Source organism: Theropithecus gelada, chromosome 9 (genome assembly GCF_003255815.1).
Source record: "Theropithecus gelada isolate Dixy chromosome 9, Tgel_1.0, whole genome shotgun sequence".
NCBI lineage: Eukaryota > Metazoa > Chordata > Mammalia > Primates > Cercopithecidae > Theropithecus > Theropithecus gelada.
The window spans coordinates 26,505,411-26,629,484 of NC_037677.1; the positions used below are offsets into that span (position 1 = coordinate 26,505,411).

General features: G+C 39.5%; 2 protein-coding genes and 1 pseudogene across 2 annotated transcripts in view; all 3 read left to right on the plus strand.

Moving 5' to 3' along the window:
* Positions 1-34,786, plus strand: part of C9H10orf67 (chromosome 9 C10orf67 homolog) — a 50,449-nt gene extending 15,663 nt beyond the window's left edge. The window contains 5 exon segments of the mRNA XM_025395514.1: positions 8,077-8,220; positions 9,798-9,872; positions 26,872-27,027; positions 33,558-33,705; positions 34,605-34,786. Coding sequence (XP_025251299.1) covers positions 8,077-8,220; positions 9,798-9,872; positions 26,872-27,027; positions 33,558-33,705; positions 34,605-34,786 — 705 coding nt within the window.
* Positions 34,787-55,831: 21,045 nt separating this feature from the next.
* Positions 55,832-120,239, plus strand: LOC112630994 (uncharacterized protein C10orf67, mitochondrial-like). The gene is made up of 7 exons (XM_025395515.1): positions 55,832-55,903; positions 73,047-73,126; positions 73,218-73,283; positions 83,919-84,006; positions 98,360-98,434; positions 98,520-98,580; positions 119,800-120,239. The coding sequence occupies exons 1-7, from the start codon at positions 55,832-55,834 to the stop codon at positions 119,880-119,882; spliced, it is 525 nt and encodes a 174-aa protein (XP_025251300.1). The 3' UTR covers positions 119,883-120,239.
* On the plus strand, positions 100,540-100,729 carry LOC112632331 (annotated as a pseudogene).
* Positions 120,240-124,074: the final 3,835 nt, after the last annotated feature.

The following is a 124,074-nucleotide window of genomic DNA, read 5'->3' on the forward strand; positions in this document are numbered from 1 at the left end:
AATCTTAGATCATTTCACCCATTGATTGCTTAGGTAGATTTCTAGGGCGAGAAATTAACTTATTTCTCATTTATGCTTATGTTACTTAGATTTTATTTATTTATTTATTTATTTATTTATTTATTTATTTATTTATTTTTTAGACAGGGTCTCACTCTGTCACGTAGACTGGAGTACAGTGGCAGGATCATAGGTGACAACAGCCTTGACTTCCTGGGCTCAAGTGATCCTCCCACCTCAGCCTGCTGAGTAGCTGGGACTACAGGTGTGTGCCACCACAGCTGGCTAATATTTTTTCTACTTTTTTGTAGAGACAGGGTCTCAATATGTTGCCCAGACTGGTCCTAAATCCCTGGCCTCAAGTGATCGTCCTGCCTTGGCCTCCCAAAGTGTTGGGAATACAGGCATGAGCCACCAAACCTGGCTATTTGGATTTTTTGTTATAGCTGAACCAAAATTTGATACAAATGTTAGATTAAGGATGTCTTCTTCTATTTCTAATTAATCAAATACATTTTTAAAAATCATGTATGACTGGGTTTGAATACTTTTCATGGCTTTTCTCCTTTATCTGATGATGTGGTAAAATTTGGTTTTTGAATAGTAAACCATCCTTTACCTCCTGAAATAAACCCAACTGGATCATTGGATCATAATATTTCTTTTTTGCATTTCTACATTATTTGCTATTATTTTATTGAGGATTTATTTTCATCTGTTTGAAGTGAGATTGCCCTATAATTTTTTCTTTTCTTTTCTCTCTCTCTCTCTCTCTCTTTTTTTTTTTTTTTTTTTGAGACAGGGTCTTGTTCTGTTGCCCAAGCTGGAGTGCAGTGATAATCATAACTCACTGTGACCTTGAACTCCTGGGATCAAGCAATCCTCCCACCTCAGCCTGCTGAGTAGCTGGGATTTCAGGAGTGCACCACCTTGCCCAACTAATTTTTAAATTTTTGGTAGAGATAGGGTCTTCCCTTTTCTTCCCAGTGTGTCTGGAGTTGGTTCCTGCTGGTGGGTTCGTGGTCTTCCTGACTTTACCCTATAATACTCTTTTCTTATACTATTGTTGTTCAGTCTTGGTACCAAGGTCACAGTATCCTCATAAGATGAGAAGTGTTCCCTAGTCTAGTCTCTGGAATACTTCACATAAGATTGGGAATATCTATTTCTTCAATGTTTGTTAGAACTTGCATGTAAAACTGCTTATTTTTATAGCTATTGTTATTTTGTTATGTATGTATTCCCATTTTATTAAATATTCTGGGTCAGTTTTGATGTTATGTTTTTCTGTAAAAGTATTTATTTCTGTTAAATCTTCAAATTTTGGGTATAATGTTTATTGTCTTATTATTTTTCAGTATTATATTTGTAGTTGTATTCCTTTTTAAATGTTTAATATTGTCTGGTATTGTCTGCATATCTCCTCTCTTTTTTTGTTAGTGACTTTTGGCAGAATTGTCTATTTCATTAGGTTTTTTTTCAGACCCCCAATTTTAGTGTGTATTAATCCTCTTTATTGTATCTTTATTTTCTAGTTCATAAATTTATTTTCTTATATTTATTATTCTTTCTTTCTTTCTGTTTACTCTTTCTTTTCTTAATTTTTTTTTTTTTTCTGTTTGTTTTATAAGATAGGGTCCACCTTGTTGCCCAGGCTGGAGTGTAGTGGCAGAATCACGGCTCACTGCAGCCTTGACCTCCTGGGCTCAAGTGATCCTCCTGCCTCAGCCACTTGAGTAGCTGGAACTACAGGCACATGACACCACACCTGGCTAATTTTTAAAATTTTTTGTAGAGATGGGGTATCACTATGTTGCCCAGGCTGGCCTCAAATTTCTAAGCTTAAGCGATCCTCCTGCCTCAGCTTCTCAAAGAGCTAGGATTACAGGTGTGAGCCACCATGCCTGGCTTGTTTTTCTTTTTTTTTAATTTCTTGAGTTGGAGCTGGGTATCAATTAGGATAGCATATAGCTCCGTGTTTAGAAAAAACAACTACATTGGCTGCAAGAGGTGTAGAGTGAGAGAATCCAGAGTTAGTGCAGTAGCTCTCCAATCTGTGTGATGTAGATTCATTTTATCTTCTCACATCTCCACGATTAGTGCCTGGCTTTTGTTGCCCTAGTTCTGATTCAGTAGCAAGATGGCTGCTCCCCTTCCAGCCTCCATGGAAGGAGAATATGGGAGAATTAGGGAGGTGTGGTAGTAGCTATCTTAGGAAAGCAAGAACTTTCCATAGAAAGCCTTGCCATATGTTTCTTTGGCCGTAAGTGTATCGCATGACCCCTTGAATTACAAGGAGCTTTGGACAAGTATTTTAGCTTTGCAAATTGCTGCCCTTGACAATGTCGTGGTTCCATCAGTAAAGAAGAACCATGATACCAGATATTGGGCTGACAGCTACCAATGCCTATAGATCATAGATTTTGAGGCTTTCTTCTTCTCTTTTGTAGGCAGTTAAAACTGCAAATTTCCCACTAACTACATTTTTAGCTTCTACAAACTTTGAAATACAGTATTTTTATTAGTATTTAAACTTAAATACTCAAATTTTTCATTTATTCTTTTAATTTGTTCATGTAAACTGTATAATAAGAAAGTTATTAAATTTGCAAAGATGCTTTTTAGAATATTTTTATATAGCTGATACTTCAGTGCTTTGTTGGAGAACACAGTCCTTTTGAAACAAATTATTTGGTGTTTGTTGCAATTTGTGTTGAGGCTTTGTCTGAGGTCAGTCTTTGTCATTGTGCCACAAATACGGGAATTTTTTTGTTTTGTTTTGTTTTTTCCCTGAGTTGGAGTCTTGCCCTGTCACCCAGGCTGGAGCGCAGTGGTGCGATCTCGGCTCACTGCAACCTCCACCTCCCAGGTTCAAGCAATTCTCCTGTCTCAGCCTCCCGAGTAGCTGGGATTACAGGTGCACGCCACCTTGCCTGGCTAATTTTTGTATTTTTAGTAGAGATAGGGTTTCACCATGTTGGCCAGGCTGGTCTCAAACTCCTGACCTCATGATCTGCCCACCTTAGCCTCCCAGAGTGCTGGGATTACAGTTGTGAGCCAACATGCCTGGCCAGGAAATTTTTTTTAAAATCTGTATTAATTATTGGATTCATATATTTTTTCTATATGAAGACTTTTGCCATATTGTCCTTTTTGTTCAATGTTAATTTATCTGTATCAACATTCTCTAGGCTAGTATTTACCTGGCAAATCTTTCTCTTTTCTACACTGACATTATTTCTGTGTTGTATCTTAGATTCTCTCTTATAAATTGTATATGGTTTTGAAAAATCCAATCTAATAATCTCTTTTAATAGCTAATTTATTCTATTAGTATTAATTTTGACTACTGATAAATTATTTTTCTGCCAACTTGTTTTTAAATTTCTCTTTATCTTATTTTTTCAATACCTCTTTTTTCTCCTTCCCTACTCTCCAGTGATTGTATTAACTTTTCTTTAGTTTCTATTCTCTTCTCTACTAGTAATTAACTATTTTATCTTTATACTTTTAATGATTAATCTCAAATTTGAACATTCAACAGTTGACTAGAATTTGTAATTTCTACCATACAGTACAAGAAATGTAGAACCTTTATCTCTAATCGTGTCCTTCTGTCTTTTATATTATTATTATCAAGTATTTCAGTTGTTTTCTCCTAATATTTTTGCAGTTAACTCTTCATATTGTTTTATACAATTAATGCTTGTTTAGATTTACTCACATTTACCAATTTATTTGCTCATCATTCTTTCCCATATCTCAGTACTTCTTTCTGCATTTAATTTTCATTATTTCTAAAGATCTTTTGATCCTTTGTTCAGCAAGGATTATAGTGTACTTAGCATTAATATTGCACAACTTCATGTAAAACACAATAACCTTCTAACTGTTTACCACCCTCCCATCTTTTATGCTGAGTATCATATGTATTGCATCTATTATACATACATTATAAACTCATAACAGTGCTATAAATTTTAAGCTAATAAGAGGAAAGCTAGTATTTTATATATACCTAGATGTTTATCTTCCTTTGCTCTTGATTCTTTCCTGAAGATCTAGCTTTCCAGCCCGAATTATTTCTCTTTAGCCCAAAAAACTTTATTTAGCTATTCTCCTACTGTAGGTGTTTTGGCAATGAATTCTGTTTTCTTTATTTAAAATGTTTTTACATTGAATATAGAATTCCGGGTTGACAAGTTGTGTTTTGTTTTGTTTTCTCACTTTACAATTGCTCTGCAGGCTTTAATAATGTCTAAGAAAATAACCATTATTAGTCATTCCAAATGTTATTCCCCTGTATGTAGCTATTTCTTTTCTGTCTGCTTTCAGCATTTTCTTTTAATCTTTGGTTTTCAACAGCTTGATTATTATGTACCTAAGTGTGGTTTTGATGTATTTATCCTGCTTGGATAAATAAATTAAGCATCTATAATCTGCATATTTCACCAAATTTGGGAGATTTGGAGCCACTAAATATATCTTCAAATATTTGTTGTACCCCACTTTTTCTATCCTCTCCTTCTGCAATTCCAATTACTTGTATGTTAGACTTCTCGTTATTAACTCACGAGTCCCTAAACTCTGTCCATTTTGTAAAATTTTAAAAATCTTTCGGCTTTATGTTTTTTATTTGATACATCTTCAAGTTCACAGTTTTTTTCTGCCATCTTTGTTCTTCTATTAAGTACTTTCAGTGAAGTTTTAATTTTGGATGTTATATTTTTCAACTCAGGAATTTGTTTTCTTTTTCAAAATTTTCTGTTTGGTGGTATTTCCTTTTTTCATTTATTACAGCATATTTTTCTTTACTTCTTCATGTATAGTTATAATAACTGCTTTAACATCTTTGGCAATTCTGACATTTTGGTAATATTGGAATTGGTTTCAATCATCTTTTTTCTTGAGACTGAATCACATTTTCCTGTTTTTGTATACAATCCAAGTAATTTGGATTATATTGTAGACTGTGTGGATGTTATCTTCTGGGTTCTGATACATTCCCCTAAAGAATGCTGAGGGTTTTTTGTTGGTGGTGGTGGTTTTTTTTGTTTGTTTGTTTGTTTGTTTGTTTTTCCCCCACACAATTAACCTGTTTGGATTAAAACAGAAAATTATGTCTTTTTTTATTTTTTTTATTTTTTTCAGGCCAAATATTGGTTTTGTTCTATTATCTCTAGCTGGGCTATTTGCAGTCTGCCCCATGTATGTATCTCTCAGGGATGAGCCAGAGGTTTGTTCAGAGGTGGGTTTCATTTTTGTTTTTTGTTTTTTTGTTTATGAGACAGGGTCTCCCTCTCTTGCCCAGGGTGGAGTGCAGTAACACAATCATAGCTCACAGCAGCCCCAAACTCCTAGGCTCAAGTGATCCTCTCATCTCAGCCTCCCAAGTAGCTGAGACTACAGGCTACACACCACCATGCCTGACTAATTTTTAAATTTTTTGTAGAGATGAGGTCTTACTATATTGTTAGGTGGGTCTTAACTGCTGGCCTCAAGTGGCCCTTCCTCCTTGGCCTCCCAAAGTGCTGGGATTACAGACATAAGCCATCATGCCTGGCTTGTTCAAAGCTTTTACTGTGATTTTAGAGTTTGTCTTTCTGATTTTTTTTCATCTGGGACCCCACCCAAACGCTGTCACTTGACTTCTCAAAGTCTTGATATTCTCACCTGTAAAATAAAACCTCCTATACAGTATGAGGATACTAAAATGAAAGTCTTCCCAGGATACCAGTACACCAGGCATCAAGTTCCAAACTAACTGTGAGTTAGAAACCATTTGCAGATTTTGCAAGGGGCATGTTTCACATTAGATGAATGTCTCTCAGCTTTTGAATCAGATCAAGGACAATAAATAAGGTCAGGGACTGAAGAGAAAAAACTGCTGAAGCTGACTCTAGAAAGAACTATTGCCATGGTTCTTATGGGAGAAGGGCAGCAGAAGCAATCCTCCTCAACTCAAAGCTAGGAAGGCAGGCTTCAATGGAGCTTGGATGTATTTGCTGTCCTTAGAAGACACAAAGGACTGGTGCTTGACTCATGCTTGAGGAAGCAAAAGGGGGCTGTGATGAGAAGATAGAATGACTTGATTGGGATCAGTCTGCACTTCCAGAGTTATTGGGGTAAAGGATGTGTAATTGTTTCCCGTAAACCATATGTGGCCCTGAGAGAGAGAGAGGTGAAACCAGTGTGGGGTGATTTTGGGTCCTGTCCAGTAGAGTGATCTGGAAGAACAAAGGACCCCTAACAGCAGGGAGAAGAAAGAGGTGAACTCCAGATTCATAGAACCTAAGGAAGGAGTAGCAAGTGACCACTCAGAGTAGCGAAGCATCTGCTTAGGTCAAGATACATCTACAAAAGAGAGGGTCCCAGTAATCAGAATCTCTAGAGAAGCTACATCAGTGCCCAAGGGAAGAAGAGAAGTTAGTTCTTCTGCCCTGTAGCACCATGGTGAAGCCACCCCACCAGGTAGGAACATCCTTGCCCCTCTATCCCTGCTGCCTTGTTCCTTGTGGAGATACAACCACTTGGGTGCTGGTAAGGGGGTGAGCAGAGAGAGCTCAAAGGTGAATCACTCTTTTTCATTACTCTCAACAAAGGGAAAAACCTTATGAATGAAGTTGGAAGCATTTTAACTCATATATATGTAATGTATATATTATATATACATATATACACGTGTGTGTGTGTGTGTGTGTGTGTGTGTGTGTATTTAGACGGAGTCTTGCTCTGCTGCCCAGGCTGGAGTGCAGTGGTGCGATCTTGGCTCACTGCAACCTCCATCTCCCGGGTTCAAGTTCCCAAGTGGCTGGGATTACAGGGGCACGCTTCCACACTTGGCTAATTTTTTGTATTTTTAGTAGAGACAGGGTTTCACCATGTCAGCCAGGTTGGTCTCAAACTCCTGACTTCAGGTGATCTGCCCACCTCAGCCTCCCAAAGTGTTGGGATTACAGGCATGAGCCACCTCACCTGGTAGTTATATTCTAAATGCTACTCTGAGGCTGTATTTGTAGCGATAGTAGGACTATGTTCCCAAGAATGAATAGAAAAGTCATGGGATTTTGTCATTTCCATTCAGAGCAGGGGAAGATTACATAGAGAATACATTTTTTTTTAGATCTCTCTTTTTTTCTTCTTTTAAGTTTTTGAAGAGATGGAGTCTCGCTATATTGTCCAGGCTGGTTTCAAACTCTTGGGCTCACCTGATTCACCCACCTTACCCTCCCAAAGTGTTGGGATTACAGGTGGGAGCCCTAGTGAATACATTTTAAATAGATGGGGGTAGATAAAAATACACTGTGTTTTAATTATTACAAATGGTTCTTAGTCAACATGCTGGTTACATATTTAAATGCTTGTGCTAGTAGATTCTCAGCAAATGATGATTCTTGCCTCTCTTTTCTGATCTGAAATCCACATCTTGAGAACTATACCTTTTGAGGTATGACAGAAGGCCAATATAAACACAGATATTTTCTTCTGTGTGGGAAGAAACTGCTAGGAAACTCTCGTCTTTTAGTCCATCAGCGTATCTTAGTTTGGCAAATTAATTGTCATTTTGAAAGCCTGGTCACCTAGGATGGAATTACTGGAATTCCACAATGCATACAATCATCTTAAAAATCAGGACAGACCTCTGACCAGGAACCCAGCTTATATGTCCAGAACCAGAGAATGTGTTGGAATCTTTACACAGAGGACCTTTACTCTCTATAATAATGTACATTTTTTCCATTTTTTATTTAATGTGTGTGTGTATATATATATATATTTAACTTTTAGGTTTAGGGGTACATATGCAGGTTTGTTACATAGGTAAACTCATGTCACAGGGGTTTGTTGTACAGATTATTTCATCACCCAGATACTAACACTAGTTCCCATTAGTTATTTTCCCTGATCCTCTCCCTCCTCCCGCTCACTGCCCTAAGTAGGCCCCGGTGTGTGTTGCTTCCCTCTTTGTGTGCATGAGTTCTCATCATTTCGCTCCCACTTACCAAGTGACAACATGCAGTATTTGGTTTTCTGTTCCTACGTTAGTTTGCTAAGGATAATATTTTCCATTTTTAGATGATGAAATCCCTCCAGGTGGATTTTGGGTTCCTCAAACAATTGCTTCAGTTGAAGTTTGAGGACCGACTGAAAGAGGAATCTTTGAGTCTCTTCAACATTCTACATGACAGGATCCTGGAAATTGAAAAGCATTATCAACAGGTAAATGTTCTCTTACTTCTTTTGTTTTATGTGTGGGTCGATACTGTGCTAGATGTGTATGCAGTGCAGTTTAGAATTTAGTAACTTGTGAGGGCAGTGTAATTTGCATTAGTTGTATCTTACGTGGTAATTAATACATAGAGCTTCACTATGTGTCAGGGACTTGTGTAAGTACTTAGCATATGAACTGATTTAATTCTCACATTCACCTTACGAAGTAGGCACAATTATTTTCCCTCTTTTACAGATGAGAAAACTGAGGCACAGAAAGGCTAATAACTTGTTCAAGGTCACCAGTTAAAAAACAAGAGAGGCCAAGCACACATGCCTCTAATCCTGCCACTTTGGGAAGCCAGGATGGGAGCCTGGCTTGAAGCTGGGAGTTTAAGACCAGCTTGGGCAACATAGTGAGACCTTGTCTTTTCAAAGAATAAAAGCATGAGCCAGATGTGGTGTTGCAGACCTGTAGTCCCCAGCTACTTAGGAGTCTGAGACAGGGGAATCACTCGAGCCCAGGAGTTCAAGGCTTCAGTGAGCTATGATCACACCGCTGTACTCTAGCCTGGGTGATAAGTCGAGACCCCCATCTCAGAAAAACAAAAAACAAAACAAATGGACATTACTATTATTTCTGTGCCATAAAAACAAACAAACAAAAACCATCTTTTGCTGACCACACCATGTTAAGTACCATGCTAAGCCTTTAAAATATATTTACCCTTTAAATCTCTCAAAATGTGAAGATAGAAATCCTATTGTCTGTGATTTACAGATCAAGAAACAGCTTGCCAAAGTTAAGTAACTTGCTTAAGGTCAGACAGGTAGTAAAGGGCACAATGATATTTAAATTCAATACCATCTGACTCTAAAGCCTATTTGAGGCTGGGAGGCGATGGCTCAGGCCTGTAATCCCAGCACTTTGAAAGGTTGAAGCGGGAGGATAGTCTGAGCCCAGGAGTTCGAGATCAGCCTGGGCAACAAAGCAATACCCCATCTCTGCAAAATAAATTTAAAAATAAATTTTTTTTAGAAAAGGATAAAGCCTATTTGTTGTTTATACTCCATGCTGAGATCAGAATTGATATCAGAATCATGGGTATTTTTTTTTAAATGCACTCTCTTCTATTGTTAATCTAAACAGATCTAATCAAATTATTTGATTAATCAGAAAATAACTCTAGTTTGCAGATTAGCACTATAGATTTCTTTTCATGAGCATATTCCATTCAAAAAGTACAAGGACTAGAAGAAGATAGGCATCACAAATAGACTTTACAACTTTTAAAAGCAGTTTTAGGAAGGCACTAAAAGACTTTACTCAAGTGAAAAATGAAATGAAGTGTTCAAATTATCTGTATATATTTTATCCATATGATCTCTCTATGGCTTTTGGTTGAGTATAAGTAAAAATAAAATGTGTCATAATAGCTACAGGGTGGGAGAAATGATTATGAATTGAAGTTTTCAAGAGATTGTGATGATTCAGATGATGTTTTTTTACTGAGTCCCTCCCTAGTAGGTGTGGGTCATATTTGGAAATACATTATGGTGCTTATTGCGTTTATTTTTATTTGCAGAATGAGGATAAGATGAGAAAATCCTTCAATCAGCAGTTAGCCGATGCCATAGCTGTTATCAAAGGAATGTACCAGGTGAGTTTTTGTTTTTGGTACTATGGTTGTGGGCAAGACTAGCTTCAGCTGCTGTGTGCAAGGAGTGGGGATCACCTTGGCTTCCCAGTCTGTGTTTCCAGCTCTGAAGGCCTGTTTCCTCAATTTTCAGGTCACCTTAGAGGGATCAGGCCTAGGACTGTTTATGCTCACATTATAAAGCTTTCTAGAAACTGGAAAATTCTAATCTGGTATTCAGGACACCTGGGCATGTATTAAAGTAATCCAAAGTTTATTTGATGTGGTCATAGCTGAATAGACGAAGGTCAGATGGTCCTAAGAGAGAGTTCAGAGAATCTGTAGTAAATTCCAGTTGGTGGATTAACTTTTCTAATGACAGGGACATTTTTATCTGCCAGACACATGCTTCATTTTCCTTCACAATGGGAAAATTCCTACCTTTAGTGGTTTTTTAAGACTCAGCAAAGACCTTGTTCTTCATTTAGCATTTATAACTGTATCCTCACCTTGCATTTCAATATACTTCCATAAGTAAATTTTTTGCATACTTCTTTTTGGGCACTGTTTGCAAGCTTCTTATCATAGCACTCAACACATTCTGTATTTAATTATGTAATTGCTTGTGAAGTGTCTTTGTTCCATGCCAGACTGTCAACCTTAAGGATCTCCTGTGTGTTACTCTCTGCTGTGCCTCTGCCTTTAGCGCTGTGACTGGTACATAATTAACAACCAGCTACTGATTGCTAAATGCATGAATGGTCACCTGTACCTGTAGCAGACAGTGCTGCCGCCTGCTCAAATGTCATTCTCTCCACTGCACATTCTCCCCACTGCTTTTTACTGACAGGGGTGCTTCCAACTATAGAAACCAAAATGCTAGATTCTTCCTCTTCCAGCTCCCTTTTTAGCTATAGCACAGACATAGGCAAAGTCAGGTCCCTAACCAATGAGACCTGAAGGTGAGTTGGCTGTGAGATTTTGGGGGAGGTTGTTCTTTCTAGGTAAAAGGGACTCCTGAAGATATCACCTCCCACTGGTCAGAATAGTTATTATTAAAAAGTCAAAAAAATAACAGATGCTGGTGAGGTTGCAGAGACAATGGAACACTTGCTTATACACTGCTGATGGGAATGTAAATTAGTTCAGCCACTGTGGAAAGCAGCTTGGAGATTTCTGAAAGAAATTGAAACAGAACTACCATTTGACCAAGCAATCCCTTTGCTGGGTATATATCCAAAGAAAGATACATCATTCTACCATAAAGACACATGCATGTGTGTGTTCATTGCAGCACTGTTCACAATAGCAAGGACATGAAATCAACCTAGATGCCCATCAACGGTGGACTGGATAAAAAAAAATGTGGTACATATACACCATGAAATATTACATAGCCATAAAAAAGAATAAAATCACATCCTTTGCAGTAACATGGAGGGAGCTGGAGGCCACTATACTAAGCAAATTAATACAGGAACAGAAAACCAAATATTGCGTGTTCTTACTTGTAAGTGGGAGCAAAACATTGAGAACATATGGACACGAAGGGAACAGTAGACACGGGGGCCTACTAGAGAGTGGAGGGTGGAGGTTGGGAGGAGGGTGAGGATCAAAAAACTACCTATTGAGTACTATGCTTATTACCTGGGTGATGGAATAATCTTACACCAAACCCCTGTGACATGCAATTTACCCATGTAATAAACCTGTACATGTACCCTCTGAATCTAAAACAAAAATTGGAAAGGAAAAAAAGGGTCTCATGGAAGACCTTTTCTGTTTCTTTGCTTGATATTTTACGTCTCCTTCTGATGCTTGGAATTGCCGCGGCACTGTGAAACCAAACATTGAGATACTCTGGATGTGCTGAGGTAGCAAGGTAGAAAGATGAGAAGCAGAGGGGTCCTTGGTAATGTCATTGAGCCATGAAAGTAACCCTGGACTTGCCCTGCCTCTGACCTCTTAAATTCATGAGATAACAACCCCTCAGTGTCGAGCCACTGTTAGTTGGCTTTTCAGTTACTTGCAGCTGAAAACATCGCAGGACATATTGCTCTGCTAATGATCTCTGTGACTCTGTGCCAAACTGTGTTTCCAGAGGCACCTGTGACACTCTCTCCCACTTACCTGCTTTTGTGCAACATTATGTCGCTTCTCTGCCATCAAGAGGTGGAATCTGATTCCCCTCCTTTGAATCAGGGCTGCCCTTAGTGACTTGCTGATAAGCACAGAATGTGGAGGAAGTGAAGCTGCGTGACTTTTAAGTTAAGGTCGAAAGAAGTCTTGCAAGTTCATCCTTATTTTCTCTGAATGTTTGCCCTCTAGATTGTCCTTCCCTGAATTCAGCTACCATGCTGACAAAAGCTCATGCCATATGGAAGATCTACATGTAGGTACTACTAGGTCTCCAGGCTCATCTCAGCCCCACCTTTGAGTCACCCCAGCCTAGGAGTCAAAAATATGAGTGGAGAAGCCTCCAGATGACTCGAGCTACCAGCCATGTAGAGTCTTTTTATGGAGGAGAGATAAGCCATCCCTGCTGTGCTTCTACTAATTCCCGACTCATTGAATTTGGTTTTTTTTCTTTGTTTTGCTTTTTATTTTGGGGTCTTTTTTTTTTTTTTTTTTTTAGAGACAGGGGTCTCACTGTCTCCCAGGCTGGAATGTAGGGTGTGCTCATAGCTCACTGTAGCCTTAAACTGCTGGACTCAAGTGATCCTCTCGCCACAGCGTCCTGAGTAGCTGGGACTACAGGCATGTGCCAGCACACCCAGTTAATTTAAAAAAAATATATATATATATACACACACACACACACACACACACACACACACATATAGTAGACATGGGATCTTGCTATATTATCCAGGCTGGTCTTGAACTCCTGTCCTCAGGTAATCCTCCTGCCTTAGCATTCCAGAGTGCTAAGATTACAACCATGAGCCACAGTGCTGGCCTAATTAATATTTAATGGAAGAAGACAGAAGGAAGAAAGAGAAAGAGGGAAGGAGGGAAAATGAGTATTATCTGTAGCAGTTTTATATATATTGATTTTGTAACCAAACATCTTGCTAAATTCTTGTGTTTGTTTTAATAATTTTTCTATAGACTCTTTGAGGCTTTCTATGTAAACAGTTGTGCACTTGAGAATACATATTTTTGTCACTTCATTTTTCATCCATAAACCATGTAATCATTTCAGCAGTGCCCTTTCTGGAGCAGCTGCTGCAAAGATGCTGGATGCAGCAGGGGAGACATGACCAGGGTTGTACACTCTACTAAGCCGGCAGGAGCCAAGAACAAGCAGGAATGGTGCCCACCTTCTGAGTTGGTGATGGGGGAGCTCCATGCTCCTAGAGGCAGCTGCAGCTGCCCAGCCATGGCTGCAGACCCAGGGATCCCTGTGCTCTTGGGGGCCCAGGAAGCCCCCCTGCCTCCACAGGCTCAGAAGTGCCTGCTCCTGCTGCCTGGCCTTTCCTTATTCCTGGCACCCACTCTTATTTTGGAGCAAAGTTGTGGCCAAGCCTGGGCACTGTCATGACCTGGCCAGGTGTGTGTGTGCTTGGGATAGTGCTGACACACCAGGCCCCTGCTGCTTTGGTGCCCTCCAGATTTTGAGTGCCAACGAGCACAGGAGGGAGGCCATGGGGGCACTGAGGGTGGCACAGCACAGGCCTGCAGGTATCCCTTGGCATGAACAGCCTGGGCACCGTGAACAGCAGCAGGAAGTGACAGGCTCCTGAGTGGAAAGGGATGTGTCACTGCTGAAGCCCCACCTTCAAGCCAGGGACGGCCTGAAGCCTGGGGGCCAGGCTGCCAGTTCCACAGACTGGAGTGAGAACTTATGGTGCTTTTTTCAGGCCCACCTGTGGCTGCACATTGACCAGTCAGCATGCACTTCCTCCCCTCTGAAGCCCATAAAAACCCTAGACTCAGCCAGACTCTGGCAGAGGTCGGGATGACCTGCCTGCAGAGAGGAGTTATTCACTGTGGGGTCTTCTCTCAGCTGAGAGCTGAACAGATACCAGGATGACCTGCCTGCAGAAAGGAGCTACCCACTGTGGGTCTCCTCTCAGCTGGGAGCTGAGCAGATGCTGAGATGACCTGCTTGCAGAAAGGAGCTACCCACTGTGGGTCTCCTCTCAGCTGGGAGCTGAGCAGATGCCGAGATGACCTGCTTGCAGAAAGGAGCTACCCACTTCAGATCTCCTGAGAGCTGTACTGTTGCTGAATAAAGCACCTCTTTGCATTACTCACCCTCCAATAGTCTGCATATCTCATTCTTCCTGCATGTGGGACAAGAACTCAGGACCCACCAAATGGTGGGACTGAAAAAGCTATAAGGCAAACAGGGCTGAAACACACCCCTCACTCACCACACAGCAGGCAACAAGAAGGAGAGAAGAGCTGCAGCCCTTGGGGAAGCCCAGACCTAGAAGCTCCCTGAGCCAGTGTTGTGACACCCTCTTTGGGGCTCTGCAGTTCCTGGTGTCTCCAGACTTCCAGGCACCACTGTGTTCCCCAGTGCCAGCAGTGGAAGCCACTTATGGTATACCTGGTCCAGCTGCAGCCTTGCAGGGAGCTGGCGCCCTTGCTGGCACCTGGAACTGCCCATCCCCCTGCAGCTGGCATGCCTAGCTGTGTGTAGTGGCTGGACCCTGCACTCACTCATGCACCCCTTGTCACTGTGCACCTGGCTTGCCCTTGGCAGGCATGGGATCCAGGCTGGTAGCATGAGCTGAGCACAGCCTGCCAGGTCAAGCAGGTGGAATGAGCCTAGCAGGCCTGAGCAAAACTCAGGCAAAAGTGCCACTGACCACAGAGGTTTCTGGCTGGCAAAGCAACACCCCAAGGATCCTGTGGCAGCATGGTGGTACACGCTTGTAGTCCTAGCTACTGAGGAAGCTGAGGTGGGAGGACTGCTTGAACCCAGGAGTCTAATGTGAGTGAGCCATGATTGTGCCAGTACACTGCAGCCTGAGTGACATAGCATGACCTTGTCTCTAAAAGAAAAAAAAAAGATGCATTTAATCTATGTTATCCAGTATTATTCTTGTTTATAATGAGAGAATAAGTCAGAATTTTGTGGTTTTTAAAAACATGTTTTTGGCCAGGCGTGGTGGCTCATGCCTATAATCCTAGCGCTGTGAGGGGCCAAGGCAGGCAGATCGCTTGAGCTCAGGAGTTTGAGACTAGCCTGGGCAACATAGTGAGACCCTGCCTCTACAAAGCATACAAAAAGATTAGCTGGGCATGGGGGCATGCGCCTGTGGTCCCAGCTACTCGGAAGGCTGAGGTGGGAGGATCACTTGAGCTCAGGAAGTTAAGGCTGCAGTGAGCCGTGATCATGCCACTGCACTTCAGCCTGGGTGATAGAGCAAGACCCTGTGTCAAAACAAATAAACAAACAAAAACCACATGCTTTTATAGTTCTTTGTGTCGTCCACAATTTCTGGGACATTGGTCTTTTTCTAATATATATCACATGGTCAAAACTATAGCTAAATAATGAGTATTACTCTTTGTCCATACACTTTATACTTCTAGGAGTAGAAAGCCATGGAAGGATTAAATTCTTCATGTTCATCAGTTTTTCGTAAATATGTGTTAAATATGCTTAATTGTGGTTAGTTGACTTATGAAAAAATTGTTTATATTAAAGTCATTATTGGAATCTTTGCTTTGGCTTGTTGGCATCACTTTGATCCATGATCTCAGACAGCCTTCCAAATCCTGGCCACCCAGTTTGTTAAGGCTTAGTCATAAGGAAGAACAGAGGAAAGTTGAAAATAAAACGAAGTGTTGTATACACTTTTTGTAGATTGACAAGTATAAATAACTCTCTGCTGCCCTCTGGAGACCAGTTAAGGACACAAGTACCTGTACTTTTTCTTTCAGCTATGAACAAGTTTCTAAATTTATTTAACTTTTCTTTTGGTCAGTTGAATACAGCAAAGATAAAGAGTTGTATGTGATTATCTTTATAGCATCTGTCTTGCTAGAGTCTCTCTCTCTGTTGGCTAATGTGAGAGGCTACATGAGAGGAAACCCATGTGGCAAAGCTGAGTGTAGCCTCTGGCTGACAAAAAGAAACAAGCATCCAGTCTTATAGCTGAAAAAAAAGTGGATTTTTCTACAACCTGAGTGAGCTTGGAAGCAGATCCCTTCACAGTTGCTCTTCAGATGAGACCACAGCCCTGAACACCACCTTAATTGCAGCCTTGGGAGACCCTAAACAGAGGACTTACCTGAATTCCTGACCAATAGAAACTATGAGATAATGTGTATGTGTGTGTGTGTGTGTGTATGTGTGTGTGTGTATGTGTGTGTGTATTTTAATTTAATTTTTTTTTCTTTTTCGTTAGTGACAGGGTCCTACCATATTGCCCAGGCTGATCTCAAACTCCTGGCCTCAAGTGATCCTACCACTTCAGCCTCTCCAAGTGCTGGGATTATAGGTGTGAGGCACTGTGCCTGGCCAAACGTGTGTGTTTTAAGCCACTACATTTGGGGTAAAACTTTTATGCAGCACTAGATAACAAATTCATCCTTCATATTTAGTGAGCCATCAAATCCTACCAGTTTTTTGTTGTTGTTTGGTTTGGGTGTTTGTTGTTGTTGTGTTTGAAACAGGATCTTGCTCCGTTGCCCAGACTGGAGTGCAGTGGCACCATCTCTGCTCACTACAACCTCTGCGTCCTAGGCTCCAGCAACCGTCCCACCTCAGCCTCCCAAATCGCTGAGATTATAGGCGTGAGCCACCATGGCTGGCTGTCCTGCCAGTTTTTTATCTCCTAAATTCGTGTCTTGTTATTTTGCCTCTGAGCCAGTTTAGGTAGTCAGCATTGCTCACCTGGCCTGTGGCTGGTGCCTTCTTATCCCTTTTGGTCTTCATTAAGTCCATCGTTTGCCCAGGCATCTGGGTGGTCGTTCAAAACACAAGTCTGACCATATCCTGCCCTGTTTAAATCCTTCAGTGTTTCCTCCATGCCTTTAGGATGAAGTTTAAGTGCCTTAGTATGGCTTAGAAGATCCTTTCATGTCTTCACTTTTATCTGTTTCCACTTCTTAGCTAAAACTTTACCCTCCTGCAATACTGGGCCGTCACCTGCTTCTCTCAGCTCACCTCAAGTTATTAACCACCTCCCTGGAATTTTTGCATAATGTACCCCTTTGCTCTTTCTCTGCTGACTAATAGCTACAGTGAATTGTGTCACATTTACCCAGTACATGTTGATCTGTGCACTAGACTGTTCCTGCAGAGCAGGGACCGAGTCTTGCTCATCTTTGTATTCTCCTAGCAGACTGCGTGACATAATAGGTTTTTGACAAATTTTGTTGAATAAAGGGTTGAATATGATCAAGAAGAGTGTCAAGATAACGTGACCTACACCATGGTACTGGAAATAGATCATGAATTCCTAGTGGAAATTTCCTAGAATAAAGGCAATCCATAATGTCAAGGTCTTTAACTGTTCTTTCACTCACGTTTGGATTCATTTCATCCATCCATTGTCTGATTTTCCAGCAGAGGCCCAGAGTCAGTCCTTGTACCCATTGTGTGTAATCTAGTGGTCAAGAGAGATAACAAACTTAGCAATTACAGTCCACATTGGAGGTTTGTACCCAGTGGGTGCAAACTCTCTGGCAGTTTGGGTGAATAGTTAAGGAAGACTTTTAGGAAAAGGTGATTCCTATGCTGAGCCTTGAAGGACAATGAATATTTGGGGGAGATGGGGAGAAAACAGGGAAAGAGAAGAGAGGGTGAAGGAGAGGTGATAAAAGAGATTTTGAGGAATTGGTTCATGCAATTATGGGGGCTGGCAAGTTTGAAATTTGCAAGGCAGGCCAGAAGGCTGGAGACCCAGGAAAGGCTTGATGTTACAGCTTGAGTCCGAATGCAGTCCTCTAGGAGAATTTCCTCTTCCTCAGAGAATCTGTCTTTTTCTGAGAAGGCCTTCAACCTATTGGGTGAGCTCCATCTACATGATGGAAGTCTGAAGATTAATCTTCTTTACTCAGAGCCACCGATTTTAATATTTATCTCATCTAAAAATGCCAGCAACATCTAACATTTGAAAAAGAGTACCATGGCCTAGCCAAGTTGATGCATACAATTAATCATCACAGATACATATATGTGACTATATAGATATGTGTGAATGTGTATGTGTAAGTGTGTAGATACATTTATGTATATCCTAGTTCTGTCTATGGAGAGCGCCTAGAGGAAGTGACACTCTTATAGCAATGAGCACACCTAGAATTCAGCTTTTAGATTTAAATGATATTCTACACTCAAAGAAACCAGGGCTTTTTGGAGGAGTAGCCAACTCCAGGGCAGTGACAGGGAAAATGGAAGAAAGGCCTGTAATATTTTGTCATAACCAAAGCAAGGAAATGCTCAAAAAATTATGAAGGTGTGTCAGAACACGGGAGTCAGCTGGTGGGGGCTTCCTTCATTCCACTTGGCCAATCTGGGAAAATTCATGCATCAAAATAAACAATGATAATCATGAATTGTAACCATTTGAGTAAAATAGGAATCCATGAGCTCACCGTCGTAAATAAATAAGTGAATAATGCATTTATTTATTTTGGGAAAAGGTTTATCTTACAGAAGTACTAACATATCTCCCTACAAATGCATATTAATACTTTAACTGGGAATAAATACGTATTAAGGACTATAACATGTATTAATTAGTATAATACTTATTAATTAACTTTACAATGAAGAAAGTTGATATTAACACCTTCTTAACTAAATGATAAAAGTTAATATCTCTATTATAATAACCTTCATTATCTAAAAAGGTTAATGTATCACCTTTGAAGTAAGCAATTGACTTGCTTCCCACCCAATATTGTCATAGTCAATCTAAATGTTCACAGAGTAATTATTCCCTAGTTTAAATGTTGCAAACTAACAGCTGGACCTTAATGAGAATGATGACACCAAAATATAGAAATTTTATTTTAGAAAGTTAATGAGACAATTGAAATTCCAAAAACATTTTCCTTGAACAGCAGGCAGCAACTATTTTGACGTTGTTACTGAACCCAAGCTGGAATTTCAAACTCCTGTGTTTGATAAGTGAATGGTGCAGCCTGATTGAACTTTGTCATACTCAGGCCCTCAGGCCTGGATGCCTGTTGCTCCTGTGAACTTAATAGTTGTCAGAAAGAACCTCTCGATGAAGGACAAGCGGTCACATGATTAGGTCGGGATTTAAACTAAAGGGTAATACATTTTTCAGTAAGCCACCCTAAGATGGGATGTTAAAATGGGACTCTTGGGTTTCAGTTTCATCCAAAGCTCCAAAAGTAAAGAACTAAATACTGTTCAAAAGTGAGGTATGTCTGGGCGTGGTGGTTCATGCCTGTAATTCCAGTGCTTTGGGAAGCTGAGACAGGAGGATGGCTTCAGCCCAGGAGTTAGAAGCTGCAGTGAGCTACGATCATGCCACTGTACTCCAGCCTGGGTGACAGAGCAAGACGCTATCTAAAAAAAAGAAAAGGAAAAAATAGATGCCAGCAGGATATTCTTTGCAGGACATTCCAGGACTTGGTGGAACAGCTTAATTGGCCAGTACTAGCCCATCATCCATCTCCAGGAAATATAAGAGATATCTTGAATTTGGAAATGAACAAGACTGGTCAAGAGGACCATTTTGGGGAAAGCAGGCAGCATGGAGTGCTGACCCATAAATGGGAGAGAGAAAGAGAGTATTTCTCCTTCCAGCCAAGCAAGAGTGGAGTCTTGGACCACTTGGAGAGCTTGATGAGCATCCCTGGGTCTGAGGAATATGAGGACTGGTGTGGGACTTGCCAGGAAAATTCCACAGAAGGGCAGGAGGGCTGATAGAGCAGAAGCCTGCTGACAAGGACCATCTGGAGAGGTGACAGGATGCCAGCAGAAGGGCAGGTCCTAGGATAGAAGCCAGGCAGGCACTGCTCCTGTGAAGGGCATTGCAGGAGGCCAGGCCAGCATGGACCCCCCTGGGAACCAAAGGCAGCAGGTTACTGTCAACTGACACTTGTTTCTGTTCCCTTAACATTTCTCCCTCTCCTCTGCACCAGACCACTGGAAAATCTCAAATTGTAGAAATAAAAGGAAGAGAGGCTCAACCCTTCTCCTCCACTGCAGACTGCCAAGTCTAAGGGGGGCCAGAGTGGTGGGAGGACAGAAGCATTAATGGGTGAGAGTTGGCTAGACTAGAATTTTTTGTTTTGGTTTTGGATTTTGCTTTCTTCCCATTTTCTTTATTCCTTTTATTTTGTTGTCATTGTCTAAGATTAAAGTTGTTGTTACTAAGTTAAAAAAATAAAGCCATGATATCTTCCTGAAAGTTTTAAAAGGTGGGAACTATGAGACTAGAGACTAGATTTGCAGGGGCAGTGTGGAAAAATCACACTGCTTTCTGCTATCTCCCACAGAGTCCCACTCATTCCATAAACACTAGTGAAACATCGGAAACATTCCAGAAGATGAAGAAAAATGAATCCGTTGTATTTGGACCTTACAACTATTTTGTGAAAACTCAAAAATAAATCCCTCCAGGTGGATTTTGGGGTTCCTCAAACAATTGCTTCAGCTGAAGTTTGAGGACTGACTGAAAAAGGAATCTTTGAGTCTGCACTAATAAAATGAGGTGAGGAAGCATGTAAAAGTAAAACTTTTTTGTTCTTCCAAAGAATTGTGGCCCTCCCTGCCCTGAAGTCCAGAGTGGTTGAGCCCATCCAGAAGGCAGGCTGGCTCATCAAGCACCTCTCAGCGTGATACCTGGGTGAGATTTTAAATGAGTTTCCCAGGGCACTTCTGTGACATGCTCTGACAAAGATGACTTGGTGCCAGGCAGAGCATCATTCCCTAAACAGCCTGCATCACTTTCTCATTATTTTTTAGTGCATTGGTCTCTGGGCTGTCATGCCATCTTTGTTTTGTTGGCTTTTTAAAAACTTTTGTTTTAGATTCAGAGGGTATATGTGCATGTTTGTTACCTGGGTATATTGCATAATGGTGAGGATTGGGCTTCTAGTATACCCATCCCCCAAATATTGAACATTGTATTCAACAGGTAATATTTCAGCCCTGGTCTCCCTGCCACCTTTTTCCCTTTTGGAGTCCCCAGTGTCCATTATTTTCATCTTTATGTTCATGTGTACCCATTGTTTAGCTCCCACTTAGAAGTGAGAACATGTGGTATTTAGTTTTCTGTTCCTGCATTAATTTGCTTAGGATAATGGCCTCCAGCTCCATCCGTGTTACTGCAAAGGACATGATTTCATTCTTTTTAATGGCTGCATAGTATTCCATGGTGTATATATTAATATATTACATTTTCTTTATACAGTCAACCATTGATGGACACTTAGGTTGGTTCCATGACTTTGCCATTGTGAATAGTACTGTGATAAACATACAATTGCAGGTGTCTTTTTAAAGAGTAAAATAAACCCAACCTATTCAGAGCATAAAAATTAATTAGAAAGTAAGCAAATAATAAAGTGACCCCAAGAAGAATGTTCACAAGATAGAGAAAGGACATAGAGGTAGAAGGTGGATGGGTGGGAGGCCTGTGCTAAGGCTTCCAGAGTAGCTGGCATCTGGATTTGAATGACAAACAGCCACAACAGGACTAAGTGCTAGGTTATAATACTTGCTGGGGGCTGTCTGTGTGTTGTAGGCACTGTCCAAAATTGTTTACATGCATTATCTTATTTAATTCTCACAATTCAGGTACTATTATTAATAGTCCCATTTTACAGATGATAACACTGAGACACTCGGGGTTTAAGAAATTTGTTCAAGGTTTCTCTGTCACCAAGGTGACAGAGCTGGTCTGCAGACTCAGGCTATTCCACTCTAATACCATTCTGCTAGAATGACAAGCAAGAGCTTGTTGGGTTGGCTAACAGGGAACTCCCAAGTGCTAAGGCACAGAGACCTGTGGCAACGTGGTGTTTCTGAGAAGTTGGATGCTGAGTGTATCAGTATTGATAAAATGCCCAGTTTGGGTGAAGAAAGAGGAGAGAAGACTGGCATGAGTTGCTGGCCAGGTAAGCTGGCAGCAGATTAGGAAGGCTGCGTTTTGTATACCATGCTAAGGGAGCTGGATGTTGGCCCGTAGGAGGAGATGGGGAGAGCTGCATTTTAGAAAGGTTATTTGGCTACTGGATGAAGATTGGAGAGAAGTGACAAAACAAGAGGCAGGGAGGCTAGTTAAGAAGCTTTTACAATATCCAGGTGAACAAGGCAAGTACTGAGATTGTAGTGGAACAGGAAAGAAGGTGATGGGGTTTGGTAGAGATTTAGGGGTAGGTCGAACAAATTTGGTCAGTTGATGAAGGAGAGTAAGGGGCTTAAAAGGGGTTTCTGGCTTATGCTGCTGTTAATTAGGGGATGTAGAAAGGATGACAGTGAAGATGTTGAACTCTGTTTGGATCTGTTAGATACGTGATGCCTAGTAACACTTAAGGGCCCTGGTGGAATAAATGTGTGTTGAGTAGAGTGTTTGAGCTATAGACATATGTAAGAATAGATGTAACGACTAGATCTACATAATCAATACCCTTGTTTAAAATCACCAAATTTAAGGCCAGGCGCGGTGGCTCTGTAGTCCCAGGATTTTGGGAGGCTGAGGCAGGCGGATCCCTTGAGCTCAGGAGTTTGAGACCGGCCTGGGCAACATGGCAAAGCCCTGTCTCTGAAAAAAATACACAAATTAGCCAGGCATGGTGGTATGTGCCTGTGGTCCCAGCTACTTGGGAGGCAGAGGTGGAGGCAGAGGTGGGAAGATCACTTGAGCCCAGAAAGCGGAGGTTGCAGTGAGCCGATTACACCACTGCACTCCAGCCTGGGTGATAGAGTGAGACTCTGCCTCAAAAAAAAAACAAAAAAAAAACAAAAAAAAAACCAACTAAATTAAAAAACTAAATAAATCACAAAATTTTAAAAGCTGATACTGGATATTGTCATATGGAGTATTCCTTTTCACTCCTTTCAATTCTCCTGTACATTCATATATGATTTTTTTATACCGTGAAGATTATGCCGGTGCTGTTCATAGCTACCTTCATATATTATTATTCTTAGTTTGCTGATATTCATCATATTAGGACAATCTGAGTTTACAAATTTAACTCTTTTGAAGTATAACATTAAGTGTATTAGCAGATATTACTAGGTTTTGCTATATTTCCTGTATGTTGTATGTACCCAAATATATTAGTAACAAACACACAAAGAATCAAATGGTTTCTTTATAATTTCAAAAAGAGTCCAAACTAAACCACAAGTTTTGCATAGTAGTGTTGAAAATGAGATTTTTAAATGCTGGAAGTAAGTAACATTATTCACTTTTAAAGCCTTTCATCCTTTTTTTGGTTTTGTTATATAATTCTTCAGAGTAATGAATGCAGATAGGAAGCACCTAAATGCTTAAAACAAGCTGTCAAGGTATGTTACTTCTTTCAACGTCTCCATTCCAGTCTATTGAGGAAATTAGTTGCACCACTGATGTTACTTCCTTTTCTACATATTCAAATTTTTACTGTCTTCCCTTCTAGAGGAATATTAAAGCAGGATATTCACAAATCATGATGTCAATTTACTATTAGGATTTACCATTATTACCTTTTCCAACTTTACTGATGTATAATTGACAAATATAAATTGTATATATTCAAGGTATACAATGTGATGATTTGAAATACATTGTATAATGATTACCACAATCAAATTAATTAACACATACTTCTAGTTATTACTGTGTGTGGGGTGGGGGACGGTGGCAGTAAGGACACAAGATCTGCTCTCTTGGCAAATTTCAAGTAAACAATACAGTATTATTAACCATAGTCACCATGCTATACATTAGATTGCCAGAACTTATTCATCTTATGACTGAAAGTTTATACCCTTTGACCAACATCTCCCCGTTTTTCCCATGCTCCAGCCTCTGTCAACCACCATTCTTTTTTTTTTTTTTTTTTGAGACAGAGTCTCGCACTGTCACCCAGGCTGGACTGGAGTGCAGTGGTGCTATCTCAGCTCACTGCAACCTCCACCTCCCAGCTTCAAGTGATTCTCCTGCCTCAAACTCCCAAATAGCTGAAATTACAGGCGTCCGCCACCATGCTCAGCTGATTTTTTGTATTTTTAGTAGAGACGGGGGTTTCACATGTTGGCCAGGCTAGTCTCGAATGCCTGACCTTGTGATTTGGCCACCTAGGGCTCCCAAAATGCTGGGATTACAGGTGTGAGCCACCGCGCCCGGCCTGTCAACCACTGTTCTACTCTCTGCTTCTTTAAGTTCAACTTTTTTAGATTCTACATATTAGTGAGATAATACAGTATTTATCTTTTTATGTCTGGCTTATTTCACTTAGCATAATATCTTCCAGGTTCATCCATGTTGTCCCAAATGGCAAGATATCCTTCTTTTTTATGGCTGAAAAATATTGTATTAATATATACATTATACATACCACCATTGTAAATATTCCATTATGCGTGTGTATGAGAGAGAGAGAGTGTGTGTGTGTGTGTGTGTGTGTGTATGTAACATTTTCTTCATTCATTCATCTGTTGATAGATATTTAGGTTGTTTCTGTATCTTGGCTATTGTGAATAATGCTGTAATGAACATAGGAATGCAAATATCTTTAAGAGCATGATTTCATTTCCTTCGAATATATACCCAGAAGTAGGATAGCTGGATCATATGGCAGCTTTTAATTTTCTGAAGAACTTCCATACTATTTTCCATAATGGCTGTACCACTTTACATTCCCATCAACAGTGCACAAGAGTTGCCTTTTCTCCATACAATACTTGTTATCTCTTATCTTTTTGAAAATACTCATTCTAATAGCTCATTCTTATCATAATGAGGTAACTTCTCATTGTAGTTTTGATTTGCATTTTCCTGATGATTGGTGATGTTTCATGTACCTGTTAGCGATTTGTATACCATCTTTGGAAAAATGTTTATTTAGGTCCTTGGCCCATTCTTTAATCTTTTCTTTTAAAAAAATTGTAGAGAAGGATGTCTTGTTATGTTACTCAGGCTGGTCCCAAACTCCTGGCCTTGAGTGATCCACCTGCTTCAGCCTCCCAAGTAGCTGGGATTATAGACACAAGCCACCATGCCTGGCATTTACTATTGCTTTATGAAACTTCTAATTTTGTTAATGCATTGTTTTTCTTGTTTTGTTCAACTGTGTATCTGTGTTCTCTTGCATCTCATTGAGCTTCTTAAAGATAATATTTTGAATTATTTGTCAGACGATTTGCAGATCTCCATTTTTTTGGAGTCAGTTACTGGAACTGTATTTGTTTTCTTGAGAGTGTCATGTTTGCCTGATTCTTCACTACCTATATAGCCTTATGTTGATGTTTGTGCATTTGAATGAGCAAACACTTCCTTCAGTCATTACGGACTGGTTTTGCTAGGTAAATATTTTCTTCTTTTGGGTTCCTGAGCTGATAAGATTGCCTCCAGGATTGCAGTTGAGTAGGGCTGCAGCCGAGTTATGTGGCTGCTGCTGGGTCTACAATGGGGTCCATGTTAGTGGGCCTATTACTAGGGGCTTGAACAGGCTTGCATCCTGTCTGGCCCCTGGAAAGAATAAACTGCTTCCAGGACCTTGGTCTGTAGAGTTGGTGCTGGGTAAAGAATAAGCTTCAGGTTTCACAGTTGGGTTTGCAGATGGTGGGCCTGTTACCAGGCGCAGATAAGTGTTGTATTCCTTCAGGTCCCTTGGAGTGTTCCTGCTGGGTTACTGAGTTGGTCCCTGGGCAAGAAGAATTGGCCATGGACTATGGCTGACAGGGGCTTGAATGGAATTACAGGGCTGCTTCATGGCTTACACTGAGACTGGGGTCTGCAGACATACCTCCAGAGACACAGACAGGTGTGCCTCCTACTGGGCTCCTGGGCAAGCAGGACTGCTCTTGGATCATGGCTGAGTGGGCTGGAGTTGGGTCACGGGGCTACTTCAGGCTTCTCCATCAGACTGAGGTCAGCAGCCTGCCTCCAGAGGCATTGATGGGCATGTTTCCTGGTAGATCTCTGGGTGGACAGGACTGTTTCTGGACCAAGGCTAGGAAGGGACAGAACTAGGTGTAGGTCCACCCCAAGATCCGCAGTAGAATCAAGATCAGTGGGCCTGCCTTTGGGACACAGAAAGGCATAGCTTTCATCAAGCCCCTCGGTGGGCAAGACTGCTCTCAGACTGCAGCTGAGAGGGCTGGGGCCAAGTTAAAGGGCTATTTCAAGATCTGCTGTGAGACCGAGGTCAGCCGACCAGCTTCCGAGGGCACAAATAGGCATGACTCCCAGCAGGTGCCTGGGCAGGCAGAACCGGTCTCAAACTGCAGCTGAAAGTGGGTTTGGTTGAGTTACAGAGCTGATTCAGGGTCCACAGCTGAGACTGAGGCCTGTGGGCGTGCCACCAGAGGCACAGGTGAACGTGATTCCTCCTGGATTTCTTGGCAGATGGTTCTAGTGGCAGGACTAAGTCCGCAGGGGGATGAAGCCATTTCTGCGTTTGTAGCTGGGATCATGGTCAGTGAGCCTGCCACCTAGGTGCAGCCTGCCACTCAAAACAGCCCTCCTCAGTCTTGGGCTCCACCAGAGTTTTGCAGTCTTCTATCCAGGTCCCAAATCTCCCTCAAGGGCACTTTTGTCCATGAATGGCTGCCAAATTCTTGTTGAGTGGAAGTTCTCCTATTCTTCCATCTCACTCTTTGCTATTGTAGTTTACATGGCTGATACAGTTAGAGTAACTGATCATGCTTTGTGTTTTATAGGATAACACTGTGCTACATAGTGCATAATAATTTTTAAGCATATATTTCAATATAAATAAATTTTCTTATTAAAATTGTATGCAGGTTACAAAAATAACCTCACAAAACAGCAGCTTAAAAGATGAAATGTTTTCTGGTGGTGTCTAATTTTTAATGCTGAGTGTCTAATTAATTTTTAATGCTGCTTTTTTTTGTACCCAGCAATTTTTTGAGGTAGAAGAAGAGAACATTAATTTGCAAGATGCGAGTGGTGTCAAAATAAATATTTTGTTAAGAAAACTGAAAGAGAAAGAAGAAGTTATTAAAGAATTAAAAGAACAACTAGACCAATATGAAGATTTGGGATTTCACAAAATGGTAAGTTTCAAGGCAAGGAATAATTAATTTTAATATTTGTAAAGAAAGTCATAAATAGTTAAAAGCTTGATTTAATGATAAACTAAAATCCAATTGATGCATTTTGGGCATCTCCCCATAATATAAGCCAGTCTAACTCTTTTCTGCTCAATGACCTATTCTAGAAAACCCATAGCAATATGAATAGGAGCAATAGAATGGTTCTGTATATTTTATTTAAATGGAAATAACTTACATCCTACTGCCAAAAAAAGTCCTACTCTAGAAGAGTATGGGAGTGGATTTTTGTTGTAACTGAAGACTCCCACCCTTTTTTTGCAATCAAGGTAGTTTGAAAGACACAAAGTTAATCTTTCCAAGCCAGAGGTTCCAAGAAGCCAACTTGGAAAAGAACGACATTTTAATAAAAATATCAAGAAGAAAAATCTTAGAGGATTTTCCCCTCAGTTTTTGCCATTGCAATGGGAACCAGGAGCTGCTTTACTGGTTAGACAAACTACTGAAGGGAGCAAAAATGGAGTGAGTGAGAAGGCAGAAAGAAGAACCTAAACTCCTGTCAAGGAGGAAGTTTAAGGGCTTTGGAAAGTGTGGATCCTGAGAACGAATTCATTGTCATCTCATCTCTGCTCTGAGCCACCAGCTGTCTCAGGCCCAACCACAGTCCAGAGCTGGAGAGGATTTTATTATTAAGTTCTAAGAGCAAGAAGCTGATTGTTTGAGTTGGAAAGGCTAACAGATACTGGGACCCAGGAGGAATAAAGGTCTATTGAATATCAATAGCAGGTATCAGATACTTCATCGATGGCATCTCTTGTCATTCTCACAGTTCAGTTTGCAGATGAAGAAGCAGAGACGGGGTGGTTAAGTAACTTCCTCACGGGCACACAGGTAGTAGATGGTAAAGATGGTACATGTACCAAGGTTCACCTGAATCTAAAGTCCACTTACAGAGGGGGAGCTCTATCCTCTACAGTAAGAATTAAAGGTTGTAGTGAATATATAAGATGCATATGCATATAGAAAATGTATAGATTACAATGTATAGATTGTTATAATATATTACAATGTGATATAATACATTAATAATTATTAATAGATTAATACACTTAGAAATATTGACACATGCATACAGGAAAATCTGAAAAGTTATATGTCAAAATGTTAACACTAGAAAGAAACACTTATGGATTGCTCATGCCTTTGAGTACAATCTATGGTTTATCTAAGTCCCTCACTAGTACTGTTATTTAAAACTTCAAGGTTATAAGAGATAATGAATCAAACACAAACCATTCTAAATGTTCATATTTAAACTGGTTTAAATGTTTGCTCTGTTTAAGTGTTTGTTTTGTTAATCTATTAGAAATCTTTGTATCTAGAAAAATATCTAGAAAAAAGTTGAACACCTAAGCAATACAGTATTGTGTCAATAGCATAGATCAAATAAAATTGAATATTTTTTTTTATATGTCTTGGACTAGGAAGCACATTTAATTTTTGCATTTGCTTTTGAAAAACCTTTTCTTGGGTTTACATTTACGTAAACTCTGCTTTTTAGAGAAAACAGTTTAATAGAAAAGATTAAAAACTATAAGAGTTCTCTTTTAATCCTGCCTTGGCCAAAGACATCCAGTGTAGATGTGGCAAGGCAATTTTGATCCATTTATTTCCCATTTGTGAAATGCAACATGATACCCGCCTGGCTAAAGTAGAGAGTTATGATAAGAACACCTGGCCGGGCGCTGTGGCTCAAGCCTGTAATCCCAGCACTTTGGGAGGCCGAGACGGGCGGATCACGAGGTCAGGAGATCGAGACCATCCTGGCTAACACAGTGAAACCCCGTCTCTACTAAAAATACAAAAACTTAGCCGGGCGAAGTGGCAGGCGCCTGTAGTCCCAGCTACTCGGGAGGCTGAGGCAGGAGAATGGCGTGAACCCGGGAGGCGGAGCTTGCAGCGAGCTGAGATCTGGCCACTGCACTCCAGCCCGGGTGACAGAGCGAGACTCTGTCTCAAAAACAAAACAACAAAAAAAGAACACCTGCTGTGTTGAATGTAAATTGCTTCGAGTTCTTTGAAGAAATATTCGTATATAAATTCAGGTATTATAAGGAAATGTACAAATCCTTATAGCCATCAGTTTATGTTCCATAAAATGGACCAAACAGACTTCCGGACTGTTGAGAACACCCCAATTGGGTAAGACAGCTCCCCACACTCTTGAAATGTTTACACGTCTAACTTTTCTCTTCAGCTAGTCACCTGGCCTGACTGGACATTCTGGGGAAACCGTGAGGATGGGCTGTGGCTTTGTGAAGAGGAGAGCAGGTGGGAGCCACACAGGCTCATGTGTAAGCAGACTGTTCTCTGGCTTTCAGTGGCATCCAGAATACCCTGGTTATTCCACTGTAATTAACCCCCAAAGAGCACATTATAATTTCTGTAAACACTTTAAGATTTGAGGAAGGTGAGGTGATTCTGATTAACGGGGTATATGGATTTCTCCTGGAGACCCCAACAAAGCACAGGGCTCTGCTCTCCCCTCTTGACTGAGGGTGATGGAAAACATACATGTCACCATTTCAAGAACACAGATGCAAATTCCACAAAGGCAGATCATGGCTTATATCAAATAAAATGAAACACTTTTTTTTTTTTTTTTTCTTTTTTTTAGACAAGAGTCTCGCTCTGTCGCCCAGGCTGGAGTGCAGTGGCCGGATCTCAGCTCACTGCAAGCTCCGCCTCCCGGGTTCTCCTGCCTCAGCCTCCCGAGTAGCTGGGACTACAGGCGTCCGCCACCTCGCCCGGCTAGTTTTTTGTATTTTTTTAGTAGAGACGGGGTTTCACCGGAAACACATTTTTTTTTCCTACATTCTCTAAGAACAAACTTTCCTAAAACCTCATGCCACTTAAGTTCTAGATGATCTTTTTTATTTGAAATTTCATCTGATTCAATTGCCCCCTCTAGTGGTATTTAAAAAACCCTTGGGATACCAAGTCTCGAATTAGATTGGGAACACTGAATTTGGAAAAACAATTAAAAATTTCAAAGTAGCAGTGGAAGTAAGTTGAAAAACGAAAGTGAAATAAACAAGCTTTATTTAATTCTGCAGTTATCTAGTTTACTCTTACTGATTATCAAGTTACTTCAATAGCTTTGTTGTTAATAAGTAGTTGTAATATTTCTCATCTCCAGATGGGAACATCCTAAATGTTGAACTTTCCCAAGAGCAACTTCATTCAAGGGATGAAATGTTCAGGTTTTATTCGGTGGGAAATCAATGTGACTCAGCTGCATGCCATTGTAGTCATCAGGTTTCCATGCTGTCCGTTGGCTAATCCTCTTGAGAATTTATAAAGGAGGTTAGCCTTTATGTCTCTGTGATTGTGTGTGTGTGTATGTGTGTGTGTGTGTATGTGCGCGCCTGTGCATGTGTTTTAATTTCAGTTGGAGCTAGCATTTTGAATAGACTTTTCATTTTTCTTTCTTATCCCAACACTGATGAGCCCCGCAACCATCACCCACCTACCTTCCATTGCTGAGCATATCTGCTTGTTGCTGACAGCTCTGAAACAGAGCTGTCATTCAAGAGTGGCAGCTCTGCAGGGTTGCACTGCCCAGAGTGCCACTTTCCTGGTTGTCACTCATTGGGAAAGCACCTGCTCTTCTCTGTGACTGTCATGAGGCATGGGCTTGCATCAGAACTCTACTCCTCCCCAGAAAATTGAGATGTCCAATTCAATGGAGCCCATGGAAGGGAAACTGCTGAGAAGGCACAGAAAGTGCTTTGAACCAGGACTTCTCAGACTTTACCACTCACACGCATCACCTGCAGGTGTTGTTAGATGCAGACTCTGACGCAGTAGCCCTGGGTTGGGCCTGAGGGGCTGCATTGCCAATCAGTTCCCAGGTGATGCTGAGGCTCATGGTCCATGGACCGCATTTGAGGAGCAAAGCTCCCAAGTACACCTGTTTGCAAAAATGATTCTTTCAAGATTCAATTTGGGATTCAGTTTGTAATTGTATGCATCTTGTGAATATTCACAAAAGATATAGCACATATGCTACCACCTGAAGTCCTAGTTTTTATAATATGAAAGAAAAACTTGAGATTGGCAAGTTTCTTTACAATTTTGAAATTCCAGAATGATCAAGGATTACACACACTCTGTCTCAGAGTATAGTGTGGTTTAAACGGCTACATCCAGTTAACCGCCTTTTAATGATCTCCATCCTTCTTAACCTCATTTTATTAATGCAGTTTATTTTTTTAAAGTCTCGTGGTTTAAGCAAGCACAAACTAGCAGTGTGGGCAGATGGCAGAAGGAACACCACCACAAAACCTGCCACTCAGAGTGTAACAGAGGACCGTAGCAGCTCAGAACGATCCCTTTGTTCATTTTGCTAATGAGTGTCCTCATTGCTGTGGGTGACTGAATAGTTAATTACTTGCAGTTCCCACAGCTGACAGATGGTGGGGACAGAGCTAAGGGTTAACCTCAGAAGAACAGGGGTTGTGGATTGATACGTGGAGGACAAACCCCCAGATTTAATGTGTTTTCCTTGCGTCCTGCTTTCATACAAAGAGATTCTTAGAACCCGTAGTTAGGTATTAGCTGCTACCATTTGTAAATTTTACACTTCATCTGATGAATTCAAATAGTTCTTCTTTAGTTTATGAGAATCGGGTGCTCGTGTAATCCTCTGTGGATGTTCATATTCTGCCACTGTTAGGAAAAGTATGCTTAAGCCTATTAAGGCCAGTATTGTTTGTTTGTTTCTTTCTTTAAAAAAAAAAAAAAAAAAAAAAACTTTTAGTCTATAAATCCATTCTGTGATGGTCTCAAATTGAACAATGTGGGACAAGAAATTAATGACTGGGATTCAGTGTTGTTTATTAACTACTTACTAGGTTTGTTAGTTCTCATTAGTTAAGAATGAATTGGGCTCAAATAATTTAAATGAAATGGTGAATCAAAGTCATGAAGATTTGGTAATTGAGCTTAGTGCAAAATTTAACAACATAATTTAAATATTACTAACTCTTACACACACACACATACATACCATACGTAATTTCATTAGTAAGTCACTTGTTTTAAAGGACTTATTAATGTACTTATTAGTGTACTACAAAAAAATTTAAATCACTTCTTTTTCTTTCAAACTGTTACAGGGGAAAATATTTAAATAATTTACTTCCACATATCCTTAAACTAAATGAAAGTGTAGTTCCAAAGGGAAATCAGTCGAGAGAAACGATTTTGTTTTTGAGGGAAGATTTTATTTTTATTTATTGCGATCATGGAATTACTGTAAAAAGAATAAGTTATAATTCACCTGCGATGACCTTAAGTTCAAAAGTATTTTTAATGTCTGTAGTAATTTTTAACAAGGCATGTAGAATCTTCTATCTCCTTTGGCATAATAATATAATGACTAATATTTTGAGATTGCATAATCTGTTTATTATTGTACCACAATAAAGTGTAAAGTTCTGCACCAACTTCCCCAATCCATTACATCTTAATTTTTTTTTTTTTAATGTGTGACAGTAAAATCTAGACAACCATAGGGAGTATATTCAGATGTTTTCAATGGCTTTGAAACAGACAAGAAGAAGAAGGCAAAAAAAAAAAAAAAAAAAAAGTAGCTGTCCCAATAAGCGCGTCTATTGCGTAAGAAAAAGCTCTCCCATAATGGACATGGCAAGATTTAAACAAAAGATGCACATAATAAAAATGTAAATGAGTTTGCTTTACTAAAACTATAACTTTAAAGTCTTTTGTTGTAAGTTATCCTGAAACCTTCTTACAAGGTAATCACTGTTTGCATAGAGATTTAAACCGAAGTCTTCAATAGCATTAAACGCCTGCACAGACCCCGTGTGACAAGCATGCAAAGCCATGTTAATGTTCAGAATATGAATTGCCTCTGGGTGGCTCCTCCACCAAGCAGAAAACCAACTGTGTGGATATCCGTGTGCCTGATGGACTCCATGCGGCTCCCAGCCTGAAAACGTCACCACTTTGACATGTGATGTGCTCCTCATGACACTGGCAGCACTGACACTGGGAAATGCCACAAAGGCAACAAGCCCCCCTCCTTAGCCATGCACTCTGCCACCCCCTGGCGCTGCCCGTCCTGGTCCCCCCAGCCTGCCTAGTTACAGGCGGACAGCACTTCAGACACACACAGAGGGAAGTGTGGGTGGAGGGGCCCCAGCTGCCTCCCCGGACACAGCCTCCATAATGAATTGACCTGAATGATGAGGGCACACAAACAGTATGATATGCATTATTCCTGTCAATAAAATGTCCCCATGTGTTGAGGTCTTTGTACAGAATGTACTGGAGCCTTTCTTCCAGCAAGCTCTATTTAGGCTCCTTCCTTTTTACTATTCTTATTATAAGTGTGTAATAGAATTCAGAAAATTATATGATAGCTTTTCTGTATCTGTATTGTCCTTGTCTTGCATATTTAAATCCTTGGCTCCCTGCTTAGAAATATGGCATTCTCCATCTTTTAGGAATCTTTTCCCAAGGAAACCAGCTCTCCAAAATCAAACGCAGAAAAGGAAAATTTGGAGTACAAACTGGAAAATGAGAGGCTGCTTCAGATCATTTCAGAGCTTGAAGAAGAAATCCAGATCAGTCTAAAAGAAAATTCAGGATTAGGTAACATTTTGAAATCACCTTTGAGAAAAATGTATGTATTGGTCACGTTGTAAAGCTCATAACTATGTTTGTCTTTTCCAAACATACATTTGTTTGGTTATTTACATTTAAAAGATCAATTTCATAGCCATCTTTGCTTTTTATTGAAGATAGCATTTCTTACATGGGACAGAGGATGTGTTTGTAGTTGTATCCCTGAGCCATGTCATGTTAACTCAGGATGTTGTTTCAAGACAGACATTGGCCTTTGCAAAAATTTGCTAATCAGTGCTTCATTTCACTTAGAAATACTATAACCAAATAGAAACTTTTGCTGATTTGTTTCAGATGCTTAACTGATTATCTGAACTTGATAACACTTAAATACTTAAGAGTACACATAGGGATATGCTTTGTGGGGAAAACAGAGTTAGCCCTTCAGGAAAATATGCTACTACTTAGTAGTTACTTCAGTTTTTGATACAAAGTTTAAATATGCAGTTTCATTTGTATACTTTATACCCCTTTTCTTTCATACCACACACATTGGTGAAAGTTGTGTTTAAATCACCGAAGTTGTTAGAACATGTGGAAAGGGGAAAAAAGTAATCACCAAAGTGAGATTGCTTTAATGTATTTTTTCATTTAACTGTGATCCGTGTGATTATGTTAATTACATGATGTTGTCCTTAATCTGCTTATTCAAAGCAATGAGCAGGCAATAAAATGAATTATAGCAAAATATCAATGAAATGAGATATATTATATTAATATTATCCCTTGGATGTAAAATTCTACCATGCCAGTATAGTCTCGTTCTCTTCTGCTGTGGCATAGTGAGGCTTTTTAGTTTTGGGTCGTTCTTATTAAGTCATAAACTGCCACCTGCTAAAGCTCTTTGCATTGGCTGTGACTAACAGCAAAAATGTCCATCGCTAGTATTGATGAAAAGCTTTCAGCCCTCAGCCACACTTGGATCTTGAACTTACTTCTTAATCCCTATCTGACCAGCCATCTGAACAGCAGGAAGAAGGCTGTGAATGTCAAGGGCAGTTGTGAAGGTCACAGTCCTGCTAGGCCTTGTGTCCACCATGCCTGCTAGTGCCCCACAGCCTGCCCTGAAGCAGGTCGTTTAAATACAGGGGCATAAGCATGTAATTTCATGGTTGGCCTCTCTCTCCTTTTGTTTACAGAAGATGAACTTATAAGTATGAAAGAGATGGCAGAAAAGGATCAAAAAACTATTCAAAAGGTACTATAACGTTTTTACGTTGATAAATGACTCTTTTAAATGGAACTATAGGCACAATTGGCCAAGTAACACTGTGTCCAGAGTGTCTTGTGACATAGAGGAAAATTGATCCACATATTTAATCTCTCCCCACTATTTGGGAAGGGTTACTAGAAGCAAATAAGGACTCCATCTTGAAAACTCATGTATAGATACTTCTTTTGTTTGGAATCACTGACCATCTGCCTTGTTGATTTTAAGGCATCGAAGTTACATGACACAGAGAAGTCTGAAGATGAGCTCGCAGTTAAGGAAAAAATTATATTAAAAATGAACAGTCTTATTTTCAGATCAGATGTTGGTTGATGTTCATGGATGAGCTGGGCTTATGCTATCTGGTAAATATTTAGAGCAGGGAATTCTTTTGGTAGAACAAAAATCAAGATTTCCAAGGTGGGATGCAGTGGCTCACCCCTGTAATCCTAACAGCTTTGCAGGCCAAGGTTGGAGAAACTCCTGAGCCCAGGAGTTCAAGGACAGCCTGGAAAACATAGTGAGACCCCGTCTTTATAAAAATAAAAAAAATATATAGCCGAGTGTGGTGGCACATATCTGTAGTCTCAGCTACTCGGGAATCTGAAGTAGGAGGATTGTTTAAGCTCAGAAGTTCAGGGCTGCAGTGAACTAGAATTGTACCACTGCGCTCCCGCCTAGACAACAGAGTGAGACCCTGTCTGAAACACACATACACATACACCACCAACCCCCACAACAACAACAACAAGATTTCCTAGTGCATTCAATTGAATTCAATAGGATCTCAGCAATTCCTGCTCTCCCTGCACACGTGGGGCTCCCCCACTCTGTTCTCGTTTACCCGCAAACTTCCCTGTTGTGGCTCTCAGTTGCCATTCTGTTATGGTCTATCTTCCCTGCCCTACTGGAGGCTCCATAAGGGTGGAGACTGCTCTATCTGGTCTCTTAGTGGGGAGCACAATGCCCGAGGCACTGAATAATACTCCAAGAGATGAATAGAATAAGAATGCATTTATAGTTCATACAGTTTACAGATAAATAAGCAGATTCACATCCCCAAATTATTCCAAATAAACATAAATGTCTTCCAGTAACTGAACCGAGTATCCAATTTTAAGGTAAAATGGATTAAAATCAGACAAAATTAAGAATTTAGTTTCACAGTTGCACTAGCCACATTTGAAGAGCTCAGCCACCACATGTGCCTAAGTTCAGGTACAGATTTCAACCAGGCCTGATATTGCCATTCAAGATATTCTTTTTTTAATTTTTAAAAATTTTTTGTCCTTTATTTCTTCTAAAAGATAGGATACATGTGCAGAATGTGCAGGTTTGTTACATAGGTATACATGTGCCATGGTGGTTTGCTGCACCTATTGACCCATCCTCTAAGTTCTCTCCCCTCACCCCCACCCCCCACCAACAGGCCCTGGTGTGTGTTGTTCCCCAGTCTGTGTCCATGTATTCTCAATGTTCAACTCCTACTTATGAGCGAGAACATACGGTGTTTGGTTTTCTGTTCCTGTGTTAGTTTGCTGAGGATGATGGCTTCCAGCTTCATCCATATCCCTGCAAAGGACATGATCTCATTCCTTTTTATGGCTGCATGGTATTCCATGGTGTATATGTGCCACATTTTCTTTATCCAGTCTATCACTGATGGGCATTTGGGTTGGTTCCATGTCTTTGCTATTGTAAATAATGCTGCAATAAACATACGTATGCATGTCTCTTTATAGTAAAATGATTTATATTCCTTTGAGTATATACCCAGTGATGGGATTGCTGGGTCAAATGGTATTTCTGGTTCTAGATCCTTGAGGAATACTCCATACTGTCTTCCCCAATGGTTGAACTAATTTGCATTCCCACTAACAGTGTAAGAGTGTTCCTATTTCTCCACAATAGGTACCAGCATCTATTGTTTTCTGACTTTTTAATAATCACCATTCTGACTGGTGTGAGATGGTATCTCATCGTGGTTTTGATTTGCATTTCTCTGATGATCAGTGATGTTGAGCTTTTTTTCACAAGTTTGTTGGCCACGTAAATGTCTTCTTTTGAGAAGTGTCTGTTCATATCCTTTGCCAACTTTTTGATGGGATTGTTTTTTTCTTGTAAATTTGATTTAGTTCCTTGTAGATTCTGGGTATTAGACCTTTGTCAGATGGGTAGATTGCAAAGATTTTCTCCCATTCTGTAGGTTGCCTGTTCACTCTGATGATAGTTTCTTTTGCTGTTCAGAAGCTCTTTACTTTAATTAGATCCCATTTGTCAATTTTGGCTTTTGTTGCAATTGCTTTTGGTGTTTTTGTCATGAAGTGTTTGCCCACGCCTATGTCCTGAATGTCATTGCCTAGATTTTCTTCTAGGTTTTTATGGTTTTGGGTTTTACATTTAAGTCTTTAATCCATCTTGAGTTAATTTTTGTATAAGGTGTAAGGAAGGGGTCCAGTTTCAGTTTTCTGCATATGGCTAGCCAGTTTTCCCAGCACCATTTACTGAACAGGAGATCCTTTCCCCATTTCTTGTTTTTGTCAGGTTTGTCAAAGATCAGATGGTTGTAGATGTGTGGTGTTATTTCTGAGGTCTCTGTTCTGCTCCATTGGTCTATATGTCTGTTTTGGTACCAGTACCATGCTGTTTTGGTTACTGTAACCTTATAGTATAGTTTGAAGTCAGGTAGTGTGATGACGCCAGCTTTGTTCTTTTTGCTTAGGGATTGTCTTGGCTATACGGGGTCTTTGATTCCACGTGAAATTTAAAATAGTTTTTACTAATTCTGTGAAGAATGTCAATGGTAGTTTGATGGAAATAGCATTGAATCTATAAATTACTTTGGGCAGTATGGCCGTTTTCATGATATTGATTCTTCCTATCCATGAGGATGGAATGTTTTTTCATTTGTTTGTGTCCTCTCTTATTTCTTCACTCAAAATATTCTTATATTTTAGATAAAACTAGTTTTAAGAAGTATTTTTCAAAGAAATGGTTACCCTGATTGGTCAGAGGTGGGAGATGTTTCCCTGATAACTGAATCCCTCACAGGTTTTCACAAGGGGAGTTCATTTTCTTAGGCTTCACCCTATTTGCAGTGATAATAATGTAAATTCCATTTAACCTTCTTGGCATCAACCTCTAAGGTCAGAAATGAAATCTCAGCCTTCTAGTTTCACTTAATAACCAACCAGGGAACCGTCACCTGCGCCTCCTTTCCTCCCTCTTTTCCTCCCTCCTTTACTTCCTCCTTTCTCCCTCCGTTCCTCCCTCCCTCCTTCTCTTCCTTTCCTTCGTTCCCTCCCTCCCTCCTTCCCTCCCTCCCTCCCTTCCTTCCTTCCTTCTTTCCTTTCCTTCCTTCCTTGTCTCAGTCTCATTCTGTCCCCAAGGCTGGAGTACAGTGGTGCAATAATATCTCACTTGCAGTCTCAAACATCCAGGCTCAAGCAATCCTCCCATCTCAGATCCCAGAGTAGCTGGGACTAAAGAGGAGTACCACCACACTTGGCTAATTTTTTATTTTTTATTTTTGTAGAAACAGGCTGGTCTCAAACTCTTGGCCTCAAGTGATGCTCCCACCTCATCCTCCCAAAGTATTAGGATTACACGTGTGAGTCATTGCACTGGGCCTGGTTCTTTATTGAAAATGTTTCTCAAGCTCTTCAGTCTGTATTACCACTGGTAGAAATGAGTAGCATGTACTTCCTACTTTCTATAAGGAGTACAATAACAAATTCAAGCAAAAAAATAATCTCACTGGTAAGCCACCAATTGATGGCTGGCTATATCTGTGAGTTTAAATATGTCAGTTAAATGCTGCCTCAGCTTTCTAAATCTGCACTGTGCTATGGTGGCTCCTGGCCACATGTGGCTATTGAGCACTTGAAATGTGGCCAGTGCAAGTGAGGAACTAAGTTTTAATAATTTAATTTCCAATTCTTTAAATTCAAATTTAAAAACTCATTTCAGTTCTTGGAAAACCTTTCTGTGTATTTTTGATAACTGGGATATGTGACTCTACTTTTTCATTTGTAAATTTTATAAAATCTGAATACAAATAAAGCATTTCCAATGAAAACATAGCTCCCCAATTGAGATGTACTGTAAGTGAAAAATACACACTGGATTTCAAACACTTGGTATAAAAAATGTGAAATGTCTCACTAATAATTTTCTATATTGAATATACATTGAAATAATAGTTTGAATATATATTGGGATAAAAACACATTATTAAAATTGCTTTTACCTATTTCTTTTGTCTTTTTAGCACAGCTACTATAAAATTCAAAATTATATATGACTCACATTATATTTCTGATAGCTCTGTTATGTATAATGTAATATATAAATATAATTTAATATATATAACATATAATGTGATATATGTAACATATATAATGAAATATATGTAACAAATTATATAATATAGTATAGCAGACTCCTAATCTGCTTGATTTTTAATTCTGTCTTTCTTTTCTTTTTTTTCTTTACATGCACTGGAACTTCTCATAGACATTGAATATAGGGACATTTTGGTACTGAGCAGAAAGAATCTAGAACCCTGGATTCCTGTTCCATTTCTGCCACTAGGTCCCCTGGGGCCAGTACCTGTCTTCCTCCTTCCTGTTTCTCCCATGTGTACTGTGTGGACTGAATGAGATAATGAATGTCAGCATGCTTTGTCAACTGGGAAGCAGTTCAGATGTTGTTGAAGAAATGACAGCTGATATTTGCTGGGTTTTTTTCCAATATCCTGCACTAAATCAATTTGTTCAGCAATGTTTATTAGTTGCCTTTAAGTACTAGGCACTGTGCTACTGCTAGAAAAAATAAAATGCATGTATATACCTATGGTCCCTTCTGGGGACAGGTGAAGTCTACAGGGATAGACCAAAGCCATAGGGCAGTGAGATAGGGACTATAAGAGAAGTGTGTACTAGAGAAGAGATGCCTGGCCTCATCTGGAAGATTCTAGAAAAGCTTCACAAACAGTTCCACAACCTTTCTCATGTTCTCCTGTTGAGGCCCACTGGAGCTGATTTTTTTAGGTTTTTTCTATTGTTTGCTTGCTTGTTTGTTTGGGGTTTTTTTGAGATAGAGTCTTTCTTTGTTGCCCAGGATGGAGTACAGTGGCGTGATCATGGCTCACTGCAGCCTTGACCTCCTGGTCTCAAGAAATTCTCCCACCTCAGTCTCCTGAGTAGCTGGTACTACAGGCATGCAGCACACCTGGCTTATGTATTTATGTATTTATTTATTTTTGGGGAGATATTCTCTCACTATGTTGCTTAGGCTGGTCTTGAACTCCCGGGCTCAAGGGATCCTCCCACCTCAGCCTCCCAAAGTGCTGGGATCATAGGTGTGAGCCACCGTGCTGGGCTTTGGAGCTGATTTTTCCAGGCAGGCAAGAGAGTAGAAGAGCTGGGTACAGTGTATGAATGCATAAAGCCTGACATGGATTTGTGAAACTGGTTGTGATTGGGTGTGGCTTGAGAATGCAGTAGAAGTCTGATGAAACGATATAGGAAGAATCTGTAGTGGGGCAGACAGAGTGAGGAGACCAGGGGTGTGGGGAAGAGGGTGTAAGCAGGAAATGGAAGAATGAAAAGGAGCAACTCAGAAGACTTCAGATAACCATGTGTTTCCCCCACCTTTTTTTTTTTTTTTTAAAGCCCTGGATGCACTTAAAAACAGATTGAAAATGGGACTGAATTTGGGGAGGCTGACCTCTTGCCATCCATCTGGGCTAAGCATGGTCAGTTATGGAATTCATAGCTTTTGTGTTTTAATTCCAAGAATCAAATACCAGCTGTATCTGTGCCTGTCTTCCAGCTGCTGCCACAGTAGAATCTGTTCTCATGAATTTCACTCTGGGAGGGAGACAGACCCGGAGTCAGAGAGCACAGTACATGTGTGATAGCGTCAGGATGCAGAGAAGCAGAGTTTGCTGTGCGGCACACAAGAGGCATTCCCAGCCTGTACTCTACGGGATCAGGGAAGGTTGGAGGAAGGATACTGCACTGGCCCCAAGAAGAGCTGTTAGAGTTAGCCAGCAAAGAGATGCGGGAGAGTTGAGAGGAGTATTCTAAGTACCACGCAAAAGCACCTTGTATGGGAAAGGGAGTGTGGTTTGCTGTAGATGAAGAGTACCTGAGAGCAAGGAGTGGCAAGGGGCAGAGGACAGTGGCAGAAGATTATATTCATGCAAAAAAGGTTTGAATTACCTTCTAAGTGCGTTGGAGAGCCTTGAACATTGCGGCAGGATCAGATTTGTGTTTCAGAAAGAAAATGAATGGGAGAGAGGAAAGCCGGGAACCAGAGTCCAGTGAAGGTGTCGCTTGGATAAACCAGGGAAACAATAAAGAACTGAAACAAGAACGGTGACACTGGGGGTATTTATTAAATTAATACAGACATGAATTAATGAAATTGAATGCATATCAAAACGAAAGGTTGAATTTTACTAGCCTATAACACACACAAACAGCAACTGATCAATGTAAATACCAAGGCAAGTCACAAGGGAACAAGGGCCCTGCAGTGCATGGGGTTTTTGTTTGTTTTTTCATTTTTCATTTTTTGGGTACCTAGTAGGTGTGTATATTTACAGGGTATATGAAATATTTTGGTACAGGCATTACGATGTGTAATAATCACATGAGGATAAGTGGGGTATCCATCACCTCAAGCATTTATCCTTTGTATTACAAACAATCCATTTATACTCTTTTAGTTATTTTTAAATGTACAATTAAATTATTGACTATAGTCACCCTGTTGTGCTATCGAATACTAGGTCTTATTCGTTCTTTCTAGCCATTTTTTTTTTTTTGTACTGTTAACCCTATTACCCCACCCCTCACTACCCTTCCCAGCATCTGGTAACCATCCTTCTTGTTATCTCTGTAAGTTCAATTGTTTTAATTTCTAGCTCCCACAAATAAATGGTTTGTTCATTTGTTTAGAGACAGGGTCTTGTTCTAGGCTGGAGTGCAGTGGTATGACCATAGTTCATTGCAGCCTTAAATTCCTGGGCTCAAGCAATCCTCCTGCTTCAGCCTCCGAAGTAGCTTGGATTACAGGCACATGCAACTGTGCCCAGCTAATTTTTGTATTTTTAGTAGAAATGGGGTTTCACCATGTGGGTCAGGCTGGTCTTGAACTCCTGACCTCAGGTGATCCACCTGCCTCAGCCTTCCAAAGTGCTGGGACTATGAGTGTCAGCCACTGTGCCCAGCCTAAAAAATTTTTTTGTGGAGACCTGATACCAAGTCTCAAACTCTTGGCCTCAAGCAATCCTCCTGCTTCAGCCTCTGAAAGCACTGGGATTACAGGTGTGAGCCACTGCACCCAGCCCAGTGTATGCTTCTGATAGCTATTTTCAATTGGTATAAATGTAGTTTGATATGCACATAGATATAACGCAAAACCCTAAAATAAGAGATGGGTCACATAAAACATTAGGCAAAATTGTTCTTTTTGACAGAGTAGGACTTGCTTTATTGTGATGTTACATTTTGATGGTGTGGGGTGAGGAAAGGTGTAAATAAATTGGTATTTTCTGTGTATATTTTACTTGCTTACATAATAATTCTATAATAATGTAAGATGATCATCTGTAGAAATTTAATTTTCTTTTGATCGGATTGAGATCCATTTTTCTCATATTGAAGTATGTTTCACTAAATTCTCTTGAGGAGAGATGTTAGATGTTCTGTTCTTATCTTTAATAAAAATATAATTTCTTCTCTTTCAGTTAATGGATAGTAGAGAAAGATTAAGAGAAGAGCTTAATTATGAAAAATCATTAGTTCAGGATGTGGTAAGATGATTTACATTATTTCCTAACTATTTGAATTCAGGAATTTAATTTAACCATGAAAGTTTTATAAACTTTATTTGTGATTATTTCCTGTGAATGACTCATTTCACCTTTATCGGAAATCTAAGTACATGTATAATTATAAACATTTGTAAATGGTCATTTTAAAGAAAGCAGTTTGAGTAGCACAGCAATAAATATGCTTACTAGAGTCTTGTGTAAGAAATAGTATTACCATTTAAAACCATGTATAAAATTTCTGCATTTTATTATGGAGATTTAAAAAAAAAAAACAAATAGGAGAGCCCACTATTTTGAAGGAATTGCTATTTTCAGTTACAAATTGCCGTAAGTGACAATAAAAAAGAGCCCAGCTAGATATTTTGGCATTCTGTGTTAGTCTCATAAGAAAACACTGCCTTTTTATGTTCTTTTAAGAGAACTTTCCAGACGGCTGGTCTTTTATCAGTTGACTACCCAGCCCCCAGCCCCCCCACAGCAGCCCCCCGCCCAGCTTATGGTGGCGTATTTGGCTTTCAGCTGATTACCACTAGTATGTCTTTGTTACAGTAAACTGACTGTGTTTATTATAATAAAAAATAAAACACAGCTTGACTTGCGTTCTAAATGTGCTTGAAAAGAATATGATACTGTTTGGAAGAGAAAAGGTTGCTCATAGGAAATCAACACTTCAGATATTGAAACATTCGCTTTTTTACAGCTTGTCACATTTTGTGCCAAGTCATGACTGTTTCCCTAACTCTGTTTTGTTACTCTCAGCACCCTGTGTTTTGGGTTCCTTGTCATAGAAATTAATGCAAAACAATTCTCCTGGATTACAATAAAGCCTTCTATGAAACCAACTTGGGAATGCAGGCAACGAAAAAAATTTATGGTTGGCGATTCACAAAAACCATGTGTTAACAAATGTGTTATTTTGAGCCTGCTACTTTTAAATACCTGGCATATAAAAATAGACTCCATTATTTGAGTGTACTTGGTGAATTTCTTCTACCTCCACCCCCACTCTCTTCTGTCATTCCTCCAAAGTTCAGGCTTTACTTTGGAAAACAAACAACTAAATAAATGTGCATATTGTCATTAAAATTGGAAGTGTTTTTATAGAGTGGAAAGCCAGTGTTATATTGTTTGTTAGCAGCAATAGAGAAGAAATTAAACTACTCAGTCAGTGAATTTGTGCCTATACTAGGAGCAGATCCCATACTCTTTGAATTACTTTGCCTCTTTATTTTAACTGTAAGCCTTTAACGGGTGCTATTATATTGCTCACAGGGGAACCAATCACATTTTATTTTGTGGTTTAGAAGTTTGTTGCGCCCCAAGCTTGTTGCCAAGCAGCAAGAGCCTGCACCACAAACTCCACGACGGCGAAAGAGCCTCCAGGATGCCTAGACTAGTCTAGGAGCTCATGATTTCAATAGAGGGAGTGGGCCTGAGTTTCTTCATGTGATGGAGGTTTCCATTGCATACCCGCTTTGGACCCATCGAGGTCACTATTTCACCGCCTTCTCCCTACTCCTGCAAGGCATTCTGTTATTCACTTGGAGGCAGCCTGGTTTTGTTGTTGCTATTTGGGCTTTCTTCGTTTCTTGCTATCCTGCGTTTTTCCAGGACCCGGGATTTGTGATTGCACTGACAAGGAAGAGTGGGAGAAGGTGGAGTTGACCACTGTCATTCTGTAAAAATTTAAATACTTTCTAGCCAGAAGGGTTTTGTTACATGCTTGCCTATTATTATATTCCAGTGAAAGTTATTTTCTGACCTGTTAAGAGTGTAGTGCAAAAAGCCAAAGAACTGGTAGTAAAGAGGCACAATCAGTAAGTATATGTAAACTGACTTTGTGTGGCAGCTCATGCCTGTAAGCCCAGTGCTTTGGGAGGCTGAGATAGGGGAATCGCTTGAGCCCAGGAGTTTGAGACCCCCCTGAGCAACATAGTGAGGCCCCTTTTTTATATAAAATAAAAAAGATTAGCTATGCATAGTAGCACATGCCTGCAGTCCTCCTACTCAGGAGGCTAGGTGGGAGGTGTGAGGATCACTTGAGCCCAGAAGTTTGACACTGCGGTGAGCTGTGATCATACCACTGCTTTTCAGCCTAGGCAACAGAGCAAGACCCTGTCTTTAAAAAAGAATAGATAAATAAATACATATTTATTATTATATATAACATACACATATTTATTATTTATTATATATATATAATATATATGTTAGGTAAGCGATGCAACCTAGAGTGATTGTATCCTTAGATTGGCTTTTGAGGAAGCATGTGAAATAATTTTGGGTCTTTCTATGATTCCTAGGCTAAGTGGCTTTCGTTTATTTTGAAGTTAACAAAACAGAGGGCCCTCATCAGAAAAATATCATGATTGAACTCTTTCTCTTACTTCATTTCTATCTGCTTCATCCCAGCGCACCCTATTTCTTGGAACAATCCAGACTGGAGATGGGAAGGAAGTACATAGGTTGCCCTAGCCCCATTCTGGGGGCACAGCAATAAGTTACCCTTGCAATCTCCCTTGCTCCCACAACTAGGTTCCTGATGCCTGCGTTCCCTCTGAGGCATGCCTCAAGCCTGTGCAGTCCTGTTATATGTCATGTGGCAGGGTTTGGCTATCCAGTTAGGAAACAGATGTTTTCAGTGGTCCATGCAAAGCCACGTTTACATGGAAGCTCTGCGAATAGTGACTCTTCATCAAGACAGACATGACACAAGCGTGACCCAATGTGACTGTCCCTGTATGCCATGGAAGGTAGAGGAGCAAGTTCTGCTGTCCGTGTGGTCCCTGTCTCACTGGCAGTGAGTCTGTGCCCGCTGGTCAGTCAAATGTGTTCCATGTAATCTTGGACATTTATTAGTCCTGCATAGCCTTCACAATCTACTTTTTAAAATAATATTTATAAAATATAGAGACAGGGTCTCACTATATTGCCCAGGCTGGTCTTGAACTCCTGGACTGAAGCAATCCTCCTGCCTTGGCCTCCTAAAGTGTTGGGATTATAGGCATGAGCCACTGTGACCAACCCACAATCCCCTTAGGAAGTCAAAGAGCTAGAAGGCAAACCTTGTGAAAGGAAGAGCTCCCCTGAGGGTGTGTTGTTCAAAATTCATCAGAATGAGCCCCATGAACTCTTGCAGCCATTCACCCTACCTGATATCAGCAGGTAGATTTCTCTCTTTACAATCAGGAGATTCAGACAAGGATGCCTCAGAGTTCCGTTCCTTCTGTGCTGTTCCTTCTCCCTGAACTGACCTCTCTTGGTCAGCACCTGGTTAGGTCCTCTCATCTTTCAGGTCAGAGGTCAGATGCTGCCTCCTCTGGGAAACCTCTCCCACCCTGACTTCCCTTGCCTGGAAGAGGTGCCCACCCTCATGCTGGCATGGCACACAGTTTTCCTCTTGTGGCTCTCATCACATTCTGTAGAGATGGCCTGTTATCTTACCTGCTATTTCCATTCTGTGAGCTATGGTTTTACCCCTAAAACCTAACATGGTGGCCCCCATGGGGTAGATGGCCAATAAATATTTGTTATGAATAAATGATAGAAGGGATAACAAAAAATAGTTGAGAATGGCTTAACCCACACTATATATGGCATGAACTATATGTACTTTAATAAGCCCATAATACTGGTAATACATACGTGACACAGCTATACAATATAGAGAGGACCTGCAGTGGGGTTTCCAGGATTAATTTCCAGGTTCCATTCCAGTGGTTCTCAAACTTTTTGGTCTCAGGATCTCTTTACACTCTTAAATATTTTTTGAGGTCCCCCAAGAAAATTTGGTTTAGATGGTGATATAGTTTGGATGTGTGTTCCCATCAAAATCTCATATAGAAATGTAAGCTCCAGTGTTGGAGTGGGGGCCTTGTGGGAGGTGATTGTATCATGTGGGCAGATTTCTCATGAATGGTTTAGCACCATTCCCCATTATACTGTCTTCACTATAGTGAGTGAGTTCTGGTGAGATCTGGTCATTTAAAAGTGTGTAGCACCTCCCGACTTCTCTCTGTTGCTCCTGTTCCCACCATGTGAGACACCTGCTCCCCCTTCACCTCCCACCGTGATTGGAAGCTTCTTGAGATCTCCCCAGAAGCAGAAGCCCCTATGCTTCCTATACAGCCTGCAGAACCGCGAGCCAATTAAACCTCTTTTCTTTATAAATTACCCAGTCTCAGATATTTCTTTATAGCAATGTGAGAATATACTAACACAGATGGGTTTTATCTGTTGATATTTACCATATATGAAAGGAAAACATAATCAAATTATTTGTTAAGTGACTTAAAAATAACAACACTAAACTCTTCACATGCTGACATAAATGCCATATTGTTTATAAGAAAATCTTTCCCAACACAGAAAATGTTTAGCAAAAGTGGCTTTGTCTTACATATGTGTGTATTTTGTATACGTGTGTGTGTATTTTTTTTTTTTTTTTTTTTTGAGATGGTCTTACTCTGTCACCCAGACTGCCGTGCAGTGGCACAATCATGGCTCACTGCAGCCTTGACTTCCTGGGCTCAGGTTATTCTCCTGCCTCAACCTCCCAAGTAGCTGGGATTACAGCCACGCACCAACACGTCTGGCTAATTTTTCTATTTTTTGTAGAGACAGGGTTTTGCCACATTGCCCAGGCTGATTGTAAACTCCTGGGCTCAAGTGATCCACCCACCTCAGCCTCTTAAAGTGCTGGAATTACAAGCATAAGCCACAATACCCAGTCACTTATTTCTGTAAATTTCTTTAGTATTTGGTTTCCTGGAAATTATTTAAATTCTCATAGATACTTCTGTATTCTCTGCCATGATAAATATCACATAGCTTTTGAAAAACTCCAGTGTCCACTCATGAGACCATGAGAATGAAGAAACAGTGACTAATCTGTTAGTATTATTATGAGAATAATTTAGGCCTCACAGAACCCCTGAGGTTTGGGGCACCTTAGAGGTCCTTGGACCACATGTTGAGATCTGCTGCCTTATTTAATAAGGAAAAACTCTTAGCCAGGTATAGTTAAGTGAAATGTCTTTATCCGTTTGTGATTCTGATCATCTTCATTTGTTTTCATTTAATTTATTTATTCATCGATTCCTTTCCCTGGCACATGGCTATTAGAATGTTACACTTTCTAATACACTTACTAATACTAATATATTTACATAAATATAAGCCATTACTCCTGCGCTCAGGGAGGCGGTTCAAATTTCCACATAAGGAAATTGCCGTTTATCTCTCACAATGTGGTGACTGGGCCAAGTGCTCCCCATGGGCAATATCTTGTGTTGTGCTGTTGTATTCCTAGATGGAATGCAAGGGTACAAACGTACATACCTCTAGAATGTGTGGTGCAGGTATAAAGTTTATTGATTAAAAACTTACAAGAAGAAAATTAACAGACAGGACACACTCCTTTGGTCTTTTATTAGCCCACCAAGAGGAGAGCTTGGGTAAGGTGAATCACAGGAATTGCTGTGGGAGAGGGATCCCCCCGACACACCACTTTATAGGGAAGTTGGCTATCTACCACACTATATGACAGTGGGAGCTTCCTGGCCAGGGAATTGTCTTTCTAAAAAGGGGAGCACCCAGAGCTGATCTAGAGGAGGTGACGTCAATGCCTTCTGTATGAACAGGAGTTCTGCAGGTCTTCCAGAGGCTCCCTTTATCCCCACTGAGCCATTTCACTGACCAAGCAACAGAGTGAAGAAGGAGTTACTGGGTCATGGGTTTGTCTGTTCCCACTAGTAATGTGTAAAGTTTCCTTCCTTCCTCAGAGAAAAGAGGAGTGGATTATTCACACCTACAGTCAGTGATGAAAGCATTGATCATGACTGATAGGGTGACCAGCTCATCCTGGTTTGCTCATTCTTAGCACTGAAAGCCCTACATCCTGAGAAACCCCCTCAGTCCTAAAAAGCACCAGGATAGTTAATCACCCTAATAGGAAGAAACCTGGAAGCTTCTTCTGTTAGTCCAGGGATTCCAAATAAACCTAAGTTCATGTATCACCTCCAATGTATTGAGAGAGAATTCTGAGGCAGAATGGAAACTCTGTGGGAAAAAGGGCTCAAACTTTAAAAAATTAACCATATTGATATTGATTACAGGGAAAACTTATCAAGTGAGCTGGCATTCAAAGTGACTCCCACCCAAATTTTTTAAAACCTCAAAAAATTCTAGATACAGTATTACAAACATCTTGGTAAAAGCATAAAAAAATGACCAGGGACATGGGGCTTACCTGGTCAAAAGTCAAACATCAAGGGAAACACAGAGGGGTCAGTTGAGGTTTCCAAGCTGATTGTCCTGAGGGGATTTACTTATCTGCACTAAACAGAAGTCACAGTGCAGGGCATGCTAGAGTGCCTGCGTGTGTGTGTGTGTGTGTGTGTGTGTGTGTGTGTGTGTGTGTAGGGGTAATCAGCAGTGGTCTCTTGCATTAGGCTGTGAACCAAAGGTCATTCCTGCTGGATGAACATGAGCAAATGTAAACCTGAAACCTACCTAATACCCAGAGGCCTGCAGGGGAGAGTTGCCTCTGTACAGAGCAACACAAGGGGGACAATCTCTTCCTGAAGGGTTTTGAGAGGCAGGACTTACAGGGGATTTGCAACTCAAGTTTGTATTCACAGAACCTCAAACCTTCAGTTTAGTTAATTTGTTTGTTTTTCAGAGATGGGATCTTGATATCTTGCATAAACTGATCTCGAACTCCTGTGCTCAAGCAATCCTCCCACCTCAGCCTTCCAAGTAGCTGGGACTACGTGCCACTGCACCTGGCATCAGTTTGGTTTTAAGTGAATAGAAAGTACCCCTGAAAGAAGCAAATGGAAATACTCTCTATAAGGAGTACTTTAATCCTAAGCCTCAGAGAATTCCCAGAATTCTCTACCCTACGATTATAGGAGCAACTAATATCACATAGTCAAAGATAAGGAAGCACACAAGGAAATAAGAAACCACCTGTATGTTGCAGGAAGTCAGGGACCCCGAACAGAGGGACCGGCTGAAGCTGCAGCAGAAGAACATAAACTGTGAAGATTTTATGGACATTTATGAGTTCCAAAAATTAATACTTTTATAATTTCTCATGCCTGTCTTTACTGCAGTCTTTGAACATAAATTGTGAACATTTCATGGACATTTATTAGTTCCCAAAATTAATACTTTTATAATTTCCTATGCCTGTCTTTAATCTCTTAATCATCATCTTCATAAGCTGAGGATGTATGTCACCTCAGGACCCTGTGGTGATTGCATTAACTATACAAATTGTTTGTAAAACGTGTATTTGAACAGTATGAAATCAGTGCACCCTGAAAAAGAACAGAATAACAGCGATTTTCAGGGAACAAGGAAAGATAACCATAAGGTCTGATTGCCTGCAGGATCGGGCAGAATAGAGCCATATTTTTCTTCTTGCAGGGAGCCTATAAATGGATGTGTGAGTAGGAGAAATATTGCTGAATTATTTTCCCAGTAAGGAATATTAATAATTAATACCCTGGGAAAGGAATACATTCCCAGGGGTAGGTCTATAGATGACTGCTCTGGGAGTGTCTGTCTTATGCAGCTGAGATAAGGGATGAAATACGCCCTGGTCTCCCGCAGTGCCCTCAGGCTTACTAGGATTGGAAAATTCCAGCCTGGTAAATTCTAGTCAGACCAGTTGTCTGTTCTCAAACCCTGTTTCCTGTTAAGATGTTTATCAAGACAATGCGTGCCTAGCAGGACACAGACCCTCATCAGTAATTCTAATTTTGCCCTTGCCTTGTGATCTTGCTCTGCCCTTTGCCTTGTGATCTTGTATTGCCCTTTGAAGCATGTGATCTCTGTGACCCACTCCCTATTCATGCACCCCCCTCTCCTTTTGAAATCCCTAGTAAAAACTTGCTGATTTTGCAGCTCGGGGTCACCATCACGGTCCTACCATTATGTGATGACACCCCCAGAGGCCCAGCTGTAAAATTTCTCTCTTTGTACTTTTTCTCTTTATTTCTCAGATCGGCCAACACTTGGGGAAAATAGAAACAATGTATGTTGAAATATTGGGGGCTGGTTCCCCTGATTCCTGTGAGAAACAATACAGAGTAAAAACAACTACATGGACTTCAGAAGTTCGAGTTTTCCAACAATATTTACTGTGTATGGTAGTTTGCCTCCAAAAGTGGAGCAGGACTTGGTCCTAGTCAAGAAACTGGCAATATATGCCTAGTTGGATTTCAAAATTACTATGGACCAGCTATTGCTCTATGCCTCCTTCTTCCCTTGAATGGAATGGGATCTCTAGTGCTTATCCTATGTCCCACCATGGAACATTGGCTGTGTGGGGACAGATAACTTGTCTCTTTAGTTTCCGTATCTTCAGATCAAGAGAGATTGTACTCAAGGAGCCTCATCTGCACCTGGACTTGATTTAGATAATGAGATTCCAGACTTCAAGCTGATGCTATAGTACAATGAGATTTTTTAAGGCCTTGAGTGAAGATAAATATATTTTGTTCATGGGAAGGATATAAAATAATGGAGTCAAAAGGCAGGTAGATGAAGAAAAAGCATTTGAGGGACTCCAGTTTCCATTCATGATAAAAAATACTCTCAGCAAACTGGGAATAGAAGAGAACCTCTCAAGCTGATAAAAAATATCTACAAAACACACTATTATCATGGTTGATAGTGAAAGGATGAAGATTTTGACTCTGAAGTCAGAAATATGACAAGAATTCCTGCTCTTATTACTTCCCTTCAACATTGTGTTTTAAGTCCTAACCAGTGCAAAAACGCACACACACAAAAATAAATAACATCCAGATAGGGAAGGAAGAGGTAGAACTTTTTAAATTCCCAGATGACATGATCATCTCTATAGGAGATCCTAACAAATCTACAAAAAAAAAGCTACTAGAATTAATAAGTGAATGCAGAATGGTTGCAAATATCAAGATACAAAAATCTTGTACTTCTATATATAAACAATGAACAATCAAAAATCGAAATTTTGAAAAACACTGGTTATGATAGCATCAAACAATATGAAGTGCTTATGGATAAACATGACAAAATATGTGCAAAACATGTACAGTTAATATACTGCTGAAATAAAGACTTAAATAGATGCAGAAATATTTCCATTGTTCATGATTCAAGAGATGCATATTATCAAGCTGTCAATTCTCTCCAGATTGATTTATGGATTCAACACAGTCCGAATCAAAATCCCAGCAGGGTTTTTTGTTGTTGTTGTTGTTATTGTTGAAATCAACAAGCCTATCCTAAAATTTACATAGACATGCACAAGACCTGGAATAGCTGAAACAATTTTGAAAAAGAACAAAGTTGAAAGATGCACACACCTGGTTCAAACTTGCTGTAAAACTATAGTAGTCGAGGTAAAGTGGTCTTGGCATAAGGAGAAACATAGACTGCTGAAATAGACTAGAGAATCCAGTAGTAGACCCTATGGATCGTATATAATGAATTTATTTCTGATCAAGATGCAAAGGCAATTCAAGTAGTAAGGATAATCTTTTCAACAAACAGTACTGGAACAATTGGACAGCAATAAGCAAAAAATGAACCTCAACCCTTACCTGACACCTCATATTAAAGTTAACTTGAAATGGATCAGAATTGTAATAGCTGAAACTACACAACTTCTAGATAAAGATATAAGAGAGAATCTTAGTGATCTCAGATTTGGCAAAGATTTCTTAAATAACAAATTACAGTTTATCAGAAATTTAAAAAGTTTAGCCAGGCATGGTGGCTCGCACCTGTAATACCAACACTTTAGGAGGCCGAGGCTGGCAGATTGCTTGAGCCTAGGAGTTGAAGACCAGCCTGGGCAACATGGTGAAACTTCATCTCTATAAAAAATAGAAAAATTAGGCAGTCATACTGGCATGCACCTGTAGTCCCAGATACTTCAGAGGCTGAGGTGGGGGGATCACGTGAACCCAGGGAGGTCAAGTCTGCAGTGAGCCCTGGTCCCACCACTGCACTCCAGCCTGGGTGATAGAGCAAGACGTTGTGTCATACAACAACAACAAAAAGTTTACTGTTCAAAATATTTTTCTTTTAATGAAAAAACAAACCACAGAGTGGGAGAAAATATTTGCAAAATATCTTTAACAAAGAATTTGCATCTAGACTATGCAAATAACTCTTACAGTGTAATAATATAAAAACAACTCAGTTTTTTAAATGGCCAAACTATTTGAACAGGCACTTTATTTAAAAAGATATATAGAGGCAAATGATGACATAAAAAGATGCCCAACATCATTAGTCTTTAGGGAAATACAAATTAAAATCTCAATGAAATATCACTATATACTCACTAGCCTGGCTAAAATTTAAAAGGTCGACCATATAAAGTGTTGTCAAGGATGTGGAGCAACTAGAACTCTCATTCTCTGCTAGTGGAAATGTAAAATATACATTTAGAAAAATGTTTTGACAGCTAAAAGAAATTTCTAAAATTCTATACTTAACAGATGATCTGGCCATCACACTCCTTGGTATTTACCCAAGATAAATAAAAGCACATGTTCACACAAAGTCTTGGGTCACAAATGTTTGCATTTGTTTGTAGCAGCTTTGTTTGTAAGAGCAAAAAACTGGAAACACCTCTGGTATCCATTAATAGATAGAGGGGAGTCTAAGTCTCTTTGTAGGACTCTTAAGAACATGCTTTATGAATCTGGGTGCTCCAGTATTGGGTGCATATATATTCAGGACAGTTAGCTCTTCTTGTTGAGTTGAACCTTTTACCATTATGTAGTGCCCTTTACCTCTTTTTTGATCTTCATTGGTTTAAAGTCTGTTTTGTCAGAAACTAGGATTGTGACCCCTGCTTTTTTCTGTTTTCCTTTTTCTTGGTAAATTTTTCCCCCATCCCTTTATTATGAGCATATGTGTTTCTTTGAATGTGAGATGGGTCTGTTGAAGAAAGCATACTGATGGGTCTTGACTCTTTATCCAGCTTGCCATTTTGTGTCTTTTAATTGGGGCTCTGTCGCAGGGAGAGATCAGAGTTCTGTACATATAACCCTGGCTGGAGTTGCTGAAATTCCTGCAGGGAGGCCCCACCCAGTAAGGAGAGCTGGATCAGGGTTCCACTTAAGCACTCTGGCCACGATTTCTGCACAGCAGCTGTGCTGCATTGTGCGAGACTCCTCCTCATCTGAACCACCTGGACTCCCTAGAACTGGCAGGCTAGAACAGCTGAGTCAACCAAACCGCAGAGATGGCGGCCGCCTCTCCCCCTGGGAATTTGGTCCATCTGAGGCCGTCTCCAACCTGTTGCTGCTGGCTGGCTGGAATTCCAGGTCAGTGGGGCTTAACCTGTGAGGCACCATGGAAGTAGGGCCTGCAGAACAAAGCTGCTTGACTCCCTGGATTCAGTCCCCTTCCCAGGGGGAAGGTACAGACAGATCTGCCACCTTGCTGGGATTCCCAGGACCAGAGTATGTAAAACTGCTGGGTCTCCATGTATACCTGAGCAGCTACTCTGCCAAGACTCCACACACCTCTGTGTATCAGACCCAGGGCCCTGGTGGTATGGGCTCATGAGGGGATCTCCTGATCCACAGGTTGCAAAGATCTATGGGAAAAGCATGGTTTCCCAGGGGAGGTCACACAATCACTCACCACTTCCCTTGGCTGGGGACAGGGGTTCCTTTGGCTCTGTGCCACTCCTGGGAGGACCCATCACCCCACCTGCGTTTCTTCATTCTCTGTGGGTCAGGTTGTCTGCCTAGTCAGTCCCAATGTGAGAATCTGTATATTTCAGTTGAAGGTGCTGAACACATAATGCATGTTTTCCTATGATGTCTGTTGTACTTAATGCAATGAATAAATGCTAATGACTTTAGATATTTGCAATGTTATATATTCCTGTTTACTTTTTTAATAAAAGTTCTTTTTCTGGATACAAATTTGTTTTCTCTTTGATATTATAACTTGTATCCCATAATAGTTTTGGCAGACAAATGGTTTAAAATGTTACTCTTTCATTGCTTATAGAAATTTTATAGAAAATTGTCTTTTTTAATCTTTGTAGATAATAACCAATGATATGGGTCTTCAATTTTACAGATTAATAAACAGAAAGAGGACAAGGAAATGAGAAAAAAGTATGGCAGCTTAAGTGTCAAGGTTTGTATTTAAGTTTTTTCTCCTCTTTCTCTTTAATTTTGTGCTTCCCTGATTTTGGCATCTGAATTGACAAATCTATGTAGCATACTGAGGTTTTTCACTTTCCAATGTCTGAGTTTGAAAAACAAAGTTCTTGAAAGTGAGAGCAAGGCCGGGAGCAGTGGCTCACATCTATAATCCTAGTACTTTGGGAGGCCGAGGCAGGAGGATTGCTTGAGTCCAGGAGTTCAAGACCAGCCTGCGCAACATAGTGAGACTATCTCTTTAAAAATAAATAAATAAATAAATAAATAAAGTGGTGTAAGAAGTGTGAATGGGAAATCAGGAGCTGATTGTTGAGAACAGGGAGCAGAGAGTGAAATTGAAAGCCAAAAAACCAGCTAGTGGGGCATCAGGAGGAGTGCATCCTGATATCCTCATCCTTCCTACTATTTCCCTACCTTCTTCCTACCTAGATACAGGCCTCGAGCTGCCACCCACCCCTCTCCACATAGACCTCACCATTCCAGGGGATTCCAAAGAGCATTGATTTGTTGGTGTGTTCTTCTTAGGACATGAGGATTAAAGGGGGAGAGTGGAGAAATAAGCTCAGCCTACCAATCAAATCCTGCCAGGGGAGATTGTGGGCCTGGGAGCAAGAACAAATCCACACGCTCTAGGACTGAAAACCTCAGCTCTGCAATTGCAGCTCAGGGGAGGGGAAGAGTGTGAAAGAGAGGGACACAAATCCAAGAAACAAAATGAGAATAACAAAGTTGTTTACTTTTGTGTGGCAGGCTGCAAAATCAGCCAAGGGGAGAGAAGCCTCTTTGTCCCCATGGTCCAAGTCTCCACCCAGCACCACAGCTTCGAGGCCACATTCTGCGACCATGAGTATATCATCTACTGGGGCCAAGAAAGCTAAGACTCCAAAGAAGGCTTTAAAGGAAGAGCAATTTGTGGTAAGAACTGCTTCCATGACCACACACTGTCCACCTTCCTCTGCACAGGGGCTCCTGTCTCTTTCGCCCTATCCATGAGGCCTGCAGTCTAAGCACACCTCGTTCTCGCCCCTGAGTGGGGGGCTCCAGCTGCCTATTTCTAAACCAACATGTCAGGGTGAGCCTCCTTCACTTTCCCAAGATGAAGTCATCAGTATCCCCAGCCAGGCAGTTGAGTCAGTAAGCCCCAGTGGTTCTCTATTTAATTACCAAAATAGAGAAGCTACATCCCAAGCACTTTCTAGGATATACAGTCTCAAACTCATGACTGCCCAGTGTCCATCAGAAGCTCACTGAAGATTCCCGGAAGGACACACAGGTATCCAGTCCATTTGCTCATGCAGGATTCCTCAGTCTACAACTGGAGGAAATCATGCTGTCAGTGACGTGCATGCATGAACTCTATGCTGCTGCTCTCCTTTTCTACCTTTCCCCGATCATCACAACTGTTTTTGCAGGAGCTAGGGTGGCACCCTTGGTCTACATAAAAAGGAGGTGCTAAGAAGTAGCTCTGGGACACTTAGCTCACTGTGGGCTAATTGTGTGTATATTTATGAGGCACCGCTCACTACATTGTACAACACCTCCCATCATCATGACCCTGTGTCTCTATAGCCTTCTGCTCTTAGCTATAAGGATAGTTGTATTTCTACAACTCTTAGTTGATCTGTGGACACTGTGAATTGTGTAAGTAGTCAAGGCTCCTTTTAGAAGGCATAGAACACAATTGGTGACACATATGGCCAATGCCAAGTGCTTCACATAGAGTCTCTCCACTGCATATTTTGCTCTCTCAAACTCTTTGTCCTGTTCCTACATGTTCCCTCGTTCTTCCTTCTTCCCCTACACAGGGCAGAATTTGCATTTCTCTCACTTAGAGCATGGAGGAGTGGAGCAGAATTGTGCACGCTGTGTGCATCCTTGCTCCAAAAAGGGGGAAGGCAAGGTGCAGACCTCTTGTGCCCACTCGCCAGGAGATGGACCACTCCTCATATCCACAGAGCAGGAGGGAGCAGGTAGAGCAAGGCCAGGCTTGTTGTGCTAATGGAAGTCACACTACTGGGAAGAGAAAAAGGATCCTCCTAGGTGAGCATTTCCACTTTGCAGAGGGTTAGGAAGTGTAGACAATTGGAAATCAGTGTAATTTCCCAAGGGAAAAAACTGACACTGAAAGAGGGTAAATTTTGCATAGAAATGACCAGTGATTAGGTTCTAGAAGTAAGATTTTTGTAACCCAGATTTTGGGAAGTATTTTTTTGGACCACACACACAAAAAGAACTGGCCCGCTGTGCAATGCTGCGTGCTGACCTGGTTGGGGAGACCGGCCACGCTGGGTGAGGGGCCCAAGACTGGGTCAGCTGCCATGAAATCGGTCATGTGTCAGGGGTCTGTGGTCTGAGGCTCTGAGACGATGGCTGGGAGGACTGCAGAGCCCGGTCAGCCACTGGGGCAGAGCAGCTGAGCCTCTTGTCCTGAGGTCACAGCAGCAGGGGGCAGCTGCAACAGAAGGTGCCCCGGTCCCCACAGCAACCCGAAGGCTGGAACTAAATCCTAGAATTCCAGTTTGGAAGCTCCAGTGTCCCCAGTTTACAGATAGAAGCTGAGCTTCCAAAGTCACAGCCACAAGGGGCAGAGATATTCCATGTTGTCCCCCACCAAAAATGCAAAATAAAGGACAAAGACTGACAAATCTCTGAGAAGGTATCATTTCAACAGGCTTTTCTCTTTGTGTAACAATCTTTCCCTGTGACTGTAATGATTGTGGCCTGGGTATCTCCAAAGCTTACCAGAACATTTTGTCAGCTGAAGGAGTCTCTGAAGTTAATATGTAACAATAAGTCAAAAATTGGATGGGGGGAGGGGAGAATTACTTAAACTGGGGTTCCGTATTTATATGAATTGGCTCAATTTTTAAATGAAGTATGTTTTTCTGGTTCATTGTTATTACTGTCACTTACACTTTGTTAACAATAATACTCCTATTGTTCTAAGTACTCCCTTCTATCCCCTTCCACTGTGGTTTTTTCTTCACCGTATATATACACAGTCTAGCTATAATTTTCCTGCTCCTCTCTTTTAAATATTTAACTCCATGGAGGTAGCTGGACCTCTTAAAAATTGTCTTTAAAGGGTTTTATAATATTTACCACGTGTAAGTGACCACATGGAGGGCTTGTTACAGGAACTTTGTACATCAGTCATTTAACGTATCTAATTAATCATACTTATTTTTTGAAATCTGTGTCATTCGGTGGGAACAGCACACGTGCTACCCACAGCGAAGCACACAGTGATAAACTGAGTGTTTAGCCAGTCTGAAAAATACGATATGAACATTAGTCGTCTGATATTTATTAATGAACGATTTCACAACATAAAATTTGTATTTGTACAGTGCTTTTATGTAAAGTTTGTTTTTTGATATGTGCAAAACATTTCAAATACTCAAGTTTCACATATCAAGGTTAAAATAGATTCTCAGGTTTTCCTCTCCCCACCTTGAGTAATTAGTTAATTAGGGTTGCACCCAATACATGCTTCCATGGAGGACTTCTGAGCTTCCATGGGGTAACCTGGTCTGTACTGATGAACATATGGTGCATGCTTTGATCTGCAGAAAGAATCAGGGCCCTTCTGTGTGGGAAATGGGACATGGGAGAAAGTCAGTCGTGTTCCCATTCTTAGAGTTCTCTCAATACAAAGCAATTTGTACAGATAAAAAACTTCAATAAAAACTCTAGAACTTTTTTTTTCTTTAACATTCAAGAAGTGTTAGGTAAAATAGTATTGCAGCCATTTTGCAGTTATGACCATAGTCACCTTGCAAGCTAGTGATTTTAAAAAAATTGTTATTATGGGATATAGAATTATTACTATAGGTATATAATATTATAGGCTAGACAGTTGAAGAAAAGATCTTTTCTTCTGAAATTTACTATTTTTCTCCTAGATACAACTCTTATGTGATTAAATTGCACATTTCAGATAGCTCTATTAGAGAAGAAAACGTTATAATCTGCTTATTGTTTCATTATTTCATTCTTTTTTCCCTTGGCTTGGCTTGATGCAGCAGGCAGTTAAGAGAGCTGCAGAGCAGTGTGGGAAAGCCAGCACTTTACCCGTTGTTTATCCGGCAGCACTAAGCAATGCAGTAATACAGAGATAGGACAGTCCTGTACATGTGCATGGTCTTCAGAGGTTGTCAAAGGGTATTTACTATATTTTGATGGGTTATGATGACACAAAAGAATTTTCCTTATCATACTTGATCTTTGTTTTATAATATGGATAACCCTAAAATGTAGAGATAAAATGTCAAAATCATTGAAAATCACATTTTTCATTTATCACTAAAATGAATTCATCTTTAGGTTCTGCTCTCAGAGAGCAAAATTGAAAATGTGAGTAATATATTTAAAATCCAGCTGAAAGGTGACTTTTATCTTCTGCCCTATTTTATGCTGGGTAGTTCAATAATAAATTAAATAAATACTTTCAGTATATTTGGAACAGAAAATACTCTAGTGAAAATAGTGTTTAATGTTTGTGAGATACATGAAAAGATGTCAAAAACCAACTGAAAAGGGGGTTTATGCTTGTGCTTTTATTGATTTTGTTGGGAAACAATTATAACATTTTATTTGTGGCATTCACTAGGTTTGAGCGTAACTTAAATTGAGGACTGAAGATTTTGCTGTGAAATCAGGAATAGATAAATTCAAGGTTTGGATAATGTACTTATTCTTCCCTACGCACTGTCAGCCATTGGGACAGATGTGAGGTCCTGACCACAGATGATAGCGACTTGGTGGTAGCAGAAATATCATCCCTGACATTCAGGAGCCCACAGACAGTGAGGTGACCCTCTTCCCCACCCCCGCCCCTCATATGGTGTTGCTTGATTCCATTTGCTGGGGCTTCAGCTGTGAATTTCTCTCCAGTTCCCAGTGGGAGTCAAGGCCGGTCCTGAACCCCAGGTCATTTGGCCAGACTCTTGACACTACCCAGACGTGGGTCTTTCCCCCGGAAGGCTGAGCATCTGACATGCTGTCATTCATCCTGACTGCCATCGTCACATCTGCCAGTGCTGCTGCCTGGTGTATTAAATCGCTGCTCACCAGAGTCAAGCCAGAGGTGGCTGCACCCCTCTAGACGCTGGCAGTGGACTGTTGACCACTGTCTTTGGATTTAGCCTTGCCAAACTTGTCAGTTTCTCCAACCCCAGTCTCTCCAGATCCCAGCTTCCTCCTCAAACCCTGGGAATAAGTCTATGTGAGTTATAACACATCAATTTTGTTTTCTTTAGGAACTAATTTTCATGAAGGATGGTTCTTAAACCTTTTTTCATTTAACACTCTCTTAGCTTTCTTTTCCTCAATGGAATCTCTGCTTGTTCATCATGAAAATTGATCCTATTAAAATTCTTTATTTTCTCTTACTGATTCATCTATTACTATTTCTTCCCATTTGCGTATCTGAACAATGTTAGATAACCGTGACATCTCACCAAATTGATATATTGCTTGCCAAATCCAGAGTTCTTAAGTTGTGTTAGCGTATGCAGCTTAATTAGGGAATAAAGGTACACTTTTATTTTAGGCTTTAAAAAATCTTTAAAACAGTCCAGGGGGGGTTGGTCACACCTGTAATTCCAACACTTCGAGAGGCTGAGGTGGGAGGATCACTTGAGGCCAGGAGTTTGAGACCAGCCTGGGCAACATAGTGAGACCCCACCTCTACAAATATTTTTTAAGTTAGCCAAGTGTGTTAGTGTGTGTCTGTGGTCCTAGCTACTCAGGAGGCTGAGGTGAGAGGATTGTTTGAGCCCAGGAGTTCAAGGCTGCAGTGAGCTGTGATCCCACCACTGCATTCCAGCCTGGACAACATAGCTAGATCCTGTTTCAAAACCAAAAAATATGTCTTAGAAACAGTTTGAGGATCTCCTCTAGCAATCTCAGTGTGGGAATCATTTCTTTGTTGTGTGTGTGTGTGTGTGTGCAGGTATTGAGATACTGTATCTCAGCCCTTGTATTAACTGGACTCCCCAAATTTTCATGGCATTTTCTCTTCCAAATATGTAAAAGAAAAAAGTTATCTATACCTAATACCATGAAGCACTATGGAGTCCAGTTAATCCAGTGGCTGAAAATATACAGTGAAAATTTATTTGAATTCATTCCACCAGAAATGATGGTCACAGGCCTAAACAACCTCGAGTGTGATTCTGGTGGTCTGTCTTCCTTGTGGAGAATTTGCAAGTCAAATTCAATTACAATTTATAAGATTTCTGTCTGGTTTACATTAAATAAAGTATAAGAATATTTGAAAGGTCTTTTTGTGTTACAATTGGAAAGATTTCAATATGAAGGTTTAGATTTTTATGCAACCACTGGAAAAGTTAGGAAAGCAAAAATCAGGAAAGTAACATAAAAAAGATTTCAGGCCGAAGCATCCAAGCAGCTGATTGACAAGAGGTCAATAAGAAGGCACTACAATCCATAGGAACCTCTGGTGGGAAATTTCCCACCAAATAGCTTAGTCTTCAGCCGTAAAGAGAGTGTTTCTTATGAGCTCCCAGGAAAGCCACTTAAAACTCATATCTGTCCATGAATCTTGCTCTAAATGCCTTTGGATAATCTCCAATATTCCCATCAAAGGTACAGTTCTTTAGAGTTCCTAACATGTTATATGCTTCAAAAATTAAAGTTTAATATAAATATTTCCATATGACAAAAATTTATATATTTGTCACAGCAAGATTTGCATTTGACACTTTTATTTATGCCATTTCTAGAGCTTTCATTTCTTTGTGTAGATCTAGGTTTCTGTCTGGTGTCAGACAACTTCTTCCTTTTGGTCTGCTGGCAATGAATTCTCTTAGTTTTTGTTTGTGTCTGGAAAAAGACCTTTTTTGCCTTTATTTTTGATAGATATTTTTCTGAAATATTTTCTGAGTCTGGGTTGACAGTTTTATTCTTTTGATACTTTGAAGATATGACTACACCCTCTTTTGGCTTGCACAGTTCCTGACAAGAGTATGCTGTAAGTTTTAACTTTTTTTCTCTCTTTCTAATGTCTTTTATTTTGGATTGACTTCAAGAGTTTCTCTTTCTCTTTGCTTTTCAACAGCTGGATAACAAAGTATAGTTGGTTGTTTCTTGTCCCTTCTCCTTCATCTCTTTATTTCTATTTATCCTGAACTTCTTGAATTTGTAGTTTGATATCTTTTATTAACTCCTAACCATTACCTACAATTATGTCTTTGCCTTCAAATATGTCTGTGCTAGACTGTTTGATGTTGTTCCATAACTCTTACATGATCAGCTCATTAAATTTTGAACTACTTCTTTTCTTTGTTTCAGTTTGGAGAGTTGTCTTTTTTACCTACCTTCAAATTCACTGATTAATTTTTCAGTTATATTGAATCTACTGATGAGCCCATCCAACAAATTCTTCATCTTGATTGTTGCCTGGTTTATTTCTAGTATTTCCATTTGATTCTTTTTACATTTTCCACCCCTCTGATGGTATTCCCTATCTATTGCTCATCATGAATGGTGTTCACCTTTTCTCCTAGGCTCCTTAACATTTTGATTATAGTTCTTTCAAAGTCCTTATCTGATAGTTCCAAGATATGGGTCATCTTTGAGTCTGGTTCTGTTTATTGCTTTGTCTCCCAACAATAGATGTTTTTGCCTTGCCTTTTTGTCTGTCTTTTGTTTGGTTTTGTTTTGACATTTTAATTTCCTTTGAATATAAGTCAGTTTTTGCAAGCTAGCAAACAGAATCAACCTAACTCAATCTAGTCTTCTAGGGATCCAGGCTGAGTCTTGCAATCTTTAGCAGAATGCCATCATAATACTAGGTGCTAGCGCTAGGATTATAAACTCTAAATAAGAACCACTTATCTGCATTTTTCATTAGGAAACAGCCAAAAGTACAATCCTTAAAAGCACGATATACAGAACAGCTTGATATACAAAGGACAGAATGACCCAAATTGTATGCTGCCCAGTCTATTGGTGAACCAAATCAGAGCTCACTGAAGATTGGTAAACAGAGAAAGTGTTTATATTTTGAAAACTTGCTCTGTGGTTTGAAAAATTCCTGGATGCTGTCAATAAGAAAGCAAGTGAAAAATATAACAGATGTACTCTCACTGAAATTTGATTTTACCATCATTTTCCACTAGAACATGAAGGTAGAAATAAGTGTAGGAGATAAGATACTTACGTATTCTAAAAATAAATTACTTAGTAATTTTAAAAAGACATACTATATTCTTTCATTTGCTACAAGAAAAAATTGACAATGAAGACTATTTAAAAGAAGTGTTGAACTCTAAATAGGATGGTGAAGGCAACACATTCCATTACAGAATAACTTCCCATTTTTCCAGACAATGAACATTGCTGTTCCTCCATGTTCCATATTCCTGGGGGAAAACCGTGTCGGGAGCTTTTTGTCAGGGTCAGGAGATGAGCAATAGACCGTGTCCTAATGAGCTGGTTGTAAGTCCAGATAACATATTTGGAATAGACCCATAAAATCTGGCCAATGTTTTATTAAACATCTGCAAACTACAGAATTCTTTAACCCTTAGACATAGTTTCTGCTCAGAATCTTAAAGCCGGGTGCAGTTCCACTGTGACTCCTCAGGGCTGAGGTGGGTGCTAGTCATCAAAGTCTGGAAGGTCATGGTAGGAGTCATCCTGGTAGCTTTTGGATGCATTCAGCAGGGACACCAAATTGCCAGTGATCAGAACTGGAACAACCTAGTCTGTCCCCACTTTGCTGATGTAGCCTGACAGCAGGAGGGAGCCTTTGATAATAGAAAGGTGCCAATCAAAAACAGCACAGTGGCAACTGCAATGGCCTTCTAAGGCATCTTAGGAAGGCCTTTTTTAAACCTTAGGAGGTCAGTGTAGCCATTGTGTGTGCTGGAGAGCCTTGAGATTTTACTTTACTACTAGGGATTCCAGTAGCCAAATTGGTATGGGATGGCATCATCACACGCTGACACAGCTACAGTTGGAGCAGCATGCCAGGCCACCTATGCACCGAGAGCTTGCCCAGGGTTAGCAGTGGGGATGCCAGAGGCCACATGGTACAACCTCCTAACATGGCTGGCACCATCCAGCCTGTTCCAGCAAGCTGCCTCATATTTCTGATTGAATGCTGGACATCATGTGTAGAATAGTAGAGATTGAAATAAATTGTATTCACACATGGAAATAACCTGTCTCTTATGAGACCATGGATACACACACCCATACACATATGTGTGTATACATATATGTGTGGGGGGGGGGATGTGTATGACTACTGTGACAGGTTGGGCCAATCTAACCAAAGTTGAGGTGAGATTGATTGTTGCTATGGTTACCTCTAGTGGACCACCGTCTTTTTTTTTTTTTTTTTAAATAATAAAAAAAAAGAGTCTGGCTCTGTCACCCAGGTTGGAGTGCAGTGGTGTGATCTCAGCTCACGGAAACATCTGTCTCGTGGATTCAGGCCATCCTCCCACGCAGCTGAGACTACAGGCACATGCCACTACGCCCAGCTAACTTTTGTATTTTTTTTTTTTTGAGATGGAGTCTCGCTTTGTCACCGAGGCTGGAGTGCAGTGGTGTGATCTCAGCTCACTGCAAGCTCTGCCTCCCAGGTTCACGCCATTCTCCTGCCTCAGCCTCCCAAGTAGCTGGGACTACAGGCACCCGCCACCACACCCAGCTAATTTTTATGTATTTTTAGTAGAGACGGGGTTTCGCCGTGTTAGCCAGGATGGTCTGGATCTTTTGACCTCGTGATCTGCCCCCCTTGGCCTCCCAAAGTGCTGGGATTACAGGCGTGAGCCACCGCGCCCAGCCTAACTTTTGTATTTTTTATAGAGGTGGCATTTTGCCATATTGCCCAGGCTGTTCTCAAACTCCTGAGCTCAAGGGATCCTCCCACCTTGGCCCCCCAAAGTGCTGGGATTACAGGTGTAATCCATTGCACCAGGCGACAGTTCTGATATTCTTTTTGTGGAGGGTGTGTGACTAGCGTGGGAGCTGGGGTCACAGAGCGCTTTTCTCTGAATACCACTCTACCCTCAGCTTGTAGAAGAACTTGTCCACCTGTGCCACAGAGAAGATCTGCCTCCATGCTGTTATCCCTGCCTCAGTAGTGCATTGCTGTTGCTTGATGCTCCATGAGTGAAGGTAGAGAGGATTCTCTGCGGTTCTAATCCAAACTCGGACCTTCAGCAGTGTCATGTGCCCAGGCCCCAAAGGTGGACTTTCTCAGCATTCTTGCCCCTCTTCCCTGGGGCAGTTCACTCTGCCTTGTATCTGAAGTTGGTCTTGGGCAGGAGTTTCCTGTCCTTCCTGCAATAGTCGGACACCTCCACTTGGTATTGGCATAGAGTTGAAGGTCCAAGACAATTACCATTCCCCTTCCCCAGGGGAGCAAACTTTTTCTTCTTTTATTTTTCCCATTGACATAATATATCTCCATCTTTTTTTTTTTTTTTTTTTTTGAGATGGAGTCTCGCTGTGTCGCCCAGGCTGGAGTGCAGTGGCGCGATCTTGGCTCACTGTAAGCTCCACCTCCCGGGTTCACGCCATTCTCCTGCCTCAGCCTCCCGAGTAGCTGGGACTACAGGCGCCCGCCACCATGCCCGGCTAATTTTTTGTATTTTTAGTAGAGACAGGGTTTCACTGTGTTAGCCAGGATGGTCTTGATCTCCTGACCTTGTGATCCGCCCACGTCGGCCTCGCAGAGTGCTGGGATTACAGGCGTGAGCTACTGTGCCCGGCTATCTCCATCTTTAAGTTGTGAACAAGAGACTGTGCTACCCACCCCAGCAGTTGAAAACTTCCTTCTGAGAAAGGAGTGGCCTGGGAGAAATAAATGGGATTTGATACCTAACACTTCTTCTCAGCATCAACCACTGATCACCTTCTTTGAGTCTGATTGGCCAGAGAGTTTGCTTCTTCTCTCCCAGAGGCTTAAGACTTTCACATCCTAGGAAAGAAGGACCCAGGAAACGTGATTTTCCTGTAGTAGCAGCTGATCCCTTCCTCAAGTCTGCACCATCAACAGTGACTCTTCAAAATTGCTCTGCCCTCAGCTTTTCTCATGAGTATCTGGTAAGGGACACGAAAAAACATAACTTGTGAGTGAATGCAAGCTTCTCTTTTAACATGTGCCGCCAGCTACTTCAGACTGCCCTGCTCACCAACATTTGATCTTCAGAAGTTCTTTCTATTTTAGCTCATTCTTCTTACCAGCTTGTATTGAAGCTGGCACGGTGCTGCTTCCGCTATAGATGAGACCTATGAACTGTTCATGGGTCTCGTCTCTTCTCCGAGGGTCTTGTTCCTCTTTGGAATTTAGGTTACCTGAGTGTGACCCCAGCTCTCTGATGGGTTCAAGAAAAGTTGTGATTTTGTAGTTTATCTAGATTTTTCTTGTTTTTAATGTTGGAATGGCATTTTTTACTTCCTAAGTGGGAGCCAGGAGTCTGAATTTTTTAAATAAAATGGATACAGGGCCAGGCACAGAAGCTTATGCCTGTAATATTCCAGCACTTTGGAAGGCCCAGGCAGGAGGATTGCTTGAGCCCAGAAGTTTTAGACCAGCCTGGGTAACATAGAAAGACTTCTTCTCTACAAAAAATACAAAAATTAGCCGGGCATGGTGGTGCACACCTGTAGTTCCAGTTACTTGGGAGGCGGAGGTGGGAGGATCACTTGAGCTGGGGAGGTGGAGGTTGCAGTGAGCCAAGATCATGCCTCTGCACTCCAGCCTGAGCCATGAAGCAAGACTCTGTCTTGAAGAAAAAAACCCACAAAACTGATATATACTTATTATACAAAATTTGCTCAATGAAGAAATGCCAAAAGAAGAAAATTTTTAAGAAAATCCTGCCACCCAAAGATAATCACTGAAAACCTCTCTTCACCACCCTTTCAGACAAGTCTTGATACAGATTCTCATTTTCAACAGGATACAGATAACATCGTTCCATACCGTTGAATTTATATAATCAATTATATGTGCTATGTGTATTTCACCCCACAGAAGTAGCACAATTTACATAACCAATTCGTATCAATTTACCAGTGCCTTCCTGAGATATAGTTTCTTTCTTTTTTTTTTTTTTTTTTGTTTGCTGTTATAAACAATGACTTCCTCATGTTTAATAGACACATTCCTATCACTGAAGTGCCCTGGTCACAAATTTTTTGGAGTGAATAGTTTGACAGATGTGTATTCTGCTTTTGCATAGCTGACTTCCTGCAGTGAACACCTGAACACAAGATCTAGGATGGTCTAGAGCCAGGTGAGAAAGCCAGGCCCAGACAGACTTTTGTGGCCTTCTGAACCTTTAAGACAGGCTTAAGAGTTGCATATAGCCTGGATCAGCCTAAATCCTGTATGGCTTCACAGTCCAGTCATTCTACCAAGAAGCCTCAGAGCCCCTTGGCAAACATGGAGTGGCACCTTTGAGGACATCAAATGAGGAAAGTCTTGTCCTATTTTTGAAAGATTTGCCTACCTTAACAATTTTGTTAGAAGAAAATTCACAAGTGATATATGCAGATAAATGTTTTGTTTTGATTTTTGGCCCCTGTCATGACTAGTGTTTCACTGCACACAGCCTCATATCTTATTCTCAGTATTCCCAATTCTCAGTCTCTTCTCTCCAAATTGTAAGTGCATGAGGTTGGTCCTCATTTCGTGTGTTTCTATCAGCTCCTCCACTCCCTGGCCACCTCCCACCCACTGGCACATTACTGGTGTTCAAAAGTAGTTATTTGCATGGCAGATTAAAAAATGTTAATATGAGAGTCAAAGTGATTGAGGTTTTAAAGAGGAAAGATCATTCTTCATCATGATGAGTCAGAAAGACTACTTTAGTGGTAATATAAATATATTCAATGATTTAAAGGATATAGAGGTAAAAGACAAAATACCTTTCATTAAGCCCAGAGAAAATGCCTAAGTTTCATAAGAGAGATGTTTGTGGAAATTAAATGTACTGACTCTTGATAAGAAAAAGAAAACAGAGATGTGAGAGTAGGATAAGGAATGTAGTCAATCTTATGGCAGTTAATAAACATAATTTGCTTCTTCTGTTAATACAAACCTTGGCTACTGATTCTAATTTAGAATAGTATTTTGTTAAATTTTTAAAAATATGACATAAATGCTTAAAAATAGGAAGCGAATTTAAGAATCATAACTTGTTATAAATGAACCTTTATTTCTTAATTTTGTGAATTTTTATAAATACATAAACAAATTCAAAAGAGAATGAGAAATATTTATAATAAATTATTTTAAATCACGGCTGGTAGTGGTGGCTCACACCTGTAATCCCAGCACTTTGGGAGGCCGAGGTGGGTGGATCACCTGAGGTCAGGAGTTCAAGACCAGCGTGGTCAACAAGGCAAAACCCCATCTCTAATAAAAATACAAAAAATCAGCCAGGTGTGGTGTCAGGCACCTGTAATCCCAGCTACTTTGGAGGCTGAGGCAGGAGAATCACTTGAACCCGGGAGGCAGAGGTTGCAGTGAGCTGAGATCTGTGCCATTGCACTCCAGCCTGGGCAACAAGAGTGAAACTCTGTCTCAAAAAAACACACATTTTGTTAAATTACAATATGTTATTATCTTTACAATTATTTAATTTGTGTTTGTGTTTTCCTATTTAGGAAGTTAATTACTTTTATTTTAATATTAACATTCATTTTCACCTCAATCTATTATCAGTCCAGTGTTTGCACCTGTCAGTGAAGTGAGCACATAAAGACTAGTGTGTGTATTCCAGAGAAAGTGGAAGGTCAGCAGCTGGCAAAACAAAATGACGGTTTAATGTGGACAGAGCCAGGATTCAATGGACCATGTTGCAGCAAAGTTGAAAGTTCAACTCGAACGGGAGAGCAAACACTCTTGTCTACATGTGATGCTTTTTTCTTTCTTTTTTTAATGAAAAGAGACGTTATCTTCATCATCATAGTAGTGTTGTCATTTGAAGAGATTGAATAATTATTTGCTTTACAGAAGATAGACTTTAGAACAGACTTATCTCTAGTTATTACATAGTTGATCATTATATGAGAGCTGGGAAAAGGGAGCCTTAAAAATTGGAACTAATTTTTACTGTACATAAATTTAAACAGAGTTTTTTTTTTATAAGCATTCAATCACCGATGTAATTTTGAGTATAGTGAAATAAGTATATTAATGTCTTTCTACATGGAAACTTATTTTATTCTACTGATTTATTTTCCTAATTTTCTGGGAATTAATTTTTAAAATTTGGGTTAACTTTTTTTTAGCATAATGGCAAATGTTCTCCCTGACCCTGGGCCTAGGGATCTTCCCCTGGTGATTTCCTCGGACTACTTACTGTTCATCAGATGGTAGTGAACTCACTGTCTGCCTGCTGTACGCTGGGCAAAGAGGTGGTTCAAGTGGTTTGTGCCCTTTGAGAACAAATAGGTCGAGGGATTCCAAAAAGTGTCCATTGCATGTCACTTTGGTGACCCCCACTTTTTTGATGCCAAGGAAGGCTAATGATAACTAAGACTTCTTGTTGCTTTTGTTAAGTTGGTGGTATTGTTTTTTTGGCTTTCTTTTTGGCTAGTTTACTGTCACATGGGTCTTGATAAGTGAGAGTCACTGTGCTTGTAGTGGTGGGTGATAGTTTCTTTTAAGAAGTTTGAGGTACTGTGTAGACAACTAAGGGAAGTGTTATTTGGGTAGTTATAGAACCACCAAAGGACTCTCCAGGCTTTTGGGTTCTGATGGAGTAGGAGTTAGAGTTTAGATACCTAAGGTAGGAAAAATGGGCAGGTTCAGGACTAAGTCAGTCCTGAGGGTTCTTCTATCAGGTAAATCAGAATGGCAAGTCAAGCAATCCCATTATTGGGTATATAACCAAAGGAATATAAATAATTCTGTTATAAAGATACATGCACGCAAGTGTTCATTGCAGCATTATTCACAATAGCAAAGACATGGAATCAACCCAAATGCCCATTAATGATAGACTGGATAAATAAAATGTGGTATATATACACCATGGAACTATGCAGCCATAAAAAGGAATGAGATCATGTCCTTTGCAGGGGCATGAATGGAGCTGAAAGTAGTTATCCTCAGCAAACTAATGCAGGAACAGAAAACCAAACACCACATGTTCTCACTTCTAAGTGGGTGTTGAATGATGAGAACATGTGGACTATGGGAGGGAACAACACACAACTGGGGCCTGTTGGAGGGAGGCATAAGAAGAGGGAGAGCATCAGAAGTAATAACTAATGGATACTGAGCTTAATACCAAGGTGATGGATTGATCTGTGCAGCAAACCACCATGGCACACATTTACCTATGTATCAAACCTGCACATCCTGCACATGTACCCCAGAGCTTAAAATAAAAGTTGAAGAAGAAAAAAAATGCCAAGTTAGCCATGCCGGGGGTGTGGGCTTCCATCCCTGATCACATGCTTTTCTCTGACTATTAGTTTCATGAATGGCCTTATCCAAATCTTTAGCTTCAACCCACGTACTGAGGAATCCCAAATTATATATCTAGGATCAACCCATCTCTCAAATTCCAGGCCCTGTCTCAGTTGTTATGTTAGTCTGTTTTCATGCTGCTGATAAAGACATACCCGAGTCTGGGAAGAAGAGGTTTAATGGACTTTCAGTTCCACATAACTAGGGAGGCCTCACAATAATGGCAGAAGGCAAGGAGGAGCAAGTCACGTCTTACATGGATGGCAGCAGACAGAGAGCGTGTACAGAGAAATTCCCATTTTTAAAACCATCAGATCTTGTGAGACCCATTCGCTATCATGAGAACAGCATGGGAAAGACCCGCCACTATGATTCAATCATCTCCCACCAGGTCTCTCCCACAACACGTGGGAATTATGGGAGCTACAAGATGAGATTTGGGTGGGGACACAGAGCCAAACCAGGTGCCTATTACACGTTTTCATTCAAACAGGCCATGGGTACTTGAGACTCAAAGTGTTTTGGTAAATCTGAATTTATCAAAAACAAACAAACAAAAGGCTAGCACACAAAATTGTTCCAATTCTTATTGTTTGTTCTTAGTGAATAGGTTCATTCTCCATCTGCCTGCCCAAATGAGAAATTTCAGGCAGCTCTGTCCTCACTCAAAAAGTCCCCTAAATCTGACCTCTTTTGTAATTTATCTCAAATCTGCCTTCTCTACTTTAGCTCAATTTTGTTTTCTTTTGTATCTCCAGTGCTTAAACAATTCTTGGCATATAATAAGCATTCAGCAAATATTTATGGAGTGAACAAAGAGGAAAAGAAAAACACTTGGCCCTGCATGAAACAGTTAATTCAGGGAACAGACAAAAATTTAAAATATATTATTTCTATAAAAAATATTTTGGGAGACATTCAAGAGAAACTTTTTTCCATTAAGCAAGAACAGGCAGCTATGAAAAAGGAACAGTCTGAACCAAAGAACAATTTATTAAAAGGAACAAATAAAACTGAAAAAAAAAGGCAATAGACAGGCTGAATAATAAAATTGACACAACTTAAGAATTAATAATCTGGAAGATAAAGTGAAGAAAATTTCCTAGAACATAGTGCAAAATGGCAGACAGAAATAACAAAAAAAGTTAAAATATGGAGGATAGATCCAAGAGATCTAGCACCTCTCTAATAGGATTTTTTTGAAAGCAAAACAGATACAATGGAAGTGAGACTATAATAAAATGCATTTTTTAAAAACTGGTATTATTAGTAGGAAAATTGTTTTCAATGGGCTGCCGTGGTCTGATTGCAAATGCTACATATAAACACTGAATTATCTAAATTATGTAAGACAGTGAAGACTGCCAGGGGACTATGGTTGGCATATTGTAAGTCTCAGTTCTCTTTCTCAAAGCTGCAGAAAAGCCACATTGTTATGCATTAATTTGAAAATTTATATTTACCATGTTTTATTTTCTTGCCAGGTAAGCTATACAGCATCTGTTGGGACACATGAAGAAGAAAAGATGAAAATACCAGGATCTAAGGTGTAATAATGACTAATATGACCATTATTATGAACCTAGTTATTGTTTATATTAAAAAGTAGCAATTTGCTTAGAAAGTAGCAATGACTTTGGAAGCTACACTGAGAATTAGCCTTATGAAGAGACAGAGGACCTGATTGCCTCATTAGTATGATTCTGTAGCACATCCCTGCCACATCCACGGAAGTCTCTCTCATTCATGATATGCCTACAATTCATCTATTAGGGATTCATTCCTTTTGCTGAAACTTCATCCTCTTGCAAAATATAAACATTATTGATAAATGGCATAAAGCTCTACTGTGAGTTGGTAAGATCCTTTCTTGAGAACTGTTTTGATAGAAGGAGGAAATGAGTAACTGGGGGAAGCTGCTTCCTATGACAAAGAGATGGAGAGACTACAGTAAGTGAAAGAAAACACAATTTACAAAACACAATATACAATTTAGAAAAAGGGGCAGCTTGTGCGGCTGATGAAGATAAATCTTGGTTGCTTTGTAATATTGTTTAGAGCTAACTGCTTCTAAGTTCACCATTTACAGGAAATAGAGGCATGGGATTTTAAACCGTTTCTATGTTTGGTAATTTACAAGTAAATATAACTCATTGTTCTCTTGCAAAGAAATTTTTTTTTGAGATAGGGTCTCGTTCTGTCATCCAGGCTGAAGTGCGGTGACGTGATCACAGCTCACTGCAGCTTTGACTTCCTGGGCTTATGTAATTCTCCCTTCTCAGCCTTCCAAGTAGCTGGGACTACAGGTGCACACCACCATGCCTTGCTAATTTTTAATTTTTTGTAGAGACAAGGTCCCACTATATTGCCCAATCTGGTCTAAAACTCCTAGGCTCAAGCCATCCTTCCACCTTGGCTTCCCAAAATGTTGGGATTACAGGTGTGAGTCACCGTGCCCTGCCTCAAATTATTTTTGATAGTAGTTAGAATATATATACTATTTACAGAAATAGTGTTTTCAGATTTATGGAGAAACAAGATATATTGTTTGTGTAATTAACTTTGTGATATATTTTCTATTGAAAGGTTGAAGACAAACAAGCTTTGGAGTCTCAAATAGAAGCATTAAAGGCAAATTTAGAGAACGAGAAAAAGAAGGTGGAAAGGTACTGGTAACAGAGTGAAAGGCACTGGTAATGAGACATAATGTGCATTTGTAACTAATACAATATTTAACCATCTGTAAATTTATTATAGGTTTAGGAAGGAAGCGGAACGACTAAGCAAAAACTGGGAAAAGAGATTCTTTATTCTCAGGAACAGGTATGGTGTGATATATACAAATTATATTTCTAAAAACGTGACTAATCATCCTTTAAGGAAGTTGTGAACCTTGCAATTTTTTTACATATTAATGTTAAATCACCTCATATACTTCTACAAGAAATGCAAAATAATTGGTCTAAAATAGAAGAGTAATCAAAATCACTGAGAAGTGAAATCGTTCAAGGTCTTTTCATTCCCTCTCTGTGTTTCTGTTTTAAAAGATCAGAAGGACAGACAGACTCTCTTAATACCTGGTTTAATCAGACCTATTTAGTCATCTTCTTTCATAGGGCTGTTAAAACCTTTTCCTGCTCATTTGCACACAATGATATGTAACTAGTTTGTATTGTCTTTATAAAGTTGCTTTATATATCAGATCCTCTACCAGACACAACAGCTCCAATTCCTCAACCTCTCAGATCTATTTTTCACTCACATAAACATTTTATTTCTCTTCCCAATATCCTCTTTGCCTTTTTCAAAATGGAGAAAGTGAAACTGTAAAATTCTGAAAAGGACAAAAACGATGCATATCGAAAAAATGCTTATTTTTTCCCTTACCCTAACATGTTAACATGAAAAATCTGTCTTCTGTTTAGTTGTGTTCTGCCATAATTTCCCCCAGATTCTCTTCCTTAACACGTGTGGGAAGTTCTTTTGCAATATTCTTTCACAGTCAAGCATCATCCAGGCACGATGGATTTAATGTTGGTCTGATGGAGGCCATCGGAGGTCAAACTTGAAGCTTACACGTAAGATCTTGGAATGGCAATGCCCTACGTTTGCACTGTTTTTCATAAGCACACACTATGGATTTTGTCTGTATAAACTTCTATACCTGGCTATGTATATTATATGGGAATAATTCATCCTAAGTGAGGGGGCACAAAGAATCCACGCCAAGGCAGAAAAAACACAGGATTGAGAGCAAAAACACCTTGTAGTAAAATGTTCTGCCTTGTTCTGTTTGGTGCTGAAATGATCTCCTACCTGTGTTTCATGTATGTGCTGAAAAGCATTTTGTGCTGTGTAAAATGTGCATATTAACACCTGCCCTGTCTCACATAGTTATTTAAGAACAGAATGTAGATACATGTGAGACAAAAGAAAATGTAAATATGCACTTTATTTCATTTCCCTGCACATAGGTTTTGGATTATCTCTAGAGCTGAATAAAATGACTTTCCCTTATCTATTTCCTTAGGGTTCACTTTCATCCTTAAGATTTACCTTGTCTCTGACCCTACAGGATTTACCCTATTCTTCAATGATGATTTACGAGAATGTATCAGTTTTACTTTTTTTTTTTTTTTTTTTTTGAGAAGGAGTTTTTGCTCTTGTTGCCCAGGCTAGAGTGCAGTGGCGCAATCTCGGCTCACTGGAACCTCTATCTCCTGGGTTCAAGTGATTCTCTGGCCTCAGCCTTCTGAGTAGCCAGGATTACAGGCGCCCACTACCACGCCTGCCTAATTTTCTTTTTTGTATTTTTAGTAGAGATGGAGTTTAAAGTTTTACTTCTAATTGATTTTCTATTAACCAAGATGTTGACAATCATATTAATCATTTTGGTCTCTGCAGACTTTATGTTGATATCTAAATATTTAGGAAAGCAGAAGTATTTATTACTATACACCTTCTATGTTTTCTCATTTAACCAACTAATTGGGACATTGTAGATTATATCTCTCTACTTAGGCTGCAGCTCCAATTATTAATTCAATGTGGCATGTACAGCACCGTAGAGAGTGCATTTGTACAGAGTACTTCATCGTGGTATGGTATGGAGATTAATTGTGCAGTCACAGACTTACTTGGGCTAACATGGTAATTTCATTTTACTGTAACTGATCCTAGATTAGATGCACTCATTTTTGTTTAGTAGAGGAAAAACCTCACCTTAGCCAGTCAAGATCAGACTCCAACTCAATGATTTCTCAGTCAATTCATGATTTATATTGGGTCCCAGTCCAATTCAGGGTTTCATTTCCAAGCTCCTTTCCAACTCTGCCTAGTTCTTATTTCCAGGAAGATTGAATGTGAGCAGTGCTGACAAGGGCGGGGATAATTCTTCCTCTTGGTGTGCCAAGCCAGGTGCAGCTGCTGATGTCATCATTATTGCACAAACAGTATGCAGGTGTGGCACATCAGCTTTGGAACATGTCCCTACCTGGCTAATGCCACAGTGACGCCACTGTTCCCACCTCCACCCCAGGCAGCAATCCCCATGCATCCACCTGAGCCACCCTCTGTTCTGCCTGATGGGCTCCAGGCCAGATGGATTCACTTTTGCCCACTACGCTTACCAAGCACATAAATGTTACAGGTGGCTCCCGTGCCACTCTGGCTTGTATGTATAGAAGAGGTCCGTGCACACATCCCTTCTCCTGCCCTCCCCTCCTCTCCCCACCCGCCTCAACTCAGAGCGCTAGATTGCCATACCAGAGGGACTGCAAACATCAGAAATCTAGATAGGGCATGCAAGGTGAAGGCCCACTCTGCTCATGTAGTCCCCTCACCTTGGAACCCGCTGTAAACAGAAACTCTACACTGCTCCTTACTTCAACAAAGTGAACACCTGTGTCCTCACTACACAGGTAAAGAAAGAAGGAATTAGCAGTAGCTTCATGTTCCCTGTTGCCCATCCAGCGCCTGTCACCTCTCCTCCCAATTAGCAAATATTCTGAACTGAATGCTTATCATTCCCTTGGGGAAAGTTTTCAATAACATTCAATTTGTCCTAAAAATTGGGCTATTTTCAGTTTCTTCTAATCAATTCGATAATTTATGTTGTCTTTTATGTTTGGGAATTTTCTTATTTCACTGAATTGTCTAATTTATTGATATAAAGTTATTCATAATATCATCATATTATATATATAAATGACAGTCATGTGTCACTTGATGACAGGGATACATTGTGAGAAACGTGTCATTAGGCAATTTCATCATTGTGTGAGCATCTTAGAGTGTGCTTACAAACCTAGATGGCATAGGCTACCACACGCCTAGGCTATATGGTATAGCCTATTGCTCCTAGGCCGCAAACCTGCACAGCAGGAGACTGTAACTGAATACTGTAAGCAATTGTAACACAATGGTAAGTGTTTATGCATCTAAATATACCTAAACATAGAAAAGATACAGTGAAAGTGCAGTATAAAAGATAAAGAATGGTCCACCTGTATAAGGCACTCACCATGAATGGAGGGTGCAGGAGTGGAAGTTGCTCGGGTGAGCCAGTGGTGAGTGAATGTGAAGGCCTAGGACATTACCATACACTAATGTAGATTTTGTAAACACTAGACACCCAGGCTACACTAGATTTACAAAAATATATATATATATTTTTTCAATAACCAGTCAGCCTTGGCTTACTGTAATTTTTTTACTTTATAAACTTTCTAATTTTTAAAACTTTTTGACTCTTACGTAATAACACAGCTTTAAACACATACATATTGTACAGCTATATAAGATTATTTTTTCACATGCTGGTGCACACCTGTAGTCCCAGCTACGTGGCAGCCTGACAGGTGGGAGGATCACTTGAGCCCAGGAGGCTGAGGCTGCAGTAAGTTGGGATCATGCCTTGCACTCCAACCTGGGTGACAGAGTGAGACCCTGTCTCAAATATATGTGTATAATTTTTTCCTTTATATTCTTATTCTTTAAGCTTTTGTCTGTGTTTAAACTTTTTTATTTTTATTTTTTACTTTTTAAACTTTTTTGTTAAAAACTAAGATACAAACACATACACTAGCCTAGGCCTACACAGGGTCGGGATTGTCAAGATGTTACTAGGCAGTGAGAACTTTTCAGCTCCATTATAATCTTGTGGGACTACCATTGTATATTCAGTCCGTCGTTGACTGAACATCATTATGCAGTGCATTACTGTATCTGTAAGATCTGGTGATGTCCCTTTTTCTTTCCTGATATTTGTGTTTCATTCCCGAGAATTTGTGTTTTTCTCCTCTTTTCTTAGTCTGTTGGGAGTTATCAATTTTGTGTTATTTATTTCAAAGAAATAATTGCCTTTGCTGAACTTTTCTCATATGTCTTTTCATTGACTTTTTAAATTTTTAATTTTAATTAAAAAACGTTTTTTTCCTTTCTAACTTTTATTTTAGGTCGGGGTATGTGTGCAGGTTTGTTACATGGGTAACTTGCATGTCATAGGGGTTTGGTGTACAGATAATTTTGTCACCCAGGTAATCAGCATAGTACCTGATAGGTAGTATTTCAATCCTCACTCTCTTCCAAACCTCCACCCTCAAGTAGGCACTGATGTCTGTTGTTCCCATCTTTGTGTCTATGTGTACTCATTGTTTTGACCCACTTATAAGTGTGAACATGGGGTATTTGGTTTTCGGTTCCTGTGTTAGTTCGTTTAGGATAATGGCCTCCAGCTCCATCCACATTGCTGCAAAGGACATGATTTCTTCTTTTCTATGACGGTGCAGTATTCCATCATGTATATGTACCATATTTTTTTATCCAGTTTACCATTGATGGGCATCTAGGTTGATTTCATGTCTTTGCTATTGTGAACAGCGCTGCAATGAACATACATGTGCATGTGTCCGTATGGTAGGACAATTTATACTCCTTTGGGTATATACTCAGCAGTGGAGTTGCTGGATCAAAGAGTAGCTCTGTTTTAAGTTCTTTGAGAAATCTCAGACTGATTTCCACAGTGGCTGAACTATTTACATTCCCATCAACAGTGTGCAAGGGTCCCCGTTTCTCCACATCCTCACCATCACTTGTTATCTTTTGTCTTTCTGGTAATAGCCATTCCAACAGGAGTGAGGTGATATCTTATTGTGGTGTTGATTTGCATTTTTCTGATTATGAGTGATATTGAGCAGTTTTTCGTATACTTGGCCATTTGTGTGTCTTCTTTGGGGAAATGTCTATTCAGTTCCTTTGTCCATTTTAAAATCGGGTTGTTTTCTTGCTGTTAAACTGAGTTTCTTATATATTTTGGATATTAACCGCTTATCAGATGTATGGCTTGCAAATGTTTTCTTCCATTCCTTAGGTTGCCTTTTCATGTTGTTGTTTTTTTGCTGTAAGGAAGCTTTATAGTTTGAAATAATCCTACTTATTCATTTTTGTTTTCATTGCTTGTGCACCTGGTATCATATTCAAAAAATCATTGCCAAGGGCCAACGTGAAAAAGCTTTTTCCCCTATGTTTTCTTCTCAGAATTTTATGGTTTCAGGACTTATGTTTAGGCCTTTAATCCATTTTGAGTTAATTTTTGTGTACTGTGTAATATAGGGGTCTAATTTCATCCTTTTGCATGTAGATATCCTGTTTCTTCAACATCATTTATTAAAGAGACTATCCTTTCCCCCATTGTGTATTCTTGTCACTCTTGTCAAAAATTAGTTCGCCATATATGCATGAGCTTATTTCTGAGCTCTCTAATCTGTTCCATTGGTCTAAGTGTCTATTTTCATGTCAGTACAATCACATTTTGATTACTATAGCTGTGTAACATAGTTTCAAATCAGGAAGTGAGCGGCCTCTAGCTTTGTTCTTTTTTCTCAAAAGTGCTTTGGCTATTTGGGGTCTTTTATGGTTCCATAAAATTTTAGGATTATTTTTCCTACCTCTGTGAAAACTGCCATTGCAATTTTGGTAGCAATTGCATTTAATCTGTAGATTACTTTGGGTAGTATAGACATACATCTTGACAATATTACTTATTGTAATTCATGAATACAAGATATCATTTTATTTATTTGTATCTACTTTAACTTCTTTCTTCAGCGCTTTATAGTTTTCAAGATACAGATCTTTTACCTTGTTGGTTAAATTTATACCTAAGTACTTTATTTTTTGATGCTGTTATAAGTGGAATTTTTAAAAAATTTCTTTTTGGATAGCTCATTGTTGGTATATAGAAACACAATTGATTTTTGTATGTTTATTTTGTATCCTGTAACTTTACTGAATTCATTTATTAGCTCTGATGGTTTTTTGATAGAGTAATTGACTTTTGCTTTTATCTTGTTTCCTTCTACTTTTTAATGTTTTATTTGCTGTCTTTTTACTACATTTCAGAAAGGAAGTCTAGATCATTGATTTTTCAGACTTCTTTTCTTTGAATATATGCCTTTAACACTACATATTTTCTTCTAAGTGTTGTTTGAGCTGCCTCCCACAAGTTGTGACATATAATATACTTATTGTTACACAAACAAAATATTTTCTAAATTCATTTTGATTTCTTCTTTGATCCATGGGCAATTTAGAAGTAATATGGGCTGGGCACAGTGGCTCATGCCTGTAATCCCAGCACTTTGAGAGACCAAGGCAGAAGGATTGCTTGAGCTCAGGAGTTTGAGACCAGCCTGGGCAACAAAATGAAACCCATCTCTACAAAAAATAAAACAATTAGCTGGGTGTCATGGCATGCACCTGTGGTCCCAGCTACATGGGAGGCTGAGGCAGGAAGATTGCTTGAACCCACGACGAGATCAAGGCTGCAGTAAGCCATGTTCATGCCACTGCACTCTAGCCTGGGTGACAGAGTGAGACCTTTTCTCAAGAAAAAAAGGAAGTAATATGTTTTATTTCCAGTAAGTTGAAGATTCGCTAGTTATATTTCCAGTTTAATTCTCTTGTGCTCAGAGTACTTACTCTGTATAATTTTAATCTGTTAAAATGTCTTCATGTTTGTTTTATGACTCAACTTATGGCCAAGTTTTTAAAATGTTTTTATTCTTGAAAAGAATGAAAAATGTTATCATTGATGGGTGCAGAGTTCTAAATATTTCAATGAGGTCAACCTGTTAATTTTGTTGTTTCTAACTTTTACATAATTATTAATTTTTTGTCATTACATCCAAGTATTAAGATAGAAGTATTAAATTTTCTACCATGATTATAGATGTATCTATTTCTTAATTTAATCTGTCCACTTTTGCTTTACATAGTTTACATCTTAGTTGTTGAGTACCCACAATTTAGATTCTGATCTCATCCTGTGAAGTTATTAGTAATATTTATCATTATGAAATGTTTTTATCTTTAGTAGTGCTCCTTACCTTAATGTCTGCTTAACTATTCAGTTAAGAGTACATGGTGTATTTTTTTCCAACTTTTTTTCTTTCAGCCTATCTTATTTCTATATTTGAATGTGTTTCTTGTAATCAGCATATAATTGAATTTTTAACCTAATCTGTCAGCTTTATTTTATTTAATTGGCATACTTTATTTACTTTTGGTGAAAATACTATGGTTGGGTTTGTATTTACTACTTAACAAGTTGTTTTCTATTTGACTGACCTGTTTTATATTTCTCCTTTTCTCCTTTTTGCCTTGTTTTGAACCAATCAACCTTTTTTATTCCATATTTTCTTTTATTAATTGGTTATTCATTTTCTTTTTTTGAAATTTCTCCTTTGTAAAATTTTCTTAGCTTATTGCAGTGTTTTAGAAATTACTATTGATACCACTCTCCCAAGTATTCTAGAACCTTAGACTATTTTTACTCCATTTAATTTTCTCCTACATTTTAATTTTAATTCTCTATTTTTTTAACTCCATGAAAGGTTGCTATTGTTGTTTGGCAAACTCAGTATTTATTTATATTTACTCACACATTTACTCTTTGTTGAGCTTTTCATTATTTTCTGCTTATTATGTTTTCATCTGAGATCATTTTCGTGCTGCCTGAATCTCTTTCGTTTTTTGTTTCTTCATTTTTAGTACAGGTTTGCTGGCAAATAATTCTCTCAGCTTTTCTTTAGAGGAAAATGTCATTATTTTACCTTCATTATTGAAGAAAGTTTTTGCCAAGTATTGAGTTCTATCTTGGCAGTTATTTTTTCAGCCCATTAATAATGTCAGTAGGCCGGGCGTGGTGGCTCATGCTTGTAATCCCAGCACTTTGGGAGGCTGAGGCGGGAAGATCATGAGGTCAGGAGTTCGAGACCACCCTGGCCAACACAGTGAAACCCTGTCTCTACTAAAAATACAAAACTTAGCTGAGCGTGGTGGCAGACACCTGTAATCCCAGCTACTCGGGAGCCTGAGGCAGGAGAATCACTTGAATCTGGGAGGCAGAGGTTGCAGTGAGCCGAGATCGTGCCACTATGCTCCAGCCTGGGCAACAGAACTAGACACCATCATGAAATGAGTAAATAAATTTTAAAAAATTTAAAAAATAATGTCAGTACATTGGCCTTCATTGTCACTGTTGAGAAGTCAGCTGTCAAGTCTTGTTGCTTTTTTTTTTTTTTTCGTGTCTGGGTACTTTAAATTTTTTCCCTTGATCTTTGGTTATCATTAGTTTTATTATGATGTCTCTAGGTATAGTTCCTTCTATTTATCTGGTCTAGCTCTTGAATCTATGGGTCAATGTCATTTCTGAATTTTGGAACATTCTTAGCTATTATCTTTCCATGTATTATTTCTGCTTCATTCTTATCTACTCTGATCCTCCTGCTTCCTTCTTTAAAAAAAACCCTTGTGATTACACTGGGCCCACTAAATAATCTAGAATAATTACTCTATCTCAAGATTTGTAACTTATGACATCTGCAAAGTTCTTTTTACTATGTCAGGTAGCATACTCAAAATTTCCAGGAATTAGAAAGTAGATATTTTCATGGGGGGCAATGTTCACTCTACTACAGTCAACCTTCTGGCCCCCAAACGATCATGCCTATCCTGCATGCAAAATGCATTCACCACATCCCAATATCCCCCAAAGTCTCAACCCATTACAGCATCAACTCAAGTCCAAAATTTCATCTAGGTGTTATCAACCTCAAAAGTGTCAGTTTGCATCATCTAAATTAGGTATGGTGAGACTGGTTATAATTCATCCTGGGACAAAATTTCTCTCCATATGTAGACTTGTGAAATTATAGATTATTTGCTCCCAAATACAATAGTGGGAAAGGCACTGTATTGACATAAATGTCAATAATAGCTATAGACATTCTTGTTTGAAAGGGGAGAAAGTAGAAGGGGAAAATTGAGTCGCTAGTCCAAACAATTTTGAAATTGTTTCAGCATAATGCCATTAGGGTTCAAGGCCTGGGCTAATTCTCTGTGACTGAAGGTCCCACCTGCTGGGCCCAAAGCACTACTACTGAGTCAAATATCCTCTTTCATGAAAGGTAGCACATGTTGGCCAGGTGCAGTGGCTCACGCCTGTAATCCCAGCACTTTGGGAGGCCGAGGCAGGCGGATCATGAGGTCAGGAGATCAAGACCATCCTGGCTAACACAGTGAAACCCCACCTCTACTAAAAAGAATACAGAAAATTAGCTGGGCGTGGTGGCGGGCGCCTGTAGTCCCAGCTACTTGGGAGGCTGAGGCAGGAGAATGGCATGAACCCGGAAGGGGGAGCTTGCAGTGAGCCGAGATCGTGCCCCTGCACTGCAGCCTGGGTGACAGAGCAAGACTCTGTCTCAGAAAAAAAAAAAAAAGAAAGAAAGGTAGCACATGTTTGACCCTGAGTAATTTTATCTATCTGTTTCCTGCCTGTAGAATTTTGGGAATCCAGTAACCTTCTTTCATGTATTTCCATTCTCTGTCCTTTTCAGTGCAGTCTGGCAGTGTTGTTGCTGATATAACATTTTCAAAATCTTATGGGTCTCCCATGGGAAGTCACTTCATTAGACAGGAGGCTCCTTCTCAGATCTTTCCTAGATAATCTCATCTCTATTTTGCACTCTACTGAGATGGCTGAAGGGATGTCACACATCTAATCTCTTCAAAGAGTCTTTTGTGTGTGTAAATGCTGTGATTTTTGTTCCTTGCTGGACTCTAGCTAAAGGTTGTCCAGCCATTCTCTTGCTTCCTGAACAGAGTATGTCTTCCTGACAGCAGATCTCCTAATTTTAGCATCATTTGTGATCAAGATAGGCTAAGAATTTCCCAAATAGCTAATATACATGTGATGTTTCAACACAGTGTAGTTCTTATCTTTGATGTGTGATTTCTCCAATCCTAAGTCAACAGGAGCTCTTTCAAACTGATTACTGTGTTCTTTTGACATAACCTTTGATGACTTTGTTGAATTCTGGTAGAATAAAATGTCCCAGGTTCATTCTGTGCATTTATTGCTTTAGATCTAGAAACAGTCGTTTCTGAAAGATGCCCTGAATTATTTTAGTGAGAAATGCTTTTTGAAATCACAGTCTAGGCAGCAGGAGTGATCATTGCCATTACTTCTCTGCCTTTTCCGAGCTGAAAAACATGTAAGTTTTGTGTGTGTGTGGTTTTTGGTTTTTTGTCAGACAGGGTCTCACTCTGTCACCCAGGCTGAAGTACAGTGGTGCAATCACAGCTCACTGCTGCCTTGACCTCCCAGGATCAGGTGAACCTCCTACCTGAGCCTTCTGAATTGCTGGGACTACAGGCATGTACCACCATGACTGGTTGTTTTTTTTTTATTGTTTGTAGAGGTGGGGTTTCGCCATTTTGCCCAGGCAACACGTAGTTTTAAAAATGAAAGAGGTAGTATGTTCATGCTCATATTTTTAAACTTTTATTTGGTAATATTTTACAATTTTAATGTAGTTTCCTACCTCATTAACATAATGCTTATTTACTTTCTCCTATGATTTACATACATTTTAAGTTTCATTTTTTAAATTTCAGCTTTCATGTCCTTAAGAATGAGATGTTTACAAGGCACACACTGTTTCGTCAGTTTGCAGTGCTTGCTGACACATCCTTCAATTATATTGTAAGTGCATGTAATGTTTAGATGCTATTTGTCTCTTTGAATATACCTGTCTGTTTCTTTCTGTTCTCGTTTAAGGTTTATCGAGCCCCTATCATTACAGGCTGTAGAGATAGTACAAGGCAGTCACTGCTAGATGCTGAGGGTGTAAGACACCAAGTGCCTGAACCCAAAGAGTTCAGTCCAGTGTGAGAGGTAGATGTGTAAACAAATTGCTACAGCACAATATGGTTGAGCTACAATAGGGGCAAGTATAAATTTCAGAGGAGGGGACACTCATTCTGCCTGGAACATATCTGTCAGTCTGCCCTTGTGGCCACGGATGTAATGTTGGGAAATATCAAAGCTCAGAGTCTAAGCTTCCAGTGACATCCAAAGGGAAAAAAGATAGGAAAATCCGTTCCTAGTGCCAAGCCATTCAGTTTCACATTAGAGGTCATGTAATAGATAAAGCCCAATTCTGTATTATGCTATTATTTTACTATTTGACTTACTGTTTTCATTTGGGGGCTCTAAATGTTAAGGTAAATGATGCCCAGTATAGAAATATATCCAGAAAATTTTAATTAGTAAGTAAACCAAAATGAGACAAACTTTGTTGAGAACCTGCTATGGTGCTAAGTGGTCTGAGAACAAGTCGGGTTTGTGGGGAAGGGCCTAAGAAACATAAAATATATAAATATATGCTCTTTTTTTTTTTGCTTCGAGAGGCATACAATCTAAAATCATCTTCTTTCTGAAATTTTTTTTCAACATTTGTCACTTTAAGACCATTTTCTAAATTTAAGTTGCCACAGGAGATCAAATAACTTAAGTACACTTGCAAGATAATATTAAATGAATTCCTGTTTATAACTAAGTTTATATAGTAACATTGCTGAGGATTTTAATACTTGATTTATTTGAAATGTTCCCAAACTGATCTACATAGATAAGAATATATATAGTATTGTTTTCTCCCTCTTGGTTTTTCCTCTTCTCACCTGCAGGTTACAATTTTAGTTGGAGTAATTCTCATTTTAGAAATTTAATCAGTTAAGCAAATAAAACATTGGAGGATCCAGGAGAATATGGTGTCACTCAAAATCAGGCTTTTTTAAGATTGTTAGCTGGTAACATTTTCTAGTCCAAATTTGAATTATCTAGGCTTTATGAAACAGACTTCTAAATCTCAAAATTATACCAATTCAAGCACATGAGTAGATCCAGTATTTTTCCTGAGAACAATCTTGGCCCTGCCCTCAAGTGGCCATGCAATTCACCTTCCCGTGGAGGCGGATGGAGCTCCATCTGGTCTAGAATCCATCCATGTGCCACTGTTTTCCTGGATTCACAGTTTATGAATCTTCATGTATATATCCATACAGTATGTTGACACATGAGATACTCATCAGAGTGTATACAGATTTTCAAATACTTAAGAAAAACTGATGGGGAAGGGGAGAGAAAGAGTAAGCAAGTGAATGTGTGAGTTTTAGATCCACTAACACTGTCCCTTGGTTCCCTCTCTCTAGTCATTCATCCACCCTACGAACATTTGTTGAGTACACATACATACTAAGCATCAAGCTACATGCTGAGTGTAACACAGTGAACAAGACAAAAATGGCTCTTAGATTCACAGACTGTAAATTCCATGAGGTGACAGACTGGTCCATCTTATAAACTATTTTACCTGCAGAGCTTAGATAGTGCCTGACCTACAGTGTGGAAAAGATAGGCATTAATAGGGATATATCGGAATTTAAATTACAAATTTGGATAAATGCTGTGAAAGAAAAAGTTTGGTATGATCTTACTATTGGGGTATATTTTACATATGGTTAAATGCACAAATATTAAGTGTACCATTTGAAGAGTTTTGCTTTGTAACCATCATGTAAGTCAAGGCATTGAACATTTCCATCATCCCTTCAAGCTCCCTGTCCCTTTGCAGACAATACATTGCCCCCATCACCACACCAAATAAGCATTGTTTCGATTTCTATCACTACAGGTTAGTTTTGCCTTTTCTTAAATTTATGTAGATGGACTCATACAGTTTATACTCTCTTATGTCTGGCCCATTTTACACAGCACAGTGCTTTTAAGATTCACCTGTGTTATTGCATGTATCCATGGCAGTTGTTCCTTCTTAAGTTCCTTTGTAATGCCGAGTAGCATTCTATTGCATGAATAAACCACAATTTGTTTATCCGTTTTGCCTTGTTGGAGAAATGGGCTCTTTCCAGTTAGGACTGTTATGAGAAAAAAAAAAAAATCTGCTGTAAACATTTGCTTACAAATCACTTGTGAAAGTATGTTTTAATATATCTCAGGCAGGAGTGGAATGGTGAAGACACAGGAAGTGTGTGTGTTTAACTGCATAAGAAACCACAAAGACACATGCATGCACATGCTCGTTGCTGCACCATTCACAGTAGCAAAGACATGGAATCAACCTAAATGCCTATCAAAGGTAGACTGGACAAAGAAAATGTGGTACATATACACCATGGAATACGACGCAGCCATAAAAAAAGAACAAGATCATGGCCTTTGCAGCAACATGAATGGAGCTGGAGGCCATTATCCTAAGTGAACTAACACAGAAGCAGAAAACCAAATACCACATGTTCTCACTTATAAGTGAGAGCTAAACATTGAGTACACATGGACACAAAGAAAAGAACAACAGACATGGGGACCTACTTGAGGGTGGAGCTGGGAGGAGACTGAGGATTGAAAAACTACCTGTCGGATACTATGCTTACTACCTGGGTGATGAAGTAATCTGAACACCAAACCCCCATGACATGCAATTTACCTGTGTAACAAACCTGCACATGTACCCCCTAAACCTAAAATAAAAGTTGTTTTTCTGTTTTGTTTTGTTTTGTTTTGAGACAGAGTCTTGCTCTGTCACCCAGGCTGGAGTACAATGGCGCGATCTCAGCTCACTGCAACCTCCGCCTCCTGGGTTTAAGCCATTTTCCTGCCTCAGCCTCCTGAGTAGCTGGGATTACAGGCATGTGCCACCAAGCCTGGCTAATTTTTGTATTTTTAACAGAGATGGGTTTCACCATGTTGGCCAGGCTGATCTCGAACTCCTGACCTCAGGGATCCAACTGCCTTGGCCTCCCAAAGTGCTAGGATTACAGGTGTGAGCTACCACACCCGGCCAAAGATTTTTACAAAAAATAAACAACAAAATTGCCAGTACTCCAAAGTGACTGCGTCGTTTTACCCTCACACCAGCAATCTTTGAGAGTTCCACTTGCTCCACATCCCCACCAACTTGATATTGTTAGGTTTTTTGTTTGTTTTTTGTTTGTTTTGTTTTGTTTTGAGACAGAGTCTCACTCTGTCGCCAGGCTGGAGTGCAGTGGCATAATCTTGGCTCACTGCAACCTCCGCCTCCCGGGTTCAAGCAATTCTCTGCCTCAGCCTCCTGAGTAGCTGGGATTACAGGCACTCGCCACCATGCCAGGCTAATTTTTGTATTTTTAGTGGAGACGGGTTTCACCATGTTGACCAGGCTGGTCTTGAACCCCTGACCTCGTGATCCGCCCGCCTTGGCCTCCCTAAGTGCTGCAATTACAGGCGTGAGCCACAGTGCCCAGCCAATATTGTTAGTTTTTAAATTTTAAACATTTTAAAATGTTATCTCATTGTAATTTTAATTTGCATTTCCCTAATTAATGACGTTGAGCATCTTTTCACGTGTTGATTGATCATTCTTAGGTCTTCTTTTTGAAGGATCTACTTAAGACTTTTTAAAAACTTGTGGCTAAATGCACATAACAGAAAATTTGTCATTTCAGCCATTTTTAAATGTACAGTTCAGTAGTGTCGCAAACATCCAAATTGTTCAACCAAATTCCAGAACTCTTTTCCATCTTGCAAAAGTGAGACTCCACTCTCATTTAAAAAATAACTGCCCATTCCTCTATTCCTGCACTTTTGTCAATTTTTAACTGTTATTGAGTTGTAGCATTTTGTTAAATATTCTGAATACAAGTCCTTTGTCAGATATATGTATTACAAACATTTTTTCCTCAGTCTATAATTTTTCCTTCTATTTTCTGAACGGTGTCCTTTGAAGGTCAGATATTTTTATTTTAATGAAGACAACTTAGTTATTTTTTCTGTGGCAGATTGTATTCTCTGTGTCTGTGATGATATCTCACATTCTGTATGTATTTCTTATAATATTGATCTTGTCTTTTTTTGTTGAATTTCACCAGTTTCGTTTTTCTAGATGAATTGACTGTCTGTGTATGAGTCGATTTCTAACCACACTATTCTTTTCCATTGGTTTATTTGTCAGTCCTTTTGCCAATATCACACTGTCTTAATTGACATAGCTTTCTAGCTAGTAAATCTTGAAATTGGGTAATGTAAATCCTTTTATTTATTTATTTTTTTCAGCTTTTTTTTTCTTTTTTTTTGAGACAGAATTTTGCTCTTGTTGCCCAGGCTGGAATGCAATGGCGCCATCTCGGCTCACCGCAACCTCCACCTCCCGGATTCAAGCAATTCACCTGCCTCAGCCTCCCAAGTAGCTGGGAGGCATGCACCACCATGCCCAGCTAATTTTGTATTTTTAGTAGAGATGGTGTTTCACCATGTTGGCCAGGATGGTCTTGATCTCTTGACCTCGTGATCCACCTGCCTCAGCCTCCAAAGTGCTGGGATTACAGGCATGAGCCACCATGCCCAGCCTTATTTAGCTTTTTTTTAGCCTTGACTTTAAACTCGTTACTTAACTTATATTTGAAGTTCAGAGGTACATGTGCAGGTTTGTTATATGTCATGGGGGTTTGTTGTACAGATTACTTCTTCAGCCAGGTGTTAAGTCCGGAACCCATTAGTAGTTTTTCCTGATCCTGTTCCTCCTCCCATCCTCCACCCTCTGGTAGGCCTCAGTGTCTGTTGTTTCCCTCTGTATGTCCATGTGTTCTCATCATGTAGCTTTCATCATTTATAAGAGAGAACATGCAGTATTTGGTTTTCTGTTCCTGCATTATTTTGCTAAGGATAATGGCCTCCAGCTCTATCCATGTTCCTGCAGAGGACAAGATCTCATTCTTTGACATGGCTGCATAGTATTCCATGGTGTGTGTGTACCACATTTTCATTATCCAGTCTATCATTGATGGGCATTTAAGTTGATTCCATGTCTTTGCTATTGTGAATAGTGCTGCAATGAACTTATGCATGCATGTGTCTTTATGATAGAACAATTTATATTCCTTTGTGTATATACCCAGTAATGGGATTGCTGGGTCAAATGGTAGTTCTGTTTTTAGGTCTTTGAGGAATTGCCACACTGTTTTTCACCATGGTGGAACTAATTTACATTTCCACCAACCACGTATAAGTGTTCCTTTATAATAACATGACTGGATTTTAGTTTTTAAAATCTCACCTTCATTTATTTACAATTAATAGGCAAACTGAAACTATATGCATTTATCAACATAGGTGACATGTGTGATATATTCCTGGCTTCCTGCTCTTTTTGTTTGTTTGTTTCCTGGCTCATGTAATATGAACCACATTTTACTTGTTTTTATTTCCTATATTGTAATGGTAAACTTTAAGGTAAAATCAAGTACCCACTACATTTCTGAAATTATCAAAACCAAAAACCAAGTAAATTTTGAGTCTTAAAACACTCTTCAAGACAAGAAGGTATATGTGTTTTTGTTCTCTGAGCTTTGTCTCAGCCCTAATTTCATCATATATTCCCCTCTTCCTTCTAGTCTTTGTTAATTTACTCTTTGTAGAGAACCATATCATTATTATATTATTCTTTTTATCACACGAAAGTATTTTTGGTTAATTACTTTCCGCTTTCAACTCTCCAACTACCTGAATAGCAATTATTTATACTTACATTTATATGTTTATGTTTAACCCCACCGGCTACTTTTTAAAAATCATGACTTCCACAGGTCTTGAGTTCTCAGTTTTGATTTATTTCTTATAAACTGGACCATGAATTTGAGTCTTTTCCTTTTGTTCTGGAGGAAATATTCTATCCACTTTGCAATGTCTTGACCTGACTAAGGCCAGTTTAATTTTTTGATGCTAATTAGCCTGTCTTCCCCATTTTGGAAATTCGTATGTTGTGTTTTTTAACCTTGAAATTTAAAAAGATGTCATCAGGATATAAGTAAACATTATTTTATTAATTTCTCTTGAATAAAATGGGCCTCTCTGATAGTCCTTTTCTTCAACTCGGACATATTTCTTATGTACACTTTTCTTTTTCTTTTAAAGACAGAGTCTTCCTCTGTCACCCAGACTGGAGTGCAGTGACATGATCATAGCTCACTGTACCCTCAAACCTCTGAGCTCAAGTGGTTGTCTTGTCTCAGCCTCCTGAGTAGCTGGGACTACAGGTGTGCACCACCACACTTGGCTGATTTTTTTGTATTTTGTAGAGACAAAGTCTCACTATGTTGCTCAGGCTGGTATTGAACTCCTGGTCTCAAGTGATCCTCCCACCTCAGCCTCCCAAAGTGCTAGAATTACAGGTATGAGACACCATGTCCATTATGTACACTTTTAATGACTGCTGTTGTGGGATCTGGGATCTGTTTTTGTTTCTTTTTCAGAAACACTATTGTGGGTCAGATACCTATTTTTCTGTCCTTCATAGTTAATCACATTCTCTTTCATGTCATGTTATCCTTTTCGTTCTTTTCCTTGACATTTTTTGGAAACTTTTCTGGTTTGCACCTTCTTTCAAAGTTTCCTGAAGAGGTTTCAGGTATGCTGGGATATTGATTCTCCTTAGTCCTCCAAGTGGCAGGGTTTAGGGCATTGCTAGAGTAGCCTGAAGCTCTGATCCAATAGTCTAAGCCCATGAGCAACTTTGTCGATTTATCCCAGTGTTCTGTGTGAATAATGTGCTTTTATGTATACTATGGCAAACTAAACGCCAGGGAACATTGCTTTACATTCTCGTTCTATTCTCTCCATTTCACCTCTACTCTTTGCTATCTCAAATATTTATTTTAATTATTGCACAGTTAGTAATTTTCTCATGTTTTACGCTAATATCTTTGTCCTAGCCTGTTTCTCAGCCTATTCTTTTATCCGGGAGTATAGTTCCTTCTTAATCTCTTAATTTGGTGTCAGGTCTAAGTAGAGAAGAGTTTATTTTGTCTCGAGTCTAAATTTTGTTGTTTCATGTTTTTTTGGATGCATGTTTTTCAAACTGTTAAATAACCCATGAATAAGAAATGGATGAATGAAAATACATATGCACAATTTAAAGAATGATAATAACATGAATGCTCACGTTCCCGAGACCAAGGCCATAACTAGATTATTACTGTGCCCCAGAAGCCCACCAATTGCATTCCTCTTCATTCCCTCTTGGAGGGAGCTATTGCTCTAATTTTTTTTAAATTTTCTTCATAGTTTTATCACTTGTGCATGTATTTCTAAGCAGTATGTTGTTGAGTGTTGCCGGTTTTTAAGCTTTCTAGAAATAAAAAATAAATAAATGAAAAATGCGTACATTGTTCTGTGATTTTGCTCCATTTTCTCAACATTATACTTCTAAGATACATTCATGCTGATGCTAGTGGTTGTGATTCACCCATTGCGAATATTCTAATACACGAATATACCACAACTTATTTACCCATTCTGCTGCCCATCAACACTTACGTTGGTTCTCACTTTTTACTATTATGAGTATTATTGCTCTCAACATTCTTCTAGTTTCCCCTGATACACAGATACAGGAGCTCTTCCAGGTTTTATACTCGTAACAGAATTGCTGGTCATAGAGTACTGATAAGTTCACTTGCTATGGGTAAGCTGCTGTGATTGCAACAACAAAAACTACACTGACTTAAATAGAATGAAGGCTACTTCATTCATGTTACAGTGAAGAAGCAAGCAGCTCCAGGCATTACGATGCCCCATGAGGAGCAATACTCCATAAAGTGATACTCAGGTTCCTTCAGTCTTACTGCTCTGACATCTCCTAAGATATTTTACTCACCCACATAAATAAAGGTGGTCAACTTCATGTCCATGGGTTCTAGACTTTTTCCAGAAAGAGAAAGTCCAGGGCAAGAATATTTATCCTTAAGGATATGACCCAGAAATGGCACATATCACTTCTACTCATGTCCCACAGGTCTGATCCTAGACCTAGAACTGCATCCAATTGCAAGATAGACTGAGAAAGGCGGTCTCTGTCTACGCAGCCAAATACCTCACTAAAACTTGGAGGTTATATTACCAAAAAAAAAAAAAAGGAAGGAGGAGAATAAGGCCAGGCATGGTGGCTCACATGTGTAATAACAGCACAGAGGCTGAGGCGGGAGGGAGGATCACTTGAGCCCAAGAGTTTGAGACCAGCCTGGGCAACAAAATGAGACCCTGTCTCTACAAAAAATAGAAAAAAAAAATTAGCTGGGCATAGTGGCACGTGCCTGAGGCTGAGGGAGGCTGAGCTGGGAGGATAGCTTGAGCCTGGGAGGTCAAGCCCACAGTGAGCCATGATTGTGCCTTTGTACTCCAGCCTGGTCAATAGAGCAAGACCCTGTCTCCAAAAAAAAATAAAAGAAGGAGGTTAGGTATTGAAGGACAACAAATAACCTCTGTCACAGAAGCTAATGCCAGATAGTTTTCCAAAGTAATATTACTCTGACACTCTAACCAGGAACAGATGAGAGTTTCTAGTGCTCCACATGGTGTTCAGCACTGATATTGTCAGACTTCATCATTTTTGCCAACCTGTTATTGTATAATGCTTACTCATGGTTTTGGAGTTTATGCGTATGTATGTGTGTTTATAATTTGTTTTTTTTTTGCCTTTTCCTGATTACTAATGAAAGTGATCATCTTTTTATATATTTATCGGCCATTCAGGTTTCCTCTTTTAAGTACTGCAGGTTTCAACCTTTTGATTCTATTGGTTTATTTCATATTTATTTTTTCATATTCTTTGTATAACTTGGATACCAATCCTTTACCAGTTATATGTATTGCAAATGTCTTCTTTCAGTTTGTGAATAAAGTTTTTAATCTTTTTCTGGCATTTTTCAAATAAATAAATGTTCTCAATATTAATGTTATTCTGACTTAATCTTTTCCTTTTTGTCTTTTCATTTTTCTCTGCCTTTAAAAAGAGTTCATCTAACATTTAATCACAAATATATTTTTCTCTATGGTCTTTAAACTTTTGGCTTGTTTTGCTTTTCATATTTACAGATTTAATCCATTTAAAATTGATATTAGTGTATAGAGAGGTTTACATCTGGTTTCATTTTCTTTTATTATAAATAACCATCTGAAGTAGCCATTTAGTAAAAAGTCTGTCTTCTCCCTTTATATATAATTCCACCTGTCATTATTAAGGGCTCATATATATGAGTCTATTCTGACTCTATCTGTTTCACTGTTTTTTTTTTTCCTGCACCAGTATAACACTGACTTAATATCTAAATCTTATCTGATAAGGCTAACGCTTCTGCCCTGTTTTGCAAGAGTGCCTCAGCTTTATTGGGTCTTTGCATTTCCATGTAAATTTTAGAATCAGATTGTCAATATTCACAGAAAAAAAAAAAAACAAAAGAAACAAAACAAAACAAATTTTATTGGTATTTCGGTTAGAATTATGTTAAATCTACAGTTCAATTTAGGCACAATTGGCATCTTTATCATTGAGTCTTCTAATCTGTAAATATGTTATATATTTTATTTAGGTATTATTTCAATAGAGTTTTATAACTCTATAGAAGTCTTGAAAGTACCTTTTTTTAGATGTAATCTTAGGTACCTTGTATTTTTATGCTATTATATTTAGATGATTTGCATATTACTTTAAGTAGTTTGTAGTCAGTTTTTGCTTTATGTAATTTTAGTCTGTATTATTAGATACTTACTATTTTATAATCGTATCTTCCTGGTAAATTGAACATTTTACCATTATGTAATGACAAACTTTATCTCTCCAAATGCTTTTTGCCTTAAAGTCTGTTTTGGCTTTATATTACTAGAGCTACCTGCACTTTTGGTAGGTTATTATTTTCTTGGCATATCTTTCAGCCTTTTGTATGCTTCTGCTTTGGATATGACTCTTTTATACAGCATACAGCTAGTTTTAAACTTTGTTCTTAATCTAGTTGGACAATCTTTGTCTTTTAACTGGGGCATTTAGTCCATTTAATTTTATTGTAATCACAAATACATTTGGCTTTAATTATACCTTGTTATTTTATGTTTTATATTTGTCTCTATTTTGTATGTGTTTTTCTCCTTCTTTACATTTTTGAATTGGTTATTTTTTTTCTCATTTTTTTTTTTTTAATTTCTAAACTCTTGTTTCTATCAAGAAAGGTTAAATTACCTCTATGTGTTTACAGTGGTGAACAATAAAAGTCCTTTGGGCAATTAAATTTCAACTACCACTCTCTGTCAGTATATAATGCTGTTGTCATCTATTTTAACTCTACCTTGTCTTCTTAATCTTCATAGCACATTATTATTATTGGTGCATTTGATTAATATTTGTTTAGCTTTACTTACGTATTTACCACTTTATTTGCAATACCTTCTTACATCTCAGACCCTCCATCTGAGATCACTTTCCTTCTACATGAAGTACATGCATTAGAAGTTTCTCTTTTTTTTGAGACAGAGTCTCGCTCTGTCACCCAGGCTGGAATGCAGTGGCTCAATCTTGGCTTACAGCAACCTCTGCCTCCCGGGTTCAAGCAATTTTCCTGCCTCAGCCTCCCAAGTAGCTGGGACTGCAGGTGCCTGCCACCACTCCTGGCTAATTTTTGTATTCTTAATAGAGACAGGGTTTCACCATGTTGGCTAGGATGGTCTCAAACTCCTGACCTCAGGTGATCTGCCCGCCTGGGCCTCCCAAAGTGCTGGGATTACAGGCATAAGCCACTGCGCCTGGCCTAGAATTTTCTTTAGTGGGGATCTGCTGGAGGCCAACACTTTCAGTTATCACTTGACAGAAAATGTCTTTGGTTTTGCCCCTGTTATTGAAAGATATTTTCTCTAGGTGTAAAATTCTAGATTTATGATACTTTCTCTTTGCACAATGAACATACCATTCCACTGTCTTCTAGATTCCATTGTGGTATGGTTTGGCTGTATCCCCACCCAAATCTCATCTTTTTTTTGTTTGTTTGTTTTTTGAGATGGAGTTCCACTCTTGTCGCCCAGGCTGGAGTGCAATGGCACGATCTCGGCTCACTGCAACCTCTGCCTCCCGGGTTCAAGTGATTCTCCTACCTCACATCCTGAGTAGCTGGGATTACAGGCACTTGCCACTACGCCCAGCTAATTTTTGTGTTTTTAGTAGAGATGGGGTTTCACCATGTTGGCCAGGATGGTCTGAATCTCTTGACTTCGTGAATCGCCTGCCTCAGACTCCCAAAGTGCTGGGATTGCACGCGTGAGCCACCGCGCCCGGCCCCAAATCTCTTCTTGACTTTCCGTGTGTTATGGGAGGGACCCAGCGGGAGGTAATTCAGTCATGGGGCGGGTCTTTCCCGTGCTGTTCTCGTGATAGTGAATAAGTCTCACAAGATCTGAAGGTTATATAAAGGGGATTTCCCTGCACGAGCGCGCCTCTCTGCCTGCCACCTTCCACATAAGATGTGACTTGCTCCTCCTTGCCTTCCACCATGATTGTGAGACTTTCGCAGCCACGTGGAACTGTAAGTCCAATTAAACCTCTTTCTTTTGTAAAGTCTCCAGTATGTCTTTATCAGCAACATGAGAACAGACTAATACACATTGTTAGCATTGGAATGTTGCTATCTCTTTAACTGTGACTTTCTTAACATTAATCTGTCTCTCGTCTTTAGCTGCTTTTAAGGTCTCTTTCTTCAGTGTTCTGCATTTTTACTATGATGTGTCTAGTTGTTAATTTCTTTTTGTTTATTCTGTTTGAAATTTATCAGGATTCTTGAAAGTTGAGGTCAGTTTGTTTCATCAGTTCTGGAAAGTGTTCAGTTCTTAACTCTATATTTTGCCGTACTCCTATTCTTTTCTGTCTTCTACTCTGACCAAATGAGGTTTTACCTTTTCCCTCTATCCTCATATTGCTATTGCTTAGCCTTTATATTTGACATCACTTTGTCTCTCTGAGTTGCATCCTTGATAATATGTTTCATTCTCTCTTGCACTTTATTATTATTTTCACAGATGTATAATTTTTCTGCTAAAATTGGCCTCTTGATTTTCATTTCAATTATTATATTTATAATTTTTCTAAAAAATAGAAATAAATTTTGTTTGCTTTTTTAAATATGCAAACAAATTATTCATCATCAAGCTTCTACGTTTTATTTCTTGAAACATATTAAACATACTTATTTTATATTCTATGACTGAGAATTTCTATATTTGAAGTTTTAGAGACTCTGGTTCTACTATCTTGTTTATGCTAGCAACTACTCATGATGTATATACAGATTTTTGACAATGAACTGCTCACTTTCCTTGGAACCTTATTTATAAAAATTCTCTGAGGACTCGGCTGAAGAGGAATTTTTCCATAAAAGGTTTAAATGTGCTTCTTTCCATTGCCATGAACACCATTATTCTGGAATTAGTTAAATTAACTTTTTTAGCATTTACTTTTCAGACCACCTTGTGAATTCAGCTGGTAAATGGCATGGGCTAGTAATGGTTAGGAATTCACAGGAGGGTGTTTTTTGTTTGTTTGTTTTGGTTTTTTGTGGGTTGTTTTGTTTTGTTTTGAGACGGAGTCTCGCTCTGTCGCCCTGGCTGGAGTGCAGTGGTGTAATCTCCGCTCACTGCAAGCTCCACCTCACGGGTTCACACCATTCATCTGCCTCAGCCTCCAGAGTAGCAGGGACTACAAGTACCCTCTACCACGCCGGGCTAATTTTTTGTATTTTTAGTAGAGATGGGGTTTCACTGTGTTAGCCAGGATGATCTCGATCTCCTGACCTCGTGATCCGCCTGCCTTGGCCTCCCAAAGTACTGGGATTACAGGCGTGAGCCACTGCGCCCAGCAAAGGAGGGGTTTTTTTTAATGGTATTCAACTAGTTGCCAACCTTAGAAGCAGGCATTTTCCTTGCAAACTGCTTGGGGGAGCCTCACTTGAGGTAGTATTTTACCTTTACTCTGGTTATAGCATTACAGTCCCACACGTACAGTGGGGTGGGAGTGTCTTGTTAAATTCCACACCTTAGGTGGACTGTGAGTTGTATCCTGTCCTCCCAAGTCATAGGAACCTTTGACAACTCATGCACATATTCAGGAAGTTTGGCAAATGCCCTCCAAGTGAATGAGAGCTCCAGGGTGGAAGTCCTGGGTTTCCATCTTCTCTTGGTCTAGGACCTGAGTATTCCTACTTGCCTGCTTGCTTTATTTATTTATTTATTTTTGAGACAAGGTCTTACTCTTTAACCCAGGCTAGAGTGCAGTGGTACAATCACTGCTCACTGCAGCCTCGACCTCCTGGGTTCAAGTCATTCTCCCGCCTCAGCTCTCCTAGCCCCCTCAAGTAACTGGGACTACAGGCATGTGCCACCACACCTGGCTAACTTTTGTAGTTTTTGTAGAGACGAAGTTTTGCCATGTTACCCAGGCTGGTCTCAAACTCCTGGACTCAAGCGATCCTCCCACCTCGACCTCCCAAAATGCTGGGATTACAGGTATGAGCCACCATGCCTGGACCCTGCGTTTTTCATCAGCTTACAGCAACACTGAAAAATACAAGAAATGAAAGTCTTATTTGGATTTAAGTTCTATGTCTGTGTTTTATTCACAGGTAATCTTTCCATACCACATCCAAAAGTCCTTTGCATTTCATTTCAGCCTATTCATTTCCAGAGTCATCTGTCTACATTTCCTTGAATCCATATATTCTTATACTCCATTGTCCCAGCCAAAAGCCTTAAGGAGATTTTCATCTAGATCTCATAATACATCATTTCTAGAAGTATGTGCTTCCTTTAATTTCAGGAAACTTTTCTTTAACTTGGGAATCAGGACACCATTGCTGTAGCTTCTAGTAACTAGGAGGTGGTGGGGACGCCCTTGTGGCTTCCAAACAGTTGCAAGTAGTAAGTGTCAATTGTAGGGACAACCAAAAGGAAGTCGAGTCAGAAGAGATACTAAGGAAAGTAGTTTTCTTAAATTTTCTTTCAAAGTGGGCTGAAGAAGAAAGAGACTCTATCCCATTGGAATAAAGAAAAGGATTTCCCCAGCCATATTTGAGCAAATAAGTGACAAGCATAGTTTCCATATCTTGGTCAACTAAAGGCTGGAGAACATTAACGTCCATTTGATTGACTATTATTTCCTCCTGATAACACAGTACATATCTTTTGTGTCTTTCAGAAAGTAAAACCCTTATTAGTGCAATCTAGAACAACCATAACAGGTACATCCTCTTCAAGTCATTGTACATCTTCAGTAAGTAGCTTATTTCTCTCTCTTAAATATTTACTGAGTTAATATTATTCAACTTAAGTAATGAAAATTTTTGATTCACTTACAGGTATACAGTAAGCATGTGGATGTAGTCAGTGATCAGGCATCCCTTCAACTTTCACCAAAAGGTAAGAATCTTTTTGTTGGAAATGAGGTTCACACCAGAACGGCTACTTAGTCTAGATTAACTTTGCTTTTCTTTTGTACCCTGAGGTATTTGGTATTCTGGGCAAATGCATGACTTTTTTCAGCCAATTTATAAAATTATTGCACAGATAAACTGAATAAAAGAATACTAATATATACTTCTGACTACTGATCACTGCTAATTGAAAATCAATCTATGCAAGGCCCAGTGGCTCTTGCCTGTAATCCTAGCACTTTTGGAGGCTGAGGGAGGATCACTTGAAACCAGGAGTTTGAGATCAGCCTAGGCAACATATAAGACTACCTCTACAAAAAAATATATATATATATACAAAAATTAGCCAGGCGTAGTGGCATGCACCTATAGTCCCAGCTACTCAGGAGGCTGAGAATTTGCTTGAGCCCAGGAGGTCAAGGCTGCAGTGAGCCAAGATCATGCCACTGTACTCCAGCGTGGGTGACAGAGGGAGACCCTGTCTTTAAATTTAAAAAAAAAAAAAAATTAGTTTTACTTCAAAACCAGAAACCGCCTTAGTTGGAATCTCATTTGTTTTTTTTAAATTAAACTGCCAACAAACCTGAAGCTCCTGTTAAATTCCTATTTTTTTCCAACTTAATAATTACAAGAAATGTAGACCGGGCCTGGTGGCTCACACCTGTAATCCCAGCACTTTGGGATGCTTGAGTCCAGGAGCTTTGGACCAGCCTGGGCAACCTGGCTGTCTCACCCTCCTGAGTAGTTGGGACAACAGGTGCGTACCACCATGCCCAGGTGATTTTTGTTTGCTTGGTTGATTGGTTGGCTTTTTTAGAGATGAGGTTTTGTCATGTTGCCCAGGCTGAAATTATTTCTAAAGCATCTTAATGTACTCACATTTTATGTAAACATATGGATTAATGAGTTTAGTTGGCTTGAAATTTTTTTTAACTTTAGATTCCGGGGTACATGTGCAGATTTGCTGTGTAGATGTATTGCATGGTGCTGAGGTTTGGGCTTTGATGGAATTCATCACCCAATTGGTGAACCAATAATTAGTTGTATGGGATAGGAAGTTTTTCCACCCTTGCCTCCCTCCCTCCCTCCTTTTGGAGACCCCGGTGTCTGTTATTCCCATCTTTATGTCCCTGTGTACTCAATGTTTAGCTCTTATAAGTGAGAACATGTGGTGTTTGGTTTTCTACTTCTGTATTAATTCACTTATGGCCTGCAATTTTAGTTAGGAAGTTTAATTAACCATAGAATTCCATTCCCTAAAAATTCAATTGAGGATTTTGCATTGAAAACTGACTTTCCCTAGCCAAGAAAACCATTTTGCAAAGGTCCCCTTGAAGTGACACAAATACATTTTGATGGCCACATGACACATAAGGCAGCCCCACTGAAACAAACACTGTCACTCCCTTTTCTAAGCCCTGAAAATGCAAAATGTAGAGTTACTGCCGCTCTGTCTACTGAAAATCCTCCTAAAATCTGTTAGCTCATTTTTTTGCCTTACTAATAAAATTGAATATAAATGTTTTATGATCCATAATTTTACAGTGTGCTATAAGGCTCATCATTCTGAATATTAATCAGCATTATAGAGGAGGCATAAGATAAAATGCTCACACCAGAAGCCTGTGGACATAACCATGAAATTTCCTCCTATTCAATCTCAGATACAGCTTTGACATGTAATGTTCTTCCCTCTAAAGATAGTTTTGGGAAATAATCCAGTTAACAAAAATTTCTTATTAATTGGTTCCAGTTAATCCAAAATTTACTAGAACTAAATTTCCTATTTTTACTGAATAAAAACAACTAAATGAATGTTAAGAGGAAAGCTGAATTACTGATTTTCTAATTTGGGGAGTAAATGAATCTTCTCTTTAGAAAGCATGATCTTTAGTGGTAATGCCTTGCAGATGGCTTTCAAGCTGGACATTTAAAGGACCAAAATAGCTTTGCGCAGTGGCAATATTGCAGCCAATAAGGTTTATCTGAGGTGTGATTATTGCTAATAAAAGGGCCAAATTAGCCTAGATTATTGCTAATCTTCACCAAACAAGTTATTCCAAGCTCCCAAAGTACTTTACAAGGTTGAGTACCCTCTTCAGACTCCCAGGAAATAGTTTAATACATTATTAATGCTTTCAAGCACTAATTCAAAAATATCTATTAAACAGGTATTAGGTATTGATATGGTTTGGATTTGTGTCTTTGCCCAAATCTCATGTCGAATTGGAGAAGGGGCCTGGTGGGAGGTGATTGGATTATGGGGGCTGATTTCCCCCATGCTGTTTTCATGATAGTAAGTTCTCATGAGATCTGATGGTTTAACAGTGTGTGGCACTTCGCTGTCTCTCTCTGTCTCTCCTGTTCCTCCATTGTAAGATGTGTTTACTTCCCCTTCTGCCATGATTGTAAGTTTCCTGAGGCCTCCTAGCCATGCTTCCTGTTAAGCCTGTGAAACTAAGTTAATTAAACCTCTTTTCTCCATGAGTTAGCCAGTCTCGGGTAGTTCTTTATAGCGGTGTGAGAATGGACTAATACAGGTACCTAAAATATAAGGGGTTACTATAACCTGTTTGGTAACAGATCCCAAACTGAACACTTTAAAGTTAAAATGCATTCCATTTTTAAATATGTAAATAGGATAGGAATATTTAAAATATCCTATGGAACATTATCCTTTCTGTTACAGAATCCTCAGTGTTGGCATCAAAGGTTGAGCTTCTTAGGCTATACTTTCACACCACAAAACACTTTGTGAAATTACATGTAACTAGCATTCAGTGGATATACGTAATATTCTAAATGCCTTTCACATTTTTACAATCCTCACAAAAACCCTATGAGGTAGGTACTCTTGCTTTCCCCCATTTTACAGGTAAGACCATTGAATACAGAGAGGTTTGTAAACTGGTAGGTTTATATTGCAAATAAGTGGAGCAGCTGGATTCAAATCCAGTGTAGGCTAAGGGTACGTGCTAATCCCCACTCAATTATTTTCACCTGCCCCAAGATTCATGCATGACAACACGGAAAATATCCCATTTGCAACAAAACACAGTGGGGAATATCCATGGTGTAACAGAGAGAACCTGGGCTTTGGAGGCTGACAGACTGCTTCCAAGCTTAGGTGACTACTTACTCACTGGTGCCTTCATCTTAGTGCTCCCTGTTGTGTAAAACAGACATGGCAACCCCACCTCTTAGGTTTGTTATGAGGATGAAGTGAGATCATATATGTGACATGCCTAGCTGATTCTTCTCTCTGCCTGTCCTCTTGAGCTGTTCATAGTATAATCCCAAGCTAAAGCCTTGCAAATCTATATTTTAATCCCCCCATGAAAGTAATGATGCCCTAAACAGTACGCTAATAAATTAAAACAGCTAATCTCTACTGCTTTTTTTTTTTTCTCTTGAGATGGGGTATTGCTCTGTCATCCAGGCTGGAGTGCAGTGGTCCAGTCATAGCTCACTGCAGTCTCAAATTCCTGGACCCAGGTGATGCTTCTGCCTCAGCCTTCTGAGTAGTAGCTGGAACTACAGGCACACACCACCACATCAAGCTAATTTCTTTATTTTTTGTAGAGACAGGGTCTCACTATGTTGCCCAGACTGGTCTCAGACTCCTGGGCTCAAGCTATCCTGCTGCCATACGTACCCTTTCAAAGTGCTGGCCATTACAGGCATGAGCCACTGTGCCCAGCCTCCTCTGCTTCTGCAGTAGCTGATTTTCTGCCAGGCATAAGTAAAAAATAAAATCTAGCAATAGTATCAAAACATACAGTATATATTTTGAAAAGAGTAAAGTAAAATATAAAATTTAATTTAAAACAATGTCATATCAGGTGATATGTCCTTCCTAGACCGGTTGAAAATGACTTTTTGTTACTTTTGCAAGTTCTAAAAGTTCTAAACAGAATGAGAAAGTCGAGTGGTACATGCAACATAGAAAGTTTAAGAGACAAATAAATCCTTGTTACTCTAAGGGGATTAAAAGAATGAGATACAATACTATCTGCAACATTTCAAAGCAGTTTTTATGCAGTAGTAATTATCCAAGAGAGCACAGGTAACATTATTAATTTGTTTGCTACTTACTTGTGATAAAATTTGGGATCTGAGCTGCCTATTGTGTACTGTGCACTGCCACAGATTTTATGTACTCAAGAAGACCTTTCTCACAGTCCAGTAATTAGGTGCTATTGACATTGTAATCTTTGGAAATGTTCTTAATGAGCCCAAGAGACACGAATCTTATAGATAAAACCTCAAAGTAACAGTGACTCTTTAAGTGGCTTGTCAGGAAGAGAAAGCTCAAACATCAGTATCTGAAACACAGGAGAAACCCAAATTTAAACCTAGATTACATTGTGTTGTTAATTCTCTGAGACTTCTAGGGAAGAAACATCCAGGGGGTGATCTGAAAAGGGTTTTAAAAGACAGAACAATCATAATATATTAGATATAATTTAAAATCTTCCTTTTCACCCTTTGAAGCTTTGGACCCAAGATGTATTTTCAGTAAGTATATTTTGCACTGATTTATAAAAATAAATATTGTTTGAAAGTGAAGTTCAGTTGCCCCTGTTGTTTTAAGTACAAAAACAAGTTTTAAAATCATGTAAGAAGTTGGAAGTTAGATAAGAAATAAAAAGAAGTTTCAGGCATAAGTGTTAGCATTGGTTTATATATTGTTTCTAGACTGTCAGCTATAATTGATATAATTTGTTAAGGTTTTCAGATTCATATTCAAGTGCATAGTTTTTAATATTACAATGTATATCCAAACAGTATATTTCACATAGAATTGATGGCCATAAAAATGTTAGGAAGAGTTAATCAATGAATTGTGAGTTAAGGACCAGGACTAACCTGATTTACTAAATATAATGTATTACGGGGTCTGTAAATGTTAATGTCACTGCCACCAACTTTTCCATTACTTCCCTTATTGCCATCAGTTACCTATTATTCAAATTTTATATTTCTAGGTTGTGCATGTCATCTTTGTCTTTGAGACTTGAGCTAATTCTCAACCACCTTTTCTTAGGAATTTCCCTTGCTTTTTATACATTTAGAGATATTTTCTATTAATACTTGAGGCATATACTTTAGCATACTAGATGATAAATTAAAACCTGGGGCTGGGCGTGGTGGCTCACACCGTAATCCCAATACTTTGGGAGGCCAAGGCAGGTGGATCTGTTGTGCTCAGGAGTTTGAGAACAACCTGAGCGACATGGGGAAGCCCCGTCTCTACAAAAAAAAAAAAAAAAAAAGCGCCTGGTGTAGTGATGTGCACCCGTAGTCCCAGCTACTAGGGAAGCTGAGGTGGGAAGATCACCTGAGCCCAGGGAGGTGGAGGCTGCAGTGAGCCGTGATGGTGCCACTGCACTTCAGCCTGGGCAACAAAGACCCTGTCTGAAAACAAACAAATAAATAAAAACCTGGAAGATCAGCAGCCTGTCTCTCAAGTTTTCCTTCCAAATACAGTGAATTCCCAATGGTATAGAAATTGGTTAGGATGACCAACTGCATTAGAGAAGTGAAGACAAAAAAAAAAGAGGCTCTCTCTCTAACTCAGGCTCTGTCCATAGGTCAGATTGGGATTGAAAAATGTTAGAAATGAAAAGGGAAGGCAACCCATATGCTTTGAAAATACAGTGTTAATCTTTGAAATAAGTAGGCAGGTAATTACTTTGAATTTGCAAGATCATAAAAATTTAGTAGAAAAAAGGTTAGACTAATACATATTAAAATATCCTTTATTAATTTGATGGACTGTCTTATTTCAGTCTAGTGATGTTTTTAAGCATACATAGACAATATTTCATTTAATAAATACCACTGATCACATTCCTTATCACACCCACACCTAGTGTTTGAAGCTCTCTAAAGCACGAGGCAGGAGACAAGAATGTTTCTGGTGTGTGTCATTAGTCCAGTTAAGCCATGAGTTGGATTCCAGCAGCATCTCTACCCTGTGACAATGATTTCATCCCAAACCTTGCTGCCTGGTTGCAGGCTGATATTATGGTCATTTAAGAAGCATTATAAACCATATAAGCCATTATGGTAGCAGCAAAATGCTGAGAAAGGGTTTAATTAGTGCAGCGATGAGTGGGTATTAACTTTTTAATTTAGGAATGAGTCTGCTGGCAAAATGTTACAGGATATTATACATGGATTCATGCAAATCCATGGGCTTACCGAGGGTACCCTTAACTGAGTTTGACGTGGCATCTTTGTATATGAAAGGTGTCATATTAATATTCCTCTCAGCTGCTGGAACCCCCAGTTTGGAAATTGAAGGAATAAACTGAGATCAGAAGAGTGGTATTTATGAAGCGTCGGCTTCTACAAATGTCACTGGGTTTCAATCTTTAGCTTATCGCATTCCTGGCTTGTTCAACTTCTTTAATCAAAGTTCCCCATCTTCAAATAAACAATCACATGGGAAAAAGGATGTTACAGAAAGGAAGTATTTTGTCTACTATTAAATTCTACACCAATGTAAGCTAGAGTTGATCCAAAAACGATGACATAATTTTATTTATAGACATAATGTAGAAATTTTTTATTAGGAAATATTTCAGATATTCATGGAATACAGAGAATTATATGTTGAACATCACCTGGCTCTATTAGACTTTGCCATGCTTGAGTCATAAAAGTAAGACAGTGAAGACTGAGTTGATACAATTCCTCCTTCTCTACCCAGAGGTAACCACTGCCTTGATTTTAGAGTTTGTCAATCATACATATTTTATATCACTACACACACACACACACACACACACACACACTCATACGTATACATGTACAAATAATTTATAACATAATTTGGCATGTTTTCAAACATTATATCCATGATGGTGGAAGTATGTGTTCTTAATTTTTACCTATAAATGTTTTTGAAATTTATGTATAGTATTTTGCTGTATGTAGCTTGAGTTCATTTATTTTACCTGCTGTATAGTGTATTCCATTGTGCAATATGAATATTCTACAACATATTCATTCTGCTGTTGATGGGAATTCAGAAGATTTTCTGTTTGTTAGATTCATAAATAGCTGCTATTTCTCATAGTGTACATAGCGAGAGGTTCACTAAATACCTGGAAGAGGAGCTGCTGAGTTCTAGTAACTTTAGTAGATAGTGTCAGAATATGCTAATAAATGGTTACACTACTTTACACACATATCAGTAGGTTATGAGTTTGTATTGTTCCATTTTCCTACTCACACTTGGAGTTGCCATATTTTTAATTTTTGCTGTTCTGAAGGGTGTGAAATTGCATTTTATTCTTTTTTTGAAATTCCCTGATAACTAATAAGAATAATTTTTATATGTTTATTAACCATGTTAGTTTCCTCTTCTATGAATTGTTTGGTGCTAGAAGTAGATGATTTTTCTATAATTGGGTGGTTCTTTTTTATAGGAGTCTATACATTCTGAACATTATCTCTTTGTTAGTTTCACGGTTCATAAATATCTTCTTCCTGTCTGTGGCATGTCTTTTAACTTTGCTTTTGATGTCTAGTTGAATCAAATTTTTTAAAAGTTTGTATGTAGTAATATTTTTAATATTTTAATTTATGAATTGTTCTTTGATTGCCTTTCCTGGAAAAAAATCTCCTACTCTAAGCTTATAGAAACAATCCCACATTGTCTTCTAAAAATATTACCAATTTCATTTTCACACTTAGGCCTTTGAAAGCACCAGAATTAATTTTTTTAATTATACTTTAAGTTCTGGGGTACATGTGCAAAATGTGCAGTTTTGTCACATAGGTATACATGTGCCATGCTGGTTTTCTGTACCCATCAGCCCATCACCTACATTAGGTATTTCTCCTAATGCTATCCCTCCCGTATCCCCCACCCCCTGACAGGCCCCTGTGTGTGATGTTCCCCTCCCTGTGTCCGTGTGTTCTCATTGTTCACATCCCACTTATGAGCGAGAACATGTGGTGTTTGATTTTCTGTTCCTGTGTTAGTTTGCTGAGAATGATGGTTTCCAGCTTTATCCATGTCCCTACAAAGGACATGAACTCACCCTTTTTATGGCTGCATAGTACTCCATGGTATATATGAGCCACATTTTCTTTATCCAGTCTATTATTGATGGACATTTGGGTTGGTTCCAAGTCTTTGCTGTGGTGAATAGTGCTGCAATAAACATACATATGCATATGTTTATAGTAGAATGATTTATAATCATTTGGGTATATACCGAGTAATAGGATTGCTGGGTCAAATGGTATTTCTAGTTCTAGATCCTTGAGGAATCGCCACACAGAATTAATTTTTGTAGATGATGTAGTTTTGGAGTCTTTTGTTGCAATAGAATAGCTGATGATCATATCATCATTTACCCTCCCTTTCCCGCCCCCTTCCCTTTTGTAATGCTACCTCTGACATATGCCAAGTCTCCGTGTTGGTAGGAGCTTTTCCTAGGATCTTCATTCTGTGCAAATTACCTACTTGTCTTTTCTACTCAAGTTCCATGAAAAGACTGTTGGTATTTTGATATAAAGATTGATCTGGGAGAATTCACATTTTTATGATATTGAATCCTTCCAGCTATGAATACATTACAACTTTCCATTGATTTGGAGCCTCCTGTATATTTTTAAATTATGTTTTACACTATCTTCATAAAAGGTTTACATATCTTTTATTGAATTTATTCCTGAGACACTTATAGATATAAGTAAATTATACTTTTTGTTGCTATTATGAAAGGAATCATTTTTCTATGATCATTGTAAGTATTTATTATTATTGACTATTTTTATGCTTTTGATCTTATGTTTAACAAACTTGCTGAACTCTGTGGGCCTTATAGCTGAAAAATTTCTTATTTATATTTGGACAATCACATCATCTATAATTTGAAAGACTTGTCTCTTGTATGTACTTTTTTTTTCTTAATGCACTGGCTAGAATTTCCAGTATTGTAATAGAGCAGTCGGTGGCATTCTTTTTTGGTTTCTGTCTCTAACAGGATAGTTTCTGAAGTGTCATCATGAAGTATGATGTTATTGTAGGTTTGTCATAGCTATTCTTTAATCAAGTCACTAAAGTTCTCTCCTATAGCAGGCGCTGAAAGTTGTTTTTTTTTTGTTGTTTTTTTTTGTTTGTTTGTTTGTTTTTTTTTGAGACGGAGTCTCGCTCTGTCGCCCAGGCTGGAGTGCAGTGGCGGGATCTCAGCTCACTGCAAGTTCCGCCTCCCGGGTTTACGCCATTCTCCTGCCTCAGCCTCCCGAGTAGCTGGGACTACATTAGCTGGGACTACAGGCGCCCGCCACCTCGCCCGGCTAGTTTTTTGTATTTTTTAATAGAGACGGGGTTTCACCGTGTTAACCAGGATGGTCTTGATCTCCTGACCTCGTGATCCGCCCGTCTCGGCCTCCCAAAGTGCTGGGATTACAGGCTTGAGCCACCGCGCCCGGGCAGGCGCTGAAAGTTTTTATAACAAATTGATGGCTAAGCTTTACCTGGTTTTCCCCCCCTTTACCTATTAAGCTGATAATTGTGATCATTCTCCTTTTATCTGTTAATGTTGAAATATATCAATACATTTTCTCATGTTAAATTATACTTGTATTTCTTAACTTTTGTGTTCATAATTAATTTTAATTTTCTGGTCTTTTATGTAGAATTTTTCTTCTGAGTTTGGTCTATAATTTTTTTCCCTGAATTCCCATTATCTAGTTTGGATATAAAGGCTATACTCGACTCAGTAGGAAGGATTAGATTCTTCTACCTCTTCTTTCAGATGATTAAAGTTAGTATATAATAGGTATCTCAGCTGAGCATGGTGGCTCAGGCCTGTAATCCCAGCACTTTGGGAGACAGAGGCAGGTGGATCATGAGGTCAGGAGTTTGAGACCAGACTGACCAACATGTTGAAACCCTGTCTCTACTAAAAATACAAAAATTAGCTGGGTGTGGTGGCGCACACCTGTAATCCCAGCTACTCAGGAGGCTGAGGCAGGAGAATTGCTTGAACTCAGGAGGCAGAGGCTGCCGTGAGCTGAGTCACGCCACTACACTCCGGCCTGGGCAACAGAGTGAGACTCTGTCTCAAAAAAAAAAAAAAGATATCTCTTCTTTGATGGTGTGAAAAATTTGTGAAACTGGACCTAGTGTCCTTTGTGAAGGTGAGAGATATTTTCAAATACAAATTTAGTTTCTTTAATAGCTGTTAGTGTTTTTTTTTTAAATTAAGTCAATTGCAGCAACATTTTTTCTAGACAATCCATTTGATCTAGGTTTTCAAACACATTGAAATAAACTTGTTCATTGTATTCTCCCATTAATTCTAAAATATCTGTAATTATGCCCCTTTTCTGCCCCTGATGTTTTCTTTTTTCTGAGACAGAGTCTTGGTCTGTTGGCCAGGCTGGAGTACAGTGGCAAGATCTCAGCTCACTGCAATCTCCGCCTCCCAGGTTCAAGTGACTCTCTTGCCTCAGCCTCCCAAGTAGCTGGGATTACAGGTGTGTGCCACCATGCCCAGCTAATTTTTATATTTTTAGTAGAGACACGGTTTCGCCATGTTGTCCAGACTGGTCTCGAACTCCTGACATCAAGTGATCCACCCACCTCAGCCTCTCAAAGTGCTGGGATTACAGGCTTGAACCACTGCCCCCAGCCTCTCCCTGATGTTGTTTTATATATTTACCATATGTTTGTTCTTAATACTGTCAAAGTGTTATATAATTTTTAGTCTTTTCTAAAGTGCTAAGTTTTGGTTTATTAATTTGCTCTACTTTTTTTTGGTTGTTGGATTTTTGTGTTTCTCTGCTGTTTCCTTCTATTTTTAAAAGATATTTCTGTTTTTTTCCTCTAGCTTACTCATTTTTATTACATATTAATAAATGCATTTATGACTCTAAAAATGCTTTCGTTGCATCCGGTAAATTTTGACAGCACTTTCACTGTTGCTTGACTCTAAATATTTTATTCCATCATGATCGTGTCTTTAACAGAGAGATTTTTAAATATGCTTTGTTGAGATTGCTTTACCTTTAATTAATGACTCCTAAGTTCCTTGTAACCTTTCTATTAGCTCATCTTATTAATTTGGCAGTTCAGACATTCTTTATTCGTCTAATTTATTGTATGCGTAATCTCTTATGTTTTCTGAAAGAGAAATATAAAAACATCTCTCTATGACTGAAGATTGATCAGTTTCTCTTAGTAATTCTGTCAGTTTTTTGTTATACTAAGTTTTAAGGCTATGTTAATTGCTTCCTAATTTGTCATATTTTTTCTTGTGGATTGTTGCATGCACTGGCCTCTTTAACCCTGGTGTGGCCGGGTATGGTGGTACACGCCTGTATTCCCAGAGACTCAGGAGGCTGAGGCAGGAATGTCTTTGATGTCTTAAATTCTATTGTATCTTGTATCAATAACATTATAATAGTTTTCGTATTAGTAATATTTGCATTGTATTTTTTTCATTTTTTTCAATATTTTTATGATTCTTTATATTGGATTTTTCTCTTTTTAAGCAACTTAAAATGATACCTTTTTCTTTTTAATTCTTTTTGATAATAGCTACTTTTTAACAGGAGAGTTTATTGTTTACAGTTGTGATTATTGATATATTTGGACTTATTTTTATTACCTTGTCTTTGTATTTTCTGATATTTTGCTTTACTTTCTATTCTTTCTTGCTTTCTTTTAGGTTGATAACATTTTCTGTATTTTATTGTTCCCCCATGCTGATTTGAAAGCTGAAAGCTGTGTTTCTTTTCTTTTATTGTATATGTTTATATATGCATATGTTTTAATATATGTGTATGTTTAGGAGTATCATTACTTCAATAATTTGCTTTGTGAGGGCCTGTTAATGGTAAATTCTGTTTGCCTTCAATTTTACCTCACTCTTAATGGTAATTTAGCAAGACCTGAAATTCTAGGTTGGCAGTTATTCTTTCCTCCACATTTTCTTATTGTATCATCACTATTGAGCCTCTACTTAGGATTATAAGAAGTCTGGTGTCAATTTTCTAATCATTTGTAGTTATTTAATGTTTTCTTTATGGTGTTCAATGTATTCAATGATGTATTTATCTTTGTCAGTATTCATGATGAAATTTGGATCTGATGATTCATGTGTTTCTTTACTTCTAGAAATTTCTCAGCTACTACCTTTTCAAATATTTCTTGTACATTTTCTATGCTTCTATATTTCTTCTGAAGCACCTCTCAATCTCTCTTCCATGCCTCCAATCTACAGTTTCTAATTTTTCTTGGTTGTGCGTATGGGTGAATTCTTCAGTAGTACCTTCCAACTTTCAAATTCTCTCTTCAGCTATGCCAGTTTATCCCATGTTTTAGTGTTTCATTTTAGTGACTCTTTTATTTCCAAAAATTTTAATTGGTTCTTTTTCAAAGCCACTGTTCTTGTTTTACTCTGGGCTATCTTGTATCATAATTTGTTTTTCCCTTTTTATGATAATTATCATTAAACATGAGCTCTTTAAACATACTAAGCATAGTTTTAAAATCTTTGTCATACTGTTTCATCAACTTAAATTTACCTGGAGTGAATTCATGTTCTGACAGCTTATCTTGCTTTTGTCCTGCCTAGGGTTCTATCCCGTTTATTTTGGAACTTAGGTTTGCATGCTCAAGTCTGTCTGTCTCTCTCTCCCTCTTGATGCAATATTTCCTGAATATAGTTCTGTGACTGCTTCTTGTACCTCTCTCACTCCCAGTTAACAGCCAGTTCTTATAAGTTTGGGGGTGCCTACTTTGCTGTGACATGAAGGGTCCTGAAGACTCCAAGGCAGCAGGTGGTCTAGCTCAGTTCCTCTGCACGAAGTGAGTCTGTGCCCTCTAACCTTCCCAGGCTCATAGCTTACTACAAAGCCATAGCCCAGGTTAAAAACTGTTATTGTTGTTGTTGTTGTTGTTTCTCAACTTTCTTTCATTAAAGCTTCTGCCTTCAAGAAGTGAATTTGTTCTTCCACACAGCATGAAGCACATTTAGCTTCTGTTACCAAATACAAGTTTTATTCTTGACCATCAGGATGGGTTTCTGCAGCTGAAACAAAGAGACCTGTGGTTTGGGCTATGTATTCCTTCACTAAGGCTGCCATAACAAGCTACTGCAAACCAGGTGGCTTCAACCACAGAAATTAATATTCTCACAGTTCTGGAGGCTGGAAGTCTGAAACCAAGGTGAGGTTGGTTTATTCTGAGGACTGCAAGGGAGAATCTGTCCCGTGACTGTCTCCTAGCTTCTGGTAGCCCTGAGTTTCCTTTACTTGTAGACGACATTCTCCCTGTGTCTTTGCATTGCCTTCCCTCTACCTACCTCTCTACTTTCAAATTCCTCCTTTTTATAAGGACACAGACATATTGGGTTAAGGTCCACCCTAATGACCTCATCTTAATTTGGTCATCTGCAAAGACCCTATTTCTAAATAAGCTCACATTTATAGGTACTGGAGGTTAGGACTTCAGCATCTTTGGGGAGACACAATTCAATTCCTAACAGGCTGGCTCATTACTTCACATTTCATTACAAGAGACATGTTTATCTTGTTCTGCCAATATGTCTTTTTGTTTTTCTTTCTAAATTTTATCTATCAGGCCCATATGGAGTCCTAAATCATGAATTCACTATACCATTGTTCTCTCTTCTTCCCCCACCAAAAAAATCCTACGGGTTCAAATCAGTTCTCTTCCTATTCTGGATGAAAGAACTTTCATTTGATTCCTACCTTATTTTATATATTGTAAGAACACTTCACCTTTGTAAACAACTGCACAGTTATTGTTATCCCATGTATCCAAAGCGTACATTAAGTGTCAGTCATTTTTTAAAAGAACACTTTTAAAGTCTCAGTTTTATCTTCGTAGAAGTCTTTTCCTTGTGTATCCTGTCTGTGACCTAGGCAGTCAGTTGCCTTCTCTGGAAAAGCGTGTGTTACGATGCTTTTGAATTGTTGAATTGTGATCCCCCCCATACACACACACCGCCTCACAAAAATATGTTGAGACTTTAACCCCAGGCTCTTATGATTGTAATCTTATTTAGAAATAGAGTCTCTGCAGATGTAGTTAAGCCAAGGTCTTCCAGGTAAACTCAATTCAATATAACTAGTGTCAAAGAGGAACACATCCTGTGAAGACACAGACTCACAGGGAGACACCATGTGATGACAGAGACAGAGACTGGAGTGATGCAACCACAGGCCAAGGAATGACAAGGATTGGTGGCCATGACCTGAAGCTAGGAGGAGGCAAGGAAGGATTCCACCCAGGGTCTCAGGGGAAGGCATGGCCCTACAAATTTCGAACACCTTGATTTTGAACTTCTAGCCTCCAGAACTGTGAGACAGTTCATTTCTGTTGGTTTCAGCCACCCAGTTTGTGCTACTTTGTTATGGCAGCTCTAGCAAGCAAATACAAGGTGACAATTTAATAACTTCTATGGCATCACATTAAATAATTGATACCCACTATTCCAAATGAGTTCAGTGGCAGTATGTTTTCAGTTTGTATTAAGACTTAGGGTAAGGAGTTCTGCCATTCAGTGCCCACCGTAAGAGAGATATGTTCCCTTGATCAGTTAGAAAGCTAGTTCTTTCAAGCTTCAACATATATTCTAGCATTAAGGAATCAAATGTGACAAGGCTTGTGTATAAATGTGCCTGCCACTTTCCTGGCCGTTAGCAAGTGATCTATATATGTTTGCTAAAACTGAGTCTGAGGCCAGGCATGGTGGCTCACACCTGTAATCTTCCCAGCACTTTGGGAGGCTGAGCTGGGTGGATCACTTGAGGCCAGGAATTCAAGACCAGCCTGTCCAACATGTTGAAACCCCATCTCTACTAAAAATACAAAAATTAGCCAGGCATGGTGGCAGGCGTCTGTGGTCCCAGCTGCTTGGGAAGCTGAGGTGGGAGGATCACTTGAACCCAGGCAGTAGAGGTTACAATGAGTCGAGATCACACCACAGCATTCCAGCCTACGTGACAGGGCAAGATTTCGCCTTGAAAAGGAAAAAAAAAAAATCTGAGTCTGAGGTTAACTTCATTTAGACTCCTGATTTCATGAACTTAGGTTATGGTCTCACAATATCCCTATTTGTCCTGGAGAACACCACCATGTCCAGTACTCTCTTCCATAAACACGCCCATGCCTCCTTTTCTTCCTCTCTCCTTTGCTTCCTCTGCAAGCAGCTGCCCTCTGCCCCCCTTCCCTTTGATGTGAACCCGCCTGAGGGAAATCAAAACCTGCTTGCTACCCTTCTCTGGCTCCAGTTTCCTCCACTTTCCTCCTGGCTTCATTGCCCTCTGGCACTGCCATCCACTGGGTCACCAGAATTTGTCAAATGGCAAATACAATTTCTAGTCCTCATCTCACTTGACCTCACCCCAGGATTTTGTTACTGCTAAGCATTCCTTAATTTTTTATTTATTTATTTATTTTTTTGCCAACGTCTGGCTGTATTGCCCAAGCTGGAGTGCAGTGGTGCAATCTCGGCTCACTGCAACCTCCACCTCCTGGGCTAAAGTGATCCTCCCACTTCAGCCTCCCAAGTAGTTGGGACCACAGGTGTGCACCACCACGCCCAGTAAGTTTTTGTATTTTTGGTAGAGACAAGGTTTCGCCATGTTGCCCAGTCTGGTCTCGAGCTCCTGAGCTCAAGCAATCCACATGCCTCGGCCTCCCAAAGTGCTGGGATTACAGGCGTGAGCCACTGTGCCTGGCCCCTTAAATTTTTTGTGAATAGCTCTATTGAGATATAATTGACAAATAAAAATTATATATACTTAAGTGAAATGATCACCACAGTCAAGCTAACTGGCATATTTATAATTTCACCATTTTCTTCCTCTCCCTTTCTTTTTCCTTCATCCTTCTCCCTCCTCCTCCTTTTATGATGAGAACACTTAAGAGCTACCTACCCTCTTAGCGAATTTCAAGTATACAATACAGTATTGTTAACTATAGTTACTCTGCTGTACATTAGATCTTCAGAATTTATTCATCTCACATAACTGAAACGTTGTATCCTTCACCTTAATTCTCAAAACGCTCTCCTCTTGACTTCCAAGACATCAACCTGTCCTGGTTCTCCTCCTCCTATTCAGAGTGCCCTTCTCAGTCTCTCCTGGTTGATCAGTTTTGCCCCAGCTCTGTGTCTTCAATGTTGAGGTTGCTAATTATTTTATATTTCACTTCACTTTTTCACACTGTTATTTCCTGCTGAATCCTTCAGCAGATCTCTGTGGCTTTCAAGATAAAATCAAGTTCTTCAGTTTTGCCTACAAGACCATTCATAACCCCTGCCTCTCCCTTATGTGAGCTTTCTAACCTGGTGGTCACAAATGACTTGCAGTTCCCTGCTGTTTCATGCTGTCCCAAGGACATGTTCCTGCACACATGCCTTCGTCTAGGTGGTGGGTCTTCTGCCTGGTCTCGCTGAGCTTCTATGTTCAGCTGGTCATTGATGGCCTTGTGCTGGCTGTCTGCTGGGGTGACAGGGGTAACCAGACCTCATGTCTCTCATTATCAAGTAAGCTAAATCAGGCTTGCTTTCATGATGGTCTCAGAGTTCTCCAGAACAGCAAGAGAGCAGGCTCCAATGCACAAGGATTGTTCAGGTCTCTGCTGGGGTCACATTTGCTCTTGTCCCATTAGCCAAAGCAAGTCACAGGGCCAAGACCAGAGTCAATGTGTGAGGGAACTGCCAAGGCTGTGGATAATAAGTGGAACACACTACTTAGCCTTCTAGGTTTTACCTTCTGTTTGTTAATCCATTCACTCATTCATTCCACAGTCTTTATGAATACCTAAGCAAACCCTAGGCGAGGCACTGAGGATACAGAGATTTTTCTCAGTGCCTGGAATTTATGTTCTAAGACAGTCACTCAATGACTAGCACATTCTGTAAAAGTCAGACCAGGATTTGTGGAAGTCCCATGAGGTAAGGTGGGCCTCAGGAGGTCTGTCTGCATTCTTCACCATTTCTGCAGAAATCGCTACCTTGCTATTCAGAATTATATATTAATAACCACTTTTCCCATAAGAATAATCAGAAACCAAGATACAGAAACAAAATTTTAAATATTTTCAGTGTGTATGTTTTTAAAACCATGACTGAAATGCTACTGCATTTCTTTGGGAACCGATAAATTCAAGCATAAAACTGTGTGATAACAGCATTTCCACTAAATATGCAGATGTCAAGGTGTGTTACAGGTGAGTTACAGGAGCAGTTAACATTTCAATCCTTAGGCTCCAAATTGTTCACTTGTTCATAAGAAAAAATAGCTGCTTGTAACTTCAAATTCATATGTGCAAAAATTGCATAGACCAAACGTTCAAATGAAAATCCTGTTAGAGACAACTACCTAAAGCTTCCATATTAAGAGTGTTTATTTTTCTCTAGGATTAGAACAGATTGCATTGGCAGCCCGGTCTTTCATAAAGAGGGGGGTGGGGAATAGACTTGGGCCTTCATTTTCTCACAAAAGGCACAATGTGAAGCGCATCTGTGAACATTGCATAATTTGTTATGTTCTACAAAGAGGTGGGTTTTTGTTGTACACATACCAAAGCTGTTTGGTCCCATTTCACCAGTGATCTCTATTCAGGTCCAGAAAAGAAATTGGCCTCAGAAGAGTGAAAGGAAAGTAAATTTTTCTTTAAAAATTAGATACAGATTATCACTTCAAAATGCAGGAGGGAATTTTACAAGTGCCGGTGTACTGATTAGCTTTCCAATGGACATCCAGCCCTTTATTAAACACATGCTAGCTGTGGTCAACTGTGACCGATGTGGTTTATTACTCTCCAGAAGGGCTGAACTGAAATCACCCATCTAATTTAATTGAGAAATGTTGGATGAACTTGAACTGTTTCATGGACATGAATGACCAGAGAATTTATTTGATGAGACATTAAAGGCTGAATACGGTAACTATCTCTTTGATAGTTTAGTACAGTCTATTCATTTGTTCATTAGCATGTCTTTCATATTTTTCATTACTACCTGAGCAACCTAAATGAAAAAGGCAAAAAAATAAAAGTTTTTGTACAGCATCATTACAAAAATTACCAACCTTCCCTTTATTGGTAAATATTCGTGACCGCTTTTAATGTAGTTAACACTTTTCAAAGTGACATCAGCTTTCCAGTAAAGGAAGTTCACAGTAATTAAATGGTGAAAAACATTAATAAGTCCACTGGGATTTTTCATATGATAGTCCCTAAATTATTTTCAAAATGTTGGCTTCTGACTTCCTTCATTAAGACAAAAAAAAAAAAAAGCCTTTAAGAAGTTGGCATGTTATTCACCAAACAAGCCCCTTTGCATTTTCTTGTAAACTGGGCAGTGTGAGCTATAATTGGTGACCTCACAATGAAACATTTATAGTAACTTTATCAAGTGTATGGCACAGAGGTGGCATCAGATGACAGTGCTTTCTCTTCATGTGTGTCTGCTAACATTTAAGGTAGATTCTGCTTTTTTTCCAATGACTAATGCTGGGGCATAACTTGGAGATATATACCTTTTTAAAACTATATTAAAATATTATATATTTTAAATTATCCACAGAAAGTCAGAGCTGGAAACTCAAAGAATAAATTACAAAATCACACTTCATGTAACTAGTGACTCTTTAAATGAAATTTTTCATTGAAACTTTGTCATTAAAATAGAAAGGGCTTTGGCTGTGCCCATACAAGCATAATAAATTGTATATGTTTGTGATACTGAATGACTTTTACCCATATGCTGCACTGCAAAGCTACATGAATGAGGCATTTACCAAATCAAGCCCACCACATTAAACAGAAAAACAATCTTTATTCATGGTAACTTATCAGTTTCAATTAATCAACCCTAACAATGGAAATTCTGATGTGTTCAAGCAACTTGAAAGCAATAGGTCATCTCCAGGGCAGCATTGTTGTGTCTTTGTGCTGAAGGTTTCAAACAAAGCAACATCTTCAATAAATACACATGCATATACATACATACATGTGCATATATATACATACAAATGGACAGTTACAGCTGAGCCCTGTGGTGCCAACAAAAATGCATGTGTATTGTTTATTATTTTTATCATAGCACATGTAATTGTTTTCCCTCAAGTATTACTTTTTGAGCTCTGCAAATTTAAACAAAAGGAAAGAAATTTCCATTGGATGACCATCCTTTCAGTTTCTGTACTGCTATGTGAATAGCATTGTGCAAACCATTCCATTGGTTTTGAAAAGGGGTAACCATTGGTTTGATTTGGTTACACGGTTTAGTAAAGAGCTCCCTCCCACTGCCTTAGGGTCTGTGAAAGGTCTGTGACCTGTTTAGAACTGCCAAGTGAAATGTCATGTCGCCCCTCCCAAATGGGAGTATCTGCATTCATTTGATCAGTATAAAAAATGATTGGGGATGGCGAGATCAGTGCTTTTGAATTGCAATTTATAGCAGTTTACAAAAATGCACATTGTTGGAAAAGAAAACATGGAAGTGTTTCTTTCTAAATTGCATTACCTGTGAAATGTCATTAGTCTTTTAAGGATATTTACATCCTTTTTTTTTATTATTATTTAGGAGACTTACTTCAACTAAAGCAAATCAGAATTTTATTACGTTATGATTTTTTTAACTTGTATTTTGGTTTTAGTGATAGAATTTTTAAAAAAGGAATGTTTCTGAGTTATTCATATAAACATAATTTATCATGTCCATTTATTGATTTTCTAAGATAATCTTTGTTAATGAGTTGTATTACTAGAAGATTCTTAATTATCTTTCCCAGATTGTTCAGGAGATTTATTTGTTGGTAAATTCCTTGTCTGCTGATTTCTAATAGACTAAAATCTCCAGTATATTTAACTCTAGCAAGTTTCCACTATTCCTTCAACATTGTACTACCAGAACTTCTTTGTAAGATGTGTACTTTTCTAAATTATGGAACCCGTTGACTCATCTACATGTATGCATAGTTTTATAAAAGGGAATTTCATTTCTTTTCGTTAAGTGTGCAAAAGAATACACGAAGCTTATCCAGAAAGTTTAGGTAGCCTGTTCAAGTTCGTAAAGACTGAATGAAGCCTCCTGGAGTTTTTGGGGTGCAGAAAACAAGGCCCTTTTTGCTATTTCCAGGCATCTCACAAGCTCCGTATCTTTATGGCAGTGCGTAGTATTGGACATTACTTTAAAGAAAGCTTTGAGTAAGAAAAGTTACCTTGGGAAAAGGCCCTTGGGGCTTTCCTGGTTGGTACTCGACTAGAAAAAGAACGGCCCTTCTGCAGAAAAGACTTGACCCAGATAGGCTCTGGAGCACTCCACTTTGAACCTCCCAACCATTGAAATCCGAGGTTGTCACGTTTTTATCTTTGTTCATGTTAAGCCTTGGAATGACAGCCTGGCTCCTCTGTGTTCCCCTCTCCCATTGCCTGGCTGTAAGTGTCCACATTGACACCTACCGGTGACCGCAGGCTGCAATGCTTTGTTGCCTTCTCCACGCTCCCGGCTTTCAGTGGGATTAGCCCAGGGCCTTTGTTCCCCTTCAAAGCTGGAACATCACATCCCATGTTGTGGCTTTCCTGTCTCAGACCCCCAACGCTTTCCTCACAATTTACGCACCAGGTAAATGTTCCTCCCCACAGGGCAGAGAGCCCAAACCATTGAGGTTGGGGGTGGGGACATCTTCCCATTCCCCAGTTTCAGAGCCCAGGGCCAATGTGGTTTTCTTTCCTTCTCATTCATAATTTTCTATTTCACATGGAAGAAAGATTGCAAAGCAAATGGAAATTTAAATCTTGGAAAAATCAAATCCCTGGGTCCAAACACAGACAACTCTTCCCACTTTTTTTTATTCTGTTACAATGGCTTCAGTAGAATGTTGAGTACAGGCCTTTATCAGGGGCAGCTAAGACCATTCCTGCAGTCTGGGGCTGCTGGAGAGCTGCAGACTGTCTCAGAGCAAAGCTTGGCTGGCACACGCTGTCTAGAAGGCCAAGGATAATCTGCCTGCCTGCCCTACCTCCTTCACCACCTCTCTTCCAGGTTCCTGAAGAGGCTCCCAGCTAGGGCCAGGGCTGGGAGCACCCACTAAAAAGATGATGCAAAATGCTATGGGGGAAGAGTGGGGAGTGGTTTGTGTATGGTAAGTAAAACAAAGTTTATGTCTGTCCACCTTTCTTCACGTTTAGGGAAGTTGTCGGAATCCCCAAAAGAAGAGTCCTTGGAGGAAGCACCCATGCGCCAGAGCAGCCCCGCGGAGACTGTTGATTAACTGAGCAGAAGCCTGGGCTGCACAGACGGGGCCACAGAAAGAGTGGCCTCACCATCCTGGTGTAAGGTGCCTCCCTCTCAAAGGATACTATCTCCAAGGATTTTCTAAACTAATTGTTTAATCTTTCCAGATTATGTACATTAACCAGCACTGTGCTGGAATAAACCTCAATGCGTGCCTTATGCGCCCTCCTTTCCACGCCTTTAAGGAAAGCGCTGACTGGTGCTGGGTGAGCAGGGCGCACCGACCCTGCGGGGCGACCACATCCATTCAGGTGCTCCCGGGACTCAGAAGAGCCCAGGCGTCTAAGAGTGGGAAGGAACGGACTTTAATTAAAAAGTTTGACTCCCTCTCTAATTCATACAGTCTTTCTATACCAAAAACATCAACCTAATTTGCTGTCTCCTCACCCAATAACTAGTCCCCATGAAGGTGGGTCATAAAGACTAGAGGGAGATCGTACATTTCCTCAAGGAAGATTCATTCTTATCTTACGTCGGCACAGGGCACCTAGCCGCATCTTAAAGACTGTCAGAAATTCTTTAATAAGTAGGGAAACTCTTTGGAGTTTTGCTTCCTGGTAAGGATGCAAACCAAGATTCTGCTGAATGCCAGACACCGTTTACCAAAAGGCGGGTTTGCTTTTCTTCCATGCGTAATGTCCAACTTGGTTCTTTCTATTCCCCTAACTACAAGTAAGGCCTTGTTAAGAGCCTGTATCTGAATTGTAGGCTCTGGATTACAGAATTCTAAAGTTATTTATTAAGTCTCAAGAAATATATTTATGGTAGTTGTCACATAAAGCTGATATACTTTAGTTCAAAAGAAAGCTGCAGAGGCGATTTATTTGTGCGTAAAAGGAACACGATTTAATTGGAGAGAGACATGTTATTTTCAACGCAAGTACACAGGATGGTACAGCGCTGTGGAGCATTGTTCGAGCTTCATCTACTATGCACTATATGCCGCTGTCTCCAAAGGAGTGTTGCCCTAGAAACTTGTTTTAAATCTGCTGCTATATATCAACACCTTGTTTTAGCAGTCCTTGGCTGAATTACAGTTACACAGTTTGGCGCTTCTTTCAAATTTCCTCCCATCAGTTTGGCTAAAGAAAGGAATTTTTCTCCTTTAGAAATGAATTGGCTTAATTAGTAAGTAGATTAATGGCAATTGCTGGTGAGTTGGTTTCCAGCAGAGTTTCACCAGAGAGGGTTAATCGGAGTCAGGTCTGGAATCTTTCCCAGAACTGGCTGCCAGCCATTTCCACCAACCAATCAACCCTACAAGAAACGGAGGAAATGAAATAAAATTTGTATCCTCTGTGCCATCGTCCTGGACAGAAATTCCTTGAAAGCAGCCTCCTGGTTGGGTGCAATATCAAACTGCTTCATTTCAGCGCTTTAATAGAAACTTGAACCTTCAAGATTTATCTGGATACCAAAGCAGAGTTTCAAATGGCACAACAAAGGTCTCCACAGAACCCTGGAGGTATTGGAAATTTCTGAGGCTCTCAGCCAATGTCAGGTTGGGAGAAATTGCAGATCACCCAGGTCCTGCCCTATATCTGTTGTCCATCAGAAGCCCTTCAAAAGTTTTGCTGTACGTTTTGCATCCTTTTTACTTATTTTTTTCCCATAGTAATGAAAATGCATTCATAGTTTAACTTGCAGCTGCATTAGTCTTGCAAAAAAAAAAAAAAAAAAAATCCCTGCTGAGAAATGCATATAATAGGAAAAACAGATCGGCTGGACAGCAGTGTAATTAATGCCAGAAAGGGCTGAGGCCGGTTTCATAGTTTGTCTTTTGAGGATATCAAGACGAGACCTGGTGAAAAATGACGCATGCTTTAGCATTTCAGAAAGCTGGCAACTGGCAGCGCTTTTCCTTTTTTCTTTGACTTTCTGCCGCGGAACAAAGAGGTCCGCAGAACTAGCTAGGTTGTAATGAGTTCTATGTCCCTAGCACATTAAGTGCATCATGGAAACATATTGTATCGAAATAGTTTGGAGGAGAATACTGGGGATGAAAGAGAATGGGTGCTTTGATCAGCTCCCTGGGGTCCTGAGCGCGCACAGACTGACTTGCAAGGAGTTATTCAGCTCCAGCTAGACACACTTACAACACCATTGAAAGAAATTTGCATATCTGTAATTTATCACATTGGTCCAGAACATTATTGCAAGGTAAATAAAAGTTAGTTGAATAAAAAAAATCAATCATCGCAGATATAGAGAAAACTGTGAAGCCAGTCTTTCCACTAAAAAATAGAAATAAATATGTCTATAAAACATAATGACTTAGAAGCAGCTGACTTTATTTTAAAATGCCTTTAGAACAACAGGTTATGCATTGGCAAAAACAAGAGTGGCCACAATTTCTTTGCCTTTCTGCTTTAGGGGAGTGTATTCGCTGCTTCCCACTGCAATAAAGTCAAAGTTGAGATGTGTTTGGCCATAACCAGCCTGCAACATGCAGACAAAAATTAGTACACACTTTGAGCAGATATGAAAGACCACTTAATGTCTCTAGCATTTGCAAATGCTAAGATTAAATCTCATTTATTCTTCTGTTGATTTCATTCCTAAGCCTTGTTTGCTGAATTTAGCTCAAGAGGATGAAATGTCGAGAGATCCGGTCAATAGGAAAACTTGCTTTCTAATGCCCCATGAGAACAAGTGAAAATTTAACAGGCAGGCATTGTTCTGAGTTTTGAAACAACCCAGTTAAACAGCAAACAAGAATCTTCAACTTGACCTTGAAAAAGGCTGTGTGCCTGCAGATAATCTATCAAACAACTCTAGATGACAATGATATATTTCAAAGTATTGTCAGATGAAAAGATTGATAAATTTGCTGTTGCAAAGAGAGAACTTTGGAAACAGGCAACAGGCACTTTAGCTCTCTGACTCCGCCTCCTCCTCTGTCCTCACTGCACCGTCCCCACCCCACCACCCCCAGCCGCCCTTGGGGCCAACTCGGTAGAAGGCCAGTAAATCAGCACTGTAATATTTCTTAAGGGGCACGGAAAAGCTGTGAACAGTACTTCTCATATTAAACGCAATATTTCTTTGCTTTCGTGGGGAACAAAAGTCATAGCAAGACGTCTTTATGGCTAATTCAGTCAAAGGCACATCCCTGGTTCCCCCCGAAGAAAGGTCAGTGTCGTTGTGTTTGGTCCACCGAGGGGGTGTTTTCACACTGAAAACTGAGCCAGCTGTCCCTGTCATACCCTCGCCATTGGGGAGCGCGCACTAGCCATGGTTATTAGGCACTTCTACACCTGCAAAATACACCGATTTCCAAGACTTTTCAAGACACCCTCCCGTTCTCATGCCCCCTCCTCTTGTCTGCTAAACTTTGACAACACAATTCAAGCCCTGGATGAAAGCGCTGCACGCAAGAAGAACTCTTGGGAGGGGTGGCCCAGCTACCATCTCCCGGTGTCTATTGAGCGGCCATCAAAGAAATGAGGCGTCAAGTGTGTTTTCAGAAGTATGGAAAAACTTCCAGATAATCGCTTCGAGGTGTCACACATCTGCTATTGCCACACATGCCAGCTGTTGAACCCTAATATTTTATTATATGCACCGGTGTGAGGTGTGGGGTTGCAGCCAGGCGTCCTTCGCGTAGAAGTGGCTTGTTTTAAAATTTGTAATTATCATGTCACTGACAAGCGCCAGGAGATACAATTTTTTTGAGTTGCCCAATGCCAATGCACGTCTGTATTTTTACAATCCGAATGCCAACGCTTGCCGAACTAGGTTTTATCAAACTACTTCTAGAAACATCCCCTAGCTAGACTCACCCTAAATCCACTTCCAAACGCTTGCACTCCAGAGATAGGCGACTAACTAGCTGTTTGGGAGACGTCCAGCGACTCAAACAGGAAAGCAGCTAGAAGGGATCCTCCTAGAAAGGAGCTAGGAGGGTGCGGGCTCTTCCCAGAGAGGTCCGCCAGGGAGTACTCAACTGGTATTTGTTCAACCTCGCAGCTGGTACTCGGTGCAGTCGCTGAAGAGAAATTGTAAAACTAGAAATAATTCAGAGTAAGTATCTTTAAGAGCGAGAATGCCCCAAGGTGCCAGTACCTCTAAGACAGGACGGCCAATGTAACTAGCTTTCTCCATCCGCACTTACATAAGGCCTAGGAGTGGGGGTAGGGAACCAAAGAGTCCTATCTGGCTGCGGGTTG

Excerpts from the sequence above, each read along its gene's own strand:
- LOC112630994 (XM_025395515.1), top strand. The coding sequence starts at position 55,832 with ATGAGTATATCATCTACTGGGGCCAAGAAAGCTAAGACTCCAAAGAAG. Across the intron at positions 55,904-73,046 it reads TAAAGGAAGAGCAATTTGTG|GTTGAAGACAAACAAGCTTT; the intron begins GTAAGAACTGCT and ends TTCTATTGAAAG. Across the intron at positions 84,007-98,359 it reads ACACATCCTTCAATTATATT|AAAGTAAAACCCTTATTAGT; the intron begins GTAAGTGCATGT and ends TGTGTCTTTCAG.